This window comes from Aotus nancymaae, unplaced genomic scaffold (assembly GCF_030222135.1).
Source record: "Aotus nancymaae isolate 86718 unplaced genomic scaffold, 86718_ANA_hifiasm-v0.15.2.pri h1tg000007l, whole genome shotgun sequence".
In the NCBI taxonomy this organism is placed as follows: Eukaryota; Metazoa; Chordata; class Mammalia; order Primates; family Aotidae; genus Aotus; species Aotus nancymaae.
Window position 1 is genome coordinate 55,417,738 of NW_026988418.1, and position 112,686 is coordinate 55,530,423.

The following is a 112,686-nucleotide window of genomic DNA, read 5'->3' on the forward strand; positions in this document are numbered from 1 at the left end:
TTGTGTGGCATGGGAAAACATAATTAAAAATTATAATAGGAATTAATTAAAATTAAAATGATTGGTGGCTAATTAATTATAGAGGCAAGGCTGAGTAACTGAAGTTTATGGTAATGAAATGCAAATGTTCTAAATATGGACAATATAAAAAAATTATAATAATATTGGAAATATAAATTAAGATATTATAATAATATTGGAAATATAAATATAAAGGGGGAGAAGATAGAATAAAGTATAAATACATGAATTTTCAAATTTTGAAGTAAGGTAGTAATAGATACTGTCTAAAGTTGAAACATGTATTACTTATAATAATAAAAATAGCTGACATTTTTAAGATTAAAAAATGCTTCTTCAGATATTAATATTTTCTGCTACAAACAACATTTATCTGAAGATAGGCAATTCCTTTAGTTTCACTACAGGTACCTATTTTAAATAAAAAGCAAAGCTGATACTTTTATCTTAAAATGCTGCATCTGGTATATCCTTGTATCTAAAATTATTTTTATCTCTTCTTCTATTTGCATATATGTAGATAGCTATGTCACCATTGTTAACGACATTTATTTTCACAGTGGTGGGATTGAGATCACCTCTTTTATTTATTCTTTGCATTTTTTTTTTTTTTTTTTTTTTTTTTTTTTGAGATGGAGCCTTGCTCTGTTGCCCAGGCTGGAGTGCAGTGGCAGGATCTCGACTCACCACAACTTCCATCTCCCGGGTTCAAGCGATGCTCCTGCCTCAGGCTCCTGAGTAACTGGAATTACAGGTGCATGCCACCACGCCCAACTGATTTTTGTATTTTTAGTAGAGACAGAGGTTCGCCATATTGGCCAGACTGGTCTCAAACTCCTGACCTCAGGATCTGCCCACCTTGGCCTCCCAAAGTGCTGGGATTACAGGCATGAGCCACTGCTCCCAGCCTACTCTTTGCATTTTTTAGAGTTAACTTTTATAACATGCATATTTTGTTTCTAAAAAAAAAAGGCTATTATAGTTTAATAAAAATATTGCTTTCAAACATGAGTAATGATCATATGTTTTATAGAGAAAAATTCTTTTGGCTCCCCACTGTTTAAGAAAATTATCTTCTTATGTTAAATTCATACAAATCTTAAAGTAAGTATATGTCCTTTGTGCTTGTAGCTCTTATAAAACCAAGAAACTGACATCTTAAATGGAAATAAACTATATATCTACTAAACTTCAAACTCATGTAAGTTTGATTTAACCGATGATGTGCGTTTGTTGCAACTAAACTTGGCTTACAAAACAAGCCTGGAATGCCTTGCCATGGTTCAGGTTCTTATGGGGTTTAACGGTCACTTTTTGGCTGAAATATTACTTTACTTTTCTTTATTTAAAGATGAGTTGATGCAATGTCTTTGTTCTTTGAGAGCGCTGTTAACACTTGGCCTCTGCTCCACACCCTTTTCCCAAGGACGTCAGCCTGTGTTGTCTCCCATTATCTCACTTACTGTACAACTTGATGGCAATGACCTTTAACATAATTGCAAAATGCAGCATGAAAATCCCAAGGCATTTCTCAGAAAGTTATCAAGCACGTTACCTTGAAAACTCTGTTTTGAAATACATATTATCATCAGAATGAAAATACACTTTTGAAAAAACAAAGGGGGCAGGAGGTGATGGCTAAGTTTATTGAATTTATGCGATGATGTTTTCACAGGTGTATTCTTTTCTCCAAACACATTAAGTTGTATACATTAAATATCTATATTTTTTTAATATCAGTAAAACCTCAATAAAATGGTTTACAAAAATACAGTCCAGGTGTGGAGGTGTGTCCATGTAATCCCAGCATTTTGGGAGGCTCAGGTGGAAGGATCACTAGAGCACAGGAGGTGGAGGTTGCAGTGATCTATGCTCAAAACGCTGCACCAGCGTGGATGACAGGCCAGAATCTGTCAGAAGAAAGAAAGAAAGGAAAGAAGGAGGGAAGGAAGGGAGGGAGGGAGGGAGGGAGAGAGAGAAAGAAAAGAAAGGAAGGAAGGAAGGAAGGAGGGAAGGAAGGAAGGGAGGGAGGGAAAGAAAGAAAGGAATGAAGAAAGGAGGGAAGGAAGGGAGGATGAAGGGAGGGAGGGAGAGAGAGAACGAAAAAAAAGAAGGAAGGCGGGAAGGAAGGAAGGGAGGGATGGAGGGAGAGAGAGAAAAAGAAAGAAAAAGAAAAAGAAAGAAAGAAAAAGAGAAAGAAAGAAAAAGAGAAAGAAAGGAAATACATTTTAAGATTTTTTCAGTTAGCAAGAATAAATAAGACTTAGTATCTGATAGCATAATGGGGAGACTATAGTCCATAACGATTTAATTGTACAATTTAAAACAAAAGAGTGTAATTGATTTGTTTGTAACACAAAGGATAAATGCTCGAAGGGGATGGATATCCAATTTTCCATGATGTAATTATTACCCGTTGTATGCCTGTACCAAAATACCTCATACACCCCATAAATATATATACCTAACTACATGCCCACAAAAGTTTTTTTCTAATTTTTAATTATTTTTTCCAGAGAAGCAGTAGCAAAGCAAACTCCCCAGCAGGTTTCTACAGAGCACAGGGGGTGTGCAGGCTCCAGTTTGAGATGTTTAGTTTCATGTGGCAAGTCTTTATATTCTAAACAGGGAAAAAGCAGGGGATTTGTTGTCAAATGCAATCCCAGGCCCTACAACTAATAGCTCTGTGACTTTAAACAGCTCACTAACCTCTCTGAGGCTGTTTTCCCACCAAAAAAATGGAGGGGGGCGGTGAGCAGAATGACTTTTTTATGATTGTGGAACAATCGTGTGTCAACACAGGCATTAAATTAGGAGCACAGTAACATGTGTCCCTAGACCCCTGTAGTGAGTCTGCCCTTTCAAGAAAGAACAGAAAATCAAACACCAAATGTTCTCACTCATAGGCAGGTGTTGAACAATGAAAACACATGGACACAGGGAGGGGAGCATCACACACTGGGGTCTGTTGGGGGGAAATAGGGAGGGACAGCGGGGGTTGGGGAGTTGGGGAGAGATAACACGGGGAGAAACGCCAAATATAGGTGATGGGGAGGAAGGCAGCAAATCACACTGCCATGTGTGTACCTATGCAACAATGTTACATGTTCTTCACATGTACCCCAAAATCTAAAATGCAATAAAAAAAAAAAGAAATTAAGACAATAAACAGGTCTAGAATCTGACAACCTAGAAGCATGTGGCTAGGCATGGTGGCTCATGTCTGTAATCCCAGCACTTTGGGAGGCTGAGGCGGGTGGATCACCTGATGTCAGGAGTTCGAGACCAACCTAGCCAACATGGTGAAACCTCGTGTCTACTACAAATACAAAAGTTAGCCGGGTGTGCTGGTGGGTGCCTTGTAATCCCAACTACTCAGGAGGCTGAGACACAAGAATTGCTGGAACCTGAGAGGCAGAGGTTGCATTGAGCAGAGATGGCACGAATGGACTCCAAGTCCAGCCTGGGTGACAGAGACTCTGTTGAAAGAAAGAGAAAGAGAGAAAAAGAAAGAGAAAGAAAAAGAAAGAAACAAAGAAAGAAACAGAAAGAAAGGGAGAAAGGGAGAGAGAGGGAAAGAAAGAGAGAGAGTGAGGGAGGGAGGAAGGAAGGAAAGAAGGAAAGAAAGAAAAGAAAAGAGGGAGAGAGGGAGGAAGGAAAGAAGGAAAGAAAGAGCAAGAGAAAGTAAGAGGAAACATTCCATTGATTTTCATGAAACAGACTTTTTTGTATTATGAATTAAAATGGAATCATCACAAAACCGATGAATAAACATAGCAAAAATAAGGGGAGGATTAACGCAGAAAGAAGAAAAGCAGATCAACTGCTCAATAGGAAAAGCTCAAGGAACAAGGGGGTGAGATCAGAAAAATCGATCTCCATTCATTCTAATAAATTACAGATAACACGATATCCACTCCATCCCCCACTCCCAAAAAGAGCTCAGAGAAGAAATAATAAGAGGTTCTGGCAGAACTGCAGAAAGAAAAAGAAAGAAGGAAACTAGCATTGAGATGAGCCAGTAGAAATAACTAAATGGAGAAATAATATTACTGAGCAAATTGTGTGGCATGGGAAAACATAATTAAAAATTATAATAGGAATTAATTAAAATTAAAATGATTGGTGGCTAATTAATTATAGAGGCAAGGCTGAGTAACTGAAGTTTATGGTAATGGAATGCAAATATTCTAAATTTGGACAATATAAAAAAATTATAATAATATTGGAAATATAAAGGGGGAGAAGATAGAATAAAGTATAAATACATGAATTTTTGAATTTTGAAGTAAGGTAGTAATAGATACTGTCTAAAGTTGAAACATGTATAAAACTTATAATTAAAAAATAGCTGACGTTTTTAAGATTAAAAATGCTTCTTCAGATACTAATATTTTCTGCTACAAACAACATTTATCTGAAGATAGGCAATTCCTTTAGTTTCACTACAGGTACCTATTTTAAATAAAAAGCAAAGCTGATACTTTTATCTTAAAATGCTGCATCTGGTATATCCCTATATCTAAAATTATTTTTATCTCTTCTTCTATTTGCATATATGTAGATAGCTATGTCACCATTGTTAACGACATTTATTTTCACAGTGGTGGGATTAAGATCACCTCTTTTATTTATTCTTTGCATTTTTTTTTTTTTTTTTTTTTTTTTGAGATGGAGCCTTGCTCTGTTGCCCAGGCTGGAGTGCAGTGGCAGGATCTCGACTCACCACAACTTCCATCTCCCGGGTTCAAGCGATGCTCCTGCCTCAGGCTCCTGAGTAACTGGAATTACAGGTGCATGCCACCATGCCCAACTGATTTTTGTATTTTTAGTAGAGACGGAGTTTCGCCATGTTGGCCAGACTGGTCTCAAACTCCTAACCTCATGATCTGCCCACCTTGGCCTCCCAAAGTGCTGGGATTACAGGCATGAGCCACTGCTCCCAGCCTACTCTTTGCATTTTTTAGAGCTAACTTTTATAACATGCATATTTTGTTTCTAAAAAAAAAAAAAAGGCTATCATAGTTTAATAAAAATATTGCTTTCAAACATGAGTAATGATCATATGTTTTATAGAGAAAAATTCTTTTGGCTCCCCACTGTTTAAGAAAATTATCTTCTTATGTTAAATTCATACAAATCTTAAAGTAAGTATATGTCCTTTGTGCTTGTAGCTCTTATAAAACCAAGAAACTGACATCTTAAATGGAAATAAACTATATATCTACTAAACTTCAAACTCATGTAAGTTTGATTTAACTGATGATGTGGGTTTGTTGCAACTAAACTTGGCTTACAAAACAAGCCTGGAATGCCTTGCCATGGTTCAGGTTCTTATGGGGTTTAACGGTCACTTTTTGGCTGAAATATTACTTTACTTTTCTTTATTTAAAGATGAGTTGATGCAATGTCTTTGTTCTTTGAGAGCGCTGTTAACACTTGGCCTCTGCTCCACACCCTTTTCCCAAGGACGTCAGCCTGTGTTGTCTCCCATTATCTCACTTACTGTACAACTTGATGGCAATGACCTTTAACATAATTGCAAAATGCAGCATGAAAATCCCAAGGCATTTCTCAGAAAGTTATCAAGCACGTTACCTAGAAAACTCTGTTTTGAAATACATATTATCATCAGAATGAAAATACACTTTTGAAAAAACAAAGGGGGCAGGAGGTGATGGCTAAGTTTATTGAATTTATGTGATGATGTTTTCACAGGTGTATTCTTTTCTCCAAACACATTAAGTTGTATACATTAAATATCTATATTTTTTAAATATCAGTAATACCTCAATAAAATGGTTTACAAAAATACAGGCCGGGCATGGAGGTGTGTCCATGTAATCCCAGCATTTTGGGAGGCTCAGGTGGGAGGATCACTAGAGCACAGGAGGTGGAGGTTGCAGTGAGCTATGATCACAATGCTGCACCAGCGTGGATGACAGGCCAGAATCTGTCATAAGAAAGAAAGGAAGGAAGGAGGGAAGGGTGGGAAGGAGGGAGGGAGAGAGAGAGAGAAAGAAAAGAAAGGAAGGAAAGGAAGGAAGGGAGAAAGAAAGGGAGGGAGGGAGGGAAAGAAAGAAAGAAAGGAAAGAAGGAAGGAGGAAGGAAGGGAGGGAGGGAGAGAGAGAGAAAAGAAAGGAAGGAAGGAGGGAGAAAGGAAGGGAGGGAGGGAAAGAAAGAAAGAAAGGAAAGAAGGAAGGAGGAAGGAAGGGAGGGAGGGAGAGAGATAAAGAAAACAAAGGAAGGAAGGAAGGAGGGAGAAAGGAAGGGAGGGAGGGAAAGAAAGAAAAAGGAAAGAAGGAAGGAGGAAGGAAAGGAGGATGGATGGAGGGAGAGAGAGAAAAAAAGAAAGGAAGGAAGGAGGGAAGGAAGGCAGGAAGGGAGGGATGGAGGGAGAGAGAGAGAGAAAAAGAAAGAAAGAGAAAAAGAAAGAAAGAAAGAAAATACATTTTAAATTTTTTTCAGTTAGCAAGAATTGTAAGGTTTGTTCTTGCTGAGTTTAAAAGGAAGAAACTGAGGCCAACACAAGAAGATCCAGTATGAAGGGTTTTATTCAGGCTCCTGCGTGAGGTTCTGTGGTCCAACAGGAGGGGCCAGAGAAGTCGCAGGGACTCCTCTCAGATGCGGGGATTTATAGGGAGTGAAGGAGCTCGATTGGTTGTGGGAGAGCAGGACTACTATTGGGTAAGGTTACAAGCCTTTGTTTGCATACAGGACTTGGTTGCTATTGGTTAGAATTACTCGGCTGCTATTGGCTAGAAAGACTTGGCTGTCATTGGCTAGAATCACAAGACCCCGCTTGTATACTAGGTTCTTTAAGGGAAAGCCAGGCTGTGCAAGAAGGGGAAAAGGGAACAACCCAAGCATGTCCGAGCTTTCGGAAAAAAGCGGGGCGGGGGCGTGTGCGTCCGAGCTCCTGGAGAGGCAACGGGCCTTACAAGAATAAATAAGAGTTAGTATCTGATAGGATAATGGAGAGACTATAGTCCATAACGATTTAATTGTACATTTTAAAACAAAAGAGTGTAATTGATTTGTTTGTAACACAAAGGATAAATGCTCGAGGGGGATGGATATCCAATTTTCCATGATGTAATTATTGCTCATTGTATGCCTGTACCAAAATACCTCATACACCCCATAAATATATATACCTAACTACATGCCCACAAAAGTTTTTTTCTAATTTTTAATTATTTTTTCCAGAGAAGCAGTAGCAAAGCAAACTCCCCAGCAGGTTTCTACAGAGCACAGGGGATGTGCAGGCTCCAGTTTGAGATGTTTAGTTTCATGTGGCAAGTCTTTATATTCTAAACAAGGAAAAAGCAGGGGATTTGTTGTCAAATGCAATCCCAGGCCCTACAACTAATAGCTCTGTGACTTTAAACAGCTCACTAACCTCTCTGAGGCTGTTTTCCCACCAAAAAAATGGAGGGGGGCGGTGAGCAGAATGACTTTTTTATGATTGTGGAACAATCGTGTGTCAACACAGGCATTAAATTAGGAGCACAGTAACCTGTGTCCCTAGACCCCTGTAGTGAGTCTGCCCTTTCAAGAAAGAACAGAAAATCAAACACCAAATGTTCTCACTCATAGGCGGGTGTTGAACAATGAGAACACATGGACACAGGGAGGGGGACATCACACACTGGGGTCTGTGGGGCGGAAACTAGGGGAGGGATAGCTGGGGGTGGGGAGCTGGGGAGAGATAACACGGGGAGAAACGCCAAATATAGGTGATGGGGAGGAAGGCAGCAAATCACACTGCCATGTGTGTACCTATGCAACAATCTTGCATGTTCTTCACATGTACCCCAAAATCTAAAATGCAATTAAAAAAAAAAAAGAAAGAACAATTGAATGGCTGCTCTCAATCTATGAAAACTATGTATTGTCCCAGGCAGTCATTGTTTTGGGATAAGGATTTAACAGAAAGTTTTGAGGCTTGATTAGAATGCCTGAGAGTCACGTTGAGCAAAGTTGTCACAGGGAGAGATGGGTCATGTGCCTAAGGAACTCCAGAGCAGGAGGAGCACCCACACCCTGGGGAATGGGAGGGTGCTGTGCCGTCAGCCCAGTCTGTGGCTGATTCTGCAAACTACCAGGGACAAGCTCTCCCAGCACAGTGGCTGGGCTTCAGGGAATACTGGCTGAGCATGAAAGGGGGACCTGAAGGGGCAATGAGCTTAGAGCCCAAGCATGGGCCAACACCTTGACCAGATGCGCCCCTCCTGTGTCAGTGAACAAAGGCATCAAGTGAATGCACCTGACCAGACTCAGATCATCAGAATCAAGAGTCACGGCAGCACTAGAGAGAGCAGACTGCCCTTGTGAAGGGTCTGTGGTTGATGTGAACACTCAGATATTAGAAATACCTGTGGACTGTGATGAGCCCAAGTTTGAAAGGATCCTACTTGCAGACTTTTTTAAAATGAGTGCAGATATAACATGGTTTGAAAATTATTCACAGGAGACAACAAAGTAACTACAACTTTCATAGGATATTAATTTTTCTGACTTCCAGTGTGATAATAGAGAAGGGAAATAACTAGAAAGTAATTTTTAAAGATCCTAATTTTGTCTAAATTCTCAAAGGGCAAATCTTCTTGAGGCCAGTAGAGTCATCCCTCAGTATCTGTGGGTAATTGGTTCCAGTATCCTCATCAGATATCAAAATCCTCAGATACCTGAGTCTCTTATAGAAAATGGTGTAGTATTTGCACATAACCTTCTTACATCCTTCCAAATGCTTTAAATCATCTCTAGATTCTTATAACACCTAACACAATGTAAATGCTGTGTAAATAATTGTTATGCTGTATGATTTTTAATTTTGTATTGTTTATTGCTATATTGTTATTTTTATAAACAATATAATATGCAATATTTTCAATCACATTTGGTTGAATCCACAGACGTGGAACCTGCCGATATGGAGGCCCAACCCTTGCCAGGGTTACGGAAGTGTGCCTGTTACTCAAGCTGAGGACAGTCCACAGAGATCAGGGGTGGCGTGTGGGACAGCCAGGGGCAGCTCTGCTTAGCCAGACTGAAATGCTGAGATGCCAGAAGAAGCTTCCCCTATCACTCCCCCAAGGAAGAAATACTTGAATATTGACTGGAAAGTGTGCAGATATCAGAAAGGAAGAACAAGAACATTTTCCACTCCAGAAAATGTCTGCACTGCAGCAAGGAAGTTCTTGGAAGCCTGTCTAAAACAGTGTTTGGAAATAGAGCTGCCAAATAATGCTGGTAAATTTCTCATAGCAGAGGAGAGAGCTTCAGCCTTACAGCATTTTAGAGGATTGCACAAATTCATAAGTTAAATATCTGACATTTGTGTTCAGGAAGGACAGAACTTTACCCAACAGACTTTTGAAATGAGCCATGGAACAAGGTCCTGCGAGTCTTGACCTGGTCCTGACATTGGAAAAATCAGGCTGTGCCGGCAAGCCTTGCAGGAACAATTACGGAGAAGCCTTATTAAAGAAATACATATTTGTAAGGCCAGTTGCCTTGCCAGGAGCATGGACGCACACCCCCTCCCCTCGCCGGGAGCTCGACGCTCCCCCATCCCTCGCCGGGAGCTCGGACGCTCCCCTCCTCTCGCCGGGAGCTCACGCACACACCTTCCCTCGCCGGGAGCTCAGACACACCCGCCCCTCCGCGACAGGGAGCCCAGAAAAAAGCCCCACCAGGATCTACCTGATACCATTTTGTCCCATCCGGGCCCCACTCCCCGCCTGCCATTTTGTCCCATTCAAGCCCCACTCACCTTGGGCACAACCAATCAAACGCCTCCATTCCCTATAAAACCCCACGTCTGAGAGGAGTCCACGCGACTTCTCCGGCCCCTCCTGTTGGGCCGCAGAACCTCGTCCGGGAGCCTGAATAAAACCCTTCGCATTGGATCTTCTTGTGTTGGCCTCAGTTTCTTCCTTTTTAAACCCAGCTAGAACAAACCTTACGATATTCACCAGAGAGTTACTGGGCCATCCTAATACTTATTTTCCATAAAGATCATTCCGGAGGAATAAGAAAGGGTGGCAATATTGGCTGTTCTCAAAACAAATCAAAGAGCAAAGTGACCTGGGCCTACTGGTCTGCCCTGGTGACTGGCACCTGTAGTCCCAGCTTCTTGGGAGGCTGAGGCAGGAGGGTTGTTGGAGCCCAGGAGTTCAAGGCTGCAGTGAGCTACAATCATGCCACTGCACTCTAGCCTGAGCAACAGAGTGAGGCCCCATCTCAGGAAGGAAGGGAGGGAGGGAGGGAGGGAAAAGAAAGAGAAAAAGAAGAAAGGAAGGAAAGAAAGAAAAGAAAGAAAGGAAGAACGAGAGAAGGGCACTAAAGTCATCTTGAGGTCAGCTCCCTGCCAACGAAGTCCTAAAGAGTGGAGAGAAACAATGCCCCAAGTCTGGTCAGAAGTTCGCATAGAGAACATGCGAGTTTTCTATTGCTGCATAACAAATTACCACAAACGTAGCAGCTTCAAGCAACACATATTTATTATCTCTGAATTTCTGTGCATCTAAAGTGTACAAATAACCTAGCTGGGTTCTCTTGTTTGAGGTCTCATAAAGAGACCTCAGTGAGGGTGTCAGGGTGTCAGTCACCTATATTTTCGTCAGAGGCTTTAAGAATCTGCTCCAGACTTGGGCTGTTGACAGGATTCCTCTCCAGGTAGTTGTGGGACAGAGGCCCCTATTTCCTGCTGGCTGTTGTCTAGAGATCAGACCCTGCTCCTAGAGGCCAGCCACAGTTCTCGTCCCGTCACCCTCATAGACTACTCAAACATAGTAGCTGGCTTCTTCAAAATGGGAGGGAATCTCTCTCTCTAGTCTGCTGTAATGTAACATAATCACAGGAGCGATCATCTTACATTCCCCGACTACAAGTAAGTCACAGTTTCCATCCACTCTAGAGGGAGGAAATTACACAAAGGTCGTGACTCACTGGGGGTAATGTTAGGGTGTGTCTGCCACACAACACCAATAAAATTCATTGTGTGTGCACCTATACGTGAGCACAGGGGCACATGTGCATGTTTGTGGGAAAGGCGGATCACTGCCTTGGTTGGGTTTCCCTGGTTCAGACTCTAAGGCAGGGATTCAAGTGGAGCTGGTCTTTTTGGGAGCTGATCACAGGAAATGCCTGCAGGGCTGCAGGGGAATGGGGAATTGAGATAAGGAAGAGAGGCAGCTAAGAAAAGACGTGTTGGCTGGGCGCAGTGGCTCATGCCTATAATCCCAGCACTTTGGGAGGCCGAGGCGGGTGGATCACGAGGTCAAGAGATCGAGACCATCCTGGTCAACATGGTGAAGCCCCGTCTCTACTTAAAATACAAAAATTATCTGGGCATTGTGGTGTGCGCCTGTAGTCTCAGCTACTTGGGAGGCTGAGGCAGGAGAATTGCCTGAACCCAGGAGGCGGAGGTTGAGGTGAGCCGAGATCGCGCCATTGCACTCCAGCCTGGGTAACAAGAACAAAACTCCGTCTCAAGAAAAAGAAAAGAAAAGATGTGTTAATAAATTATAAACTGTGGACTGCTTGAGCTTTCATCCCTCTGGGAACTCAAGAAGCCCACACAATACACATGCGTCAGAGTATTACCTGAGGGCTGGGGGCTGCAGTGTTTACCCACCAGCAGCAGGCGCTGAACACAGCAGGAACTGAGAGCATATGGGCAAAGACCTGAGGCAACTCCATAAGCACCAATATCACAAGGGCAATCACTAGACGAGCGCCCATCGAACTTAGCATGTAACTTCCCTGAGAGAAAGAAGGAGAAGAAATATGTTTGGATTGTAAGTCGGTGGACTACTAGACTCTTCTAGTCTGTCCCATAGGGAAAGAATTTTGGATTCCAAAATTGCAAATACTTTCCAATATTTCCCTCAGGTTGAAAATACCATGAGATGAAAGATACTTCACTTACAAAACCGCGGAAGAACCAGGGAAGCCAGAATGTTAGGTAGGGCTGCCCTCCCAGAGAGAAACAGTTATAGCAGAAGACTGCACCTTCCAGGAAGCCGTGCAGAGCAGAGATGGGCACATGTTTGGAGCAGGACCCCGGGCATGAGGGGTGCAGCGGGGAAGCAGCTGACAGACGACAACAGAAGCATCCCTGATTGGCCTGACAGACAAGGAGGCACTGTGGGAAGAGCAAGACTGTCAAAGTTGCTTTAATGTTTTATTGAGTATATAATACACAAACAGAAATGCGCACATATCATAAGTACACACCTGAATGAATTTTCACAGACAGGACACACCCATGGAACCAGACCCAGATCAAGAAGCAGAACCTGAGCAGCACCCCAGAAGCTGCCTTTGTGCCCCTTTCTACTCTTGATCCTTCCCCCCAAGAGGCAACCACTATCCTGACTCAGCCCAATGTGAACAACATGTGTTTTCATATACATGGAATCATATAGCATATACTCATTTTTGTTCGGCAATATTGTTTGTGAATCATTCATGTCATTGTATAGTTGTAGAGCATTCATTTTTGTGCCATATAATACTTCATTCTGCAAATAACACATTTTAATTGTTTGTTCTATTGTTGATGGGTAGTTTCTTTTTTTTTTTTTTTTGAGACGGAGTTTCGCAATCTTGTTACCCAGGCTGGAGTGCAATGGCGCGATCTCGGCTCACCGCAACCTCCGCCTCCTGGGTTCAGGCAATTCTCCTGCCTCAGCCTCCTGAGTAGCTGGGATTACAGGCACGCGCCACCATGCCCAGCTAATTTTTTTTGTATTAGTAGAGACGGGGTTTCACAGTGTTGACCAGGATGGTCTCGATCTCTTGACCTCGTGATCCACCCGTCTCGGCCTCCCAAAGTGCTGGGATTACAGGCTTGAGCCACCGCGCCCGGCTTTTTTTTTTCCTTTTTTTTTTTTTTGAGCCTGTTGCCAGGCACCAGGCTGGAGTGCAGTGGCGCAATCTCGGCTCACTGCAACCTCTGCCTCCCAGGTTCAAGCAATTCTCCTGCCTCAGCCTCCTGAGCAGCTGGGACTACAGGCACATGCCACCATGCCCAGCTAACTTTTGTATTTTTAGGGGTTTCACCATGTTGGCCAGGATGGTCTCGATCTCTTGACCTCGTGATCCGCCTGCCTCTGCCTCCCAAAGTGCTGGGATTACAGGCGTGAGCCACCGCGCCTGGCTGGTAGTTTCTTTTTCTTTTTCTTTTTTTTTTATAATTAAGATGGGGTTTCTCCCTGATGGCCAGGCTGGTCTTGAACTCCCGACCTCAGGTGATCCACCCACCTTGGCCTCCCAAAGTGCTAGGATTACAGGCGTGAGTTACCAGCCCCGGCTGGTAGTTTCTTAATAGGATTTGAGATTGGTTGAGTTTGTTTGCTCCGTGGCATACAATTTAATCATTTTCTCTGTCTCAACACAAAATCTTTAATCAGTGATGTGTGGTGTGAGAGGATTTTGTAAAGTCAACGCAAAGAAGCACCAAGCCCAGTGTTGGGGATAACGTGGCATGGAACAGAAGCCATGTGTGAACCAACCACTTCAGGTCAACTTTTTAAAAAATTTCTTGAGTTACTCATTATATTTCATTCAACAAAAGTGCATCAAGTCACCTAATCAGGCTGACTGGAACCAGGCAAATTTAGACAAATGCCTCCAGAGGATGTCTCGCATAATTTTGCTTTTTTTGCCTCCTTTCTTGAGAAATTCCAAGTGGAATAGTCCAGAGTGGTTCATTATAAAATCCCACTTACTTACCAAGAGAATGGACATGTGACCCAAAATAGACCCATTAAAGTTGCATTCTCAGGAACACTAATTTGTGTGTTTGTGACTTTCTTAGTTGTTCTATTTGTTTAATGAGATAGTAGGATCTCACTGTGGTTCCGAGACTGATCTTGAACTCCTGGGTTTAAGGGCTATCCCCACGTCAGCCTCTGGTGTAGTTGGGATTATAGTAACATGCTACCACACCCAGGAATTTGAATCTTAAGAATCAAATGTTTCCGAACCTGAGTTGCCAAGGGCACACCCAAAGCAGATGGTTCTTGAATAGGTGCTACTGCAATTCCCAAAAGGTCCCTGGTTCCTGAGAACATGGACAGCCCTTCTTTCTAGTCTGCCAAAGAACTGGAACTGTTGCAGCTCTTCTGACCCAAAATTTCTTCCCCATTACTCAGCCTAAACTTTTTTGAAATCCCCATATTAGTGATTCATTGAGGGTCATACAATGAAAACATACAATACTACAGCTATTGTATGAAAGTATGACAGAAGGAAACTGCTCAGCTAAAATGAATCCCTGAAATGTTTGTTGTCATGACACCCCTCCAGCTGAACATCTCTAGAAAACTAGGAGAGTTAGGAGGACACAGGGAGTTGACTGGGTGGAGGGAGGCTGTGAAGACAACAGCTGTCAATGTCGGCTTTGGTTAGGTCAGTTTAACTTATGGTAGGGAGTCAGGAGTGTGGCCTCCTATCCAGAATAAATGGCACAGAAGGAATATTCTGTTTTCATTTTTGTTTCCAGTGATTCTCACGTGCTACAAGTCTGGGAACCATGGAGTTAAATGCTTTACAATAACTTTGCTTGGGATTTTACCTCGGTACAGTTTTATGTAACATTACTTTTCCTGAACTTCTAGAAGGGGTGTCTAGAGGCAACTCATCTAACTTTGCAGAACTCGCTATTCTTTGGTTTTTGGACAGTGTTCTGAAGCACGGCCACTTGCTCTCTGAAATGCCTTGGCTGTATTCCATCCTCACTTTTTATCCGAATCTTGTTTTCCATTCATTTCTGTTGTCCTTATTCCTGCTCAGTTTTTCTTTCACTCGCCAGTCCTGGAAAAGAGCCCTGGCTCTTCCTCTCCCCAGAGTTCACAGCTGGCTCCCACCTTGCAAGAGTCAAGTGTGTACAACACTTCCCAGTGTCATGGTCATGTCGGTAGCCTGCAATCGACCTTGATGAGAGTGTTTATGTCATGGAAATAAGCAAACGCTACAAATCAGATTGTTAAACTTATCAGCACACCACTGTTTATGCTGTGCAGCCCTTGAGATCTTATCTGGGGTTAGGGAGTGGAGCTTAGACTCAAAAACTATGCCACCACCACCTTCCCAGAATTGATAAGATGGATGACTTAGAGATTTGTTCTAAGGTTTGTTCCAGTTCTGAAATTGTCTAGGTTCAAATCCCTGAAAACTCTTTTGTGAAACAGTGAGTTGGACTTAGAACTATAGCTGGCCTCTCATGAGCCTCTGGAAGCCTCCTGGGGGTCAGGGCTGGAGAACTACTGATCTTTCATAGAAAAGGCCTTCTGTTAAATTTTTACAGAGGGTATTCTCCTTAGCTATCAGCTCTCTGGGGTCCTGTAGTTTCCACCATTAAACTTGATGATCTTTTGCCTGCTTCACACAGCCTCTGATGTTCTCTTGATTTTCTGGTCATTGTGTAACTCAGTAGATGCCAAAGTAATCTAAAACAAAAACAAAACAGGGTTTGAAGTCCTTACCTCGGAATGAACAACCACTTTTCTGGAATTGTCTCCTCCAAAAAAGAAGGTTCCGAGACTCATGGTCAGGAAATTTCTCCTCAGACTTAGTGTCAGTTTCCCACTTTACAAATTTAAAAAGGGGTGGGGGAGGGTTGTGCTAGAGTCATGGTGTGTTTTCTGTTTGCTTATTTACATTTTTCCGAAATGGGTTTTGTCTTTATATTGAGAAGGAAAGAATCAAGGAAACTTGCTCTGTGAGAAAAAAATTCACATTTGCTGCCCAGATGTTTTTACTAAGAATTCCAGATATTTTACAATAATTTGCAGGTACAAGAGTTTTCACAAGAGGAGGAGTCCAGAGTCCCTGGCACCACCACTTAACCAGCTATGTGCACTTAAACAAACAAAGCATTTTATTTTGCTGAGGCTGTGTGCTCTGTCCAGCGGCTTTAATATCTGACTTTTCCTCCAGATCCCATCTCCCTGTAACCAAACACGTCCTGAGTTCAAAAGCGAAAGGAAAAGAAACACCAATAAATGCATAAAAAATTTCCTCTTTATCACTGTACTATCAAACCATATAGCCATGGATATAAAATTCATATTTTTATGATTATTTATTTTTCCATTCCCAGTCGCCTCCCCGAACCCATTGTGGCAACTATTCTTATTTGTATCTGTTTTTGTGGAATGCATATTCTTGCTTTGTGGCTCTTTAGTTTCAACTTATATAAATATTACTTTGCATTATTTTAGCATTCTTTAAGTTACATCCATGTCATCATTTGTACATTTAATGTGCTTTTTCTAACCATTTCATAGTACTCCATGTCATACCTCCAACCACATTTTACCCATCTTTCCCCAAAAATGGACACCCAATTACCTCCAGCTCCTTGTTTGAGCTTGATTTTATTTTTATCTACATCATTTTTTTTAAGTTTTTTTTTTTTTTATTGTACTTTAGATTCTGGGGTACATGTGAAGAACATGCAAGATTGTTGCATAGGTACATTCATGGCAAGGTGGTTTGCTGCCACCATCCCCCGTCACCTATACCTGACATTTCTCCCCACGTGATTCCTCCCCCACCCTCCCTCCCACTATCCCTCCCATAGCCCTGCCCCAACGGACCCCAGCGTGTGATGCTCCCCTCTTTGTGTCCAAGTGTTCTCACTGTTCAACACCCACCTATGAGTGAGAACATGCAGTGTTTGATTTTCTGTTCTTGTGTCAGTTTGCTGAGAATGATGGTTTCCAGGTTCATCCATGTCCCTACAAAGGACATGAACTCATTGTTTTTTATGGCTGTATAATATTCCATGGTGTATATGTGCCACATTTTCCCTGTCCAGTCTATCATTGATGGGCATTTGAGTTGGTTCCACGTCTTTGCTATTGTAAAGAGTGCCGTGATGAACATGCATGTGCATGTGTCTTTATAATAGAACGATTTATAGTCCTTTGGGTATATTCCCAGTGATGGGATTGCTGGGTCAGATGGAATTTCTATTTCTAGGTCCTTGAGGAATTGCCACTCTGTCTTCCACAATGGTTGAACTAATTTACACTCCCACCAACAGTGTAAAAGTGTTCCTATTTCTCCACATCCTCTCCAGCATCTGTTGTCTCCAGATTTTTTAATGATCGCCATTCTAACTGGCGTGAGATGGTATCTCAATGTGGTTTTGATGTGCATTTCTCTAATGACCAGTGATGATGAGCATTTTTTCATGTTTGTAGGCTTCATATATGTCTTCTTTTGAAAAGTGTCTGTTCAAAATAATCCATCCGATTTTCTGACAATGGACCTGGGGTACGATATTTGTCATTAAAATGTCCATCTATACACGAATTTCCTTTTGATTTCTCCATCCTACTCCAGTGGTCTTTCTTTTTTGTGGGGCGAGGGAGGACAAGATCTGGCACTGTCACTCAGGCTGGAGTGCAGTGGTGCTATCATGGCTCACTGCAACCACCGACTCATGGGTTCAAGTGATTCTTGTGTCTCAGCCTCCCAAGTAGCTGGGATTACATGCACCCACCAGCATACTGGGCTAATTGAATTTTTAGTAGAGTTGGGGTTTCTCCATGTTGGCTAGGCTGGTCTCGAACTCCTGGCCTTAAGCAATCCACCCACCTCAGCCTCCGAAAGTGCTGGGATTACAGGCATGATTCACTGCATCCAGCCTAATGATATATTTTCACCAAAACCACACTGTTTCTATTACTAGAGATTTGTACTCAGTTACAATGATTGGAAAAAGAAATCTCCCTTATTGTTCTTATTTTTCAATTTTAACTTAGTTACTTCTGAATATTTATTATTTCTTTTCAGTATAGTTCAGAATAATAACTCAAGTTCCTCAAAAAATCCAACTAGAATGTGTATGGGGATTGCACTGAATTTTTGGATTCATTTGGGAAGAACCAATACCTTTATAATAGTAAATTGCGCCATCCAAGAGCACAGTATGTTTTTCTATTATTTTAAAAATCAGCTGGGCACGGTGGCTCACACCTATAATCTCAACACTTTAGGAGGCTGAGGTGGGAGATCACGTTAGTCCAGGAGTTCGAGACCAGGCTTGACAACATAGGAAGACCCCTGTCTCTACAAAAAAAAAAAATAAGTAATTTTTTTTCTATATTATTTGTTCAAGTTTTAAAATTTTTTCATAGAGGTCTTTTATAGTCTTGGTTAAATTAATTTCTAGGCACTAATTTTTGTTGCTATTGTGAATTGCTATCGTTGGTTCATTTTTTCATCAAATTTTCTAGTTGATCAATGTGAAAGTAAGGAAACCCTACTGATTTTTTTAAATTGATGTTGTCTGTGGCAACTTTGCTGAATGGACAATACATTTACCAAAGTATTTGATCACCCATGCTTTTTCTGCACTTAGTACTGCATCCTCCTGAATTTTTCTTTACAAATGTAAAGAGATTTAGCTTCTTCCTCCGATTCTGTTTCCATTCTGGGTCTTTGAGTACCTGGGAAGATATTTAAATGTCCTCTGTTTAAATGACAATTTGATGTGTCATCTTCTTCAGTTCTTTAAATATATTACTTCATTGTCTAATTGAGTCCAGTGTTGCTGATGAGTAGTACAAGGCCACCTGACTTTTTTCTTTTTAGATGATCTTTCTCTCCAGCAGCTTTTAGAATGTCTTTTTTGTCTTTGTGTACTCTAGGTCCATTTTCTCCTTAACTCTCTTGTTTCCTGATGAACTTCTTTTTTTTTGTGACTGAATCTCACTCTGTCACCCAGGCTGGAGTGCAGTGGGGTGATCTCGGCTCACTGCAACCCCCACCTCCTGGGTTCAAGCGATTCTCCTACCTCAGCCTCACAAGTAGCTGGGACTACAGGTGCCTGCCACCACACCAGGGTGTTTCTTTAATTTTTAGTAGAGCCAGGGTTTCTCCATGTTGACCACGCTGGTCTTGAATTCCTAGCCTCAAGGGATCCGCCTGCCTTGGCCTCCCAAAGTGCTGGGATTACAGCCTGAGCCACTGCCCCCAGCCTTTTTTTTTTTTTTAAATGAGATGTATTATTTTTCTTTAAAAGTGGAAATACATCTTTATATCTTTATTAGTTCTTCTAATATTTCCCCCGCGGGGATACCAGTATTCAAATATTCTTCTAGTCTCCTCATATCTTAGCATCTTTCTAAATGTTTTCTCTTTCTGCTCTTCCCTTTTTTGTGAGAGCTCCCCAGTCAAATATGCCTCCTCCCTAATTATTTTTAGTTATGTCCATCCTGTAATATTTCTCATCTAGCATATTCTTTATTTCAACATTATATTTAAGTATTGATACATGTAATTCTTAGTTATGATTTCTTTTTAGGGCGTTATGGTAGGAAATCTTCCTTTGTCTCCTTGAGTACATGTACTAGGTTCTTCTACATTCTTGGTCTGTTTCAGGTGGTGCCTGTTGTTCAGGGTGCTGTCTTCCTTTTCTAATCCTCAGGTGTCTGATTACGTTGGTGTCTGAGTTCATGTTCCTTAGCGGTCATGGCTGGTGCTTCTGGGGAAGCACAGAGGCCTGGTCCCAGCCTGTCTCCGTCCAGGCATATTTAAGGTGAGGGACAGGGAGAAGCCCCACAGTGGAGAGCCCTGGACACGGCAGAAGACCATCCCTGTTTGCTGCCTCTTCACCCGGAGACACCTGTGACCAAGGTTTCACATTGACAAGGCAACAGCATCAGGAGGAAATATTGCTGGGACACCCATCTGGGGGCTGGAAATGGAGGTTTGCTGGAGTGATTGTCAGAGTGTGATTGCTCAGTCCACAACTCTTATCATCAACTAGGCACCATGGTAGGGCTTTTACAACGTGCCTCCTCTCCCAGCCCCCACCCCAGCCATCCTCCACCTCAGGCTGCAGCCCTTCCTATCCCCAGCCCCGCCTCTGCCCTGCACAGGTCCAACTCCTCAGAGATTTCGTGGCAGGTTGGGTCTCACTAACACAGGTCTCCATAACAACTGTTTCAGTACTGACTGAGTGGTGAAATTAAATATTAAAAGCTGATTGAGCCAGTACCCTTATACAAAGGCTAGATTGTAACAAAAGCCCACCAAGCGTTTTGCCCGGGCCTCTCCTGGGCCTTGAAGCATTACAAAATAACTAAGGAATTCTTAACAGAACCTGTTTAGGATTAAACAAGTTTTATTGGGGGTCTGAAAAAAACATCTCAGGCCTCCACAAACAAGTTTATTGGGGGTCTGAAGGAACTCCCCAAGTCTCCATGATTTAGCAGGAGATAAGGGTAATCACTCCAACATCTGGACCCATTTAGATTAAGTAAATTTACTGAGGCTCCATAGGAAGGTTTTCAAAACTCAGACCTAGTTATAGATTAGAAGTTCATCACTTATGTCTTTAGATGAATGCACATGCACATGTAGACACATAGCTTAGAAGGTGTATAAGCCCTGGAAAATTGTGTCATTCTGAGTTGGTTTGGTGATATTTTCCAGGCCTTCTCCCTGTGTCTAGTTACAGAAATAAACCGTCTTCTTTCCCAGTTCATCTGCATCTTATAATTGCGCCACAAGAATAAGCTACCCCACCCTCGGTTTGGTCCAGGTACGATTTCTCTGATTTTTTTAGAAGTTGTTTTGCAAAATTATACTTTCTTGTCTTTTTTTTTTAAGTGCCTTCCAAGTTGACTTTGGAAGAAGCATTCCACAGCCTATGACAGTTTGCGATATCGCAAGGTAGAAAAGTAATGACATGATGAAGTGTTATGAAAACAGAAACTATGATAAGAACTAAGACAAATACTTAATAATTACCTATCAATAAACCTCCTGAGCTCAAAAGCAAAAAAGAAAAGGAAGTTACTTATGGATATTTTTGTGACATATTATTTGTTTGACATAAAATGGCTGTGAGAGCAGAATTTTTTTTTTTTTTTTTTTTTGAGACGGAATTTCGCTCTTGTTACCCAGGCTGGAGTGCAATTGTGCGATCTCGGCTCACCGCAACCTCCGCCTCCTGGGTTCAGGCAATTCTCCTGCCTCAGCCTCCTGAGTAGCTGGGATTACAGGCACGCGCCACCATGCCCAGCTAATTTTTTGTATTTTTAGTAGAGACGGGGTTTCACCATGTTGACCAGGATGGTCTCGATCTCTTGACCTCGTGATCCACCCGCCTCAGCCTCCCAAAGTGCCGGGATTACAGGCGTGAGCCACCGCGCCCGGCCGAGAGCAGAATTTTTTTTAACTGTTTAAGTGTCTGTGAAGATGAGAGCTTGACCATCGACACCAAGAAGGAATGACACGTGGCGATGGCGGGGTCAGCTCCCTGAGAGCCATGGGCAACCGCACACTAGGTCTCCCCATGGAAATACTTAATTCCTACTTGAGACTCCGGTTTGTTAGGGTTGCTCCCTAGAAGATGAGCATACACGAGGGAAGCACCTGGAATGCTGAAACTTGAGAAGCTCAAAACAGCAGTGCTCGTTGTTTTTGTTCCAGAGACCTCATCAGACTCCACGCCCTTTCCCCTACTTTCCTCTGGACCTTTCACCTAATTAGCTAGGAATTTATATATACTAGTCACAGGGTTCAGGACTCCTCCCTCACCAAACTCTGCAGGCTTTGAATCAAAGGTCTGACTATCTTCCCAGGCAATCAGAAAAGGCAAGACCTGGCAAATAAGAGATTGTGCTAACAAAATCACAGACAACGTTTGCTCTTCTCCTTCCACAGCAGAATCCACAAGTAAGTGCAATGAAAGAGCCCTAGATTTGGAGCCAAGGCCGTCAAATGCCCTCCCAGCCATTGTCACTAATCACATATCCAGAAGCGAAGTACTTTAATCTCTCAAAGCTTCAATGTCCATATCTTCCAAATGGGGCTAATAATTCAGGTTAACTCCATAGAACTTTGAAGAGAAAAGACTGTATGTGAAAGCAATTGAAAACTGATAAAGCGCCAGATATGCTAATACTGCATTAGTATCATGAAATAAACAGGGCTCATTTCCAAAGGTACAAAGACTCTACAAGTATAAAGACTTCTCCTGCCGGGCGCGGTGGTTCAAGCCTGTAATCCCAGCACTTTGGGAGGCCGAGGCGGGTGGATCACAAGGTCAAGAGATCGAGACTATCCTGGTCAACATGGTGAAACCCCGTCTCTACTAAAAATACAAAAATTAGCTGAGCGTGGTGGTCGCACGTCTGAAGTCCCAGCTACTCAGGAGTCTGAGGCAGGAGAATTGCTTGAACCCGGGAGGCGGAGGTTGTAGTGAGCCGAGATTGTGCCACTGCACTCCAGCCTGGAGCCTGGAGACAGAGTGAGACTCTGTCTCAAAAAAACAAAAGACTTCTCCTTGGTCTAGACTTTCCATAGAAAGGGCTTTCCTACCCCCTTTCTGATGCCAAGAGTTTTGAAAGCTCTTTCCTTTAGGTTGAGATGCAAAGGGCAAATCTGCATGGGAAAAGATTGCTTCAATGCATCAGTCATGGGAAGCTGGGTAAATGCATTGTCAGAGCATGCATTGAAAGGACAACAGTGGGCTTCTGAGGTAGAAGAGTTGCAATCTTAATGTGGGCTAAAAGAGGCAAATCCGCCTGTAATCCCAGCTACTCAGGAGGCTGAGGCAGGAGAATTGCCTTGAACTCAGGAGGCGGAGGTTGCGGTGAACCGAGATAGCGCCATTGCACTCCAGCCTGGGTAACAAGAGCGAAACTCCATCTCAAAAAAAAAAAAAAACGAGGCAAATCCAGGCGCCTGGAAACCTTGTTTATAGTTTTGCTCTCCTACACCAGCTCTTTTGTCAGAATTGCTTAAAAAACAAACATTGTTTTTGCAAGACCTCACCCTAGATATCCAAACTTCTAAAACCTCTAATAATCATTTTTTCTGACTCTTAATGCTTATCTAGCAGGTAACGTGCATTTTAAATTCATCCTTTTATCAACACTTCAGCTCAAAAGCTAAAGTCTAGGAATTGAAGCACCCCAAAGTCTCAAAGCAAAAATAAATACTTCTGTTTTCATTTAAGAAGTATCAAAATGTGGGTTTATTTAAGTGTTTGGGAGGTAGTATTTTCTTCAGAAACAAATGTCATGTTCCATTTTCAACACTTTGAGCAATTAATAGACAAACCAATTACTTGATTGTACTTGAATACAATTAGTTGACTAAGTCAAATAAATTTCCTTCACTATGAAAAACTAGCACCTAATGGTGTTTTACCCTCAATTTATTATTATTTTCCTCAATTTATACTTTACATAATGCATTCTTGCTGCTTCCTCAATCTACAAGTTCCCTTATCCCAAAGGAACAACTTAATGTTAGATTGGCCATATAAAATTGCTACCTTTCCAAGTCAAAAATGGTTCATGATTGACTCAGGTTATGTGTAGAGCCAGATACCTGGATTCAAAGCCCATTCAAGCCATTTACTAGGTCTAAAACCACAAATGGTTATGTAACTTTTCTGAACCTCAGTTTCCTCATCTGTAAAACGGGCTTAACAATAGTACCAACCTCAGACAGTTGTAAAAATTAAATGAGATAATGCACAGAAAGTACTAAGCACAGTGCCTAGCACACAGTAATTACTTAGTACATGTCAGCTTAAAAGAAAGAAGGGAATAAAGTCGATCCCTCTGTCTGTATTCCCAGTGCTTATTACTGTGCCTAATTTGTTATATACACTAAATAAAGTTTGCATTGGATTGGATGGTTTTGGTCTTTCAGTTCTATCAAACTGAGCCATTATGTATCCATAATCCCGTGTGATGTTTGTGTAGGAGTTTAATGTTTCTATTGTTAAAAGAAAAACTTTAAACAAACTAAATTTAGCTGAATTTATTTAAGCAAAGAAACCATTCATGAATAAGTCAGCACCTTGAATTAGTAAAGATCTAGAGAGCTCCTATATAAATACTGGCAGCAGTTAGAGACAAAAAAGGCTGGATTGGTTACAGCTGGTATTTGCCTTACATGAACATATTTTGGCAGTTTGCAGCCTGTGAGTGACTGAAAGTGTGGCTGCTATGATTGGTTGAGACTCAGCTACCTGTTACATGAATATACCCTCAAGTTAGGTTGTGGTATGTTTATATGTTAGGTTAAGTATCCTACCTACGTAGGAAGTGTTAGGCCACATTAAATTTACTTTAACACATATTCCTTATTCCACTAAGACAATGAGTTTTATCATAGTGGAATAAGGAATATGTGGAGACTACCTGGAGTGCTGCAAAATTTAGAGATCAGAAAGAAGGGAGCGCCTGTGGGGAGTGGCCAGGGATTTAGAGGAAAACTATGGGATTGTCAGGTCCCAGGCAAAATAAAAAAGGTGCTTTGAGAAAAAGGGAGAGTGCAGCCTTGCCATTGCTACTGAGGCGTCTAGGTGGCTGAAGATTCAAGACCAAACACTGCATTTGGCAATAAGGAAGCCACTGGTGACCTTGATGAATTTCCTTGGGGCACGAGGGGGCAAAAGTCTAAGTGGATAATTAAAAAGAGAGTGAGGGGTAAGCATGTAAAACACTGGGAGCAGAGATTTTAAATACATTTTGCTATAGATGGAGGCATAGATTTAGTGGCACTCTAAGACATACAGGGTCAAGAGGAGGAATTTAAAGATGGGATTGTATAAAAACAATAAGATAAGGAGAATGTAGTAGGAAGGGGAAATTGATCATGAGGAAGGCAGGTGAACACTGCAGGAGCACAGCCTCGTGTGAAAAACAAGCAGTACAGCCAGTGCTTAGGCGGTGGTGCTGGCCCGAGGCCAGAGCAGGGACGGTTCTTCCACATGGTGAGAAGGCAGCGTGTGGGGTGTAAAGGCAGGCACTTTGCCAAATTTGCCAATGGAAAATCGCGTTGTTCTTTTCTGATTGTTTTTATTTTCTCAGTGAATTCAGAGTCAAAGTGGTCAGCTGAGAATGAGTAGAAAGAGGCTAAGACAGAAGAGTTGTGACTAGGCCTTTTGGGACTGGGAGAGCAAATGGACTGGGAAAAGGTAGTAGAGTTACTGGGCCACGGTGAGGGTCCACTGGAGATGTGTGTTTGTAAATTTAAAGCTAACAAGTTAGTATAATGTTGTGATTTTCTTCGTCTATGTTTAGCTGCTCAGATGCAGGCATAGAGTACATTAAGAGTTGGGTTTAACCAAAGATGAAGGTTTGCTAGGCCAGTCCAACAGAGAGCACAAATGGTGATGTGTGTGCAAGGGATTGCTTAGGGTGAGACACCATGGGTAATCTGAGCAGGGTGAAAAGAGAAAAGAGGTGATGAGGTATAATAAATGGTAAAAACGTAGAGGAGTCAGTGATGGTCTCTGGGAGACAAAGGTGTGGGGGGTACTTTAAACAGGAGCTGGGAAGATAGAGGTGGTTGAAAATTGGGATGCATGAAATTAAAATGTTGGAGGTGGCGTAGACACTGTAATAACAAAGTCCAGGTTATGACTGTGGAGTGGGAGGCTGAAGTCATGTCCATGGACATGTACATGGACGTGGGAGCTTCAGTGAGAGGCTAGGGTAGGTGAATTATCTTAGACCCAGGTTGATATCTCAAATCCATTGAGAGGACTGATGGTGGAGAGGAAAGCAGTGATCTGTGTGCTTAAATTTTATGAATGGGGGACAGTGGAACACGACAGTGAGTTGACTGCATGAATAAAAGGCACTGGGTGGCACAGACTGCTGCATGTGCTTTCAGACAGCAGGGTTTTTGAGAGGAGAAGGGGGAGAAATACTCTGGAAGTAACAGTGAGAAGCAAAGGGTATACAGGCCTTATTGTAAGCACTTAAAGTGCATCAGATTGACAAGAAGCAACAGGTATTTCAGAGAAGAGATTAGAAATGAATTTCATTAATGACAGAACTTTGCAAAAGGCTCAGTGTTAAGAGCAGGTGGCGGGGTGAGGTGGCTCAAGCCTATAATCCCAGCACTTTAGGAGGCCGAGGCGGGTGGATCACAAGGTCGAGAGATCGAGACCATCCTGGCCAACATGGTGAAACCCCATCTCTACTAAAAATACAAAAAATTAGCTGGGCGTGGTGGCGTGTGCCTGTAGTCCCAGCTACTTGGGAGGCTGAGGCAGGAGAATTGCTTGAATCCGGGAGGCGGAGATTGTGCCACTGCACTCCAGCCTGGCGCCTGGCAACAGAGTGAGACTCTGTCTCAAAAAAAAAAAAAAAAAAAGAGCAGGAGGTGACAGAGCAAGGTAGGAGATTGAGTTAGAACACCAATGCACCAAGATATATGGAGATGAGAATCTAAAGATAAGGTGGAAGACCTAGATATCCAGGACCTCTGAGGGCCCCCAGACGTTCTCTGTCTGTAGGAACATGAAGTCCACTATATCCCTTCTAAAGCAGGAACCACTCTAGCTCTTCTGTGTGTCCTCTACAGACTCCTATTAGTCAGGGTGGGGGTGGGGATAACGAAATGAACTGAGTGAATGCATGATCCTCATAAAAGGTAGAAGATTAGTGCTGTGGGAGGAGCGGAGGGAGACACTCATTTGGAAGATCAGATGGCAGGCGCCTTTTTATTGAGTAGCAGAAGAGCAAAGCAGAAAGACCATAATCTGGAGTCAGAAGACATGGTTGAGTTCTCATTCTGAGCAACTTTCTAGCTGTAGGTCTTTGGGAAAATGACTACGTAACTCTGACCTCATCTGTAAAGTAAACCTTTCCTCCTTAGGAGACTGAGTTTCAAACTGTCACCTCTCTGAGGCTTCTGTCGCTTTACTATAACACTAATTGCATCCCACTTGGAAACTGTGTAGAGCTGTACAAATAAAAGGGTGGGCAATAAACAAGGAGAAATAGAGTGGGTTCCACATACTCCAATGCCCAGCCCTTGGACCCCCTCCCAACTCCTTGAAGAGCTACTATTAAAAGAGTTTCCCCTGGGCCGGGCGCGGTGGCTCACGCCTGTAATCCCAGCACTTTGGGAGGCCGAGGCGGGTGGATCACAAGGTCAAGAGATCGAGACCATCCTGGTCAACATGGTGAAACCCCGTCTCTACTAAAAATACAAAAATTAGCTGGGCATGGTGGCGCAGGCCTGTAATCCCAGCTACTCGGGAGGCTAAGGCAGGAGAATTGCTTGAACCCAGGAGGTGGAGGTTGCGGTGAGCCGAGATCGCGCCATTGCACTCCAGCCTGGGTAACAAAAGCGAAACTCTGTCTCAAAAAAAAAAAAGTTTCCCTTTGGTTTTGAAAGATGTTTCTTATAATGCATAGCGCATTAGAATTATAACAACTAACAACACAGAGAGGAATGTGGAACACCAGTGAGATTAACACAGATAAGGAGTCAAGGTCTAAGACAGGCCACATAGGGTTACCTTGGGATGAGATACAACAAGAAACATCATAACCTCGCTGCTTAGATGGCTAACATAAACAAGGCTGCCACAAGAGCCTGATGGAGGAGGAGCAGCCACGCCCAGCCATTCCCACACAGGCTCAGGACCGGGGCAGCTAGGCACATGTTGGAGAAACGCTGTTTGTTTTTGACTCGCCCATGTTCTGAGTGAGCCTTCTGGCCCAGTTTCAGAAGCAGATCAAGCCACAGTGAGCAGAGGCGGGGCTTAGGGAGGCAGGAGTCTTGGGGCGTTATAAAACCCTGCTGGGCACCCTTGGGCATCTCTTTCAAGGTCTGTGAACTGCTGGCTTTCTGCTTGATCTTCTGGAGATGCAGCGTCTGTTGACTCCAGCGAAGCGCATCCTGCAGCTGACAAGAGTGATGCAGGACGCCTCCCTCATGCCTGCTCGCCTGCTCCCAGCAGCCCACCAAAGGTGAGTCACTTTTTGAGAAGCATCTTGTAACTAGTGAAAGATAGACAGAGGGCCTGCTATTGGGGAAAACTCACTAGAATCCCGCTCAAAACGTGGCAAGGCTTGTGCACGGCAGCCTTAGACAAGCAAGTTAACTTTACAGGATCTCAGTTACCTCATGTCTAAACAAACGGTCCCTTTCAGCTAAGAGAATGAGAAGAGCCCAAACCTCTGACACATGCTGTGTTTGTGAACAATGGTGTCTTTTACTCTGCCAGTTGCACGGAGCAGCAGAAATATCAGTAGCAGGGCCACAGCTCTTCACTCTCCACAACCATTCCCACCTTTACTGCTAGTCTCTGCCAAGACCCTCAGGACTCTGTGCCAAACCTTTAAATCACTGCAGCAAGATCAGAAAGGGACTAGGGATAAGGAGCTGTGTTTGCCTTGTGTTCCAATTTTATGAAAAGGGGAAGTGTGTGTTTATGCATGTATACGCACATGTTCTTTGCAAGAACACACACATTCCTTTCCTTTGTAAATACTCCCTGAATGTGCTCCAGATTCTTATGTTTTCCATCATCAGTGATGATGGCACCATGGCTATCCTTAGTGCCTCAGGCTCCCCCACCTGTGTGTTGCTGTCTAGTCCTCAAACCGTCTGCTAGACATTGGAACGAGTCCTTATTTCCTTACATTTTTACTCTATATTCTATGACTACTAAATATTTAGAAAAGTGATTTTGATCTAATGTCTCCCCTTGCCCAATACCCAGGGAACCTGGGTACATAAATGTGCATGGTAAAGACTGATGCGTGTAGCTTTCTCATTTTCTTCATTATGCTACCATCATCTCGCTCTCCCCACCCGCTGCCAAACCACTGCATGTGGGTTAAGTGTCCCAGCTCTGAATGTAGCCTGTTTCTATATTTGTGAGGAAGAGATGGATGTGGGTTTGCTTGTTTCAATAGCAACAGTTGGCCATCAGCCAAAAGACACACAACGATCCTCCCCAACATTCTGACTGACTTTATTCAAACTCTTGGAATCCTCGTTCACATTTCCTTTCTGGGGTATTCACAGTTAATCCCATTATGCATGGCCTGAACTAATATTGCTTTATATGAGTCATCTTTTCTCTATATGTCTAACCGCCTTTAATCCAACCCACATGGGCTCTAACTCCAACCTAAAAGTGACTTCCATCTCAGCATCTGCTTTGCTGCCTTCGAAATTAAGTAAGACTTGTGCCCACCACTTCGTTTATTTCTCACATACACACCTGTATCTCCAGGGTTTCTTACCTGTTCAGTCACCCCCTGCTGTGGCCACCGCCCCTTCATTCCCTCCAGTTCTTTGCTGGCAGAAGTCTGTCATCCGTCAAGGTTGGCCCCAAATGCAGCCTCTTTTGCGAAGCTTCCCCGATCCTCCAACACACTGAAATCTCTGCTTCCTTTGAACTCGCGTGGATTTTGCCCATATACCTCTCGTGGCCCTGACCATGTGTGCTTATCATTCCTCACACTGGTGAAGGAGGTCTCAAGAACCTCGCCCTCTTTTCTTTGTTCAACCCTCACAACCCCCTCCCCAGCACGGTGCCTGAAATGTAGTAATTAATTCTGAAACACAAGGGCAGGAGTCAAGATAGAATACAGAAGTAAAGGCATGGTGAATGTTCTTGAAGTAGGCAACACCAGGAGAAAAATTATTTCAAATTACACAAAGTGATCATTTTTCAGAGAAAGCACAAGAAGAGAAGGATACTCTTAACTATGATGCTCTGGAAGCCTCTACATGTTAACTTTTTTCAAGGCTTTACAATCCATTTCTAGAAATAGCTCTCCACCAAGACAGTTACAAAAGTTACCAACTGACCCGTTGTAAGCCTCTCCTTGCAAACTTAGATTTCTAACTGGGAAGAAAGGGAGGGAGTCAGCCCAGAGAAGGCACCGGAAGAACGAGGTTGAGAGAAAGGCAGCCACGCTGGCAGGACAAGCTTGGGCTAATCATTAGCTCCTCGGTACTGGGGGAGCTCCTCCATAAATATTTGAGGGTACAAACTCCAGTTATTTGGAGGGCATCAAATAAATAGGGCAGATAAATAAACTCCAAACCTCTTCCATCAGGTATAATGCATATTTATCACTTTGCTTCACTCTCTTGTGATTATATGATCCACTTTTGCCTCACAGCAGACCTTAAAAGTGACCTTCCTCATGGGAGAACTGGGGCTAACAGAGGCTCAGAATCCCGAAGATGATTGATAGACGCATTCAATCTGAGTTTCAGCTCCTGTAGAATGGAGCTAAATTTATAAGCCTGGCACCCAAGGCAGTGAAGGGACAGAATATTTCTAACACGTGAGAAACTACGAAGTTACTCTGAGTGCATCACTTTACCAGTGTGTACCTTGGTGTCACTATCTATAAAATGAAGAATGTTGCTAAAGTGAACAGAAGGTATAAAGTACTTTCATATGGGAGGTGAACTTGGTGATCTCTGTCCTTGTAGCTGGGAGGAGAAACTCCAGATTTTCACCAGGGGTATTAAGAGCCTGGGTTGAAGAGACACAGATGCGTCTAGAAAAGAAATGAATCATCTCTTTCCTATTCTACTGACCCTTTCTCCTTTCTTTCCTTCTCTGCTCTCATATAGAATTGCTATTTATGCTCTCTGTGTTCCCTGTGTATTTAGCTGTTAAAACATCTCCCTCTTCCATTGGGCTGTGCTCTCTTTTTTTTTTTTTCTTTTTTTGAGACGGAGTTTCGCTCTTGTTACCCAGGCTGGAGGGCAATGGCGCGATCTCGGCTCACCACAACCTCCGCCTCCTGGGTTCAAGCGATTCTCCTGCCTCAGCCTCCCGAGTAGCTGGGACTATAGGCGTGCACCACCATTGGGCTGTGCTCTCTTTATAGGCATAATGCATGCCTTATTCACTATTGTGTATCTGTATTTGAACTGCATTGGGTATGCTCAATAAACATTGGAAGGCCCAATCAGAAAAATCAGCTAGCAGAAAACTTACCTAAAAGGTAGGAAAGTGAGACATGGCGCGATGGCTCACGCCTGTAATCCCAGCACTTTGGGAGGCCAAGGCGGGTGGATCACGAGGTCAAGAGATCGAGACCATCCTGGTCAACATGGTGAAACCCCGTCTCTACTAAAAATACAAAAAATTAGCTGGGCATGGTGGCGCATGCCTGTAATCCCAGCTACTCAGGAGGCTGAGGCAGGAGAATTGCCTGAACCCAGGAGGTGGAGGTTGCAGTGAGCCGAGATGGCGCCATTGCACTCCAGCCTGGGTAACAAGAGCGAAACTCCGTCTCAAAAAAAAAAAAAAAAAAAGGTAGGAAAGCAGTGGGTATGTTCTTGTGTAGAAAAAAGAAAGAAGAAGGAGAAAGGCATACACTTAGAGGTACACTTTAAAAATGAGTAGAGATTGTACAATTATGCTCTGTAAGGGCTTATAACATGTAGAAATAAATTATATGACAATAATAGCTCAAAAGGATGGAGAGAGCAAATAAAGTCAACCTAAAGTTTTTGCAGTGTTCAAAAAGTAAAAGAAGTATTATTTTAAGTGAGATTACAACAAGCCAGTTATGCATGTTATGATCTTTAAGGTCACCAGAAAAAGGAAAAGAGGGTATAAAATGAATAATAAATATTTGCTTAATCAAAAAAGAATATGAAAAAGGAGAAATAAAGGACAAAGAACAAATGACACAAATAAAAACAAAAGAACTTAGACTTAGTTCCAACTATATCTGTAATTACAACAAACAAATGGATTAAATACTCCAATTAAAACACCACTATTGTAAGACTTATTAAAATTTTTTTAAGGACTAAAAATATACACCCATTGCAAGAGACACATGCTAAAGATAAAGACTTTGAGAAGTTGAAAGTAAAAGGGACGAAAAAGATATACCATGCAAACAGTAAGCCAAAAGCTAATGTAGATATATTGACATCAGGAAAGGAAACTTTATGCCAAGAATATCACAAAGATATAAAGGGATATTTAGTAAGGATAAAGGGGTCAATTCAATGAAAAGCTATAACAATACTAAATTTGTAGTCATCTGATAACATAGCTTCAAAATATATAAAAAATTAGTTAAATGATTGCCATATTACTGTCTTTTGAGAAAACTGTCTAAAGACCATTATCGGGAGTTTGATGTTTATCTCCATCTCATTATCTCCATCGCAGGTTTTCTACAGTCTCTGCTGTGCCCCTGGCCAGAACAGATACTTGGCCAAAGGACGTGGGCATCCTGGCCCTGGAGGTCTACTTCCCAGCCCAATATGTGGACCAAACTGACCTGGAGAAGTATAACAACGTGGAAGCAGGAAAGTATACAGTGGGCTTGGGCCAGACCCATATGGGCTTCTGCTCAGTCCAAGAGGACATCAACTCCCTGTGCTTGACAGTGGTGCAACGGCTGATGGAACGCACACAGCTCCCGTGGGACTCCGTGGGCAGGCTGGAAGTGGGCACCGAGACCATCATTGACAAGTCCAAAGCTGTCAAAACAGTGCTCATGGAACTCTTCCAGGATTCAGGCAATACTGACATTGAGGGGATAGATACCACCAATGCCTGCTATGGTGGCACTGCCTCCCTCTTCAACGCTGCCAACTGGATGGAATCCAGTTCCTGGGATGGTATGTACTGCCACGAGCCTTATGTAAGAAAGGTGCTGGGATTGGAGGCTGAATATTCTCAGTTTTGCTTTTCAGTTCCCCAGGTGGCTTCATCCAGTGAAGGAAAGACAATATATTCACACAGCTGCTGTTATCCAACAATAACCAGTTAGACATATAAAGCTTTACACAGTTAGTTAGGTAGCATGTCCACACAGCCATTCATTTAATTCTTACAACAGCCTCGGAAGTAGGGATTATTCCAGATTTATAGATGAGAGCATGGAAATCTGATACCACACATAGTGAATGGCAGAGGGAAAAACACCAAACCATATTCAATATGTTGGAGATGTCAAGAGGAGTTGAACAGTTTCTCTCTGTTCATGCAGCAAGACAGTGCAATTTCGGAAGTCCATTCTGTGTTTTTCCAACTGCCCTACTTGGCTCCATTATTAACAGTTCCACTGACATAGGATGATCCAGTCTACATCATCAAATCTGTTCTTAAAGTGCCTCTCCTACTTGATACTTGTATTACTACTCTCTAGCAGCCCCTACTGCCGTTATCACCACCGATATGTCCAACCAATTATTTAGTTGAGGAATAGAGATGAAAAATAAGGGACATTCACCAGCCTTTAACCAAAAATCAAAGAGCCTATCCTTGGGAGCATTGTCAATCTTAAGCATGTCATTTCAAATGAGCAGATTCTTCTGAGGGGCTGGGTATTCCACAGATGGGGGCTGCAAATACATTTTTTGTTTAATATGGTATCTTGGTATAAAAGGAAAAATAAAAAAACGAGTTGTTAAAATGTGAACTTTTAGTTGGTATTTAAAACAAAAACACTTAAGCTTGAGCCTGAACACTCGGACACTTGAGCCTGAATACCCTGAAGGTGACAGCAACCACCAGGACCAGAGGCTGCCAGCGTGAGTGAAAACTCTGCTTCTGACCTAGCCAATCATTCACATGGGGACCCTCAGGTGGGAGGGGGTGGCCCTGAGACTCAGGGAATACTGAATCACTCCAGAGAAAAGAGGAGGAGATGAAGAAAGAGAAGAGTAGTTCTGGCACAGATTGGCTGGGAGTCCCCATGTTTTCTTGTCATTTTCCTTAAAAAATGAAAGTAATTAAAATTTATATTTAAAAAAATCATACACATACACAAAAGTATAGAAAGTGAAGAAAACTTCTCATTTGACACCCCATTACCACTTTCCAGAATTCAACACTAACAGCTTCTATGTATTCTTCCAATATTTTTTCTAGGTTCCTGCGAGTATACACATATCTATTCTGTTTTAAACATTGTACAAAATATTCCCCATCTCTTATGACTTAGAGACAATTCTGTATCAACATATAGAAGGTCCATCTGATTCTTTTTAAAAACCACAATATTCTACTGATGGATATGCCAAATTTTATTTAATTAGTCCCATATTGATGGATATTTAGATTTTTTGCAATGATAAATAAGTTTTTAATGAACATTGCACAATAGCTTTGTACACTTGTGACACTGTGTTATAAGAATATATTCCTAGAAGTGGAATATCAGAATAGGTTGATTTAAAAGTTTGATAAAATGTGCAAAATTCTACTCCAAAATGTTGTACTAACTTACGTTCCTACAATGTATATATTATCAAGCTTTCTAATCTTTGTCCATTTAACAAGTAAAATTACAATGTTTTTAATTTGCCTTTCTTATTTTAAGAAATTATTATTATAAGAAATATTGAATATTTTAATGTTATTTATTGGCCATTTTTCTATTATATAGCTTGCCTTTTTAATGAAACTTTTATAAAAGAAGATAAATTGCTTTTTGTTGATTATAAGTATTGCAGATTTGTCTTTTGACTTTGTTTCTGATAGAAGGCTTTGATAGTTAGGTAATCAAATTTACTTGCCTTTTCCTAAATGGATTCTAAATACTTTTCTGCAGTTTCTAAAGTTTTCAAGATGTGTATCCGTGTGTGTGTGTGTCCGTGTGTGTGTGTATGTATACACATAGAAAAAAGTATTGTTTTCCCTTAATTTTACGCATATAAAAATTATATAAACTTAAATATATATTTATATGTATTAAATATACCAATTTACTTATACTAATATATTTGTATAACTAAATATTTACTTGCATATCTATATTTTATATAGATATAAATTTTTTGTATATTACATATATATACATACACACGTGCAGATGACATTGGTGAAGAAAACAATACTTTTTCGTTGATGTTGGGAGTTGGGATTGTTATAATTCTTAAGAGAAGGTCCCTGGATTTCAGTGAATTTGGGTTGGAGTCCTGACTCTGAATCCTCATCCTACCATTTATTAGCTATGTGGTTTGGGGCAAGTGGCTTAAAATCTTTAGGCCTCAGTTTCTTCATCTGTAGGATGGAGATAACTATATCTACTATATAGATTTATCATGAGGATTAAATTATATGGAAATATGACTCCCAATGTAGTGCTGTGGGTGAATACTGGGAGCTTCCTCACAGGTCAGAATACTAAAATTACTACCATATCTTACCCACAAACTTGAGTTTTGGGGACAATACTTCTGACAGATAAAAGCAGAACAAATAATAGTCAAGACCACAATTACTTATCAAATACTTGTCTGAGTATCATAAAGTTATTGACTATGGATCATTTACTAAACATAAACTCTTTTCACAACAAATGTAGTACCAAGCAATTCCAGGAACATGGTTCAGGACCCAGTCAGGACTGGGTTTGAATATTAAAATCGGTGTTCACTAGGTATGTGACCTTACACTGGTTACTCCACCTCTCAGGAAGGCAATGTCTTCACTCATGAATGTGGATGTTACCTGCCTCACTGGATTGTCTAAAGAGTTGTTTAAGGATAACAAGTGTGCTATTAGTGTTTTAAATGCAGTGTTTTAAATTCAGTTTCCCTCCCTGTCCTTTACCTTCTATGATTTGGGAAAGAATTTCAGGATCATGGAGCGCTAGAAGGAGACCTGAATTGTCTCCCAAAGTGCCAATTAACACATTTTTCACTGAAGTCAGAGACGGAATTCTGAATAAATGAGCATTTTACAGCTAGAGTGTCAGGACACTAAATTTTGACTTCGCATTTCAAATGTATCGTGAAATGCACTAGAACATAAGCTCCACAGGACTGGGGTTTTTTAATTTTGTTTGACACTGTATATGCAGCACCTAGAATTGTGCTTGGTACACAGCAGGGACTCAGTCTGCTCTAGATGTGGTAGTGATGCTAATTATTTCTTGTTTCTCTTTACAGGTCGCTATGCGATGGTGGTCTGTGGAGACATCGCCGTCTATCCCAATGGTAATGCTCGTCCCACAGGTGGGGCCGGAGCCGTGGCCATGCTGATCGGGCCCAAGGCCCCTCTGGCCCTGGAGCAAGGTTTGTAGTAAACCATTACCAAAAGGCTGTGCATGGCATAGCCAGGAACATACACCCTCATCCCACATTGGCACATCTACTATTCAGGGCTGAGGTATGGGTTTGAAGATGGTATTGCTTGCCTCGAAAAGGCTGGTCTAAGGAGCAGAGGAAGGAAAGGAGAAACGGGGGAGGGAAATCCACAAGGTTTTCTGTCCTGCATCATCAGGCATTGGGACAATGATGGAATGAGTGGAATGAGTGGTGCAGATGCTGGTGACAGACCTTAGGGACTCTTCTGGCAGTCGAAGATTAAAGAAGATAACTGGGTGTAAAGTGACAGTCTTTCCTTTGAGACTAATGGTTTCTATTCCAGGATTTGTTAAGCCCATGTAGGTGGGGAAAGGGAAATAGACAACTCATTTGTGTAATGTTAACCAACCTGTCCAACTCCTTTTGAATACGCGAGGGATGTTGAGTGGGCTTGCACTTGGGCATGGGACACAGATAATGACCAGAAAGCTCTTTTTGCTTGGTTCTCTCATCCTTTGTGCTCAAGGTAGGTTGCATTATGTAGTCTCTGAAAGCCTCTGTGTGCCTTTCCAGGGCTGAGGGGAACCCATATGGAGAATGTGTATGACTTCTACAAACCAAATTTGGCCTCGGAGTACCCAGTGGTGGATGGAAAGCTTTCCATCCAGTGCTACTTGCGAGCCTTGGATCGATGTTACACATCATACCGTCAGAAAATCCAGAATCAGTGGAAGCAAGGTATGGGGTTCAGAGGGCAGAAAGTGGGGGCTCTATTTATAGGCCAAGGGTTTGTACCCAAACGCTATGACAAGGTCTCTTCTTTCCTTCCCTGAAGATAATGTCAAGAGAATTGTTTCCTGTTCTCTTTCTTACACTCTTCCCTGGGTCTACGCTAAAATCCATTTGGACGTCATTCAAGTTCAGGTGTAAAATTGCTTCTAACTTGAGCTAAATAAAAGAAAGTAAACAATCCAGGGCAAGGCCCCCACTATGAAACCAAGGGGTGTCAGCCACCTGGGGAGATGGTGTTAAGAGGCCAGGCAACCACATTCTACAAGGTTGGTGTTTGTTTCTGGTTAAATCAGGCATGGTTTGGCTCTTGGTTTATAGTTGGCCATTTTCTAAAGTGATGTTGAGAAATCATGCCTATATTTTCTATATGCTAAAGTGTTATCGGTGATTTTTCTCTTAGTGATGGTATTACAGGTTGATTTTATTTTCACCTTTAGTTTTGGAATTTCTCCGCTGAGAAATATGTACTGCTTCTATAAGCAGAAAATAAGCAAATGAATCTTTGTTTTAAAATACAGAGAAGCAGGGAGTGGTAGCTCACGCCTGTAATCTCAGCACTTTGGGAAACTGAGGCAGGAGGCTCGCTTGAGCCCAGGAATTTGAGACCAATGTGGGCAACAAAGCAAGACTCTGTCTCTAAAAAAAACAAAAAAATACAAAAGTTAGCCAGGCATGAGCCTGTAGTCCCAGCTCCTCAGGAGGCTGAGGTGGGGTTAATGGTTTGAGACCAGGAGCCCATGCCATGAGCTGTGATATAGTGACTGCCCTCCAGCCTGGGCTACAGGGTGAAATAAACCCTGTCCCTAAAAACACATGAATAAGTAAAAATAAAATACAGTTAAACCCACAGCTTCTGCACGGCAAAAGAAACAGTCATTAGAGTGAATCGGCAACCAACAGAATGGGAAAAAATTTTTGCAGTTTACCCATCTGACAAAGGGCTGATATCCAGAATTTACAAAGAACTAAAACAGATTTACAAGAAAAAAACAAACAGGCCCATTCAAAAGTGGGTGAAGGATATGAACAGACACTTTACAAAAGAAGACATACATGAGGCCAACAAACATATGAAAAAATGCTCATCATCACTGGTTATTAGAGAAATGCAAATCAAAACTACATTGAGATACCATCTCACGCCAGTTAGAATGGCGATCATTAAAAAATCTGGAGACGGCCGGGCACGGTGGCTCAAGCCTGTAATCCCAGCACTTTGGGAGGCCGAGGCGGGTGGATCACGAGGTCAAGAGATCGAGACCATCCTGGTCAACACGGTGAAACCCCGTCTCTACTAAAAATACAAAAAATTAGCTGGGCATGGTGGCGCGTGCCTGTAATCCCAGCTACTCAGGAGGCTGAGGCAGGAGAATTGCCTGAACCCAGGAGGCGGAGGTTGCGGTGAGCCGAGATCGCGCCATTGCACTCCAGCCTGGGTAACAAGAGCGAAACTCCGTCTCAAAAAAAAAAAAAAAAAAAAAAATCTGGAGACAACAGATGCTGGAGAGGATGTGGAGAAGTAGGAACATTTTTACACTGTTGGTGGGAGTGTAAATTAGTTCAACCATTGTGGAAGACAGTGTGGCGATTCCTCAAGGACCTAGAAATAGAAATTCCATTTGACCCAGCAATCCCATTACTGGGTATATATCCAAAGGATTATAAATCATTCTATTATAAGGACACATGCACACGAATGTTCATTGCTGCACTGTTTACAATAGCAGAGACCTGGAACCAACCCAAATGCCCATCGATGATAGACTGGACAGGGAAAATGCTGCACATATACACCATGGAATATTATGCAGCCATCAAAAACGATGAGTTCGTGTCCTTTGTAGGGACATGGATGAACCTGGAAACCATCATTCTCAGCAAACTGACACAAGAACAGAAAATCAAACACTGCATTTTCTCACTCATAGGCGAGTGTTGAACAATGAGAACACATGGACACAGGGAGGGGAACACTACACACTGGAGTCTGTCAGGGGGAAATAGGGGAGGGACAGTGAGGGGTGGGAAGGTGGGGAGAGATAGCATGGGGAGAAATGCCAGATACAGGTGATGGGGAGGAAGGCAGCAAATCACACTGCCATGTGTGTACCTATGCAACAATCTTGCATGTTCTTCACATGTACCCCAAAACCTAAAATACAATTTAAAAAAAGAAATAAATAGTATTCTTACCTGCTCAGGCATGCCCAGATGGGCATCTGCAAAAGACAGATTGCAGTGTGGGAGAAGGCATGGATGCCTTGGGGATGGCATAAAGAGCTTCCCCTTGTCCTTTCCACTGCACTGGGTGGGGATGCCACCTGCCAGATGTGAGCCTCACACGTAAGAAGTTGCCTTGGGCCTCTCTGCCTCTGTCTGTCTACTGTAATTTGTTATTTGTTCTTAACTCCTCTGAACTCTTGTGGCATTTAAATCTTACTCCTTATTTGCATGTGTTATGTGGCAGATGCTGCTTTGGATCCCAGCACTAAAATGTAAACTTTCCTAAGGGCAGAGATCGCATTACTCTCCTCTTCAGAGTGAGAGAGACAGTCTGTAATGCAGAGTCCGAGACATCTGAACCTGAATCCAAAGCCAGCCTTTTTAAAGTTGGATGACCTTGTTCAGATGACAGTGTTTTGGAGGCTGGTTCCTCCTCTGGACAATGAAGAAAATTATATAACACAGGGTTGATTTGGGACAAGCATCCTACAGGCTGGCAGTGGTAGATACAAATACTTTGCTTATTTCCCTTCTTGTTAGTAGCGAATGCCTAGTAAGTGCATGTAAAATGAGTAAACAAAGCTGATACGTGTTTGCGAGAGGTGGGAAGTAGTTCCCTGGGAGGCCTGGAGAAACTGAGCGCAGTTAAATCTCAGGGAAGAGATCTAAATGGCTCATCCCTCATGTGCCATCCTTGCCTTCATATTTGCTTTTCCAGCTGGCAATGATCGACCCTTCACCCTTGACGATTTACAGTACATGATCTTTCATACACCCTTTTGCAAGATGGTCCAGAAGTCTCTGGCTCGCCTGATGTTCAATGACTTCCTGTCAGCCAGCAGGGACACACAGAGCAACTTATATAAGGGGCTGGAGGCTTTCAGGTGAGTCCTCTTCTCAGGGAGCCTAGAGGCTAGTAGGGGGTGAGCAAGAAGGAGGCTCCCTCATGCCTTGAGTCTGGGCCACCAGCGCCCCTATGGGGGACAGATAGCAATCCTCCACCACAACAGGAACGGTCCCAAGTCCTTCCGCAGGGTGGTGGGTTATTGCCTGGTAGGGCTCTCCATGTGTTATTGCAGGGAAACAAGGGGGATGTGCCAGCAGTGCAGGATCAAGGGACTGTAAGAAACTACAGAGAAGAAAGAAGGAAGGAAAGGAGGCAGGGAGGGAGGGAGGGAAGGGAAAGGAGGGAGGGAGGAAGGAAGAAAGGAAGGAAGGAAGGAAGGGAAGAAGGAAGGAAGGAAGGAAAGGAGGGAGGGAGGGAGGGAGGGAAGGGAAAGGAGGGAGGGAGGAAGGAAGAAAGGAGGGGAGGGAGGAAGGGAGGAAGAAAGGAAGGAAGGGAGGAAGGAAGGGAGGGGGGAGGGAAGGGAAGGAAGGGAGGGAGGGAGGGAGGGACAGAGGAAGGAAGGAGAAGGAAGGAGAAGAAATGAAGGAAGGAGAAAGGAAGGAAGGAGAAGGAAGGGAGGGACGGAAGGAGGGAGAGAAAGGAAGGGAGGGAGGGAAGGGAAGGGAGGGAGGGAGGGAGGGAAGGGAAGGAAGGAAGAAAGGAAGGAAGGAAAGGAGGGAGGGAAGGAAGGAAGGAAAAGGAGGGTAGCTAAATCATTCAGTCAATCAACATTTTCTGAACATGTTATGTGCCAGACATCGTACTAACCTCTCAGAATACTAGAATGAATGTGACTCCATGGTCCCTGCCCTAGAGGATCTCACAGCCTATACACACACAAACACAGAGAAGCAAATGATCACACTAGAGGGCAGCAGTTTGAGAAGCGTTAGGTCTCATTCTCACTTGTCTGAATTCATGTGCTGCTTTTGCTTCAGTTTCTCCCATCTATAAATTGGAGATAGTCCAGCTCACCCGCTTAGACGCGAAAAATCAGGAAGAATGCTGTTTATTAATTCACTACATTAAAACACTAATATTTAAAAAGAAATGTCTTCAATACAGTTTACACTAGGAAAGGAATCCTTCCCTTTCTTCTCGGTATCTTTTCATTTCAAATTTTGGTCAATTTTATCAACAGTATAATAGGCTACCAATTGTAGCCCCTGCTACTAACTAGTACTACTAAACCTGCCACTAACTAAAACATCGAAATTAGCACAAACACTATTTATAGGACTGGCCCTATTGAAACAAAAAGTATAACATACACCAAAGTTAATAGCTTAATATCTTTAAATATAAAGATATTATCAATGATAAAATAAATACCCTAGTAGAAAACTGAGCAAAGGATACAAACAGAAAAAGAAGAAATGTATGTAATCACACTTTAAATGCGAAGGTTCATTAATAAAAAGTTTACTCGAGTTACCATTTTCTCGACATAGTCTTTTTAAAATGGAAATACCCAGAATTGTCAAGGCTATAGGAAAATGGGCAGTAATGCCTGTGTAAATGGATCAGATTTTTTTTTTTTTTTGAGACGAAGTTTTGTTCTTGTTACCCAGGCTGGAGTGCAATGGCGCGATCTCGGCTCACCGCAACCTCCGCCTCCTGGGTTCAGGCAATTCTCCTGCCTCAGCCTCCTGAGTAGCTGGGATTACAGGCACGCACCACCATACCCAGCTAATTTTTTATATTTTTAGTAGAGACGGGGTTTCACCATGTGACCAGGATGGTCTCGATCTCTTGACCTCGTGATCCACCCGCCTCAGCCTCCCAAAGTGTGGATCGGATGTTTTAAGAAGTAATAGAAGGACATGAAGCAAAAGCCTTAACGATGTGCACATTTGAGCTCAGTAATCCCACATGTTTAAAAGAACACTATCTATCCACTGTAGTGTTTTAACTAATAAGGAAGAGGAGTAGGGAGATGGATAGGTTAAAGTCATGGTTGAAGTACTTCCTGTCATGGGCCATTCTTCAGCCTTTACAAATAATGTTATAGAATGTCATGGAAAATTATATACACATATATACACACACGCTAAGTTAAGAAAGTATGCTGACCACAACACATAGCATGATTTTTTTTTTTAAATTTTCTATTAAACTGTATAAAAGTAGGGATGGATTTCACAAGAAAACTATGCCCTAAGTGCTCTCTCTGAATGGTAAGACTATTCGTGTTATGTTCACCTTTGTGCTCTTCTGTATTTCCAAATATTGTAGAAAAAAACGTGCGCCGAAAGTCTTCTCCCCAGAAACTGTTACTTTTCCCCCTGTCTCCCTCCCTCCCCTCCTGTGGCCTTCCACCTGGATACCTCTGGCTGCCTCACAGGGGCCTAAAGCTGGAAGACACCTACAACAACAAGGACCTGGATAAAGCACTTCTGAAGGCCTCTCAGGACACATTCGACAAGAAAACCAAGGCGTCTCTGTACCTCTCCACGCACAATGGGAATATGTACACCTCATCCCTGTACGGGTGCCTGGCCTCGCTTCTGTCCCAGTAAGTACCGTGTCTGGCTCCATATCCTACATGCAGCCCCAACCCCCATGGTCTGAGGGGTCAACCAAGTCGAGTTTCTCTTCTGGCTCAGAAATATAAAAGAAAGGAAGGGGCCTGGTGTAGTGGCTCATGCCTGTAATCTCAGCATTTGGGGAGGCTCAGGCGGGCAGACCGCCTGAGCCTAGGAGTTCGAGACCGGTGAAACCTCATCTCTACAAAGTGTGGTGGTAGGCATGAGTGGTCCCAGCTACTCAGGAGAGCAAAGTAGGAGGATGACTTGAGCCCAGGAGTGGAAGGTTGCAGTGAGCTATGATTGTGCCACTGGCCTCCAACCTGGATGACAGAATGAGACGCTGTCATAAATAAATAAATAAATAAATGAAGGGAGGGAGGGAGAAGGCAGGAAAAGAAGGAAGGAAGATGAAAGAAACTCATATCAAAGGTGTACTTAGAGGCAGATTTACAATCTGCATCAGACAGTGGTCTGCAAAGTGAAGTACGTGGTGTCAGGGCACGGGCAAGATCTGTTTGGGCACAGCAAAAAAACAGTAGCATTTGTATGCATATTTTTGTCTCATTTATTTAAAATCTCTATCCTTAGTAGAGCATGGTGGTTAAATGGGTCTGATCTTCGAGCCCACAGCCTGGGTTCAGACTTTTTAAATCACTTGTTAGCGTTGACCTTGGACAATACTTAACCTCAATGCCTCTCACTTTCCCCATCTGTAGAACATATGCAATCACGATACCTGTGTTCTACTGTTTTCATGAGCATGAAGTATCTGAAATAGCAGTGCTCAGCAGGTGCTCAAATGTTAGATGCTATTTCTATTCATTTTCTGTTTTGTGGACTTTATAAGGAAATACTGTGTATAAATACGAAAGGGCTAGGGGAGGTGGTTCATGCCTGTAATCCCAGCACTTTGGAAGGCTGAGGCAGGAGGATCTCTTGAGCTCAGGAGTTTGAGAACAGCCTGGGGAACATTGGGAGACCCCATCTCTACAAATTTTTTTTAGAACAATCAGCCATGGATGTGCGTGAGCCATGGAGGTGGCTCACACCTATAATACCAACACTTTGGGAGACCAAGGTGGGAGGATCACCTTAGATCAGGCGTTTGAGACCAGCCTGGCCAATGTGACAAAACCCCGTCTCTACTAAAAACACAAAACTAAGCCGGGTGTGGTGGTGTGTGCCTGTAGTCCCAGCAACTCGAGAGGCTGAGGCATGAGAATAGCTCGAACCCAGGAGGTGGAGGTTGCAGTGAGCTGAGATTATGCTACTACCCTCCAGCCTGGGTGACAGAGTGAGACTCTGTCTCAAAAAAATAATAAGAATAAAAATAAAAATTAGGTGGGTGTGGTGGCTTGTACCTGTGGTCCCAGCTACCAAGGATCCTGAATCCTGAGGTGGGGGAATCACTTGAACCCGGGAGGTCAAGGCTGCAGTGAGCCATGATGACACCACTGCACACCAGGCACTCCGGGCTGGGCAGCAGAGCAAGACTTTGTCAAAAAAAAAAAAAAGGCAGGAAAAAGTACTTATGGGTGGACTTGATCATATTACTCAGGGATGATCAAAAAGTTATGACTGCTGAACCATTACCCATCAGCATGGGAGCCTGGAGGGTGAGTCCAGTGGTCTGATCCTCATTTAGAGGCACTTTCAGAATGCACTCCCCACGAGAGGGGAGAAGCTCTATGTACATCAAAAATTTTCTTGTGTTTTCTGTGTCTTGTTTATTTCGGATCTTAGCTGCTTTCCTTTTGGCAAGCTTTCCTACTCTTAGTCCTGTCCCTGGGGTCTACCAGAAGTCCCTCTTTATGTAGTTGCATGAGGTAGACAGGGAGGAGATTGGGGTGATTGGGTGATGTTCTATTTGAAGTGCAGAATATAATGCCAATGTGCTTTTTATGTGATTTCTTTCCCCTCAGCCACTCTGCCCAAGAGCTGGCTGGCTCCAGGATTGGTGCCTTCTCTTATGGCTCTGGTTTAGCAGCAAGTTTCTTTTCATTTCGAGTGTCCCAAGATGCTTCTCCAGGTGAGTCCCATCTTTCTAGTAGGCATTCCTGACAACATTCATCTGGTAGAATAAATCATCTTCTTCCCCACCATTCCTGAGGCTGCCATCTTGACGGAGTTATGTAAGAGCAAAGTGAACTACTGAAGGGATTTATGTATGGAGTGAGTTTATTTTATTTTTGTATTGAAAGCATTTCTTTGGCTACTACTTAGAGAGTAGATTGAAAAGGAACAAAGGTGGATATGGGGAACCACTTAGATTGTTCCAGTAAATAGTTCAGGCAAGAGGTAATGGTGGTTTGGTTGCAAATGATTAAAGAGAAGTTGATGGATTTGAGATGCCTAATAGGAATCTGTTGATTATTTTGTGATTCATGTTATCAAGGACATGCATCTAAGTACTAGGTGGCATACACCTTGGCCAAATCAGTGTGTCTTGCCTGCATGTTTCGCTGACAATGATGCTTACTTATCATTTCTGGGTATTCTAAGCCACACACACAGCACTTCCCTCCAGGGTGCAGCCTCCTCTCTGTTGGACTCGTGACTGGAGATAGTGATAGTGACAACAAAGAAGGTGTAACAGTCTTGCTTTTGCTTCCCAGGCTCTCCCTTGGACAAGTTGGTGTCCAGCACATCAGACCTACCAAAACGCCTGGCCTCCCGAAAGTGTGTGTCTCCTGAGGAGTTCACAGAAATAATGAACCAAAGAGAGCAATTCTACCATAAGGGTAAGAAAAAGGGCAGGAAGAGAGAAAGAGAAGGTAACTCATCTCACATCCCATTCCAGTAGCTGGGAGCCAGGAATTCTTCAGAAATCTAGAATATAGTAGTCCAGGGTCAAGACTTTTATGAGATATGGTTGGGAGAAGATTTGCTAGAAGATCGGTTGTTCAAAGGGGCAAGAAGTGGGTGGGGAAGCAGAAGGTAGAGTTGGGAAGATGAAGGCGGGATGCAGCTTCCCGGTATAAATACAGCCAAACTCTCCGAATATGTATTACCGTGGGAACTGGAAACAGTCTTTGAAAATGCTGTCTGCAACAGTTGAAAGACTGGAGACTTTAGAGCTAGATATGAGCTCTGCCACTTACTAGCTGTTTTTCTTTTCGAAAATTGTTGAACTTTTCTTTGTTGTCTTATTTTTAAAGTCACACCAATTTTGTAGGATTTCCAAACAAATTAAATGAATGACTCTGTGTAAATATGTTATCGACGAATATTACTGTCTCTTCCAAATTGCCCTCTTTCGCCACCAAACAGAGAAACAAAATACTGCCCCAAAAGCAACAAATGGAAGGAAAATGAAACCCAAAGCTGATACTAGAGCAATTGTGGGTGGTTTTAAAACCATGATGGTATATAGTTTTACCACCGTTTATATCGGGTTTCTGTATATTCTCAAGCAAAACTTGGGATATATGTTTTGCAGCATGGTCTCAAAAGGAAACAGAGTAGATGGAATTGGAAATGTTCCAGAAAACCTATATCTAGTGCTCATTGATCTCTTCTGGACCAGTGGATATGTTATAGCAAAAAATAAAAGAAAAAAAAACAATGAAAATGAAAATAGAGCCAGGTTCAGTGGCTCATGCCTATAACGTTAGCCCTTTGGGAGGCTGAGGCAGGTGGATCTCTTGAGGCTAGGAGTTGAAGACCAGCCTGGCCAATATGGTGATACCCCATCTCTACTAAAAATATAAAAATTAGCCAGGCATGGTGGTGTGCACCTGTAATCTCAGTTACTTGGGAGGCTGAGGCAGGAGAACTGCTTGAACTCAGGAGGTGGAGGTTGCAGTGAGCCGAGATGGTGCCACCGCACTCCAGCCAGCCTGGGTGACAGAGCAAGACTCCGTCTCGAAACAAGAAACAAAAAAAGAAAAGAAAAATAGGACCTCTGAAACAAACGTTAATGGATAAAGCACTGAAATACTGCAATGAATCAGAACCAGAGAATTTAGAGTTTAGAAGGAAGTATCTGAAACAGAAAGCTGGGTGGTACATCTCAAAGCAGGAACTATTGGCAAAAGGATGAGACGCACTGGCAGAAGGCTATGTTTACCATAGGGGAATGTCGTACTCTTTTTTTTTTTAAGCAAGGTAGGGTTACATGTGGTGTAAATCCTTGATTACAAGGCAAGGCCTTTATTTGCTAGTATAAAAAAAAGTTGGCATAGACTGCAAATTGAATCTAACCAAAACAGCAGTGGGTGTGACACAAGGCACAGACTGAAGCAGAATACCATGTCACTGGGCTATGTTAAGCAACTAAAAAAGAGAGGAATATCTGATTTGTGTATATGTAAGCTCTCCTGCCCAAAAGAATGGAAACAATGATTATTTTAGCCCTTGGACATAGACTGCATATAATAGACTCATTATGAGAGAAGGAGCCGCGTCAAGGGCTGATGGGCATGGTAATTATTTCATTTATTTAAAAATAAGTTTTTTCAAGATACAAAGTGTGCTAGTTTTTGCAATGCCAAAAGTTTACAACCTTGTATGCCAGTATGCCTTGCATCCTCATCTTGTAACCTAACTATTGTAGGCTGCATTGGAAACTTGGCACAGAAATATCATATGTAATTATTGAAAAAAATAGGAAATTGCATGCAAAATGCCTGGTCCACAGTGAGTGGTAGGCAAGAAAAATGAAAATGCTCTGAGATGTGAAGTAAGTTACTTCTTATTTTTGTGTATAGTAAAGACTCACTCACAAGAAGATGCAAATTACATGTGAAGAGGGGAACGTAAAGATATGATGAAGGCCAGTAAGAAATGAGCAAAGCCTGGCTTTGACTTTAAGAGCCACGACTAGAAACTAAATTGCATTTTTTTAATAAGACTCTTATAATAAAAGTCTTAAAGTCTTTTATTAAGGCCTTAAATGCTAGATTCAAAATGGCTGTACCTCCAGTTCTGCGGGTCCAATGTTTTTTTTTTTTTTTTTGAGACGGAGTTTTGCTCTTGTTTACCCAGGCTGGAGTGCAATGGCGCGATCTCGGCTCACCGCAACCTCAGCCTCCTGGGTTCAGGCAATTCTCCTGCCTCAGCCTCCCAAGTAGCTGAGATTACAGGCACGCGCCACCATGCCCAGCTAATTTTTGTATTTTTAGTAGAGACGGGGTTTCACCATGTTGACCAGGATGGTCTCGATCTCTTGACCTCGTGATCCACCCACCTCGGCCTCCCAGAGTACTGGGATTATAGACGTGAGCCACCGCACCCGGCCCGGGTCCAGTATTTTATTTGGAGGACTAAGGGTGACCTTGCAGCTCCTTGCAGCACAGCCAGGAGAACTTCACTGTGAGCTGCAGACATCTTCGTGACCACTTTCTCCTCCAAAAACTCATGTAACTCTTTGTGAGTACTGCCTCTTCTCCTCATTCCACAGTGAACTTCTCCCCACCTGGTGACACAAGCAGCCTTTTCCCTGGTACCTGGTACCTGGAGCGGGTGGACGAGCTGCATCGCCGAACCTACGCCCGGCGTCCGGTTTAGAGATGGTGAGTGAGGGTTTGCAGAGTTGGTGGCATCAAACCCTAATGTCTTCCTCGGGGTCACAACACACAGAGAGAGGGTGGGCACAGGCGTGGGGAGAAGAGAGTTCAGTGGAAGAGGATTAGGGTGAGCGGAGAAATGGGAGAATTGTGCTTCAAAAAGCAAATATTCAGAATAGGAATCTTGTAGTCTGAAAACATTAACCAGGCCAGGGAGGGTTCATAGCTTTCAAACTAATCAGACGTGGGGGTTTGTGTCATGAGGACCAATTAAAACTCTTGGGGCTCTTTGCCTTGGAGAGGCAAAAGCTGTGGGGAGAAACATGCTCTGAAATCTTGAATGTGAAAAAAAAAGAGCCAGATGTGTTCACCTGATCTGCTGAAGATAAGAAGCTCTCCTAGAAACCTGACAGATTAGCTTTCAGAGCACCCATAGAGTGAACAGGCTGTGAACCTGAACCTATAGAACTCATTACTCTAGGAGATGAGAGCAGCTGTTCTGATGAAAAACAGAACAACCAAGATGAGCAGCCCCAGAACCTCGGAAATGGTACACATCAATGTACTGGAGACTGATTCATACGGAAATGGGGTGGTTGAAGATTCTGTTAAAGCCAGGCACCTCTGCTGGAGGGATTTTTAGGCTCAGGGTCGTGTAGCAATTCTTATGTCATGGGATTCTTTCTGGGGAGAAGCAGTGACGTTCAGGAAATTCGTGGAAACGGATAGGGAGAAGAGCGAAACGAAAGAGGATTGCGGTGAGAGGAGAAATGGGAGGATTCTTTAGTATAGTTTTAAAAGGAAAGCGAACATTCAAAATAAGAAATTCCATTTGACCCAGCAATCCCCTTACTGGGTATATATCCAAAGGATTATAAATCGTTCTATTATAAGGACACATGCACACGAATGTTCATTGCAGCACTGTTTACAATAGGAAAGACCTGGAACCAACCCAAATGCCCATCGATGATAGACTGGACAGGGAAAATGTTGCACATATACACCATGGAATATTATGCAGCCATCAAAAACGATGAGTTCGTGTCCTTTGTAGGGACATGGATGAACCTGGAAACCATCATTCTCAGCCATTTGACACAAGAACAGAAAATCAAACACCACATGTTCTCATTCATAGGCGGGTGTTGAACAATGAGAACACATGGACACAGGGAGGGGAACATCACACACTGGGGTCTGTCAGGGGGAAATAGGGGAGGGACAGCAGGGGGTGGGGAGTTGGGGAGGGATAACATGGGGAGAAATGCCAGATATAGGTGAAGGGGAGGAAAGCAGCAAATCACATTGCCATGTGTGTACCTATGCAACAATCTTGCATGTTCTTCACATGTACCCCAAAACCTAAAATGCAATAAAAATAAATAAAATAAATAAATAAATAAATAAATAAATAAAAAGAATCTTGTATGAACTCAGATAGCTGCCTTCAGTAGACCAAATAGTTAGGATAAGCAGATAATAGAGTGAGCAGAAACTCATTTTACAACCTCTAAATCTTAACTGGTACAGTCGCCATCAAGTTTTTAAGGTTTCTCCCTTAGATGGAGAGGGAAGAAGAAAAAGGTATGCCGAGGCAGAAGAGGAGCAGAGGAAGGGAGGGGAGAAGTCAGTGGGTGATGGACATGCCCAGATGCAGCCACCTGGGAGGAAGCGGATGTGCAGGGGGAGGGGCCCTGGCTTCATTCCTCACCACTGGGATGTTTGCAGGTATGAGGCTGCTGCAGCCTAGGTGTTGTTCGGGCTAGGAGAGGTGGACAAGTGGGCTGAGGGCCCCAGGATGCCGTTGAGAGGGCGAGTCTCAGTTAGCAGGCCCTGAGGACTGTGGCACCGCCTGGGGGGAGCCAGTGTGCATGCTGGAAATACAGTTTATTTATTTATTTGTTTTTGAGACGGAGTTTCATTCTTGTTACCCAGGCTGGAGTGCAATGGCGCGATCTCGGCTCACCGCAACCTCCGCCTCCTGGGTTCAGGCAATTCTCCTGCCTCAGCCTCCTGGGTAGCTGGGATTACAGGCACGCGCCACCATGCCCAGCTAATTTTTTGTATTTTTAGTAGAGACAGGGTTTCACCAATGTTGACCAGGATGGTCTCGATCTCTTGACCTCGTGATCCACCCACCTCGGCCTCCCAAAGTGCTGGGATTACAGGCGTGAGCCACCGCGCCTGGCCACAGAAATACAGTTCTTAAGGGCAGATCAGTAGCAAAGAGGGGCTGTTAAATGTGTCAACTTAGTTCAATCATCAGAAGAAGAGTGAGGGAAATAGAGAGGGAGGCGGGGGGGGAAGGGAGAGAGAGGTTGGGGAGAAAGTCAGAGGGAGGGGGAGAGAGAAAGAGGAATTTGGGATTTTTAAGGGAGAATTTCCACGTCGGGCTCCCTCCCTCTCATGGTAGACAACCTTCTCATAAGTGCTTAGGCAGCTTTATACCTGAAAAGAAAAACTGAAACTTTTGAACTTTTCTCATGCTTATAATTATTATTAATATGAGCAGTGAACTTCCAACAATGATATTTTAGCAGAAATGAAGGACTGATGTCGATGCAGTGCTCTGTGGAGCTCTGTGGGTCTCTGCACCACCCTAGCCTGCCCCTCCTGCTCTCCTATCACAAGAAGATGTGTGACGGAGACCCTGCCTACCCCAGCCTGGGCTCTAGTAGCATTGGGCATGGATCCCTCGGGCGTCCAGGCTTGGCACTGGGTGCAGAGTGGGAGCACCCTCAGGATACAGTTAGGAAGGCCCTCTGCACAACCACACCTAGGGCAAGAGGCAGGTACTGGGGGCAGGGTGCCCACGAGGAGCCCCATGATTGAATGATCTTTTGTTTATTTAAGTTCTGCAGATCCGTGGAAAGGCTCCTGGGAAACACATGCTAGCAGAACTCTGCCCGTGCATCATATTTTTAAGATCTCACTCTTAGCTGGTAAATGAATTTGAATCGACATAGTAGCCCCATAAGCATCAGCCCTGTAGAGTGAGGAGCCATCCCTAGCGGCCCTTCATTCCTTTCCCTGCTGCGATCACTGTCCTGGGCTTATGGTGCTATGGACTAGGGGTCTTTTGTGAAAGAGCAAGATGGAGCAATGGAGAGAAGTCTTCTTCCTGAGTCACTAGCCTCCAGAAATGTGCAGATCAGCTGTTGCATTCAAGGTCCAGATAAACTTTCCTGTCATGTGTTATAACTTTATTATTACTGTTATTAAATTTCTGTGCTATTATATCTCTGTTTATTTCTTACGGTTTTCTGTGAATCTCCAAATTTGGTATCTTGTTCTAAGCTAATATATGGCAATTAAAAAGAGAGAAAGAGGAAATGACTCCTGTGTTTCTTGGAACTCAGAATACAAACCCAGGTAACATTTGGCAACTCTGCTAGATAGACCTCCTGGATCGGAGGGCTGGGTCCTCGCCTCGCAGCCTGCCTCTCTCCCCTCGCAATTCCATTCTATTTCTCCCACAGGCCAAGTACTATGACAAGATACAAGGCAAATCAGAATGGTAGAATACAGCTTCCCTCGCCTACTTCCCTGATCTAAAGACACCGCGCAGAAAGCAGCACACACGGGCCAGCGGGAGCTGTAGTTCAGATCTTTTGGTCACTCCTTGCCACTGCCATTTGAACAAATAAACACAGGGCGAAGGTTAACAAGTTTTTGCCTTCTGCAGTCAAAAATTAAAGAAATAAATTTTGATGGCAGGATATTGTTCCATGAGAGGGTCTTTCCCCCTTGGGTGAGGGCAGTCCTTCTTCTAGAGTCCTCTTATAAAACAGCAATGGTTCCCAGGGATGGGCATTGAGCTGAAGAGGGGAGAGGGAGGCGAGGGAAGGTATCCGGGTGTTGTCATTCATTTCCTTTTAGAAAGTTTCCTCAGCCACCCCATGAGGAAAGGGCACCTTGGAAAAGAGAGGGGATCCTTTCCATGGACAGGGAACAGAGGTGGTGGGGGCCGGGGAGGGGGCCCCACAGGAATGAGAAGATGGGCCTGTTCCCTTCACGGTTTTGCTCAAGACTGTTCATGTCACAACCAACACCAGCAAATCCCAGATCAGCCCTGATTTGTGCAGTGAATCTAGAATCAGCTGACTGCCTTCCCAGGCCTCTCTGAGCAGCCCCTCTCTGCTACCCTCCTGCTGCCTGAACCTCCTTGGCAGGATGTTTAGGGGCCCTCAACCTGGTTGGCATCCCTAGCAGGACAACATGTGCCCTTCGTACGATCTCTGGAGCGGTGTCTGTGTGCAGGGTAGAAAAACCAGCAGTAATCTTAGCTCTGGAGACAGGAGGCATCGGGCCTGGCCTTCTATTCACGCAGGAGCTCACTGTGCAGTGTTGGTGCTGAAACTGCCTCCATCAGCCTGTCGGCCTCAGCAACCAGAACTTCCCATACTTCCTGCATCAGAGGCCAGGCCTGCCTCCACTAGCGAGGCATTTGAACACAAATGGGATGATATTGGATATATTCAATGCTTAGTTGTCAGAAGCCGACAAATTGGATGGACACTGCCCACACCCCATACACCAGCTGCGCATCAGCACTGGTCCACCCACAGGGCCCTCGGGATGGCATTAGTCATTGCCACCATTGCACACACAGGGGTCCCTGGCTCCCTCCAACTTCATTCACACAGGGTGACCTAGGGCAGAAGAGAGGATGGCAGCTTAGGCAGATGTTGGGCTATGTTATACTCATTCAAACAGGAATACTCAACGTGTGATGTTAAAACTGATGCAAAGGATGCGCAGGCTGTAAGGGGACACGCTGATCACACTTCAGGAGTCAGCACGCTGAGGCGGCTTCTGTGTGTGGGCCAGCTTTTGCCCTGATTCCGCCCTGATCTCACAGCCAGCCTCTGCTTCCCAGCTAAAGTGCACAAGAATGGCCCTCTTCTCTAAAGGGTCAGTGAAGAGAAGCTGCATGCCACGGAGAACACGAGGGAGTCAGTGGCACCCTCCCTCTAGCATCAGCTGGATTTTTCAAAAAGTTTATTGTGTATATTTGAGGGATAGAACATGATGTTGTAAGATACATATATGTAGCAAAGTGGTTACTATAATGGAATAAATTAACATATTCATTATTTTACAAACTTGCCGATCCCCTCCACCACGGCAAGGCAGCTGCAATCTACTCATTTAGGAAAAATCCTCAGTACAATACACATTATTAACTATAATCCTCATGTTGTACCTTAGATCTGACTTATTCATTCTATGTATTTTCTGCTTTTTTTTTGAGATAGAGTCTCGCTCAGTCGCCAGGTGCCAGGCTGGAGTGCAATGGCGCGATCTTGGCTCATGGCAACCTCTGCCTCCCGGATTCAAGCAATTCTCCTGCCTCAGCCTCCTGAGTAGCTGAGACTACAGGTGCGCGCCACCATGTCCGGCTAATTTTTGTATTTTTAGTAGAGACAGGGTTTCACCATGTTGGCCAGGATGGTCTCGATCTCTTGACCTCCTGATCCGCCCTCCTTGGCCTCCCAAAGTGCTGAGATTACAGGCATGAGCCACGCGCCCGGCCCGTATTTTCTGCTTTACATGCTTTGACCTGTATCTCCCTGGACACCCCCCTCAACCACTTTTCTAGTCCTTATCTCGATATATTTGGCCTCTTTCTGTTTTGGGACTCCACATATAAGTGAGCACATGCAATAGGTTTCTTTCTGCGTCTTGCCTATTTACTTAGTCATCAGGGAAATGTGAATCCAAACCACGAGGCGCCGCTTCACACGTCTTAGGACGACTGTTACCAAAGACGACGAGAGATAGCAAGTGTTGGTGAAGATGTTGAGAAGAGGGAAACTTCTAGACTGTTGATGGGAATGCAAATTGATGCAGTTACTATGAAAAATATTATGGAGGTTCCTAAAGAAACCAGCTGAATTTTACAACGAATCCTGCCAGTTTGGGACAGGTCATGTGAATGGCCATGGGACACGTGACATGAGGTCACCCCATGCCATCTTCCATGGCCCAGTCAAAGAAGATATTTAGAGATGCTCAAGTAATCTGGGTTTCTAGTACTGTTCTGACCACCTCAGTGCAGAGAACATGTTTTGTCTAGGGGTTTATGAGGAAGGAGGCCGAGAGGCTAAAAATTGAGCTCAATTTTTAACTGAATTTTTAACGTCATCAATTTTGGCCTGTTTTTCTAGCTACCAGTGCACTCAAGTGACCTCAGCAGATGCCATGCGAGGCACAGATATTTTTCAAATGGAAGAGAATGGGTTGTCTGCTGTTGGAACACCCGGTGTCTAGATCTGGCTGAACATAACTGCAATGAAGTCTCATAGAGAGCTCCTTGGTTCATGGGGTTGGCTCCATGTAAGAAATAGCGACCTGCTTGTCTGCTCTCGGGAGTGCATAGGGTGAAGAAACCAATGTTCGCCAAGTGCTCCTGGCACGTCCCAACAGTCACTTCTTAATCTGGTCAGTTCTCATTGCAGTTGTGAGAAGCACCATGAGTCCTCCCACAGATGAGGAAACAAAGACTCAGAATTCAACACTGCTTTCCCAGTCAGACAGCTGTCCAAAGTTGACCGTGGCATTCACTCCCAGGCCCACTCCCTTCAGAGCTACAGCAAGGCCAACCCCTCTGAGCTCGCTGCAGACGCTAGCATGGCCTTTACTGCTGTAGTTCCTATCGACACCTGGCTCCATCGCAGAACTAAGGAGGCCTGAGTGCTGGACTCGCCTCTGCCAGTGCCAAGCAGCTGCCCCATGTCCGGCCTTCTTAGCTAGGCCAGGAATCTGAGAAACAGACACTACTGGGCACACAGTGGATCATCCCCTATTAATGGGGAGAAAGCTCCCTGAAGTGAACATTTTGGGTAGAGTACCATTCAGCCATATTTTTCATGAAAAGCATGTTTCCTTTTATTTATTTATTTATTTAAATTGCATTTTAGGTTTTGGGGTACATGTGAAGAACATGCAAGATTGTTGCATAGGCACACACATGGCAGTGTGATTTGCTTCCTTCCTCCCCTTCACCTATATCTGGCATTTCTCCCCATGCTATCTCTCCCCAACTCCCCACTCCCCACTGTCCCTCCCCTATTTTCCCCCAACAGACCCCAGTGTGTGATGCTCCCCTCCCTGTGTCCATGTGTTCTCATGAAAATCATCTTTCAAAGAAAAGTGACACGTTCACCCCAACCCACACTGAACTTGCTGGGTGAACCTGCCAAATATTCTCATGCCCCCATGATTTGACACTTTCTTTCCCTTATGAAATCCTTCTAAACACCTCCTGAGACATCAACATCCTTAGCTCAAATTACTTCCTCCTCTGGACTCGAGAATTCCCTATACACCTCTGTTGTAGCATCCCTCACTGCTTCCAGTGACCTCTGCATGCTCTGTCTCTCCTACAGACTTCTATGGGGAAAGGGTCAGGTTTGAATTCTCCTCTTAAAGCACCTAGCCCAGTGCCTGGTACATAATGCTGGGCTTGTTTGTTGAATCTTACTTACTAATGTGCATGTATATTCCCAGATGGAAGGGATCTGAAATACCGTAGCACTGTGAGATACACTGAGCTTTGTTCCTGTAAAAGTGCCTCTGAGTAACCTTAGACAGACAAGAGAGGGATGATCTTCAAAGAACCCACACCCAAGCCATTTGCTCTTCCCAATCTCCCATACCCCCGCAGTCTAAACCAAGCCCTACGTCTGCCTGTGACCGCCCTCTGGTGGTGCTTTAGGGTAATGACCACACAAAGACGCAGGAGTTGCTGGGAGGGTCTTTTAATAGATGGTTACTGCTGTACTACAGGGTCAGAGGAGCGCCGTGTAAGCAGCGTCAGAGGCCCGTGTTCAGCCCAAGAATGTGGATCTTCTCTCCCTGTTGATCACAGTGGGTAGGTTTCTTCAGAAAAGCCCCAGAGGCGGGGACCCGTGAGCCCCAAGGTTAGAAGTGAAACTGGAAGGCCTCGGTCACATGCTGCTTCCACGCTTCCAGGCTGGGCAGCAAGGAGGAGATGCCCATGACGTGCCAGGTCTCCCCATCTGACACCAGTGAAGTCTGGTAGGACAGCAGCCGCACGCCTGCCTCTGCCAGCAGGCCTGGAAATAGAAGAAACTCCTGGTTGGCACAGGGCATGGGGGTGGAAAGGAGTGAAGGATTGGTAGCAGAGTTAGAAGTTCTAGGCTTCTGTGATCAAAGGTGCAATGAGGGAACGATGGTCTCAGAGTCGAAGAGCTGAGATGGGAGAGCAGCAGGGCATCTGCCCAGCTTCCACTGATATTCCCGACTCTCTGGGAACGCCATGACCATCAGCTGTAGCTCTCGACTTGCTGATCGCTAGTTTTATCCAGCCAACAGCAAGGGAGAAAAGCAGGAAAGGTCCCTTGCGCAGCCAGCAAGGATGGTGAAATCAGGCCCTTCAGCGTTTGAAAGCACACCCTCTGCCAAACAGCAGCCCAAGCCCCAGGGCACTGGGGCAGGTCCAAGATGCCCACCATGGCTGGAGGCATTGCAGGCTTTGCTGCAGCTGGGCTGGCCACCAGGGCCGGCCACAGGCAGGAGTATTAAGAAACCTGCACTCAATGTCCCTGAGCTCCTGGGCTATGGCTCCACAGGCAGGTCCAGTGTTTTTAACATGGCGAGCTGGGGACCCACCGCTGGGCAGGAAGAGAGGCTCTGGGCCCACCCCGCCATGCTGCTCTGTGACCCTGGATAAGGCACTTTCTCTCTTCGAACTGAGTACCCACTCCCTGAATGTTCTGAAAACTGGCAGGACAGACCCTCTGCATGGTGTAGATACAGACACACCCTGGGGCATGAAGAGGGGCTGAAGGAAGGTGGGTAGAGCTCAGTCCCAGGGCAGACCCCACCCCAGCCTCAAGGGCACCAGCCAGCCCTCCAGGGCCCTCCTCACCAATCATGGTAGGCAGCATTGCAGGGTCGGAAGTCTGAGTCCGGAACAGAAGCAGGGGCAGGCCCCTTCGGAGAGGCACTTCTGGCCTGAAGACAGCTCCATTGAGCCCCTGCAGCACAGGTGTGGTGCCCTGGACCAAGCCCACAACCTGGTAAGGGGCGCCTGCCAGGGCCACAGCCAGGAGACATTCCCCGAAGCCCTGCTCCCCTGGTGCTGCCGGGCTGTGGGAGGTGGTGACCTGCAAGAAGGCAAGGCGACAGTTACCCCTCCCGGCTGCACCGCGTCCACCCTCCTCTCGGCCGAATCACCCACTGGTGGGACGTAGGGCTCCAGCTTGGATAACGTGCTCAGTAATTCAGGACCAGAAGGGAGAGAGCAAATGGATCAAGCTGTGTGCCCCTGGGCATCAGCTTCCTGGAAAACCCATGATCTCCTTAAAGGGGAGGGCAAAGGAATCGGCCAGGCACAGGGAAAGGCTTGGAGGGAAGCAGGGAGGAAAGAAAAGGAGGGAGGCAGGGCTGTGAAGAGACTCCACTCTGGCCCCTCCTGCTCTGACACAGCTTCCCGCACAGCATCAGTGGCATGACGGGGAGGCAGGGGTGGAGGGGAGCAGAGGGGTGAGGACATGGCAGCTCTAATGCCTATCCCTTCTGCCAGCTCCCACTGGCTGAGCAACAGACTTTGATCTAAACAGAGAACCAGAGGGAAAGGCGCCGACGGGAAGCCGTGCGAGGCAGCAGGATGTGCTGCTTGCTCGCAGAAATCGCAAGCGCATAGGGAACCTGGGTGCTCTGGCATGAGGAGCCCTGAGGGGAGTCAGGTAGAGTCAGACACACTGGCTGGTCATTTTCTCTGGCCGTGAGATGGGGACGCTGCTACTGCTACTGGTTTCGTTCCCACAGCACTCACACACAAAGCAGTGTCACCAGCCACACTCGGGGCCAGCCAGTGTCTCTGTTTTGCAGATGAAGAAACCAGCTACCCCTCATAGGTGGACAGGGTGGTGCAAGACTGGCACCTAAGCCTCCGCTCAGTGAACGGGCTCTGGAAATGTGGGGGAGGAGGGTGGCGCTGACAGGGATGGGGAGGCAGCGTGAGGGAGGGGGGCGCACATTGAGGCCGGCCTCTTTCACCAGCAGCTTGGCGTTCACCAAGTTCACATCCGCCTGCTTGGAAGCCTCCTTCAAGAGGCCGACGATGACTGCAGGGCTCAGGCAGTTCCCAGCATTCTTCAGGGATGTTCCTGCGGACAGAGAAGCTACCGTGAGGTCACTGCTTGTCGAGCACCACCGGAGGGGGCAGGAAGCCGCTGGCACCTAGATCTGGACTATGGGCTCCTCGCTGCCCTGGGGACCCCAAGGGTAGCCTGCCCCAGGCAGGTCTACTTACCCTTCAGTGGGCTCAGAGGAGGCATAATCTGGGTCCAAGCCGGGAAACCCAAGATGCTTTAACCACCTTGAGAAACTCTGCTCCGAAACTCAGCCCAACTCCACTCCCCTCCTCCAATCCAGCACCTGGCTTGTTATTCTCCCACGGGACACTGGAAAATTCCCTACGCTTACCGCTCCTTGGCACTCAGAGCCTTGCCAGCTTCAGGAAATGAAACCAGAAAGAAGCAACTGAAGCAAGTGCTGCCCAGCTCCCCGCCTTGTTTCCTTCGGAGCTTGGACACCCAGGCCGCTGGGGACCCCCTGGTTCTGCCCTTCCCGGGTATTGCCAATGTCTGGGGTTTAGCTGCCCTCACCCTGCAATCTCTCCCCAAGCGTGGGGCGCTCAACAGTCCATGGGGAAAGACACGCCCCTACAGAGTTAAGGAAACTGGAGCCCTCCTTGGTCACTCAGCCATATCTGCACAGTACTGGATCCACTGCGAAGGTGGCCACAGCCTGCTCAGCAGCCCGAGGGGTGGACAGAGGGCACTGCGCTCATTCCCATTCCACAGCTGAGCAGGCACCTTCGAGGGCTGTCAGACGGCCCAAGGGACCACTTTAGTAAGTCACAGAGCGCAAAGTGTCCTCATCTGCCCCTAACTCTAACTTTACAAGTGAAGAATCCAAGGGAGAGTCTCAGAAGGGAGCATCATACAGCAGGCAAACGGCAGGGCCACAAACCAGAATCCAGTGTCCTGTTGCTTAATTAGGTCCTCCCTCCAGCCATCCTACAGCTTCTCGCATGAAACTCTTATCTTGTAGAGGTCTCCCTTGCACCCAGAACATGTATGTCTTAAAAATACTACATAAACATGATTTGTGAAAATTCAGTATATCTTTCCAATGACTTTTTCTACCCCTCCCTTTTACCACCCTCCCACCAGTAGTAAGGGAGTGATACTCAGGGCAGGGTCCAAGCCAGCCCCACTTCCTCTCACTAACCCCTCGTCCTGCAGCAGATACACCCAGCAGGGCAGAGCCCACACCCCCCTCATCCCCTCCTCCCCCTCCCTCTGCAAGCTCCCCAGCTCACCTTGTGTTACCACCTGGATGGTCCCTTTGGGAGACCCAGCCCAGGCTCGCATCAGTGTCCCCAGAGCTTCTGCCAGACCAATCCAAGGCTTGGTGTGTGGAGAGAAAGCGCTGGTAAGGGCCTGGGCATTTACCTGCAGAGGATGGAGGAGCGGGGCTGTGGTCAGGAAGAGGCATCGCAGAGTCTGAATTAAGGTCTGGCTGCCAAGACCCAGCTCCACAGGAAAGAAAGCATAGGGTCACTCATGCCTTGCTGCCTGGTGGGTGACAGCTTCCATCAGCCCCAGCAAGAGGACAATGACTTGTTCCTACAGATGAGGAGAGCCAGAAAAGGATGCAGAAGGCCACAACCACTCCAAATGATTCCTCTCGTGGAACTGTGTCCTACCTGGCACCCTCCATGGGAGACTTGTTTTGTCTGCACTGGGGAAGGGGTTGGGCAGCACAGTAAAGGTGAGCCTTTGACACAAAACACCCAGAAATCAAAGATAACATGGATGAAGAGTGACGGGTCTTCTCGGGCAGTCCCAATTTGCCTTCATTTTTATTTTCTACCTTGACTTTTTTAAAGTGAGTGTTTACATTGCCACTGAACACTATGATCAATTATCACAATGTTTTGATGACCGTGCTTCAAGTATCAACCCACGTGAAGTCCACCGTGAGGCATGCAGTGACACTGAGGGGACAGAAGCCACATATCCCCCAAAAGTTGTAAGTCTAGGATCTGGCTGGCTGCGCACCCCCTCCCCACCAGGGGCCTGATAACAGAACAAGCTTGTTCTGGGCCAAAATGTCAATTCCATTTTGTGGTTTAAAATACTCTGGTTCTGAGTTAGGCATCTGGCCACTTTTATTGAGATAACTCGTAAAGTCAGCCATCTAAGAAAGATGTGACTCAAACAGGCAGCTACAAGATGTAATTAGAAGGAAACACAGATGCTTCTCTTTCTGTTTTTATAAAGATATCACTGCAAGAATTCTTTTTTTTTAAAACAGAGAGAATCGCAGTATTAGAAATGACCGCTGAGGCGGGCTTCACGGGAGCCTCTTCAGTGCGGGAGGCGGCAGGTCTGCAGGCTTCTTGCTGCAGGGACCCTGAATTCCCTCCAAGGGGATGCAGAGGGGAAGGGCGGTGGGGTGGAGCAGCCAGCTGCTGGGAGACCTGGAGCACCATGCCACAGCAGCTGGGGCTGAGGGCCTGAAGCAGCAGAATCAAGTCCAAGTAAGCGGCCCCGTAGGCAGGCACCTCACGGCATCTCTGTGCTCTGTGTGAGCCTGCAGAGTCCGTGCTGGGGAGGTGCCCGTCACAGGGATCCTGAGTAAAAGGAGGATTCGCAGTCTTCCCTGGATTACAGGTGGGAGAACTCCAGGGAGGAGTCAGGCGCTTTTGGTCACCAACCTGACCCTAATGTTATTATTCTGTGTCTGAGGCTGGAACAAAATTGAACTGGAGAAAATGCAGGAAAGAATCAGGAAAAGATATTTCCTACGTCACAAAAATGTCTTTTTCTAAATGGCTACTCTGAGACCATTTGCTGGTGTGGGTGGACAGGTCAGTTTGCCTAAGGTTAGTTATTCTGACCAAGAGGTTTCACCTCCTAAGACATTGACATTTTGTGGTCCATTGATGGAACTTACATTAGGGAGTCCCTTTCAGGAAAAGCCCTGGAATGTCAACACTACCTAATGGTAATGGCAATACATCGCAAATCTGCGATGGGGAGGGCAGACACCTGCCTTCTGAGCAGGCTGAAAGGCTGAAACCTTGAAGCCCGGATTGACTGGCAATGGTCATGAGCGCAAACCTCAGCCTGGAGCATAAGCCACATCCCCTGGGAGGAACGAACCTGCTCAGAGGTCGGCCAGGTGCAAGATGAATGAAGAAGAGCGCTCTGCCCCGAGGAGCTCCAGAGCGTAGAGGCTGGAGGAGGACGCAGACAGGTCAGAGTCTCTGCTCACCCATTACTGTGCTGCCGGTCCTAGCCCTGATGAATTCCGTGGACTGCGTGGGGCTGCTGGGTGGCAGTAGGCACCCTTCCTTCCTCAGGATGGAGGAGGCAGAGAGGCCTGGAAGGCTGGGCTCTCAATCCAGAGGTGGGAGGGCGGAACCAACATCCCGCTCTCTCCTGCCACAGTGCCGCCCTTACGAACGAAAATCCCCTGACTGAAGGTCAGCCAGGACAGTTGGGAACCCCCAGCCCATTTCCCTGACTCTTTGAGGGTACTAATTCGATGGCCTGAGCCCACCCACACAAGCTGCAGAGAGGCTTAAGTCATGTTTTTTTATCCTCAGGGAACTTAGAATTTAGGTTAAGTAGAAAGATTAAAAAAAAAAAAACACCTTATGGAACTGAACCTTAATAACAAGAACGTGGTTGATTAACCACAGAATTTGAGAAGGGGCTGGAAAGGCCAAGCCACACTTCCCAAGGAGGTGGCAAGCCCCTGGAAGCAGAGCTATGCCTCCCTCACACACCTGTGTCTCCCAAGGGCTATGACAGGGTCTGGTACCCAGTGGAACTTAAGGAATATCCACAAACTGAATGAATGACACAGGACTTGTAAGTCAGATTAAGGTCGAAGGAGACGCACATGCCAGGAAGGGCTTGATGGAAGCAAAGACAAGAAGCGGGGTCTTATGCCGTGATTTGGGGAACGTAAGGGGGCCAGCCGGCATGGAGGGCTGGTTTGCGAGTGGGTTTCTGGGGAGCTTACAGAGTGCAAACTTTCTACACGGGCCATCCCCCACCATGTCCCCACCTGCTGCACTTGGCTGGCACCCAAGCAGCACTCCATTCCCAAGGCATGTGGAGAACAAAGGAGTCTTTCTCCAGAGGCTGGGCCTGGGAAGGGCCACAATCTCTGCAGCAAGACTACATTGTAACAGGCCCGAGCCGGGCTCTCTGCTGACAAGGCTTCTGTTATCAAGGCTGGAGATGGGAGGCTCCCACCCACCCTCTCCGGAGAGTGTTGACTCAAGCAGTTTCCCTTATCTTCTGTTCCCAGAGCTGAATCTGTTCACCCACACTGTCACTAGCCCCTACAAGACGCCCTCCTTCCTTTCCTCCCTCTGACTCCTGGCCCCCAGCCCCAGGTGGTGATACTCACAACCCCCGTGAGAGATTTCCCCTTCACCATGTCCACGAACTGAACAGCAATTTCCTCCCCACAGCGGCTCTGTGCCTCCTTGGTGCTGGCGCCCAGGTGGGGACAGCTGATGACATTCTCATGGTCCACCAAGGTTCGGTCCCGTGGTGGCTCCTGCTCAGAAAGAGATAACTCTAGGTTGACTGCCATGGACTGTTCACACCCACTTGGGCCACCCCAGGGAACTGGACAGTTGGAGGGAAGGCAGTCGGGGTGCTGCTGCCTTCCACTTCTGTCTTGTCAGGGTGGTCACTGGACTCAACAGTGGGCTTCCTCATGAATGTTCCATCTCAGCAGAGTGGACAGAGCAGAAAGTGTGAACCAGATTCAGATCTCACCTTCACCACTTACCACCTAGGTACTTTGGGGCAAACCCTGATCTAACCCTCGGTTTCTTTGTCTGTGAAATGGGTTGATCCTATCTCCCTCACAACATTACCGTGGGGATTATGCACCTTTAACGTGGAAGGTTAAAAAAAGCTGGCCGGGCACAGTGGCTCACGCCTGTAATCCCAACACTTTGGGAGGCCAAGGTGGGTGGATCACGAGGTCAAGAGATCGAGACCATCCTGGTCAACATGGTGAAACCCCATCTCTACTAAAAATACAAAAAATTAGCTGGGCATGGTGGCGCGTGCCTGTAATCCCAGCTACTCAGGAGGCTGAGGCAGGAGAATTGCCTGAACCCAGGAGGCGGAGGTTGCGGTGAGCCGAGATCGCACCATTGCACTCCAGCCTGGGCAACAAGAGCGAAATTCTGTCTCAAAAAAAAAAAAAAAAAAAACTAGTGGTAGCTACTGCTGTTGTTCCTGGGTTTTTTTCCTGAAACTCAGCCCCTGCATCCATGCAGCACTTGCTGTCGATGGCCCTCGCTGGACTCTTAGCGGTGTCCTGCTCTTCACAGACACTCCACACAGGTAACCGCATCCTGGCTCTCCTCAGCACAGGCTGCCCGTCTGTGGCTCCTCCGCCCCGCCCTGCGGTGTGTTTTCCACCCTCTGCTCACTGAGAAGATCGCCCTTCGGAATGTTATTTACGCATCTTCTGCACATTCTCCTGGGGGCTCTGTTGGTCCCACTGAATTTTGATCATGTAACCCTGGGTATCCCGGCCATGCATAACCATGTAACCCTGTAATCCCGGCCAGACCATAATCAGTAACCCCAAGAGTCCCTTACCACCAGCAGGTGGTACAAGAGAACAGGAGAAGGTTCTGTGTTAGGGAGGATAGTGATACAAAGATGGACAAGGTTTGCCCTGCCTTCAGGGAGCTTATAATCTCAGAGTCGAAAAAGATGAGCAGGGTTACAAACCAAAAGGCACTGTATGCCCTAGGTTGGGAGTAGGCGGTGAGTGCTACAGGGGCTCAGAGAGGGCCAGGGACCTTCCCAGGACACACAGCTAGTAACCAGTGAACCACAACCACCCAAGCCAAAGTCCACGCCCTTTCCCTTCTTCACGGGGAGAAGCCCCAACGTTGGGGGCAGGATCTCTCAGGAGAGGAGCCAGCAGGATTAAAGGGCAAAAGTACTCTTCCCTACTGGATCTGGTGTGCGGCTGAGCCTGTGCTCCCGCTGGGAGAGCAGCCCACCCTGAGGACCCTGAGGGAATCCTGCCAGTATCCCCGCGCTTCTGCCTACCCAGGAAGAGAGAGGGGAAAAGGAATGCCGATGGATACTGGAAAGGACATCTGCTTGGTAATGGGGCTGCATTTCAATCAGGGTTTTCTAACAACACACCAAACCCCTTCTCTCCCTGCCCCAGACCCTCAACCACAGAAGTGATTTGTGGCTCTATCTTTGTCAATCTGTTAGCAGTCTGAAGAGCCTGGAATCAGGAACCGAGTCCCCTCTGAAACCTGAGTTTTGCAGAAAACCACATAGTTGCCTCCATACCAGGCTCCGCAAAGGCAACTCAAATCACACAGGTGTGTTTTTGGCAGTACAATTTTCCCGTTTACCACGGATGAAAGAGACAATAAGCTACAGGCCTTCTGTAAAACGCCAGGCTTTCCTGGACACGGGCCTCTCTGCTCCCTAACTCTCCCCTCCTCCTGACACTGAGGCTGCAGGCACTTACTTCTGTAAACACGTCCAGCGCAGCCCCGGCACACTGGCCCGACTGCAGGGCCCGGAGCAGGGCGCCTTCGTCCACGATCCCTCCACGGGCGCAGTTCACCACACGTACTCCCTTCTTGCACTGGGCAAAGGTGCTGTCGTTCAATAAGCCTGGAAGAAAGCAAAGCGTCTTCCTGCTGGGGCAGCCCCGGGATCCCCACGCCTATCCCTGGCTCCCAGGGTCTTCCCTTTCCTCCAGCCAGTTCCTTCCCAGAGCCCCTCTCCTGCTGGACGGCAGCCTCCTCGATCTCATCTCTTCCTCTGCGGATGCTCCGGGGCAGCAGTCCCTGTTATGGATCTGGGCCAGACTCAGTTTAGAAACATCTTAGAAATTCTTGAGATCTTACTTTTTCAAATCAGAAAGCCCTGCAGGGGCTGCAGGAAGCATCCACGGAGTCACTGGTCGTCCCTGTGCCCAGCTCACCTAGACCCCAAGCACTTCCAGCTGGCTCGCCCTCCCCTATCTGACGCAGGGGCATCTAACAAAGCACCAGGCTCTGCAGGACCTGGATGGACCCCCTCCCCACAGCCGGTTCCCAGCGCCTGCAGAAGGCCCAGGTGAAGGGCCCATTTGTTAACTGGTCTGTGACTTCTGTGCCAATCCACAATGTAAGGATGCACCTACCTGTGGTGGAGGGCAGGAGAGGAGTGTGCACAGTGATGAAATCACAGAGAGGCCAGATCTCCTCCAGGGGCAGCTGCTGAACACCAAAGGAAGCCGAGACCTCTGAGGAAATGATGGGATCATAGCCTATCGTCTGGTCAGAAGACAGAGAGAGGGAGGAAGTGTCATTCTTAATTATGAGTATTGTTATTCTTAAGAATGGCATGGCTGGGCACGGTGGCTCAAGCCTGTAATCCCAGCACTTTGGGAGGTCAAGGCGGGTAGATCACGAGGTCAAGAGATCGAGACCATCCTGGTCAACATGGTGAAACCCCGTCTCTACTAAAAATACAAAAAATTAGCTGGGCATGGTGGCGCATGCCTGTAATCCCAGCTATTCAGGAGGCTGAGGCAGAAGAATTGCCTGAACCCAGGAGGCGGAGGTTGCGGTGAGCCGAGATTGCGCCATTGCACTCCAGCCTGGGTAACAAGAGCAAAACTCCGTCTTAAAAAAAAAAAAAAAAAAAAGAATGGCAAACATTTTGTGAGCCTTTGCCATATATTCAGTACCATGCTCAGCTTAATTAATTCTCCAGTTTAATTCTGATGACAGCACAAAGGTGCTGGGATGGTGCCTGTCTGCTTGAGAGCTGAGGGAAGCAGGGGGTCCACAATGAGGAGGGGCACTGCCAGAGCTCAGAGGAAGGTGTGTGTGCCTCCACGCTCTGACCGCACACAGATGCCACAGTCGCTCACGTGTGTCTGGACCAGGTGGAGCTTGGAAGTCCTCAGAAAGCAGCGAGGGAGGGCAGTCACGTGGGGAGCAGACAGCCGGGAAAGGGAGGAGAAATGGCAGCTGCAGCTGGAAGGTCCAGTCCAGAAAACAGACAGGTGCCCCAGGTACTAAAACAGAGTGAGCAGAAGCGAAGCAGGAGGGCAACAGGGGTGCAAGGCAGGACCCGGAGCGGGAGCGACAGCGCGTGCCCTCTCAACCAGGAGGCCTGACCCGCAGCCTCCCGCAGTCACGGCCCACTGCGTGGAAAGGCACAGGTCAGTCCCCCTGAACAAGGGTCCTCAACCCTAAATAAAGGAGCAAGGCGGATAACTGCAGTCATCCCTCACTCTCACATTCAATCACTGGGAATTATTTGAAGAGAAATTCCCCTTAACCCCGAGAGAGAACGTAAGAACTAGATAAAAACACAGCACAGGACTTTCACAGCAGTTGTCTCTGGATGGTGGAATTATTTTCGTCCTTTACTTTCCTGTGCTTTCAAGTTCTCCACTACATATTCATAAATTATTTTTGAAATTAGGGATACAGAATAAATACTTTAGGACATAATGGGAAAGCTGGGTGCCAGGGCTCATGCCTATAATCCCAGCACTTTGGGAGGCTGAGGCAGGAGGATCACTTGACCCCAGTAGTCTGAGACTGGCTGGGGCAATATAGTAAGACCCTTCCTCTACAAAAATATTAAATAATTAGCCAAGTGTGACGGCACACACCGTGCCGCTCAGGAGGCTGAGCCAGGAGAGTCACTTGGACCTCAGAGAGTGAGACTGTAGCCTAGGTGACAGAGCAAGACCCTGTCTCAGAAAAAATAAAAAAGAACATAGTAGGGAAGAGGATCAAATTCAGTACTTCTAGGGCAGAAGCTGAAAATGGTTATGAGTAAGGTGAAGCCTCTGGATCCCTCTTTTCATCTTTAGCCTTGTGGAATAAGGAAAGCCAAGTGGTCCCACACTAATGATCAGGCAGGTTTTGGGGAAAGATACTGCTGCCCCCACGCCCTGTAAGAACTGCCAGCTCAGAACACAGGTGGTCTTTTTCAGACACTGCTGCTCTCCTCGGCTCTAACCCACTCATTTCTTTTTTTTATTTATTTATAAGTTTTTTTTTTTTTTGTGACAGAGTCTTGCTCTGTCGCCAGGCGCCAGGCTGGAGTGCAGTGGCACGATCTTGACTCACCGCAACCTCCCCCTCCAGGTTCAAGCAATTCTCCTGCCTCAGCCTTCTGAGTGGCTGGGACTACAGGCGCGCACCACCACACCCAGCTAATTTTTGAATTTTTTTAGTACAGACTGGGTTTCACCACGTTGGCCAGGATGGTCTGAATCTCTTGACCTCGTGATCACCTGCCGCGGCCTCCCAAAGTGCTGGGATTACAGGCATGAGCCACCGCACCCAGCTAACCTACTCACTCCTGGTGGGGAGAAGAAAGTGTCCAGGGGAGGAGGCAGGGTCCCTGCCATCATTGTCACAAGTCTTCTTTGTCTGCTGGCTCTGAGGCCAGCAGGAACAATGGCCCTGTTCATCTCTAATCCAGATGTATTTTTTTTTCTCGCATGGAGTAGGGGAGAGGAAAGGAATACCAATAGAAATTGTAAGATCCAGACTGGCTGACGTCTGCTTCGAGCTCAGGAGCCAAGAACAGCCTGGGGGCTGGCAGGAGAAAGGACGCTGCAGGCTGAGCCTGGCCCCCTCCACAGGCAGGTGCCTGGGGCTGCAGGGAGAGGAGCAGCTGAGCATCTTCCTCAGTGGTCAGCGAAGCACTGACTCAGCTTCCTTCTTTCACACAGAGTATCTCATTTATCTGCAGATGACTGCCGGGAAGGAATCTCACTGAGCAAACCTCTGTTCTCATTTTCCATTTGAGATAACCAGGGCAGAAAAGAGGTGAACTCAGCTAGGGGTTGGGGTTCCAACACTAGGAGACAATGTTGAGGGGATGGAAAGAAAGGGTGACATCAGGCCCAGGACACACATGCCTGCCAGGGTCCTGATGTGTCCTGGAAAGGGTCAGATGTCCTAATACACAGAAATTGGAGCAGCTGTGGGTACACACCATTCAAAGACTACTCCCGGAGAGAAGCCTTGGGGAGAAGCATGAAGGGGTTCCCTCACCTCAATCCCAGCCCCAGGACAGACTCCTGATGTTGATACAACAGAGGAAGCCTCACTTTCTAAGCAGGACTCCAGGGAAGCTGGTGACTCCTAGCTGCCTGAGGTCACAGAAAGCAGCCCTGAGAGGCTGGTTGGTATGCTGGCTCAGCAGAGCAAAGAGGAGAGCAAGGAGGCCTCCCAGTTAAAGAGGCTCTGAACAAGAACCTTCAAGGTCACGCGCTCTCTCTGCCCCATAGCTGAATTTTTAATTTAGCATTGGAACTCTCCCTACCAGTGCAATGACACCTTAAACAGAGGCGCAAATATAAAAACAGATCAGTTCAAAGCTGCAGAGGTGAAGGCTCAAATTGCCACCACCTGCTGTCCCCCTGGGCCCCTCCTTGCTCCCACCTGTGTCCTTAAGGCACCTTGCCAGAACCTGAGGCTCTGAGTTTGAAAATCACTGCTCTGGGCAATAAACATTCCAGGTACCACAGTGGGATAGGAGCTGCCTATTCTGGAGAGTGTCTGTCCTTGGAATAGCTAAGCAGCATAATGGCATGGCACAGGGACTGTTTAACTACAATGGATCGTGAATAGAGTTGGGTGGTATTGGGCAAAGAGTGCCAGCCTGGAAGGCTGAGCTGGATTCCACCAGTTCATAGCCACATTACCTTCAGCATATCATAGAACCTTCCTGGGCCTCAGTTGCCTTATTTATAAACCTGGGATAATCATTCTGACCCCACAGAGTCATTTCAAGCACGGGAGCCGACACAGACCTCAGCAAACATTAGCTGGATCTGAAAGAATCACTGACGACTGGTCCCTCAGCTTCAACGTCCGTCCCGCTGGGCTAAAGTTGGATTCATCGCAACGAGGGCGACAAAGAAACTGTTAAGAGATGCTTGTCTGTTCCCTCCTGGAAAATCTTGATAAGAAAGCACAAGGCTCACCTCTTGAAACACATGCTAAGGAACACACCAGCATGAATGAGTTGAGTCTCTCACCTGTTATTCAGCAACACTATCAAGAAAAAGTTTCGGGCCGGGCGCGGTGGCTCACGCCTATAATCCCAGCACTTTGGGAGGACGAGGCAGGTGGATCACGAGGTCAAGAGATCGAGACCATCCTGGTCAACATGGTGAAACCCCGTCTCTACTAAAAAAACAAAAATTAGCTGGGTATGGTGGCACACGCCTGTAGTCCCAGCTACTCGGGAGGCTGAGGCAGGAGAATTGCTTGAACCCAGGAGGCGGAGGTTGCGGTGAGCTGAGATCGCGCCATTGCACTCCAGCCTGGGTAACAAGAGCGAAACTCCGTCTCAAAAAAAAAAAAAGAAAAAGTTTCACGCCGACAGAACAGTACAGAGCATAAGACCTGTATGACTCAGGCCACAGGCAGGCTGCAGGCTGGTCAGGCTAGAGGGTGGGGAATGTCCTCTCCCTTGCTCCGAAAGCCATACTTCTTTTAATGCGGCCGAAGGTCACATTACCTTTTCTATCAGCTATGCCGCTGATAACCACTGCTCTTTTGTAAACCAAAGCCCTGCTCCCCCAGAAAAGCTTCTGACAAATTTCCAGGGAGGGTGCCCAACCATTCTAGCCTTCATATGTCTTTTCGGGCCCGATTCCACACCCTTAAGTATTAACTACCTGTCCTTGCTTAAGTATTAACTACCTGTCCTTGCTTCCTGCCACCCACAAACGACTCGTGGTCCAGGCTGTTGATGAGAATGGGGGGCAAGGCAGAGCCTGGCACTATCACAGACAGTCTCCCTCCAAACTGAGGTGGCCCATTCTCCAACAGCTCTAAGCAGAACCCCGAGAGTATCATGAAAGCTCTCTTACCGAAGTCCATATCTGTAAACAACCCGAATGCCCATCATTGACAGAATGGCCAAATAAAAAGCAATTTATCCACACAGCAATTCCACACAACTGTTTAAAAGTGTGATAGATTTAGCTGTTCTGAGATAAACGTTTTTTTCTTAACATCCTGAACAATATTCTATTCTTTGCAGGCACAGAATCCATCCATAGGCATGGAACTAAGTGCATTCTGTGCAAATGCATAGAAAAGTCCGAGATGACATGCTAAATTGACGTTACAGTGAGGAGACCAGGATTCAGATGGTAATCAAGTATAGCCTTGTCTATGTTTTAGTTTATATGAGAATGCATTCCTTTATTACATGATTAAAATATAATTTTAAGTAATCCAGATAAATGACATCCAGGAATTTCCATACTCTACCAGTTTAATAATGATTTCCAAAGACAGAATGAGGCTAGTTTGAAATAACTTGTGTTTAATAAACACTGATCCTTATTTACTGTCTGGAAGCTAATACACCTCTTTCACAATCTGTTCAAGAATCTTCCTTTCCCTTTAGAAAATCTTGTTCTCCAAGGCAATTAGAACATCGAATGACACAGGCTGGTGATCTCTCTGCCCTGAGACAAAATTCACCCAGACTCAAAAGTATAATAACGACGTGGTCCAGGTAAGCAGCTGAGCACAAGGAGAGGCCACTTAGACCCTCCAGAATGACGAGGTCCAGGCAGCTCCAGAGGGGCTGAGGCGGGACCATCCAGGCCATGTTTCAGGGGTTTACAAAAGAGCATATGCTGGAAGTGAGACAGTGAAGAATGACTCTCAAGAAACACAAGGTAAAGGCAGCAGCACCCTCCACACTGTGCTGGAAATGAGAATAAAACTTTTGGTGGGTGACCTGCCTTGAGGCACAGATTTACACTGAAATGAGCAGGCCGTAGACATCTCTTTCAATCAAACACACGCCCGGAGGTGTCAGCCATTTCCTGACACTGAAGCTCAAGGTCCCTGATACCCCTACACCTCCTGGAACCAGCCCAGGGCAGAGAGCTGGGCAGTGCCAGATGGACAGACAAGCTTAACTATCACCTTAATCGTTCAGGAATGAGGTGGGGCTTTTCACTGCTGAAGTCTACATGATGAAGAATGTTGCTGAGCCAGGAATCTGATGCGTAGTGGTGCCACGGAGAAGGAGGGCCCAGGGAAGGGGAGTCACGGGGAAGAGTATCCCCTGGGGAAGGGGGCAGGAGCCTTGGATCGGCCACTGGCCTGGAGCTTCATCAGTGAAATGCTCACCCATTTGGCTATGTGTGATCTTAGTTTTACTTAACCCCTGACCTCTGCCTTTTAGATCAAAATTCTCCCTGGGCTAAACCTTGACCCTTGATCCCTTAAAAAAGCAGATGGAGGTGGAAGTGCTCTTTGTGGCTTATGGCATCCCACCATCCCTGCACAGAGGGCAAGGCTGTGGTTTGTTTACATGATCAGTGATCCTGCTGAGCCGCATTCGCTGGGCTCAGGAATCCAGGGATCGAGAATATACTCGGCCCTTCTCAGTGCGGAGGCTTAGTAAAGATGTCTGGCTGACTTAAATAAATAAGGTGGGGGAGTGGAGGTAGGAGGGAGAGGATAGTCAGTGGGTACAATGGGTTGCCTACCAGGCTCTAGGCTACTGTCCCTTTGCTATGAGTCCTTAGGTATAAGCTTACAAATTCTACATGTCAATATAAAATTAAGTGTTAATCAATAAGATCCCTTCTAACTCTAAGAAGGTAGGAGGGATGTAGAAAAAGGGAGAGTTCCATGGCAGTTCTATGTAAACTTTTCTAGATCTGACATCATCTGGTTGTCAAAACTGTTTTTTTTTTTTTTTTTGAGACAGAGTTTCACTCTTGTTACCCAGGCTGGAGTGCAATGGCGTGATCTCGACTCACCGCAACCTCCGCCTCCTGGGTTCAGGCAATTCTCCTGCCTCAGCCTCCCGAGTAGCTGGGATTACAGGCACGAGCCACCATGCCCAGCTAATTTTTTTGTATTTTTAGTAGAGACGGGGTTTCACCTTGTTGACCAGGATGGTCTCGATCTCTTGACCTCGTGATCCACCCGCCTCGGCCTCCCAAAGTGCTGGGGTTACAGGCATGAGCCACTGCGCCCGGCCCAAAACTGTTTTCCTAAGGTTTGATAAAGACTTCCTGACTGCAGTTTGAACCCACAATCCCTGTAATGCCCTAAAACAGAGAGAGAACGGAGAGATGTCTGATAGCAGCCTTAGTGGGTTCATCTCTCCGGCCTGTCTGAGAAGCCCTGTAGATCCCCTCTCGTAAATGAATTGCCTCTCTGATTTGCAGGTTCTCCTGGATTAGCTCAAGTGGGCAGCACTGCTATTGACTGAAACCTTCCCTTAGCCAGAAGCCCGCTGAGCTCTCAGAGTAGGAAAACACAGAGACGTGGGGAAGGCAGGAGGCAGGTGTGATTTCTGAGACAAGTGTGAGGTCTTCCAGCTGCCACAGGCGCTACAATCATATCGTAGCATACATACAAGCACCTTTAAATCTTTTCTGGAATATGGAAGGAAACTAGGACAAATGGACCAATGGATGTAAGGCTCCACTGTGAGGCCACAAACTTGTTCCTGTTCTCTAAATTATCACAGGAAAACAGATACAACAAAACCAGGAAGGAGAGAAAGAATGGGCAAGACACAAGCGTCCTCCCTGTGAAGCAAGAAAAGTAGTCAAGGAAGTGACCATGTTCTCAGACGGACGCAGCAGCCACGGTGATCCTGAAGTCAACACAATAAACCTCAGCATTCATATTAGAGTCGAGCTCATTCAAGCAAAGCAATCTTCAGTAGGGAGCTCCCCATGTAGAGAGCCTGTGCACTGATTTTTCCTGTCCTCAAACTGGCCCCCTGCTCATTATAATAGAAAACACACTCCTGGGTGGAGATTGAAGGTGTGCCGAGTGAACAAGCATGTACAGCTGCTACTCATGTGCACGCAGAGCACCACCCGAAACAGGCTTACTAGTAACACCTCTTCCCACCTCCTTATGAATAATCACATAGAACCCCCATAAAGGGAGTTTCTCTAGCAATAATCAGTACTGCCTCATCCTTATGAGAATTCAGCCACCTGAATTCTCTCTCTCAAGGTGTACTATCTACTGTGCCCTTAACTTTCAAAATATTCTTTTTCCTTTGCAATAAATTCCTCAATACTGTACCATGTCTCTTTTTCAAATTCTTTTAAACTATGAAGACAAGAACCAAGGTCTCAAAACAGCCATCAACCCCTGGTTCACTGGCAGTCAGGGCTCTTCATTCATCCAAGAGGTAAAGGACCCCCACCAAGTATTCCCAGCTTTTTTTTTTTTTTTTGGGACGGAGTTTCGCTTGTTACCCAGGCTGGAGTGCAATGGCGTGATCTCAGCTCACCGCAACCTCCGCCTCCTGGGTTCAGGCAATTCTCCTGCCTCAGCCTCCTGAGTAGCTGGGATTACAGGCACGTGCCACCATGCCCAGCTAATTTTTTGTATTTTTTAGTAGAGACGGGGTTTCACCATGTTGACCAGGATGGTCTCGATCTCTTGACCTCGTGATCCACCCGCCTCGGCTTCCCAAAGTGCTGGGATTACAGGCGTGAGCCACGGCGCCCGGCCTATTCCCAGCTTTTGAGTCCAGCTCAGCAAGTCAATGTTCTCTCTCTCCTCGGCTTTAACGTTTATTTAGATAGGAGCTCCAAAAGAGGGTCAGACCCTCCTAGAACAAAGCTTCTGGCTTCTGCCCAGCCATGCCTCTTCCGAAATTGCTGCAGAAGTCTCACATCAGAGGGTTCCAGCAACATCTTACCTTCATCCCAAAGGACTGCATCCGGGTAGCCACCTCTCTCCCAATCCTGCCCAGGCCAAGAATTCCCAGGGTCTTTCCATTCAGCTCTGTTCCCATGAACTGCAACCAAACGGGCAAAAGGAAAGAAGCTGAAGTCAGCAATGTGAGTGGACCCTGGGCCCTGAGCCCAGGTGGGGTGAGTCAAGGCTGCAGCTCACCTTCTTCCGTTCCCATTTGCCATCCTTCATCGAAGCCGTCGCCTGGGGAATCTGCCTGCAAGGACAGACACAGGTTCAGAGGGCCCACTTGGACTCCCACCAGCCCAGGAAGGAGACGCAACATCAGGCTTTTACAGTCATTACCCATCACAGCCACTCCCCCGGGAACTGGGTCTGGGGGTTCAGGTTTAGGAACACTGATGGTGGTAAAGGGAAGACAGAAGAGAGAAACCCTTGGCAAGATGTGACTTAGAAACCCTGGGATTCCTGTGATCAGTCAGGCATCTGGGAGGAGGTCCGGGTTCCACCTTAGCCACTGAGGCATCAACCAGAGGGAGGAGTTTTTTACTTTAAGTGATTGCCAGTCCTCTAGGGTCTGCAGGGATAACTGAGTGGAGTACTGGGCGACTCTGATCAAGTTGCTCCAGGAGCTCAAGGAATTATTTTCATCTTCCTATCATAACCGATGATATTTTCTACTATTATGAAGAGGACATTGATTACTTATGCTTCCTTGAGAGTTTCTCAACCCCGAGGGTCTTAGACTACTCTGGAGTGGGTGGGTGGATGCCAAAGCCCAGACGCTTCCATTCTGTCCTGAATGTGTGGTCCCAACACTTTAAAAGTCACACCACCTTCCTGTCCCACCACACGCACACACTTCACAGCCTGTCTCCTCCTGTAGTTCAGATGGAAGTCTGAGTCTACATCTGTGTTTTTTGGAGACAGAGGAAGTGGCAATTAGGGCAACATTAAAGGTCAAAGGGCAACATATGTCCTGTGGGCCATGGGTCATCAATACATCTCTGGAGGCAAAAATGAGAAACATTGTTTGAGGAGCATTTTCTGTATTTTACATATCCTAAAATAAATGTTCAGGCACACATTAACTCCTGTAACATTCACAGCTGCACAGAGGGAGGCACTGGGGTTAAACAGCTCACCCCGGACCACCCAACTGGAGACACCTGACAAGATTCAAAGCCAGCAAGGTCAACCCGAGCACGGCCAGCCTCCTGAGTATTTAAATGCAGGCCTTTAACCTGCCGCCAAAATCCTGAGAGTGAGCGAGCATGCAAAGAGAGATCTCAAGATACTACTTCTCCGCTTTCAATTCACTAACTTCTAACACAAAAACATTCTCTCATCTCTACACGTTACCAGGGCATTGATTTCCATCTGAGGGTAAGGCTGAAGGTGGAGTCTGTCCTCTCCATCACAGAGCCCCACGATCTTACAGGTAAACTCAGGAGAACCTCAATACCAAGCCACATAGGGGACAAGCGGCATTCACCTCACTGCTCTGATCCATCAGACAGGTAGTAAGGACAGGGACTTGCCTCGAGGGACTGTTCACTTCTCAGGAAAGCTTGCCTGATAAAATGCCTTTGACCTAGGGAATTTGAGCCCCCACCTGGCCCCTCTCTCCCTCACATCCTATTTTCTTCCTACTGGACTCCAGAGTGCTATCAAGATATATGCATGTGACACCACAGAACATAAGAAATCCCTAAACCCTTTCTCTGGCTGCTACACCCAGCTGATCATGGAGCCGGTCCAGGTTTCAACGCTTTGGAATCCTCATCAGGCCAGACTGGAGAGGACCCTACTGCGGGTGAGGGGCTCACAAGAATTAAATGGTTGCTGGCCTGACTTACTAGAGGAGGAGATGGTAAGGCAGGCAAAATGGTGAAACCTACATTTGCTCATTCTCGCCTTCCTTCCGTTCTGTGTGCTGTTCTTCTGCACCTCAGGAGCCCCTTCTGCTCAAAGTCCCCACTGTGAGGCCCAGCCACGCCTGCTCTCCACCCACATTGGCCAACCCTGCAGAGTCTACATACAGTGCCATTCTTTCCTGCTGCACTCCCTGCTAGGAACAGGCTGATGAAACTAACGCATTCCTTCCCAGTAGGGTGCGTATTTTCTAGTTTTGATGCCTCTTTGATGAGTGAGGTCATGGTGAGTGATTGACAATGGAAAGCTTCTTTTAAACAACAGTACTTCAAGGATTCCTTTAAACAAAGGTGGTCTAGAAAAGGAGGGAAAGGATCCCTGGCTCCTAATCCTTTCCTTCCACCTCCAGAAAAAAGTGAGGTAATTAATTAGATAGAATGCCACACTGAGATCTTTTCCCCTTACTCAAAAAAAAAAAAAAAAAATCACTAAAGGTAATAGCTAAAGTGAAACCAAGGCACCAGGTTTCTATGCTTCTCCAGGGGGAGAGAAAGACACTCGGCCTAGATGTCCTGTGAGAGCCAGGGTGCCAGCTTGGGGGCCCCTTCTAGGCTCAGACCCTACTGTGAGCTGTCCTGTTTCGCCTTTCCCCCAGTGGCCTCCCTTCACCTATCAGTGAGTATCAGTGAATACCAGAGACCTCAGGTGGAAATTGTGGGGAAGAGTTAGAGCAGAGGCTAACTCCCCAAGATCCTCCTCCAGCAGGAGGGAAAGCAGGTCTTGCATGGGAAAATTAATTTCTTGGTCCCAGGTTTCAGGCCTGAGTAGATAAACAGGGAGTCCTTGATGCCTAAGTCCCCTCATTTGGGGAATCCATGGAGCTTCAAAGGGACCAACAACAGCTTCCTGCCCTGTTTACTGGGAGCCTTGTTCCTGCCCTTGACCACAGAAATGCTTGAACTGCCTGTTCAACAGAAGTGCTCCATGCAATCAGTTTTGCCAAATTATGAACCAACACACACTGAGACTGAAGCACATTCTGTGCCGTATCCATTTGATTTCTAGGCTGCCCCTCCACTCAAGAGGTCTGGAATTCCTGCTGGAAGAGCAGGAGTCTTGCCCACTTGAGTTTCATGGAGTTATGAACCCACAGGAACACACAGGGACCCTGAAGCAGGTTCTTATTCCATTCTTTTACAATGCAGATTTGTTAAGTGCAGTAACAGAGATAAGCCCTGAGGGCGAGGGGCTTCAGTGAGGGACATAGCCCAGCTGGGGAAGCCAGAAACTTCTTGGATAAATTAATACTGAAGCTTAATCTTGAAAAGTAAGCAGAGGGTACCTAGAAGCTGTCCATATCCTGCTGCCTGGAGCATCCTTTTTTGTTATTTCTAGGCAGCAGGGTATGGAGAACATTTGCAACAATTGGAGGCTACAGAAGGCAGAGCGTCTGCAGCGTGAAGAACAGAACATGAGTAAAGGGAAGTGCACCTTTGTGCACTAGGGAATCAGCATAATGAGTGTTGAATAGAGGACCTGAGGCCCTTAAAGGTTCTTAGCAGTCTGCACGTCACCTTCTTAGCAGTCTGCAGGTCACCAAGATGAAATGTTTCTAAGTTTTTCTGGGTCCATTTGCTTGGCAAGTGGTAATAATTGGCATATTGGAGAGACTAGCTTTGCTGAGAAGTCAGGAACTTACCTGGCCAGGCACAGGATCATCCCACAGGTGAGTTCTGCAGCACTGAGGCTGTTCCCATTGGGGGTGCTAAAGATCAAAGAAAACGGGGACATCAGTGGGCACAGACCCAGTACTCTCATTCCCGCCCCAGGAGAAAGCCTTGAGTGCAGGCTGTGCTCTCTCTCCTGCTCCATAAGCTGCCCAGTTCTTAGCATTCACCCTCAGACCCCTGCCACTGTCCAGGGTTATCTGATGTACCCTTGCCCTAAGCCAAGGGCTGGAAATTAGCCCCCTGCCCCTGGCTCTATGTTTCCCTGCAGAGGGACCCTTTAATTAGAGAAACACACCTGGTTTCTCTCTACCCAAATGCTCACTTCTCCCAAGGCAGAGAAGTGTCTCACATGGAGATTCGTGTATGGCTCAGCCCTCTTCTTTCTCCTATTTCAGGATCTACCTGCCTCCAGAAAGCACGAATTTCCTGCTGCTCCTACCATTGATCTTACCAAAGCCAAGTCTCTCAAATTCAGGGCTCACTCAGCCCATTGCCTACAGATCTTCAGCAAGTTACGCAACCTGGCTTTTTTTTTTTTTTTTTTTGAAACAGCACTTTGCTCTGTCACCCAGGCTGGAGTGTGCTGGCATAATCATAGCTCACTGAAGCCTTGACTTCCCAGGGCTCAAGCGATCCTTCCAGCTCAGCCTTCTGAGTAGCTGAGACTACAGGCTGGTGCCATGATACCTGGCTACTGTTTTTTATATTTCTGTAGAGATGGGGAGGCTCACTTTGTTGCCCAGGCTGGTCTCAATCTCCTGGGCCCAAGTGATCCTCCCACCTTGGCCTTCCAAAGTGCTGGGATTACAGGCGTGGAGCCCCCTCAGCCCCAACCTAGCTTTTATTAGTAATCTCCACCTGTCTGACTACTCTTTTTTGTTTGTTTGTTTGTTTTTTTGAGATGGAGTTTCACTCTTGTTAACCAGGCTGGAGTGCAATGGCGCAATCTCGGCTCACCGCAACCTCTGCCTCCTGGGTTCAAGCAATTCTCCTGCCTCAGCCTCCTGAGTAGCTGGGACTACAAGCGTGCGCCACCACGCCCAGCTAATTTTTGTATTTTTAGTAGAGATGGGGTTTCACCATGTTGACCAGGATGGTCTCGATCTCTTGACCTCGTGATCCACCCGCCTCGGCCTCCCAAAGTGCTGGGATTACAGGCGTGAGCCACTGTGCCCGGCCCCTGACTACTCTTTCTATCTCTCAACAAGCTCTGAACTGAGAAAGTCTCCTCATACCCTAAGTCACAGGGCAACGCAGACTATGCCCATTTTATAGAAGGGAAAATAGAGGTTGTATCCTACAAAACTGTTTTTCTTTTCTCAAAGGCTTTTTAGATTTTTGAAAGAATTTCATATGTGTTCATCCTTTTTATTACCCTGGGTCTGTCTTTTTTATCTCTGGAATGAAGGTTAATGAGGTTACTAGAAGAAAAAGTCAAGAGATCCTGTAAGATATCTATCCCATAAGATAAAGGGACTCTCAGAGTCTGTCTGTCTGCAAAACCACCTGGCTTCTCACCTTTCTGCAGCGAACAGACTGTATAGGGGAGCCAGCAGAGTGCACAGGTTAGGCCTGGCTACCTCTGGGTCCAAGGCTAGAACACGGGATGGGTTACATTTAACAGTTCTCCTGTTGACCACTGACCTCAGTCAGCTGACCAATTAACCTCTACCCTAAGCAGAGAAGTGCAGTGCAAGGGAGGGGAAAGGTCTTAAGGACAATGAAGTCCCCAAGGGAAGAGAAAAGGCTTAAGGACAAAGAGGCCTAGGGGTGGCCTTGCCATACCATCTAAGTGCCAGAACAGCTAGAGTACAGCCCTGGCATGCTGATGACCTCTGCCCCGTGCTCCTGCACAAACAGCTCTAAAGGGGACCCTTCTCCTCTTGCCCTGGAGCACTACAAGAGAAACTGGTGTCTTCACTCCAGAAGGTCCAGGAAAGTGGGGAGGGCAAGGATTCTAGTTACTAGTCTCCTAGCAAAGGTTGTGCCTCTGTACAAGCACGGGAAAGTAGAGCTGACACAAAGCTGCCAGGAACAGCATTAACAGAGGCAGAGGGGCTGAGCGGAAGCGGGAGGTGCAGATGCGCTCACTAACCTTCCGATTTCTGAACCAGGCTGCACGCACTGCACGTGGGGTGTGGGCTCGTGAACCATTCTGAGATTACTCAGGGACTCTCCATTTCAAACACTCTGGAACCTCCTGATGGCATTGCTGATATAGCGGTGAGCACAGCTGCCTTCCCACAACCTTGGAACCACTAAGCTGTATTTTGACCATGCAGGCCCTAGATCAGGCATCCTCCTGGAAGCCCTTCCAATGGACTCAGCTTTCTCTCAAGTGAGGTTTTTCTGCCCTGATGTGGTCAGTCTCTGCACTCACCCCTTGGCCCCCGCAGCCTCCACAACTCACTTCATGACCAAGACGCCCTTCCTTGTTGCGGCCTCCAGGTCCACGTTGTCCACGCCTGTGCCAGCCCTGCCCACCACCTGGAGCTTCTCGGCTGCGTTGATGACATCAGCGGTCACCTTGGTGGCAGAGCGGACAATGAGGCCTTCACAGTCCTGAAGCAGAAAAAACATTTGGGTCCACAGAGTCATTGTGCTAGAAATCCTAGAGCCTCAGGCACATCACTGCTTACTCCTGAGTAAGAGATGCATCCCCAGAACCTTGGGACGTCATTGATGACTGCCAGCTCAGAGACATCTCACTAGGGAAATGGGGACTAGGATTCATGCTGATTTTCACTCAGAGTCGAGGAGACTGTGGCTCTAACACACTAAGTGCTTTGTTCAACATGCCCAAGAAAGGGCAGCATTGGCCCACGGGCTCTGGGCACCTGGCTCATCTCTCTAGACAGCACCGTGATGCCTGCAGCCTGGAGGTCCATCAGGCACATGCCGGAAGTCAGGGGTCATTTCCTGTTCCTCTCTGTAAACCCTATCATTCCTGCATGCTGCTTACTCAAAATGGGAGTTCCTACATGCTGCCTTATTTTGATATATTCAAAGAAAGAAAGGCAATGTCATCTGTGCACACATCTGACAGGTTCTGCCATTGGGCAGGCCTGGGTTCAAAAATCCAAGACCCTGCCTTCCCAGCTATGAGTCAACTTCAGCCTCCTCAAGAGTGTGAACAGAAAGAGAACAGGCACAGCACCTGGCCAAGCTTAACGAACGTCACTTCCTCCATTAGACGCTGAGCTACTGAAGGGCAGAGGTGGGATGGAATTCTACTTTGTAAGCTCCCGTCCCTGACACTGGGGAGGCACTCAATTGATGTTGGTTGGCTGAATGAGTAAACAAGGAATGAAACAAATGGTGAAAGAAAAACATTTCCTAAAACAGAGACCTAAGTAAGGGGGCGGGGGCAGGGGAAGAATCAGAGCAATTAAATTCATCTAGGCTTGCTCAGACACCTAGGCAATATTAGACTATAACTATACCTATGTGAAAAATCAGACTGAATTCGTCACAGCCACTATACGTGAATTAAGTTAGATCCCCAAGACGATCTTCCTTATGCTCGCCCAGAATCCTGTGGTATGCGGTTCTTTCCAGAATAAGAATATTCTTGCTCAAACACAGAACGACAATCCCTAAGAAATGAGGTAGGTGAACAAGTCCCCACTTTGTCCCAGAGTGGCAGACACCAGGCCAGCCGGTGAGAAAGCAGTAAGCGTATTTGCAAAAGCACCAAGCTGGAATCAGGATGACAGAGATCGAATCCTAAATCTGCCAACGAGTGGGTCACTGCGGTATTACACCTGGCTCCATCTGTAAAATAAAAGAGATGGAGCACATAGCGCCTCAGATCCATTTTTCCCAGTAAAGCTCTCAGCTGAATCCCATGAAAACCTTCTTTGTCCTCCCCACCGTGTGGACTCTGGAGCTAGAGAAAGGCCATGAGAAGTTGGCCCCTAGGGTAAAGGCCCACAGTGTGTTTGCTGTACACAAGCCAACAGCACAGGAGCATATCTAGACAAAGTAAATTTAAGGAGAGCAGTGGGTAATTTTTTTTTTTTACATTTTAATTTTTTAATTTTTATTTTTTATTGTCCTTTAGGTTCTGGGGTACATGTGCAGATCATGCAGGATTGTTGCATAGGTACACACATGGCAATGTGCTTTGCTGCCTCCATTCCCCCGTCACCCACATCTGGCATTTCTCCCCATGTTATCCCTCCCCAACCTCCTCACCTCCCCACACTGTCCCTCCCTTGCCCTCCCCAACAGACCCCAGTGTGTGATGCTCCCCTCCCTGTGTCCATGTCTTCTCATTGTTCGACACCCACCTCTGAGTGAGAACATGCGGTGTTTGATTTTCTGTTCTTGTGTCAGTTTGCTGAGAATGATGGTTTCCAGGTTCATCCATGTCCCTACAAAGGATACAAACTCATCGTTTTTTATGGCTGCATAGTATTCCACGGTGTATATGCGCCACATTTTCCCTGTCCAGTCTATCATCGATGGGCATTTGGGTTGGTTCCAGGTCTTTGCTATTGTACACAGTGCTGCTATGAACATACGTGTGCATGTGTCCTTATAATAAAATGATTTATAATCCTCTGGGTATATACCCAGTAATGGGATTGCTGGGTCAAATGGAATTTCTATTTCTAGGTCCTTGAGGAATCGCCACACTGTCTTCCACAATGGTTGAACTAATTTACACTCCAACCAACAGTGTAAAAGTGTTCCTATTTTTCCACATCCTCTCCAGCATCTGTTGTCTCCAGATTTTTTAATGATCGCCATTCTGACTGGCATGAGATGGTATCTCAATGTGGTTTTGATTTACATTTCTCTAATGACCAGTAATGATGAGCATTTTCTCATATGTTTGTTGACCTCATGTATGTCTTCTTTTGTAAAGTGTCTGTTCATAGCCTTCGCCCACTTTTGAATGGGCTTGTTTGTTTTTTTCTTGTAGAAATTCCATTTGACCCAGTAATCCCATTACTGGGTATATATCCAAAGGATTACAAATTGTTCTATTATAAGGACACATGCACACGAATGTTCATTGCAGCACTGTTTGCAAAAGCAAAGACTTGGAACTAACCCAAATGCCCATTGCTGATAGACTGGACAGGGAAAATGTGGCACATATACAGCATGGAATACTAAGTAGCCACAAAAAACAATGAGTTTGTGTCCTTGTAGGGACATGGATGAAACTGGAAACCATTATTCCCAGCAAACTGACACAAGAACAGAAAATCAAACACTGCATGTTCTCACTCATAGGCGGGTGTTGAACAATGAGAACACATGGACACAGGGAGGGGAGCATCAGACACTGGGGTCTGTTGGGGAGAACCAGGGGAGGGACAGTGGGGGGTGGGGAGTTGGGGAGGGATAACATGGGGAGAAATGCCAGATATAGGTGATGGGGATGGAGGCAGCAAACCACATTGCCATGTATGTACCTATGCAACAATCCTGCATGTTCTTCACATGTACCCCAAAACCTAAAACACAATAAAATATATATTTAAAAAAATGAAGTTGAAAAACAGCAGGAAAAATATGTTCAGAAATTGATAAATCAGCCAACAGAACTAACAGACACTAGACAAACAGTATATGTGAGAATTTAGAAAATAAAAATAGATTCAAATTGATGATGAAAGGAAGAATTAAACAAAAAGTGGTAAAAAAAAATTCAGGATAAACAATAATAGATTTCTACCTCACTTCAGATATTTAAAAATCCAGATGAATTAAAGAATTTTTAAAATGTAAGCATTAGAAGAAAATGTCGGTGGATATTTTTATGACTGGGATTGGGAAAACCTTTCATAAGCAAGGCACAAATCCCAGAAACCCTGGAAGAAAATATTGACAAATTCAGTTACATTCAAATTTTAAACTTCTGCATGGAAAACGATCTCGTAAACAAAGGCAAGTTGTGTTCCTGATATGGGGAAAAAACTTCTTTTACCATATGTCACAGAACAAGGATTTCTCACCAAAGGTGATTGAGTTCCTACAAATCAACTTTTTTTTTTTTTGAGAAGGAGTTTTGCTTTTGTTGCCCAGGCTGGAGTGCAATGGTGCGATCTCAGCTCACCACAACCTCCGCCTCCTGGGTTCAAGTGATTCTCCTGCCTCAGCCTCCCAAGTAGCTGGGCTTACAGGCATGCACCACAAATCAATTTTTTTAAATGATAAAAATAGGTAAATAGATAAGTAGTCAACACACAGAAGAACTACAAAGTGGTCACTAATTTACAGATGCTTCAACACTGGATATCAAGGAAATATAAATTTTTAAATGTGATATTTTCAGGCATTATTTTGGTAAAAAGGAAATAGACGATATTCAACATTGTTTGGCATGGAGGGAACAGGAGCGTACCCTGCACAGCCTTTTTAGCAGGCTATGGGGCAGTGAGTGGGTAAGCACGTTTTTAGTGTGCATTTCTTTGCAGCCAGCAATGATACCTTAGGTAATTGGTAACACACTGAGGAAACACAATGTCCTTTCAAGTGGCACCAAAAGTCAAAGTTCACCTGACCAGAAGCGGGCATGGAGCAAGAGGAGAAAGGACCACCTCGAGTTATCATCTTAACACCTTGTCTCTGCAGCATCAAGTTCCAGAGCCCCCATCTCAGGCCCAGTCCTGCTCCAGAGGCTCCCCAATCAATCATTCCCTTAGACCTTAAAGGTCCAGCCTTCTTCAGGGCTCTCTCCCAAGCTGCCACCATGCTCCCCAAACCTTGCAAACCTGCTCCCCATGGGCAACGCTAGCTGGAGAGCATGCAGACTCCCCAAAGTCCTGTTTTTCCTGCTTTTTAAAATCTTCTTTTCATAAGATTTTTGAAAATCCTTGAGCACTCTTAGAAGTAGATCTTATGCCTCCCTATCGCAGTCAAAGAAACAAGCACAGAAACAGCACTATTCTTTCTTTCATGAGCACGGCCTCTTTGGATGGATCTCCTTTGTGAAAATTTACACTGTAATCTCTTGACTTTTCCCTCAAACCAGCCTTCTTTGGTGCCAGGGAGTCTAAGAGTCCCCAATTAGACTCCTACAGATGAGCATCAGGTCTCACCTGTCCCAAGCACAGAAACTCCCACTCAGGAGACCTTGGTCCCACATTAGACATCCCACGCCAGTCAGAGTTAATGAGCTTCCGAGGCTTCTTATAACCTCAGCACCCCACTCTCTCCATTCATTCAATCAACACATACTCACAGAGAGCCTGAGTTCAACCTACCTCCTGCCAAGCCCTCAAATCCCCTGCACCCCAAAGCTCCTTCCCTCCTCACACCACAACTCACCCCCTTCAAAGACTTTTCTTCAAGATGCCTCCTCCTGTCCTCTACTTATGCAAACTACGGCCCTAACCAAATGCACACACCCGCTCACACCCTCTGCAGTTTGCGATCAGAACTTCTCCCCTGCCCAGAGATCCTCCCTCCTCTCTGTCACTCCCTGGGTGAGGAAGTCTGTCTCTACACAGCACTGAATTCTGATGTTCACTGCCCTCTGTGTGTGGCTGTCCGTGCTGGTTGGAACAGGCACTTCCCACACTTCCTACAGGTCTTCCCGCCCCCCTGTCCTTAGCTACTGTTCAGCTGGAAAACTGCTTGATTTATGGCTGTTCCAGACAAACTGCTAACTCAGCAGTGGGAACCCATTCCCGTTCCTCAAGTTCACACATGCTTCCTTGCCCAACAGGGCAAGCTTGGCCTAGGAGGTAATTCTAGCATTGCCACGGCTCTCACCTAAATCATAGGGCAAGACAATGAAACTGTCCAGGTCATCTTCCTCAGCTATAGGGAAGGCAGGGCTACCCTGTTTTGCACAAGATGTGTGATCCTGATTAATTTGATGGTTATTTAACTTTTGCAAACTAAATCCTTGTGTAAAGGCTGGGGACATGCTATTTTAAAGAGCCTTTGAAAAGAACTCTTAGATGGAAAGATTTATTCCCTTCTTAATCTTCCTTAAAATTCTAGTATAAAGATATAGATGTATTTCAGTAAATTAAATACTATCACCAGTGTTTAGTTTAGTGGTCCTATCAATGCTACTTAATGAAACAGAAGAAAACACCAGAATGTATCATATGTAGAAAGAGTATTATTTCATAAAAGTTGTGTGTGTCTGTGTGTACATTTATGTGTGAGTGTGTAAGTTATGACATGAAACAAATTTCTTATTGTGGGTCGCAAAGTTTAGGGGCCGGGTGTGGTGGCTCACGCCTGTAATCCCAGTACTTTGGGAGGCCGAGGCAGGTGGATCATGAGGTCAAGAGATCGAGACCATCCTGGTCAACATGGTGAAACCCCGTCTCTACTAAAAATACAAAAAATTAGCTGGGCATGGTGGCGCATACCTGTAATCCCAGCTACTCAGGAGGCTGAGGCGGGAGAATTGCCTGAATCCAGGAGGTGGAGGGTGTGGTGAGCCGAGATGGCGCCATTGCACTCCAGCCTGGGTAACAAGAGAGAAACTCCATCTCAAAAAAAAAAAAGTTTAAAAGTCACTGATAAATGATAATGCTATTTAAATATTTTCCTGCATATTAGGTATATTTAAGATGTGAGTTTCAAACAAGATGCTTTATTATTTTAAGCCTATGTTTTCCAAACTTTTTTTTGACTGGCTCACTGTAAGAAACACATCTTTTTTGGTGGAGGGACAGGGTCTAGCTCTTTGCCCAGGATGGACTGCAGTGGTGAGATCATGGCTCAGTGCAGCCTCAACCTCCTAGGCTCAAGCAATCCTCCTCCAAGAGCACCAGGCTGGGAAGAGTGACAGCAACCAGGGCCTTAGCCCTCCACCCTGCCCCTGAGGAGCTGAGACTACAGACTTGTGCCAGGATGCTTAGCTAATATTTGTATTTTTTTGTAGAGAAAGGGTTTCACCATGTTGCCCAGGCTGGTCTCAACTTTCTCCCTTCAAGTAGGAATCTGCCTCCTCTGGTCCCCCAAAGTGTTGGGATTACAGGCATGAACCACCATGCCCGGCCGAGAAACACGTCTTTAAGTTGTAATTGCATACTCACCTATCACACACATAACTACACACACAACTGAAACAAAATTCATGAAACAATACTCAGAGCCTTACTATCTGCATTGCTGTATTTCCTACTTTGTTTTTTAAAATACTAGTCATGACCCATTAAACTGAGCTCTGACATGCTTCAAGTCTGAAAAGGGGCAGGGAGGAATGATTATGCTTCCTGATCAGGGGGTGAGTGAGAGGAAACTGTGCCTGCCCAGAATACAACGCAGTGGGAACCAAGGCCAGGCCCGGTTCTAGCAATGGCGCCAAAGCTTCCTTCAGCATGAAAGAAATTTCAAGTGGGGGAGGGCAGGAGGCTGCATGCAGAATAAAAGGGCATCGTGTGGAAATGAGAACCCTTCAGTTGGCTGACCAAGGAGATTAATTGGCATTCTGAACCAAACGTGTTGCAAAGACAGACACGAAAGCTGAGCCCTCCCAAACAGCCCAACAATGCCCCGCAGTCAAGTTAGCCAACAACCTCTCTTCTCCTGCCAAGAGTTTTCAGCGCCTTTAAAATATTCCCCAAGTTTCAGCACCAGACTCCCAGCATCCACCCAGCTGATTCTCGACTTCATGGAACAACTCATTATGGATGGGGCCTCCCATTCCTCTCACTTCTTCCCTCATCCCTCCCTATCCCCAACCTCTCATTGGGGTATAAGGTTTCTAATTTCCTTTAGAGAGCTGAAAGCCCCCGATTGTCTGGAGGACACCCCACTGCTTTTCTGGGTGGTTGCCCAAAGCCATTGATACCATTTCACACATGAAAAGAGGTGACAGACGTGAGGAGCCTGCCACCCATCCAATCCTGCTCAAGTCCTGAGCCACTGCCCACCAATTAGATGTATGATGATCTGCCCCTTCTCTCGCTTTTCCAGCAGGGGAGCAGGCAGAGGGTAAGGAGCTGGATGGTCTAATTCAGGGCTTAAGCCCTGTGCCATCTGCTCAGCTGTCTCCTGTGTGTTTGCCATGCTCCCTAACCAGCTTACAAACTTCTTGAAGGCAGGGACCAAACTTTTCCGAGTAGAGGGCAGAGCTCGACACTTGGATGTAGTGCCATGCCATGGGGACAGGGTCCATGGCAGCAGATACAAAGGCAGACAAAGAGAGCGCAGGCCGTTTCCAGGACCAGGTGGTTGTGGCACAGCTAAAGCAACAGCAGCAGCCTCTGCGGGCTAAGGGGTCCTCCGAGGAGGACACGGCTGAAGGCGGTGGACTGGGCTGAGGCTGGCGGAAGGCGGCTGTGCGACGTGGAGAGTCGGGGACAATAAGCCGGATCAGGTGAGGTAGGGACTGGGCAGCTGGGTGGACTACAGAGGTCGAAAGTGCAGGCCCTGGAGTGAACAGTTCACAAAAATCAATGTCCTGGACAAGGCCACCAAGCCCTGCGGGCCTTTTCAAACACAGTAACCAAAGATTTAAGGTAGATTAATTATATATCACAACAAACGGAGATAACGTTCCTAAAATTTGCTAAGACTACAAATCATCTGGGAGCGTTTGGGATCGGATTCTAGTCCAGTCCGGTCACTCCCAACCAACAAAAAACCAAAGGTGGGGAGGAGGCTAAACCTGGACCCCAACGCCCCCCGCCGGCCCGTTTCCTCCGAAGGCTCCCAGGCGGCAGAGGGGCTGCGAAAGCACGGAGCAGTCTTGCATCAGACGAGGGGCGGGTACGCGTCTGCAGCCCTACGAGGGCCGCCTTTCCCGCAGCTGCCCCAGCAGCCACGAGACTGGCTGGGAGTCCGCCAGCGTCGCCCTCCCCGCGAGCCAGCCTCCCCCACTGCCCGCCCCCCCGTCCGCTCCCCCGTCCTCCGCCGCCCGCCTCCCACCCCCCAACCCCCAACCCCCAACCCCCACCCATCCCCAGCCAGCCTCCCCCACCCGCCCCACCCCCCGTCCAAGAAAGGCTGGAATCGGCGGGGCGGCCCAGAACTTGGTTGGGAAGAACCGCTAGTTCCCGGGTTCCCCGCGAGGAAGCCGCTTTGGCGCCCGTCCCCCTGTGCCCCCGCGCGGAGGGGGTTGGGGGTTGGGGGAGGGCGGCGCAAGGCTGCCAGAACAGCTGCGGGCCGAAGCTCTGGGGCGCCGCGCTGGTATCCGCGGGCAGCCTGCAGGACCAGTCGGAGCAGCCTGCAGCGCGCAAGGCTAGCGGAGGCATGCCAACGAGAAAGCCGCGGCTGCAAACTAAAAGCAAAGTTCGCATCTCGCCGCGGTGTGCTCTTCCCTTTCTGCCTCCCCGGCCCCGTTCCCCTCTACCTCCCAATCTCAGGAGGTCCCGGAACTGACTGATAAGGCGGCACGTGAGGGGCGCGCTGGCCTAGGCGCAGCCAGCCTTTCTCTGCGGAGGTTGGCTTCTCCGGCTCCCCTTACCTGCAGCTCGGCCATCAGCTCCTCTTTGCTAAGGTTCTGCTTCTCCACCACCTGCAGCCCTCCATCTTGCAGGATCCTCCGGCAGCAAGGGTCCAGGCTGTCACTGATGAGCACTTTCCGCAGATTTGCAAAGGCCATTGCTGGAGGTGGCCTCGGAATCTGCCGCTGCAAGTGGAGGTGCTCAAGCCGAGAAGCTGCGGTTGCGCCTGGCGCGCTGGAGTAGCCGGGCGGTCTTCTCCAGCTCCCGCTCCCCCTTCATCTCCCCTCCTGCTCTTACAGTCTCCTTCTGATTGGACGGAAATACTCAAACTCTCCGCGACTCCGCCTCCTCCTCGAGGCCCTGTTTGCCAGATCCCCGCCCACTTTGTTATCCTCCCGCGAAGAATGTCTCAGTCTCAGCCAAAAAGCTTTTACCTACACCTGGTGAGCATATAAAAAGCACAATTTACGCTGACTAGCTGATACATATCTGAAACGAACGGAGAAACACACTTCATCGTGAGAGAAAAACTTCATGTTCACTTTTCCTGCTAAGGATTCGTTCGTTGATTCCTTAAGGAGCATTTTTTTTTGAGTAGGTAAATGTGCAAGACACTGCTAGACGTGGAAGGGAATTCGACCTCGTCTTTGTACATCCGAGAGTACCAAGCACACAGACGTGGAAAGTCACGTAGTGAAAAGCAATAGGAAGCTTTCTGAGACACCACGGAGCTGTGGTTAATTCTGAATTAGTGATGCAATGAGAACTATGTGTTTAACTAGGAATGCTTTGTTAAAATTCTCTATTCCCTTTCCCTCCACTTCCTAATTATGAAAAAGAAAGGAAGGAAAACGGGATGTCAGTGTGGTCTGATTTATATATTGACCAAGGAGGCACTTCTCAGCTCTTAACTCTTTTATATTTAAACCCCATAATCGTCATGCTTTCTTGTGCCCCATTTTACAGAAATGTCAGAAAATTCAATCTGGGATTAAAGTCACCTAAAATCAGAATCAGAATCAGAGATGCTCATAGTTGAATTAGAATTCAACTTTATGGACATATCCAATCCAATTAACCATTGTGTGTTGCGTTGTCCTGAGGTTTTCATAACTCAAGTGCTAAATCCTTATCCTTCAGAACTATGTAATATCAATTCTATAAAGTAATGAAAATTCTAGACTGATAATTCCTAGGCAGAAATCAGATTTTTAGACCCAATGATCCCAATGGGGAAAAAAATAGTCTATTCTTGTTTACTTGTTCAGATGAATTGTTATTCCTACATTGCAAGACTCATGAGTATTCAATTTCTCGGCCTCGCTTGAGGTGTCCAGCAGTACCCCAGGGTCTAGGAACAGACAGGAGACCTATCCCAGGAGGCTTAATGGAGGACCCTGGAAAGGATCCATTTTTGTAACCGCTTTCCTTCAACTCTTCCCAGGGCTCACTGCTTGCTTCCTTTCAGTGTAACATCTAAATCCTGCTGTCTTCAACATGTAATCCCACCCCTTCACACCAAGTCAAACTTACTGGATACTGTCTGAACACACAACCAGAAGGCCTCCTAAGCCTGATCACCTGTTTTCTTTATTATTTATGACCCACTTACTTTTAAAACAGATCCAAGCCACACAATAAAAGACACTTCTAGGTCAGGCACGGTGGCTCACGCCTGTAATCCCAGCTTTTTGGAAGGCTGAGGTGGGCAGATCATGAGGTCAAGAGATGGAGACCATCCTTGCCAACATGGTGAAACCCCGCCTCTACTAAAAAACACAAAAATTAGCTGGGCATGGCGGCATGCGCCTGTAGTCCCAGCTACTCGGGAGGCTGAGGCAGGAGAATTGCTTGAACTAGGGAGGCGGAGATTGCAGTGAGCCGAGATTGCACCACTGCACTCCAGCCTGGCGCCTGGTGACAGAGCAAGACTCTCTCTCAAAAAAAAAAAAAAAAAAAAGAAAGAAATAAAGAAAAGGACACTTCTAAACTCATTAAGAAAATAATTTAACAGGTAAGAGTCCATTTCCAAGTGAAAAGGAGGGTATGTGATAATTGTTACAGAAGTCAGAAATGTTCCCTCCTTTTAAATTCCGGTAGATTAACTTTCGTCAAGTTATCTCACGTGCCTTATGGATCATATTCATGAACTTTCCATGTCTTCTTCCCTCCGGACTCTCATTTCATTAAGATCAGAGATACGACTTGGTATCCCCCCCGAGTAGTGCCTAGCACCTGCTTTCCATGTCACAGAGGCTCTGAAAAGGTTTGATTCAAAAATTAATTTATCCAGTACCTCCCATGTGCAGGTACTGTGGCTTAACCCTAGGGATATGGTGTTGCATAAGACACAGCCTCTTTCCTCAAAAAGAAAGAAAAACAATATTTTAAGAAGAGTAGCCCAGCATGGTGGCACACTGCTATAGTCCTAGCTACTTGGGAGGCTGAGGCAGGAGGATCACTTGAGCCCTGGAGTTTGAGGCTGCAGTGAGCCATGATTGTACCACATGGCACCCCAACCTGGGCAACAGAGTGAGACCCTGTCTCTAAAACACAGCTAATCTTTTGAAACTCATTCAAGGCAGCTACTTTGAGAGGCCCAGGGATATACAGACAGGTAAAACATAACCTGGCTTGAAACTGCTCATGGTTAACTGCCTCATCTTGAGAGCTGAATAGGAATCAGCCAGGCGGAGAAGAAATTACATTTCCAAAGGCTCAGAGTTGTGAGGAGTGGCAACACGTTCACGGTTTCTCCACCATGAATGTGGGTGTTGTACTGGCCTGAGCATAGAAAATCAACACCAAGACAAAAGTATACCAAATTGCAGGGTCTTTATTGCCAGCAGCCACGGAGGACTCGCATCTCTCCAACCCGTGGCCCCGAAGGGAGGGTGTCAAGACCTTTTATACCCGTAAAACCACCTCCGGGGTGAGGGTGAGGGTGAGGGGTGGGGGTGGGGGTGAGGGGTTTCAGACAGTCCGAGGGCTAGTGGATTCTGTAAATCACCTCCTGGGCAGAGATGAGGGTGAGGGGCTCCGGACATTCTGGGGGCCAGTGGACTTTGGACATTCTGATTGTTACTTAAGTGGTTCACAGAAGTCAAGATAAGCATTAGTTTACATATTGTCTGAGTAGGGTGGAAATTACGGACCTTAACTACTTATTACAAGTCGCATGGGCCAAGATGGCGTGGGTTTGGACTGCTTGCCTGTCACATTAGGGGTTACAGAGAGCAGTTTCAACAGAAAGCCGAGGTATGGTTGAGGTATGCAGTTTTATGGGGCTTTTATCATGTCACATGGGGATGTCAGGAGGACACCAGGAGGTGAGACTGCAGAGGCGCCAGGGGCTGCTCATGAAGGGCATTGCACTGAAGAGGAGTTTAAACTTGACTCCAAAGTTAGCACAGAGGCGCTGAGTGATTTTTAGTAGCAATATGATTAAATGTGTTGTTGGCTGGACTGAGACCTGATACTGCTAATATAGATATATCCCTCACCACTACACCCCAAAATCTGCAACATCAATTGCAGATTAAGGGTTTTTCTTTGATAATTGAGGGTTGGAGTTGGGGAAATTTCTCCCTCTCCCTGTGTTATTGCATCCCTCCATAAACAGGAACTTTGGCCCACTTGGAAGTATTAGAAAAACAATTCTGCCCTTCTCCTCAAACCCCTTCCTTCTCTCCCTCTGGTCCCAATCCCTTGGGAAGAGAAAACCATTCTGATTAGTGAAGTTTGGGGAAAAGGTCTTAGTGCATGCCCGGGCCAGCCCCTTTTGGCTCTCTTTCCAACCTACAAATAATGTGCACGCTCCTGCTTTCTCATATGCAGTGAATCTGTGAGGGCAGGACCTATCCCTACCTGAGGTTGCAAGCTGTCCGGCTGCTCTGCCTGTAGCTCTGAGAATAAAGCTAATGGGGTTAAGGGAAGGAGAGTAGGAACTCTATTTTTCTACTTGGAGACCAGCTGTGATATCCAAACTCGAATCATAAGAAATAAAACAGATATTTTAAGATGCAGAAAATGAACTGTCATCCACAAAACAGGCATATCTTGAATTCCAGCTTCTCAAATTATGAACAACGTGACTTTGGGCAAATTACATTGCTCCTCTAAGACTTAGCTTTCTCCTCCGTAATGTGAGACTAATCGTGTGATAGTGCTTAGCTCCTAAGGTTGTTGTAAGGATTAAATAAGGCAAAGCATACAAGTGAGTGTAATCTCTAGTTCTTGACTTTCCTTCATTCATCCATTCAGTCAATCAGTGTACATTTATTGAAACTGTCGTATGCCAGGCGCTGCTGAGGGGGTTGGCAATGAAGATTTGATTAAGACCGTCTCTGCGCTCATGGAGCTTATATTGTGTTTGAGGATAGAAAATAAATAAATAAGTGAAAAACTGAACTGGATAATCTTAGGGCATGTGTAATGATTAATATAAAACCAGATGATGTGAGATACAGGATGAGGGAGAGGAATTACGGATTTTAGGAAAGACCTTCCTGATCAAAAAGTCCATAATCCTGAGAAAGTGGAACCTGAGTTGAGACTGAAATAAGAAGAAACTGGCTATGCAAAGAATTAAAGAAAAAGAGAATTCTAGGCGGAAAGAAAAGCAGAACAACGTGGCACGTTCAAAAAACCTGCCCAAATATTTCCATAGTACCTACTATGTGCCGGGCACAATGCCAGGCACTGGAATAACAATCCTGAACAGGTCACAGGTAGTCCCTGCCCACAGGAAACTTGCAGTCCAGTCTAGTCTGTGAGCGAGTATGTGCTATATGTGTGATCTACGCCAGAAAAATCTCAGAGAAGGTAGCACTTAGGCAGAGATCTGAAGGTGAAGATGGCCCGTGAAGAACATTTAGAGGAAAGAGAACAAAAAAAACAAAGTCCCTTGGGTAGGAAAGTGCATGGATTTTTCTAGGAACTGACAGAAGGTGGGGGAACGTGGCAGAAGACGAGGTGGGGGACATCAGCAGGGGCCAGACCATTGAGGGCATGGGAATAGTCTGGACTTTGGGGGATGCAAGTTTCAGACACCCAGTGTAAACTGGTTCAAGGAAAAAAGGGAATATATTGGCTCAGGTGTCCAGAAAGATCAAGTGTGGACAAAAACAAAAACGTGCTCAGATAGTGTCACTGGCAATCCATGTCTCTCTCACCTGTCTCTGTTTTCATCTGTCTTATTTCCAGAAAGGCAAAATGTGGCAAGAATGTCGCAAATTAGTGAAGAATATAAAATTCAGCCATGGAACCAACCCAAATGCCCATCAATGATAGAGTGGACAAAAAAAATGTGGTACATATACACCATGGAATACTATGCAGCCATAAAAAACAATTAGTTCCTTTGGGAGGCCGAGGCGGGCAGATCACAAGGTCAAGAGGTCGAGACCATCCTGGCCAACATGGTGAAACCCCCTCTCTACTAAAAATACAAAAATTAGCCAGGTGTGGTGGCGTGTGCCTGTAGCCCCAGCTACTCAGGAGGCTGAGGCAGGAGAATTGCTTGAACCCGGGAGTCGGAGGTTGCAGTGAACCGAGATTGTGCCACTGCACTCCAGCCTGGCGCCTGGGGACAGAGTGAGACTCTGTCTCAAAAAAAAAAAAAAAAAAAAAAAATGAGTTTGTGTCCTTTGTAGGGACTTAGATGAATCTGGAAACCATCATTCTTAGCAAACTGACACAAGAACAGAAAACCAAACACCGCAGGTTCTCACTCATAGGTGGATGTTGAACAATGAGAACTGGTGGACTCAGGGAGAAGAGCATCACACACTGGGGGCAGTTGGAGAGGGCTAGGGGAGGGACAGCGGGGGGTGGGTGGGGGGGTGGGGAGGGATAACATGGGGAGAAATGCCAGATATAGTATGCACCTAAAGTTAAATAAATTAATTTTTAAAAAATCAGCCATATAGTCTAGCAGTTTAACGATCCTAAAAGATTGTACAGGTTTTCTAATAATTGCCACAACATGTCCAGACCTCATCCTCATCAGACCCCTATGGACCACGCATCAGTCCTTGGAATAGTCACGGTGCCCAGGAGGATGGATATGCAGGTTTGTCCGTGCTAAGTAAAGCACTCGCTTCAGATCTGAGGAAAGAATTCATTCCATCTGACGCATATACTAAAATTGCAGTAAGAGTGTGTCCCCAGAGGAAACTTCAGGGTGCTGAGCTGAAAGAAGGGAAATGGGGATTGAAAGACGGGCTAAGAACGCCAACACTGAGTACTCCACCATGGTTAAGAAGTTTAGATTTAATTCTAAGTAGATGAGAAACAATTTATGGGTTAATTACAAGGAGAGGACTAACACGAAATCTTTTTATAGACCACTCTACATTAACACAGAAGCAGCTACATTTCACAATGTTTCCATTATCACAATGACAGTGATGAAGATGGTGAGCAGGGAGGTGATTCCTTTGTGGGGCACATGTAGGGACAGGATAAGGCACACCTGTAACTTGAAAAGGCAACTCTCTGATAGTGAAAACTAAGAATTAATGAATCGTGGATGAAGTTAACCATCTGAGAAAGTAACCTATCCTGAGAGAAGGCAAATGCCTCAAAAGGGGTTTGAGGAGACACCAGATCAAAAGAGACTGTTTCAACAAAACATAATTGAACATTAAAAAGAAAAAAAACCCTGTAACATAATGAGTTATAATTGTTTCTGTGGAAAGAATATATTAATAGAAAGGGCTAGTTAGCATATTCAGCAAAAATGAAACAAGGAAAGTCTTGACTTTTACTGAGCGCTGTTCCAGGAGAGAGGAAGACCATGCATGTGGCAGACAGGGGTCCTATGGTCATTAGTGAGTTGTACTTTGATGTGGGGGAATTCATCAGATTTTATCATAATCTGTGCAAAAACATGCCTTCTGATTCTACAAATCCCTTTCTTTGCCAGGCTTCTGAGTGGTTATTTTGTTTTCCAGATACCCTGATGTCAGTAAAGAGCTGCTGGGTGATCTGTTTCCCACCAGTTCCCATTGTCTTTAAGTCCTGTGGCAAAAGGAAAAACCAGGCAGAGCTACAAGATGGTTTACGGTCTCCCTGTCTGCAGGGAAATGCTGCTCAGGCACCCCGGCCAGGCAGTACGGGAGAGGGGAACTGCTGTGTGGTCGCTAGGTGGGCAGCTCCACCCCCACACCACTGAACATGTGGCTTTTTTGGTTTGTATACTAATCTCATGGGAGTTAGTCTGAAAGTCTGCTCTACACGAGGGGCTCTGATAGAATCACATTTTTAAATTTATTGATCTGAGGATGGAGACTGAGCTGCTGTCTCGGAAGTCTCATAAACAGAGAGCTTTCCTGTGATATCTCAGGTTGAAGTTCTTCCCTTCAACCACTGTGCCTCAAAACCTGTTATGGTCACTGAATCCAACAAGAATCTAATGAAAGCTACAAGCCCTCTCACCTTCGAAGCTGTGCACTCAGTTTTGAGGACACATGTACCTCCTGAAACCTGTTCATGGGCCTCCTAGGATTCCATGAACCTTTATTGAAATGCCATATGTTAGATGGTTTAGGCATGGTAACAAATTCAAAATAGGCCTAATAATACGTAAACCAAAAAGTATCTGAGATAGTTCTCAATCAATTTGGAAGCTTATTTTGCCAAGGGACATGCCAGGAAGAAAAAGAAAAAGCATGGAATCACAGAAACAGTCTGCAGTTTGTGCTTTCATCCCAAGATGATTTTGAGGGCTCTGATATTTAGTGGGGAAAAGTGGACTGGAGGGGAAAAACGGTGAGTATGGTAATCCACATGCTGCCAGAGAAAAGGAGCAGGGAGGGGAAGAGTCAATTCTGTTTACATCTGGCTCCCAGTAAATGGTCACTTTACATAAGATAAAATGAACATAGAATAGCTACTTGTGGAGATATTTAACCTTTCACCTGTAATTGTCTGCTTAGGAGCAAAGAGAAAAGCAGTCTCTTTAATGCCTGACTTTAGTTGGCATGACTCAGCTTTCAGCTTAATTTTTACCTTTTGGCATAGTGAATTGAGGTCATGAGTTTTTATTTTCCTTTCACATATAATAAAAATATTTATTGATCTTTTTTTAAGTGCAAGATAAGTATAAATCAGTAGATAAAACAACTCGCCTGGCATGGTGGCTCACGCCTGTAATCCCAGCACTTTGGGAGGCCAAGGAGGGCGGATCACGAGGTCAAGAGATCGAGACCATCCTGGCCGACATGGTGAAACCCCGTCTCTACTAAAAATACAAAAATTAGCTGGGCGTGGTGGTGCGTGCCTGTAATCCCAGCTACTCGGGAGGCTGAGGTAGGAGAATTGCTTGAACCCAGGAGGCGGGGGTTGCAGTGAGCCAAGATCGAGCTACTGTACTCCAGCCTGATGCCTGGCAACAGAGCAAGACTCTGTCTCAAAAAAAATAAAAAAAAAATCTCTATTGTAATCACCCAGTGGATTCATCTTGCCCACTGCTCAGATAGAGACAATTTATCAAGACCAAGGAATTGCAATAGGGAAAGAGTTTAATTCATAGAGAGCAGGCTAAATAGGAGACCAGAGTTTTAATATTACTCAGATCAGTCTCTCTGAAAATTTGAAGGCTAGGGTTATTTATTTATTTATTTTCCACAGCCTCCAGTGTCCTAATCTGAGACTGTTTAAAAGATAGTTTGGCAGGCAAGGGGCTAGGGAATGGGTGCTGCTAATTGGTTGGGGAATGGAAAATGGTCTTTGTGAGCTGAATTCCTATCATAATCCTAACTTTATGACCTTTTACTAGTTTGATAAAGGTGCTTTACTTTGGGGAAAGAAACTATAAACTAAATTTCTCCCAAAGCTAGCTTGGCCCACGCTCAGGAATGACCAAGGGCAGTTTGGAAGTTAAAGGCAAGATGGAATTGGTTAGATCAGATCTCTTTCACTGGCATAATTCTCTCACTTTTCTAATTTTTGCAAAAGCAGTTTCTCTATAAGGTAGATAACATTGTTATTCTCATATAATAGATGATACATCTGAGATGCATTGTTGTATTTATCCCAATTTTACAATTTAAAGAAGTAAAATGGGGTAATGAAAGTTGTACAATGATAACTGCTAAAGTTGAGATTATAACATTTTTTAACTCTCTAGTTAAACTTCTAATTGTGTTGTTCTTTGAATCTTTCAAAATGTTATCTAAAGTTCTTCAATCTCTAAACTATTATATTAAGTTTAGAAACAGCAACACAAAAGGCTTGAATGTCATATTAATGGCAGGCAGAAATCAAGTATTTGTGTTGCCTGAGAAGTCATCCAAGGCATTGAAATTTACTCATAAATGTGAGTCTTGGTATAGTAGGAAGAATAATGATGTCCATGTCCTAACACATGGAATCTGTGAATGTTATCATATATGGCAAAATGGACTATGCAGATATGATTATGTTAAGGAATTTGAGAGGGGACAATTATCTAGGGAGGTGGTGATGATATAATCACAAGGACCCTAATAAGGAAGACACAGGAGGAATCAGAGTAAGAGAGAAGTCCATATGATGATGGAAGGAGAGACTGCAATCATGTGCTTTGAACATAGTGGAAGAGGCCACAAGCCGAGGAATGCAGGCAGCCCCTTGAAACTGAAAAAGGTAAGGACATGAATTGTCTGAGCCTCCTGAAGGAAACAGCCCTGCTGACATCTTGACTTTATCCCAGTAACACTTATTTCAGACTTCTGGACTCTGGAACAGAGTGTGGAACACATTTAAGACAATAAATATGTTGTTGTAACTCACAAAATTTGTGATGATTCGTCATAGCACCAATAAGAAACTACTGTACTTGGAATCCAGGTAAAATGAAAAGAACAAATATCATCAAGGACACAAAGATTAAATAGCAGTGAAATAAACACAAATTTTCAAAAATCATCAATGAACACTTCTCATCTATTACCTGTGCTTAACCAGAGAATTTTCATTAAAAATGACAACAAAAACTTGGTAGTCAGGCTGGGTATGGTGTTTCATGCCTGTAATCCTAACACTTTGGGAGGCTGCAATGCCCAGACCACTTGAGGTCAGGAATTCAAGAACAGCCTGGCCAACATGGTGAAAACCCATCTCTGCTAAAAATACAAAAAAATTTAGCCAGGCATGGTGGCACACACCTGCAGTCCCAGCTACTTGTGAGTCTGAGGCAAGAGGCAGAAGCTGCAGTGAGCTGAGATCACACCACTGCACTCCAGCCTGGGTGACAGAGTCAGACTTTGTGTCCAAAAACAAACAAACAAACAAAAACAAAAAAATATTGGTAGTCCTGGCTAAGCCTAAAGTGAGACAGCATGGATAGGAACAGAGAACTCTCCCCAACTTCCCACACTGCTATAAAGAACTAGCTGAGACTGGGTGACTTATGAAGAAAAGAGGCTTAATTGACACACAGTTTCACAGGTCTAACAGGAAGCATTCCTGGGCGGCCTCAGGAAACTTACAATCATGGCAGAAGGCAAAGGTGAAGCAAGCACCTTCTTAACACGGTGGCAAGAAGACAGAGAGTGAAGGGGGAGGTGCCACACACTTTTAAACAACCAGCTCTTGTGAGAACTCATTCACTATCGTGAGAAGAGCAAGGGGGAAGTGCACCCCCATGAGTCAATCACCTCTCACCAGGCCTCTCCTCCAACACATGGGGATTACAATTCAACGTGACATGTTGGTGGGGGCACATAACCAATCTGTATCATCATGCCCCTGGCCCCTTCTAAATCTCACATCCTTCTCACATTTCAAAACACAATCATGCCTTCTCAACAGTCCCCGCAAAGTCTTAACTCATTCCAGCATTAACTCAAAATCCAAGTCCAAAGTGTCATCTGAGACAAGGCAAGTCCCTTCTACCTATGAGCCTGTAAAATAAAAAACAAGTGAGTTATTTTCAAGATGCAATGGGGGTACAGGCATTGTATAAATGCTCCCAATCCAAATGGGAGAAACTGGCCAAGACAAAGGGGCTACAGGCCTCCTGTTAGTCCAAAATCCAGCAGGTCAGCCATTAAATCTTAAAGCTCTCAGATGATCTACTTTGACTTCATGTCTCACATCCAGGCCACAATGACACAAGAGGTGGGCCTCCAAGGTTTTGGGCAGCTCCACACCTGTGGCTCTGCAGGGTACAGCCCTGGCAGTTCCTTACACAAGCTGTCATTGAGTGTCTGTGGCTTTTCCAGGAGCATGGTGCAAGCTGTTGGTGGATCTAACATTCTGGGGTCTTGAGGACAATGGCCCTCTTCTCAAAGCTCCACTAGGCAGTGCCTAGTGAGGACTCTGTGTGGAAGTCCCAACCCCACATTTCGCTTCTGCATTGCCCTAGCAGAGGTTCTCCATGAGGGCTCTGCCTCTGTAGCAAACTTCTGCCTAGACATCCAGGCATTTCCATACATCCTCTAAAATCTAGGCAGAGATTCTTAAATCTCAACTCTTCACTTCTACGCATACTCAGGTATACCACCCTGTGGAAAATGCCAAAGTTTGGGGCTTGCACCCTCTGAAGTCATGGCCTTAGCTGTATCTTGGTCCCTTTTAGCCATGGCTGGGACACAGGGCACCATATCCCAAGACTACACAAAGCAGCAAGGCCCTGGTGCCCTGTGTCCTAGGCCTTCAGTTCTCTGATGGGAGGAACTGCTGTGAAAACCTCTGACATGCCCTGGAGACATTTTTCCCATTGTCTCTAGCAGTTAACATTTGGTTCCTAGTTATTTATGAAATTTCTGCAGCCAGCTTGAATTTCTCCTCAGAAAATTGATTTTTCTTTTCTATCACATTGTTGGGCTGCAAATTTTTGGAACATTTATGCCCTGCTTCCCATTTAAATATAAGTTCCAATTCCAAACCATATCTTTGTGAATACAAAAAAACTGAATGCTTTTAACAGCAGTCAAGTCACCTCTTGAATGCTTTGGTGCTTAGACATTTATTCCACCAGATACTCTAAATCATTTATCTCAAGTTCAAAGTTCCACAGATCTTTAGGGCCAGGGAAAAATGAGTCTGGTCTCTTTGCTAAAACATACCAAGGGTCATCTTCATTACAGTTCCCAACAAGTTCCTCATCTCCATCTGAGACCACCTCAGCCTGGACTTCATTATCCATTTCACTATCACCATTTTGGTCAAAACTATTCAACAAATCTCTAGGAAGCTCCAAACTTTCCCACTGTAAGGTTTGTTCTTGCAGAGTTTAAAAAGAAGAAACTGAGGCCAGCACAAGAAGATCCAATGCAAAGGAATTTATTCAGGCTCCCGGGTGAGGTTCTGCGGTCCCACGGGAGGACTCCTCTCAAACGTGGGGTTTTATAGGGAGTGGAGGCGTTCAATTGGTTGTGCCCAAGGTGAGTGGGGCCCAGATGGGACAAAATGGTAGGCAGGGAGTGGGGCCCGGATAGGACAAAATGGTAGGTGGGGAGTGGGGCCTGGATGGGACAAAATGGTAGGCAGGGAGTGGAGCCCAGATGGGACAAAATGGTATCAGATAGGTCCTGGCGGGGCTTTTTTCTGGGCTCCCGGTGAGGGGAGGGGGTGTCCGAGCTCCTGGCAAGGAGGGGGTGTCCAAGCTCCCTGCAAGGGAGGGAGGGTGTCCGAGCTCCCGGCGAGGGGTCGGTGTGTGCGTCTGTGCTCCCGGCTAGGCAACCAGCCTTACACCCACATCTTCTCATCTTCTTCTGAGCTCTCCAAACTGTTCCAAACTCTGCCTTTTGCCAAGTTCCAAAGTCTCTTCCACATTTTCAGGTATCTTTATAGCAGTGTTCCACTTCTGGTACCAATTTACTGTATTAGTCCACTTTCACACTACTATAAAGAACTACATGAGACTGGATGATTTATGAAGAAAAGAGGTTTAATTGACTCAGAGTTATACATGCTTAACAGGAAGCATGACTGTGAGGCCTCAAGAAACTTACAATTATGGTGGAAGGTGAAAGGGAGGCAAACACCTTCTTCACATGATGGCAGGAGAGAGAGAGAAAATGAGGGGAAAAGCACTACACATTTCTAAACAAATAGATCTCATGAGAACTCATTCACTATCATGAGAACAGCAAAGGGGTAAGTCCAGCCCCATGATTGAGTTACCTCCCACCCGGCCTCTCCTCCAACACACGGGGATTACAATTTGATGTTATATTTGGGTAGGGACGCAGAGGTAAATCATATCATCAAGTATCTATTTCCCAAAACAACTAACTGATTAAGGATGTCTGAGGCCACAGTTGAGCAAGACAGGAAATGCTTCCTATCCCTCAACCAGCTCAAAGGGCTGGATATTTAGTCTTTGGAGTTTGGCATTATAGGCAAAAAATCTGAAAGGGCTGTTTAAAGAGGGGTCCCTGAGACACAGGGAATGCTGCTTAGGTGCACCTAGGTAGCAGAGAGAAGAGAGGTGAGGGGATGCATTGTCTCTATTTCTCCATTCATTATTTCCACTGAAGGGAAGTTCAGATTTTCCCTCTGAAGGTTCAAGTCAAAGTCTGTTGAATTTAATTGACAATAGACAGAGTAATAAGGGAAAAAGGCATACAATCTTATTAACACACATAAGCACAGTGAAATAGCAGGAAAATTGCTATTCAATAACCTAATGGGAAGAGATGGAGAATGTAGGAAATTTTTCTCATGTATAATAAGTGATTATTAGAGAGAATGAATGGACCCAGGAGACAGAAATTAACTTGTAGAATGTGAATGAGCCTGAGAGACAGACTAAAGTGAAATTAATCAAATGATCACACAAATGAGAATATATATGTAATCTATGATAGATGTACTGTAGAATGGGTTCTCTTCAGGAGTTTTTAACAAAAGAACTTAATCAAGACTTGTGGGAGGAGGAAGAAGAGAATCAAGGCTTCTTTGAATGAAGATCCAGATGAAATCTGAAGAAAGCAGAGATATTAACTAGCCCTCTGAAACTTTCATGGGGAAGAGACACAAAGGGAGAAAGAGTGCTCCAGGCAGAGGAAACAGTGTGAGTGAAGATTCTTTGCGGTTGGGAGAATGGGAAGTGATCATGCAATGTTCATGAAACTGAAAGGCCAGTGTGGCCAGAATCTAGAGAGCAGGGTATGCACAGATGTTCACAGACTGTCATTCTAATGCCTCCAGGACTGGTGACTGTGTCTCTGGCAGAGGTCCTTGTATCATCACAGTGACCATCAGCAGAGAAACAGAAAGGAGGCAAACTCAGCTGTACAGGCAAGTGGGACAAGAACCAGGAAATTCAGACTTTTGCTGTTAATATAATGTAAGAATGTGGAAGTTACATCCAAATAAAAGGATCTTCTGTAGTTTGAGGTGTAGTTCTCTGTCACAGCATTGAAGATTCAACCATTGTCATCAATACCTAGAGAAGGTGCAGTTTGATCCCTTGATGCCCTTAGCATCTTAGGCAGGACTAGGTTAGAAGAGGGCCCTGGCACTGTCACTCTTTTGACAACTGCCATTCATGTAGAAAATGGAATTCAAGACAAAATGAGCATCTCTAAGAAGACACCAAGCAGAAAGTTTCCTCCCAGTTCATTCCTGTCATTCCTCAAAATGAATCAGAAAGACCTGTGGAGGACAGAGGTACTTGCTGCAAAAGGAGCTTTCCTGTAAAACCTCTAGCATCCCACACCCCCACTCCAACAAATTCCAGGCCCTAAAGTCAGGTTTCCTCAACACATATCAAGTCCAAGACACTTCTATAGCTCAGTGCACATGAGATTTCAGAATACAAATATATAGATACAAATATTATATATATGGATGAAATTAGTTATAAAGTCTAAGTCCCCATTTTCTGTTTGCTTTGATTTTACTGGAAGGATTCATCTTTCTTTTTTTCAAGTTCTTCTAGATTTGTTGCTTTTCCAGACAGCAAACTCTCCTCTCCATTCCTCATCTTGATCTTGGAATTACCCTTCTCTCTTTTTAGGTTGCCTTCTCATACTTTCAGGCCACAATTGCCTTCTCTCCAAGCCTTCATGTTCTCAAAGAGGCAACATCCTTTTCTTTTCTTTTCTTTTCTTTTTGAGACGGAGTTTTGCTCTTGTTACCCAGGTTGGAGTGAAATGACGTGATCTCAGCTCACCACAACCTACACCTCCTGGGTTCAAGCAATTCTCCTGCCTCAGCCTCCTGAGTAGCAGGGACTACAGGCATAAGCCACCATGCCCAGCTAATTTTTTGTATTTTTAGTAGAGACGGGGTTTCACCATGTTGACCAGGATGGTCTCAAACTCTTGACCTTGTGATCCACCAAAGTGCTGGGATTATAGGTGTCAGCCACTGTGCCCAGCTGAGGCAACATCCTTTTCTATCCAGGATCCAGTTCCCATTCAGTGAGTTTTAATAAAACATTTAAAGGCCTGTAATCCCACACTTTGGGAGGATGAGATGGGTGGATCACGAAGTCAGGAGATTGAGACCATCCTGGCCAACATGGTGAAACCCCATCTGTACCAAAAATACAAAAATTAGCTGAGCCTAGTGCTGTGTGCCTGTGATCCCAGCCACTCAGGAGGCTCAGACAGGAGAATTGCTTGAACCAGGGAGTCAGAGGTTGCAGTGAGCCAAGATCGTGCCACTGCACTCCAGCCTGGTGACAGAGTTAGACTTTGAAAAACACGCATGCACATGTGCGTGCATGCATACACATGGACACACACACACACTCTTAACATTACATTTTAGAGCAACCTGGAATAATTCTTTGACTAACCTACTGTGATCTAGGCTCACTCTTTTGTATCGGATCCCTAATCTCTCACTCATATTTGGAGAGTGAGAAGGCCTGGAGCAAAAATGAGTAGCTACTTGCAATTCTACTGTCAACTTTGAATCTATTTCAGTAAAAGCTCTGACAAATATGTTCTCACTAAAGTACAAATGACTGATGTAATTTTAACATAACTTCTCTCACAGTTATTTGTATGCACATTTCATCTATTCAAATAAGATCTTATATTTATGTAGGAATTATATATTTCACTAACTTTGTCACACAAAACAGACTGATATTATTAACACCATTTCAAAAATGAAAAAATTAGGGCACAAAGAAGCTGTATAGGACTTCTGCTTCCAGCCAAAATAGAGTCACAGGGTCCAGGTTTACCCTCCTACATAAAACAACTAAAACAATGGACAAATGCATGAAGCAATGGTTTTTGGAGATACTGGTCATTGGGTGACAAAAGATAGTGATCTCTGAGACACAAGAAATAAACAGGGTAGCTGGGTGCAGTGGCTCACACCTGTAATCCCAGCACTTTGGGAGGCTGAGGCAGGTGGATCACAAGGTCAAGAGATCGAGACCATCCTGGTCAACATGGTGAAACCCCGTCTCTACTAAAAATACAAAAAAATCACTGGGCATGGTGGCACATGCCTGTAATCCCAGCTACTCAGGAAACTGAGGCAGGAGAATTGTCTGAACCCAGGAGGTGGAGGTTGCGGTGAGCCGAGATTGTGCCATTGCACTCCAGCCTGGGTAACAAGAGTGAAACTACGTCTCAAAAAAAAAGAAATACACAGGGTAAATCCTATGGTTGCCCCAGCTTACTGTCTAGAGAGAGTTTCCAGGCTACAGGGCAGGGATGAGGAAACCTGGTAGAGTCCAGTGGTCTCCGTGACTTAAGGAAATCAAGTTGTGTGATAGAGAATGCTGGAGGGAAGAAAGGTGAAAGGAAAGATACTTCTGGAGATCAGCAGAGGAGCCCCTCAGAATTTTCAGCTAAGACTGACCATGGCATGTGTGTGTTGACACTACTGGAGACCAAGGAAAAACCTGCAAGGATCAGAGGGAGCAATCTCTAAAGCTCACATGGGCCAGGAATCATTCCTATTCTCACCAGCCAGACTGAAAACCCTCATCATTGATGGGCCGCTGGGCCTTGCCTCAGTAGAAGGGAAAAAATAGCTCCAAGCTAAGCATGGCTACCTCCTGTCTAACAAAGCTTAAAGGAAATTCCTGAAATGATCAAACTGTTCCCAATTAATTTGACCATGTCCCAGAACAACTTGACATGAGAAATACATATAAATATATACAATGAAAGCCAGCATGCAACAAGGTAAAATTCTCGATATAGAATTCAATTAAAAAGTTACCAAACAGGCAAAGAAGCAGGAACATGTGATCCATGATGAGGAAAAGAGGGAAAAAAAAATTGATCGATGGAAATCAACCCAGAACTTGACACAAATAACAGAATTCATAGGCAAGAACATAAAAATTATTATGAAAACCATATTTCATATATTTAAAATACCAAAAGAAATATTCAACATGTTAAGTACAGACATGAAAGATATATAAAAGACTCAAATCAAACTTCTATAGATGGAAGCTGCAATGTCTGGGATGGAAAATCACTGGATGGGAGTAACAGCAGATTAGATATTATAGAAGAAAAGCCTGGTGAATTTGAAGATATATCAATATAAATGACCCAAAATGAAACACATAGAAAAAATGATGAGAAAAAATAGACAGAGGATCAGTGAGTTCCCAGAAAATGTCAAGTGGCCTAATATCAGTGCAATTAAGAGTCCTCCAAGGAGATCAGGGGACAAAGTAGGAGAAAAAAATTGAAGTAACAGTATCCAAAAGTTTTTCAAGTGTGTTGAAAATTGTAAATCAACAAATCCAGAATCTCAATAAACCCCAAGAATAAAATATGTGGAAAAAGATACCAACTATCACATAATAAAGTAGCTAAAAAGCAAATCAAAACAAAAATGAAAATAGAGACAAAGTAAAAATCTTAAAGGCAGCCAGAGACCAAGAAAAAAATGGCAAATATAGAGGAATAAAGATATGAATTATTGCAGATTTCTCATCAACGCAAGCCAGAGGGAACTGGAGCAACATCCTTAAAGTATTGAAAAGGGGGGAAAAAAAGTCTATCAAGAATAATTCTGGCCAGGCGCGGTGGCTCACGCCTGTAATCCCAGCACTCTGGGAGGCCGAGGCAGGTGGATCATGAGGTCAAGAGATTGAGACCATCCTGGTCAACACGGTGAAACCCTGTCTCTACTAAAAATACAAAAAATTAGCTGGGTACAGTGGCGTGTGCCTGTAATCCCAGCTACTCAGGAGGCTGAGACAGGAGAATTGCCTGAACCCAGGAGGCAGAGGTTGTGGTGAGTCAAGATCGCCCCATTGCACTCCAGCCTGGGTAACAAGAGCGAAACTCTGTCTCAAAAAAAAAAAAAAAAAAAGAAGAAGAAGAATTCTATAACCAGCAAAAACACCTCTCAAAAATAAAGATAACTTTTTCAAACATACAAATGCTGAAGGAATTAACCACCAGCATACTTTCACTATTAAAACAATCTTAAAGGAAGTCCTTTAGCGAAGTAAAGTGATACCAAATGGAGATCTTGATCTATACAAAGGAATGAAATAGTCCCAGTAATGTTAACTATGTGAGCAAGTACAAAGATGACTTGCCCAAAGTCAGAAAGCAATAGAACTGGGAGTTGAGTGCAGGGCTTTTGACACCAAGGTCAATTTTAACCCACCACACTGTGCAGCTGCATGTAACACTGCTGTTAATTTAAATTAACAAGCACTGATTACATTCTTATTCTATAGAAAGTTGGTACAAGATTCGTAGTGTTGCAGGGAATCTAAGAGTAAATGAAGTACATGCTCTGCTCTCAAAGGGCTTATCTTCTATGTGGAGAATCAGAGATAAAAAGGAAAGAGAAGTTTAGGGAAGAGTGTGGGAAGCTCTGAATATGTCCTGAGAGTGCAAATCCACCTTCAAAATTGCAAATTAGAATGCTAATAAGTGAGTCCACTTAATCAAGAGCAGGGCCATTTCATCCATTAATGATTACAGGTCCAAGAGCCCAAGGCCTGTGATGATCTTAAAAGAGTACTTATTGATAATTAAAGACGAGTCTGGTATTAGAAGATTTAAAGAAAAACACAACACCCATTATTTCACTTGACAAACACTTATTGCCATGAGCTGTAAAGAATGCTGAGAATGTAAAAACTGAAACAAGCCATAGTATTCTTATGATTTGTAGTATCAAGTATTGTACTGGCCCGAGCATAGAAAGTTAACACCAAGACAAAAGTATGCCAAATTGCAGGGTCTTTATTGCTGATGGCCATGGAGGACTCACGTCTCTCCAACCTGTGGCCCCGAAAGGAGGCTGTCAAGACCTTTTATACCTGTAAAACTACCTCAGGAGTGAGAGTGAGGGGCAGGGGTGGGGGTGAGGGGCTTCAGATGTTCTGAGGGCTAGTGGAGTCTGTAAATCACCTCCTGGGTGGAGATGAGGTTGAGGGGTTCTGGACATCCCAGTGGATTCCTGGGCAAAGATGAGGGTGAGGGGCTCCGGACATTTTGACATTCTGATTGTTACTTAAGTGGTTCACAAAAGTGAAGATTAGCATTTGTTTACACATTGTCTGGGTAGGGTGGAAATTACAGTCCTTAATTACTTATTCACATTTGGGTTATAGAGAGCAGTTTCAACAGAAAGTGGAGGTATGATTGAGGTATGCAATTTTATGGGGCTTTTACCATGTCACATTCCCCCCTTGTTTTATTTACAGGAATTAAATCATTGATTCCTCTAACAGGTTAGTATTGTTTGTTGGTTCTAAGTGCTCAGTTTATGTTTTTGGTGTACCCTGATATAGTGGAGATAGTTTCACAACCCCAATGGGGGCAAAATAATTCATTTTTTTTTTTTTTGTGGGGTGGATCCTGGGCACAGATGGTTGTTGCTCTGCCCCTGAACTGCTGCACCTGGCTACGCCTCCACTTGTTCTGACATTCAGGTTGGGGCCCAGAGGTCTACGGAGAAGGTAATGGGGTTCTTTGGAATGTACTCCAGGGTTAAGTTGACTAGGGTGGATCCCATCCCAGTTAAGGAACTAACATATTCTCCAGTGGAGCCCTCGCTGAGGACCCATTGAGAGTAGGTGGGTTCTGGGGGGGGTTGCTATAGGGATTTACAACACAGATTAGGGTGGTGAAGGTGGTGACCATGAACAGCACACAAGTCTTAGCTTTAGTGAATGGGGGAATGAGTGTTTGCCGCTCCATTGTCCTTCTTGTGGGGCAGTCTTGACATGGGTGTGATGAATCCAGGCCGTTAGTCTGTTCACCTTGAGTGTGGTGGGTGTGGTCAGGATAACCGTGTAGGGTTCCTTCGAACGGGGAGTGAGGCTGGAGGTAGCAAATCTTCTAACAAAGACAGAGCCTTTGGGCTGGAAGGGGTGTGTTGGCTGCTTTGCGAGGTCCAATGGGGTGGGACAGTTGTCCTTAATGAGCTGGTGTATCTGGGATTGAACAGACTGGAGCACCTGTAAGGACTTAAGGAGTGTATAATTATGGCCATCAGCATGCACAGCATCTGCGGATCTGGGGAGTAAGGGAGGGGGCCTACAGAACATGATTTCAAAAGAGGAGAAGCCTTTTTGATAGGGTGTGCATCGGATGTGGAGGAGGACAAAAGGAAGCAGGCTGACCCAGTTTTCACTGGGTCTTTAGGATAAACTTTGTCAGGGTTTGTTTTAAGGTCTGGTTGATTTGTTTGACTTGCCCTGAACTCTGGGGACGATAGGCACAGTGCAATTTCCAGGATACACCCAGGGTATTGGCTAGGCCCTGAGAAATTTGTGCAGTAAAGGCAGGCCCATTGTCTGACCCCAGCATTAGAGGGAGGCTGAACCGAGGAACAAGGTCCTCTAATAGTTTTATTGTGACCACCAAAGCAGTCTCGGACCCAGTGGGGAACGCTTCGACCCATCCAGAGAACATATCTATAAACACCAGGAGGTATTTCTAGCCATTTGCTGGGGGTTTTATTTCAGTGAAATTTAATTCCCACTGCTCCCCAGGGCTAGTCCCTCTGAGTCTCACTCCTACCTGGCTAGACCTGTTCCCTCCCGGATTTACTTGGGCACATACATCACACCGAGTAGTAATTTCCTGATAAGTTCATGTAAGTGGGGAATGTAGTATTTGACTTTTAGCAGCTCAGTTAGTTTGGTCTGTCCTAAGTGAGTGGGCTGGTGTGTGTCCTTAACTAGGGCCTATCCTAGAGCCTTGGGGACGACAATCCTTGTGTCCAGTAGAATCCACCATCCTGTGGAATCTTGTGTGTCCCCTTGTTCTTTAGCAAAGTTTTCTTCATCAGGTGAGTACGTAGGGGTAGGGGGCAGGGTTGGGGCAGGCAGAGTTACAACAAGAGCCAGAGGTTTTACTGGTACCAAGGCTGGCTGTCTGGCTTGTAGGTCAGCCACCCTGTTACCCCTTGCCTCTGGTGAATTTCCCTTCTGGTGTCCTTAGCAGTGTATTAATGCCACTGCCTTGGGCTTCCATATAGCCTCTAGTAGGGCTAGGATTTCTTCTTTATTTTTGATGGGTTTTTTTCTCTGAAGTAAATAGTCCTCTTTATAAATGGCTACATGTACATGAGCCATAGCAAAGGCAAACCAGCTATCCATGTAGATGTTAACAGTTTTTCCCTCTGCCCAGTCTAAGGCCTTTGTCAGAGCTATGAGTTCTGCCTTTTGGGCCGAGGTTTTATGTAGAAGAGCCTGGACCCAGACAGCCCACTCTAGGGTGACTACAGCTGCCCCGGCATACCTGACTCCGTTGACCATGAAACTGCTGCCAACCGTATAGAGTACCTCCTCTGTGTTCTGCAGGGGGACATTGGTGAGGTGTGGTCAAACAGCGTGGAGGACATCCATTGTCTGTTGGCAGTCATGTATGGGCTCCTCCAGCTTGCTGTCTGGTAGCAGCATGGCAGGATTAAAACTGTAGCCTTTAAAAACTTTATGCAGGGCTGGTCCAAAAGTAAAGCCTGATACTGAACTATGCGGGCATTTGACATCCATTTTCCCAGAGCTCCACGGAGTAATGACTCCACCCTGTGGGGTGTCACTAAGTTTAACTCCTGCCCCAAGGTTAGTTTGTCCACCTCCTTGACTAACAGGGCTGTAGCTGCCACCAACTTCAGACAAGCTGGCCACCCAGAGATTACGGGATCAAGTCTTTTTGAAAGGAAGGCAACTGGCCGGGACCATGGTCCCAACGTCTGGGTGAGCACCCCCTTAGCGACTCCCTGTTTTTCATGTACAAACAACCGGAAGGGTTTAGAGATGTCTGGCAAGGCCAAGGCTGGGGCAGTAGTCAGGGCAGTCTTGAACTTGTCAAAAGCCCATTGCTCTATCTCTGTCCACGTCAAGGGCTGATTTCCTCCAGTGCAGGCATATAGGGGCTTGGCTATCTTGGCGAATCCCAAAATCCATAGCCTGCAGTACCCTCCCACCCCAAGGAATTATCGAACTTGGTGTTTCATGGTAGGGGTGGGTATTTGCAGCACCACTTGGACTCGGCTGGGTGCCAGTGCCCGGTTGCCCTTCTCTGTGATATAGCCCAGGTAAGTAACTTTCGGTTGGCAGAGTTCGGCCTTTTTAGCTGAGACCTGGTAATCCAAAGTCTGTAGGGTCTTTAATAATGACTGGGTGGTCTCTTTACAGGCCTCCTGGGCTTTTGTAGCCAAGAGTAAGTCATCCACATATTGGAGTAGGGTGCACTCGGGGAACTCAGCTCTGAAGGTGGCAAGATCTCGGCTAAGTGCCTTATCAAACAGAGTGGGGGAGTTTTTAAACCCCTGAGGCAGTCTTGTCCAAGTGAGTTGCCCTGAGATGCCAGTATCGGGGTCAGTCTATTTAAAAGCAAATATGGGCTGCCTAACAGGGGCCAGTGGGATGCAAAAGACTGCATCCTTGAGATCCAAGACAGTGTAATGGTAGTGTTCTGCACCCAAGAGACTTAGGAGGGTGTACAGATTTGGAACCGTAGGGTGGCCAGTTTCCACTCATTCATTTATCTCCCTTAAGTCCTGTACAGGCCAATAGTCCTTTGTGCCTGGTTTTAAGACAGGGAGAATGGGGTATTCCAGGGGGACTTACAGGTAATAAGGACCCCTCCTTTTAGGAGTCTGGTTATATGTGGAGCAATTCCCCATCTGGCTTCCTGGCTCATGGGATATTGTCATACCTGGACTGGAGTTGCCGTTGCCAATAGCTGGACCACAACTGGTGTCCGGTGACTTGCCAAGCCTGGGGAATTTGGCTCAGCCTACACTCCAGGTACATTCTCTTGGAATTGGCAGAGGAGGTCTGATGTTGGTGGTTGATCTGTCTCTGAGGATAAGGTTTCCTGCAAGAGATACTTGTGTGACATAGCACAGGTGATGAGGATTTGCCGAGGTGGCCCTAATGCCAAGGGAGGAGGAATAGAGAGGCAAGCCTGACTCTCACAGAAAGAAATATTTGCTTGAAGTTTGTGAAGTAAGTCCCATCCTAGGAGTGGGTACAGACACTCTGGAATGGCTAAGAAGGAGTGGGTGTCGGTGCTGTTCCCCAGGTCAATGAGTCAGTTGGTGGTCCAAGGGCTTGATGTGTTTTGTTTTGTTTTGTTTCCTGTGGCCCCTTGGATAATTTTTTCTTACTGGATAGTGGTCCCAGAGGCTAAGGACCGAGTGGGCCCACCCAGTGTCTACTAAGAAGCTGACAGTTTTGTCCCCAACTCTTAAAGTGACCCTGAGCTCTTGGGGGCTTAGTAAATAAGAGCCCCAGTCTCATCAATCCTGACCTTCTAAATTGAGGATAGCCCTCAGTGGATTTTCCTGAGAGATTACTCCTCTTTTTCTCTTGGGGCACTCATTCTTTCTAATTTTCTCTTCTTTAGAGTACGCACATTGGTTTTTTCCTAATGGGGCCAGGGACCCTGGGAGCCCTTTTACAAGGCCCCCTGCCTTCCTGGAATGACTCGTGTCTTCTGAAGGGCTGCTATTATTGCACCTTAGTAATTTTTTTTGTTTTGTATGGCTCCAGGAGTATTCCTGTTATTAAAAACTTTCTGGGCAATTTCCAGCAATTGGATTAAATTTATTCCCTGAAATCCCTCTAACTTCTTTATTTTTTCATTTTTTTATTTTTAAGATGGGGTTTCACCATGTTGGTCAGGCTGGTCTTGAACTCCTGACCTCAGGTGATCCGCCCGCCTTGGCCTCCAAAGTGCTTGGATTACAGGCTT

The 112,686-nt window shown here is 45.6% G+C and overlaps 2 protein-coding genes across 3 annotated transcripts; one reads left to right on the plus strand and one right to left on the minus strand.

Moving 5' to 3' along the window:
* The first annotated feature begins 27,509 nt into the window (after positions 1-27,509).
* HMGCS2 (3-hydroxy-3-methylglutaryl-CoA synthase 2) lies at positions 27,510-51,134 on the plus strand. The gene is made up of 10 exons (XM_021674136.2): positions 27,510-27,791; positions 31,991-32,445; positions 35,725-35,850; positions 36,436-36,600; positions 39,596-39,761; positions 42,108-42,278; positions 44,214-44,320; positions 44,907-45,032; positions 47,693-47,804; positions 50,655-51,134. Exons 1-9 carry the CDS (start codon positions 27,688-27,690, stop codon positions 47,797-47,799), a joined length of 1,527 nt encoding a protein of 508 aa, XP_021529811.2. The 5' UTR covers positions 27,510-27,687; the 3' UTR covers positions 47,800-47,804; positions 50,655-51,134.
* A 4,414-nt stretch (positions 51,135-55,548) lies between these two features.
* Positions 55,549-88,871, minus strand: PHGDH (phosphoglycerate dehydrogenase). 2 transcript variants are annotated; one of them, XM_012458833.3, is made up of 12 exons: positions 88,600-88,871; positions 79,615-79,766; positions 77,174-77,239; positions 73,801-73,855; positions 73,604-73,702; positions 65,052-65,184; positions 64,389-64,537; positions 62,271-62,423; positions 59,161-59,293; positions 57,810-57,940; positions 56,698-56,935; positions 55,549-55,882 (listed from the first exon to the last, which is right to left on the minus strand). In XM_012458833.3, exons 1-12 carry the CDS (start codon positions 88,735-88,737, stop codon positions 55,728-55,730), a joined length of 1,602 nt encoding a protein of 533 aa, XP_012314256.3. In that variant the 5' UTR covers positions 88,738-88,871; the 3' UTR covers positions 55,549-55,727. The 2 variants fall into 2 exon arrangements, with proteins under 2 accessions (XP_012314256.3, XP_012314257.3); XM_012458834.3 differs by lacking the exon at positions 88,600-88,871 and adding an exon at positions 80,648-80,948.
* Between the last annotated feature and the right edge of the window lie 23,815 nt (positions 88,872-112,686).

What these genes read in the sequence shown, in the direction of transcription:
- HMGCS2 (XM_021674136.2), top strand. Translation starts at nt 27,688, where the DNA reads ATGCAGCGTCTGTTGACTCCAGCGAAGCGCATCCTGCAGCTGACAAGA. An exon ending in CCAGAATCAGTGGAAGCAAG is followed by an intron (nt 36,601 to 39,595) that starts GTATGGGGTTCA and finishes TTGCTTTTCCAG; the next exon opens with CTGGCAATGATCGACCCTTC. An exon ending in AAGGGGCTGGAGGCTTTCAG is followed by an intron (nt 39,762 to 42,107) that starts GTGAGTCCTCTT and finishes GCTGCCTCACAG; the next exon opens with GGGCCTAAAGCTGGAAGACA.
- PHGDH (XM_012458833.3), bottom strand. Translation starts at nt 88,737, where the DNA reads ATGGCCTTTGCAAATCTGCGGAAAGTGCTCATCAGTGACAGCCTGGAC. An exon ending in CGCTGGACGTGTTTACAGAA is followed by an intron (nt 62,424 to 64,388) that starts GTAAGTGCCTGC and finishes CTTTCTGAGCAG; the next exon opens with GAGCCACCACGGGACCGAAC. An exon ending in GGAAATCTCTCACGGGGGTT is followed by an intron (nt 59,294 to 62,270) that starts GTGAGTATCACC and finishes CATCCTCTGCAG; the next exon opens with GTAAATGCCCAGGCCCTTAC.